The sequence below is a fragment of the Rhinolophus hipposideros genome (assembly GCF_964194185.1).
Source record: "Rhinolophus hipposideros genome assembly, chromosome: 20".
In the NCBI taxonomy this organism is placed as follows: domain Eukaryota; kingdom Metazoa; phylum Chordata; class Mammalia; order Chiroptera; family Rhinolophidae; genus Rhinolophus; species Rhinolophus hipposideros.
Genome location: NC_138066.1, coordinates 35,761,244 through 35,905,422, shown reverse-complemented (window position 1 = coordinate 35,905,422; position 144,179 = coordinate 35,761,244). Strand labels below are relative to the sequence as shown.

Genomic DNA, 144,179 nt, shown 5'->3' with positions numbered 1-144,179 from the left:
AAAATTGATTCAGATCTGATTGAAGATATAAGCAATGTGAAACTTAGCTGAGGGTGTTGGTGTCACAGAAAGTCAGAGTTAAGACAGCACTGAAACAAATGCTGGCAGTGCCCAGCCAGGCACTGCTTAGGGGAGATGGAGACTTAGTTGCAGGACTGTTTTCAAGTTCCACAGGGGAGAACTACTGTGAAATAAATGCATCCGATGCCATTTAGTGCTTTAACTTCCTGTACTGTTTCCTTGCTCCTGTGGTGGCCGAGAAGTTCCTGTTAGAGTTAATTCTCCTGTAAGTAAGTTCGTAAGTAGGCGTCCTTGTTTTATGGGCTTGGCTAACTCATGTTGAGTCTGCTCCAAGAAGAGGCCTCACCCTACGTGTGTGAACAAAATCAGGTCCAGAGTCTGCCAAGCTCAAGGCAGATCCTTGATAACTCAATGGAGGCTGTGAATTCTGCCCTGAATGCCTTTTGGAAGACAGCTTTTTTTTTCCCTCTTCAAGAGAATGCCTATTATGGCAATGTGTATGTTTTCTTTAAAGCATTGTGTATTTGGATGCTTATGGACTTCAGAAAATGATAACATGGCAGTTAGCAATCAATTAAATAATGATAGGGCAAGGCAGAGAGTGTTTAGGGATCTCAAAGAATCTCAGGCATGGAAGGAATCCTGATAAACTTCCTGCCACTGGTCATCAGTTCCGATGCTTGGATGTCTAGTAATAAAAAATTCATACATCCAGGTCCACTCCATCCTTGGGTAGCTCTTTTAAAGAGTTTCTCCACATTTCAGGTTATACTCATTCTAGGTCCCCTGAACTTTTTCTCCATCAGAAGCACCTGTGCCTGTACAATCAGAATGGCATTTCTGAGCGCTTCTTTACCCATTGCTCTCTATTTCACTGCCCTTTGCCAGGAAGTCACCTTCCTTTTCCTCTAGATGTGCCAATTATCTTCCTGCTCTGTAGAACGCAGTTCCAGTCAAGAAAGCATTTCCCTGACTGGTTAGCACACATCTTAAGATAGTTGCAGAGACTTAAGAGAACAGTCCTAAGAATCTGCTTTTAAGATTCTTAGAGGGAAAAGGGGAAAACTTTTCCAAGGCTGAGATCGTGATTTTATCGCCAGAGAGATGCAGCAGACCAGCAGCTGGCACACTGATCTATAGGAAATAAGGAAGAAAAAAAAATCAAAGTGAAGCAGGCTCCACTCCACTAAGAAGCCTCGCGATAATTAACAGGATGTTTGGTTGTCAACAAAGCTGGGGGAGTGAGATTATTGTCACATTTGATAGACCGGTCTATCATTTAGGAGAAAATTCCAGTTTGTTTCCCAACATGGTTGTATAAATTTATACCACCCTCCACCCGCTTCCGACATGCAAGAGATTCTGTGAATTCACATCTTCCCTAAATTATTAATATTGTCAGACTTTTAAATTGTTTTTCAACATCGTGGTGTAAGTTAGACTCTTGTTGAGGTTTTGATTTGTATTTTCTTTATTACTTCCCATTTTGAGTATTTTTTCATACGTGTATTGGCTATATGTGTTTCCTCTGATGTAAAATTCCTAACCATATCTTTTACCCAATTTTCTATTGAGTTGTTCATGATTACTTGTTTGTGGGAGCTGTTTCCTTGTTCTTGAGACCAATCCTTCACCTCTGTGTATATTGTGAATATCTCTTCCCAGTGAATACCATGTGGGACAAAAGAACCAGGCAGTCAGCTCATGAAAAATAGTAAATAGCTGTTCTTTAGTAATAAATAGTTACAGCAACAAATAATTAACATAATTTAAAAATCTGTTTTATGCATATTTCATACCCAACTTTTATTTCATGATATTATTGAATTTTGTCTTGTATCAGTTTAGCTGATCAAACTTCCCAGAGTTTTATCTATTTTGTTCACTTTTTTAAAGACAAAACTTTTGGCTTTGTTGAAATCACTACTTCTTCTTTGTGTTCTGTTTTATTAATTTCCACTCTTTTTTTTTAAGTATTCATTTTCTTCTATGTTGGGGGCCAATGCTATACTTTTCACCTAATTTCTTAAGTGAAGCATTTAATTCATTAATTTTGAGATTTTCTTCTCTTCTAATATAAAGATAGAAGCATATAAATTATCCTCAAAACATTGCTCGGGCTGCATCCCATGAGTTTTGATGTCACGTTTTATTATCCAATTCTATACATTTAGACAATTCCTCTATTGATTTCATTCTTGTGTTTCTAACATTTATCCACTTTCCCCACCCATCTTGGCTCTGTATGACACAACTAGGAAGGGGTGCTACTGGCATCTAGTGGGTGGAAGCCAGGATGCTGCTAAACATCCCTTGATGGTCATGACAGGGCACGTCTACTCCATCAGCAAAGCGGTATCTGGCCCAATATGTCAATAGTGCCAAGGTTGAGGAACACTGATTTAGACCAATATCTAAATAACCTCAACTTATCTTCTTCCCCTGTTATGAACTAGGCAGTCTCTTCAGAGAATACCAGGTATGTCTGGGTTTGATGTGTGCTTCAGCTTCTGAGCTCATAAAACTCAGAATGGTGTTTTGTAGAGTCTTTGGAATGGCTCAAAGGTAAAGCTTTCATGGTGTGGTTAGCTCAGATTCCCAGGACTGTGTCCATACTTAATTTCTGTGACAATGTTCTGGTTAAGAGAAAAAAAAAGGACTGAAAATTTAGGGTTACATGAAATATGGCCAAGGGTATGTGTGTGTTTTACTTGATCCCTTTTTTATATTCCACACTATATGTGGCCCGATGAAAGAGACCATCCCAAAATGGCAACCCCTGACATCAAAGAACAGGTGTCTTTAAATAAGCCTCTGGCTTATGTGCTAGCACAGCGCCAGGAATACAATGGATCTTAAACATGGAGGGTGGCTCTTAAAACCAGCCTACTACACATGCGTGGTCACACTGTTAACTTGAGGGCTGACTTGAGCTTTTGGGAATAGGTGGAAGAACACACGTGTAAGAGAAAAATGGTCTGCATATGGAAAGGTTTACTTTCAAAGGTACACAGACAATGAAAGCCCACATCTTCCTAGTATTCGGACCACTGTTTTCTTTGTGCTTGTAGTAAGCTGTAAATGTAAGATCTCAGAGCTAGAATCAGAGACCCTAGCCCTTAACCAAACTCTGTCCATAACTAGCCAAGTGACCTTTATTCATCTGTAAGAGGGAGGTGATCATCTTGGCTCTGCTCATTTAGGGGTCACTGTTAGGCTCAGAATAGGTAATACTCGTGAAATGAAATATGAATGTAAGGCCTTGAAAGTAAATGCCGTACAAAAAGCAAAATTACAGCATATGCTGGAAGATGGCAAAGACTTTATTGGGAAGGAACCAGAGAAGCTTCCCACAGCTGGGAAGACAATGCAAAGTGATCATAAAAAGAGTGAAATAAGGCAGAAGAATAATGAGTGTGTTAGAAAAAAATGACTATAAAAAACTAGTACATACGGAAGAAACCTAAGAAGCCTACATAATGATTTGTGCTTTAGGTTACTTAGAGGGAAAGCAGTGATCATATTTGCAAAGCAGACACAATGACTGTAGGCCAAGGAGACCTAAGACCTGCAGCTATCACAGACATCAGGAGCAAATAAAGACGAACAAAATCAGACAGAAGTGGACTGCATCTTACCACACTTACTCACAGAACCTTTTAAACAAGCATATGACTAACAGAAAGATGGTGGCAGCATGCTGGATTTTGGTAAAGCCTGGTGATGGAGCTTGTGGCAGTAACTAAAGAGGGGACAGGTTGTTTGTCAGGTTCGTCTGTGTCACAAGATTCCATGGTGGAAGGATCCTTAGCAGGAAGGCTGGCAGCAGCTGGTCATACAACAGCTGGACCTACAGCAGGTGGGCTGGCAGCAAGGGAAGCAACACAAGTCATGGTGCCAGGGATGGAGCATGGACTCCTGTTCAGTGGTGAGCTTTTCAGAACCTGATGAGTCCTTTTGTTCTGGGACTTTTATACAGGGTACCTCCCAAAGTCTGGACCAATAAGCAGGACTTTCCCTGTTGTTTTTTATGTTATTTTCCATAGTCATTGGGGGAGTTATAAAAAGGAAGCTGGTCCCTAAGTGATATGAATCTTCAGAAAACAAGTATTTAATGTTTTGTAATTGAGAATAATTCATAGAAACGTTTTCAGCTAAAAGGAAGGTGGTCACGTCCTCAGCAATGTTCTCCTTTCCTCACACTCTGGTCATATGAGATGGTCCCTGATGCCTCATGAGGATCAGTGCACGTGTCCTCCCCAGTTTTATTTCTCCAGCTGACTTAGATGGGAAGTATCCCCGTGGTGACGGCCATGGTGCTGATATGTTCATGGTGACAGTTGAATCCATGCTGAGTCCAAGTCTGTTTCCCCACAAAAGCCTGACTGACTCTCGGCCACTATAGGGATCTCTCTGGAGGAACCTACCCCACCTGTGTGGCCCAGTTCTCTCACAGGCACCTGGGTAGAGGATGTTTAGCACAATCTCTTCCATGTTTAGCACAGCAGAACCGACGCAGGGGGTTAGAGGCAGAAGCAGTACCCTGAGACTCTTTTTCTTTTTCTTTCTTTCCTTCCTTTCTTCCTTCCTGTCATGCAGGGGACCCTGCTCGCTGCGTATTTGTCGTGTAGGGTCTCCGCTCCCGCTCCCCACATAAGAACGCAGGACACGGTAAGGCCAAAAAGGAACACCCACGGAGCCATAGATAGGGGAGTCAAACCAATATATTCTCGCTGGTGGCTGGGCTGGAGACACAGGAAGCAGGATCTACATAATCTGCCTAACAGCAGTCCGCGCTTGCCAGCCGCCATCTTCTTGCTAGCCCCATTCCCCTCTGCTAGCGTAGCCACAGCCGTTATATTAGTGGCCAATGCTTACGGGTTACAGCTGACGGCCAACTTGCCACAGCTGCTGGCCATCTGATCACAGTTGATGGCCATTTACTACCCGAGCCAGCACCTTTCTATGTGAGGCCGAGAGCCTGGAAACTGTTTCTTGGGGCTTTGTCCCCACACTTCCTCTCTCCTTCCCTGCTTCCCTCCTCTTCTTACTCCTCTCCTCCCTCCTCCTCTGCTGCCACTTTCTTGTTCTTCTTCCTTTCTCTTCCTCCCTTTCCTTCCTCTTCTTCTAGAAGCTGTGTTTGTCCACCACACTGAAGAACCCAATATTGGATTTGAGTGGAGAAAATCATAGAAGGTAGATGAGGTTTTGAACACCCCACCCACGTATGTTGAGTCTTAGTGCGTTCAGGCCAATTTCTAGCAGCCGGATCTGCAGCTTTATGCCTAAGGGCTCTTTTCTTGCAACAGCAGAAAGCCATGGTACCTGTGCTGTCACACTGAGAAAAACACTCAACCAGTGCGTCTGGAGGGTTGCTTTATACAGACTCAGCTTCCTCCCTGCTCAGTGAGGGTAATCCTAAAGGGTGTGTTTTATATCACTGCTAATATGTTCCCTTAGGTATAAGCTTCAGCTGCCCATTGTGATACTGGCTTAACAGTGTCTCTTTCCCGTATCACCTCCACACTCTCCAACCAGTGTGACCAGCACACTCCAAATAAACTACATTTACTTGAATCTTTTCTCCAAAGTAACGTCTGGGAGAAACCACATTATGATATTACTTTACTGCCTTAGTCGCAGTTTCTTCATCTGTAAAATGGGAACATTCATATCAGCCTTGAAAATTTCTTCAAGAGTGAAAGATATGTACATAAAGCATTTAGTGAATACCTAACAAATAGTATGCCACCCCAAACATGTCTGTTATTCAGCCAGCAAGGAAGTTTAGTCAGCAAGTTTGGTCTTGGCGATCTCTTAGAGCATCCCAGAGACAGGGTCTCAGGAGTTCATCAGAGGTACCGCTACCACGTCCAAGGAGGCGACTCCAGTCCCAAACTCTTCTATTTCTCTCAAAGCCTGTATCAAGCCTTACCTCAATGAATGCCTGGGCAGCATCATTAGTTCGGGACCCAAATTGCCAGCCTGCTGTTTACCGTGACCACTATGAATGCACAAGTTCTTCCACTTTTCTTCTTTCTCACATTCTTCCGATTTCCCCTGAAACACAAATTTTTATTTCTCTCAAATGCTTCATAGTTGACTCACAAAAACACAGGAGATTGTTCTGTGTCCTTAGAAGGTTGAGATATTATGGATTACTAAAGTCATACATACCCATGCAGTTTCTCAGGCCCCAACTTTGCTCTTACTAAATTTTCTTAATGTTATTTTGATCAGAGTGACAAACCGCCTTAAAGTTGGGGAACATAGAATGTTTTGCAGGAAATTACTTCATCCCTTTGTAGTCTCGTCAATAGGTCCTCAGGAGAAGGAGGCCGTACAAGAACTTGATTTACATGATAGCAAAGGACAGATCTCTTTTGAGGAGGCTCCTCCCTGTGAGGACACACCAGATGCTCATAGGTTGGATGCAGATGAAAGCATGAGGGGCTGGGCAGCGCCTGAGACAGGAGAGGATCCTGTACACACGAGGACTCCATAACGCAGCCCCTGCTGCTCTAACACGTCGCTGCAGGTGCTGAGGTGTGGGACACAGACTTTGGGGGAACATTGTAAACTGACGTTACCTGCTTACACACACAAGAGAATATCATTTCCATTGTTAAAGAAGAAACTCAAATGAACATCTTTCTTTCTTTCTTTTTTTTTTTTGAGATTTTTTATTGGGGAAGGGGAACAGGACTTTATTGGGGAACGGTGTGTACTTCCAGGCCTTTTTTCCAAGTCAAGTTGTTGTCCTTTCAGTCTTAGTTGTGGAGGGCGCAGGTCAGCTCCAGGTCCATTTGCCCGTTGCTAGTTGCAGCCCACCATCCCTTTTGGGAGTTGAACCGGAAACCTTGTGGTTGAGAGAACGCGCTCTAACCAACTGAGCCATCCGGGAGCTCAGCGGCAGCTCAGCTCAAGGTGCGGTGTTCAATCTCAGCGGCAGCTCAGCTCAAGGTGCCGTGTTCAATTTTAGTTGCAGGGGGCGGAGCCCACCATCCCTTGCAGGACTCGAGGAATTGAACCGGCAACCCTGTGTGGTTGAGAGCCCACTGGCCCCTGTGGGAATCGAACCGGCAACCTTCGGAGTTAGGAGCACGGAGCTCCAACCGCCTGAGCCATGGGGCTGGCCCTCCAATGAACATCTTGCTGGTGTTCAGCGGCAGGGTTTTTCTAACTGTTTTGAGATAGGAATGTAAGTGCCATTGAGCAGGAACAGAAGACACAGTGTTGGATGTGAGTGTCCGTCAGCTGTGTAACATTACCCCGTGAAATGTTCTCGTAGGAAGAACGGAGATAATTATTTGCGGGAGACTGTATGAGGCTCAGAATGCATAATGCATGTGATACGCAACGTGTGCTTACACTCTTCCATCAGGAATGCTGTACAATAAAACAAAACACAACATGGGATGCATGATGGTACAGGATTTACTGAGAAATATAGATAAGACTCCTGCATCTAGGGAACCAATGCAAGGTGATCATGAAAAGAAGAGAGCAGGGGACAAGAGTCACGAGAACCTTGAAAGAGAAAAATGATTGTGAAGATTATCAGCAGTTGCAGAAAACCTATGGAACAGTTACAAAGATTTGTTTTTCTAAGTAACATAGTGAGAAAGGGTAAAGATCCTGACTTCAGAGTCAAAGCCAAGACTGTAACTTTATATTGAGGATGCCCGAAGCTGGCACATGACCACACACACGGGAGGAAGAGAAGTGGGAAGTCCTCTGCACTCCAGCAAGCTGATTCAGAAGGTTTTATCAGGCAGATGAGTCACAGAATTATGGTAGCACTTACTGGGTGTCAGCAAAGTCTAGGAAGCGAATGTTTCCAAAATGGCAAGTCAGTTAACAGGAGTTGTGTGCAGGTGGCTGTCCTTTGGGGAGGTTATCAGCAGGAAGAAGGCTGGCAGCAGCTGGACACACAGCAAGGGCGGCAGCAGGTGGTCCTGCAGCAGGTGGTCTGGCAGCAAGTTGGGCGGCAACAAGGCTGGCAGCAGCTGCTCACACAACAAGGGCGGCAGCAGGGCTGGCAGCAGGGACGGCAGCAGGTGGTACTACAGCAGGTGGTCTGGCAGCAGGTGGGGCGGCAGCAGGGCTGGCAGCAGCTAGACCCACAGCAGCTGGGCTGGCAGCAGCTGCTCACACAGCAGGGACGACAGCAGGGACGGCAGCAGGGACGGCAGCAGGTGGTCCTACAGCAGGTGGTCTGGCAGCAGGTGGGGCGGCAGCAGGGCTGGCAGCAGGTGGGGCGGCAGCAGGGCTGGCAGCAGGTGGGGCGGCAGCAGGGCTGGCAGCAGGTGGGGCGGCAGCAGGGCTGGCAGCAGCTGGAGCGGCAGCAGGGCTGGCAGCAGCTGCTCACACAGCAGGGACGGCAGCAGGGACGGCAGCAGGTGGTCCTACAGCACGTGGTCTGGCAGCAGGTGGGGCGGCAGCAGGGCTGGCAGCAGCTGGACCCACAGCAGCTGGGCTGGCAGCAGCTGCTCACACAGCAGGGACGGCAGCAGGGACGGCAGCAGGTGGTCCTACAGCAGGTGGTCTGGCAGCAGGTGGGGCGGCAGCAGGGCTGGCAGCAGCCTGACCCACAACAGCTGGACCCACAGCAGGTGGGCTGGCAGCAAGGGGAGCAGCACATGGTGTCAGGTATGGTTGGTGAGTTTCTGTTCAGAGGTGAGTTTCTCAGATTCTGATGTCCCCTTCTGTTCTGGGGCTTTTATACCCTGGACCCCAATATTGGGACCAATAAGCAGGACTTTCCTTGTTGTTTATGTTGTTTTCCATAGCCACTGGGGAGTCGTCAAGGAGGAAGTTTCTCTTTAAATATTATGAATCTTTAGAAAATAAGTGTTGAATGTGTTTCTTAATTGAGTAACTCAGAGGAACTTTTTCAGATATAAGGAAGAGGGTCACACTGACAGCATAGTTCCTGCTTTGTTCAGAATCTGGTCGCATGATGGAGTTCCTGATGGCCTCATTGGGGTCAGTATACTCTCACTCTTCAGTTTTGTTTCTTTGGCTATTCTTTGATTGGGACTTTTTTCTGGGGTGATGGGCATGATACTGGTATGTTTACAGTAACAAATTGAATACATATTTGATTCCAAGTCGTGTCAGGGAGGAAACATTGCTCCTCTACCCTTATAGGTTCTTCAGGCTGGTCTAAGAATTAACTTGACAACAACTGATTAACAGGGGAAAACTAAACAGCAGTTTAATAACGTGTATGGCTCCTGTACACATGAAAGAGACTCAGGCTCTGAGTTACTCCCCAAGACGGCAGATACTGTAAGAGTGAAATTCAGTAAATCAATAACGCAGTTAGACTTAGCTAGTTTGCAGTTTGACTCAATGCATAGACCCCTATCTCGCCACCTGTAATTAAACCTAGCTAGTTTGCAGTTAGATCCACCCTGATATTCAGGTATTTTCTCTTTGTTTCTCCCCTTATTGATTAACTGAAGAAACCTGTTTTGTTTCCTTTCTCAAGACTACCCATACTTCGTCAATCCATTTAATTAAAAACATCCTAACCTGGACCGAGCAATTTTTTAATCCTCAGGCTCCCGGACACCGGAACACACATAAAGCCTCAAGCTGCAGAGGTCCAATCGTCCGGAGTCCAGAGATAACATTAAGTTAAAACAGACCAGCCCCCAGGAAGGATGTCAGCCCTTAGACCTGCCTGCCTGACTCCCTGTTTCCTTTGTCCTTCTTGTGTATCTATAAAACCATCTGCCTGTTCTAGAAATGGGGAGATGGCCTTTGGACGGGAGTCCGCCATCCTCCCGGGATGCTGGCATTGGGAATAAACCTGCTTTTCTTTCCACCAACCATGTCTCTTGATTTTTAACCTTTGCAAGAGGCAGGCAGCCACGGTATCAATACCTTCACCTTAAATGCCATCGTTAGCTAAAGCCAAAAGAAGAGGTTGGGGGTGGGGAGTCAGTTAGGTTGCCAGGAAAAGCACAATAAACAAGGGTAAAGCTGTTGTGCGGAGCTAAGTCCTACCTTTTCCTTTGATAAGAGTGTCTAGAAATTGAATCATCTCTATCTTCTTGGGACAGAGAGGGAGACACCTTTACAAATGGAGGTTTTTCTTATACATGTAAATGTCTCTTACAAAAGGGTAACTTCTACTTGGTTTTCAGAGCTTCCCCTTTGTCCACTGTATCCTAAAATATGCCTTACACCAAGAGAAGTATTTTGGGGTGGCAAATTCTGTTCCCCTACAGTCCTGCCTTTGAAAGTTCCCCAAGGAGTTTCACAATCCAGAAGCTAATTTAATAGATTCCTTTATATTTCATTGAACCAGTCTCTCAGTCCTGACAATAGGTCGGTTCAGTTAAATAGTTGTGTCTTATTTCAGGAGGCGGGTGATGCAGGTGGGCTTCCAAAGTTAGGCCTACAGCGTGCGAGGGATGAGGTATATGATGAAGCATGTCAATGGAAAGAAAAGAAAAACGAAGTTTAATGTCTAGAGTGGACTATAAACCCATCCTGAGTCCGGAGGGCAGCCTTTTGAAGGAAGAGATTTCTAGATGGAGCCGTCAAAGTATCTTTTGCTGTTTGAATGTCTCAGATGATGTCATCAGATATTCAGGTAAACTTTCTGAGTGGCCCACATAGCAAATGGCATGAAGAAAATTGTCTAAACATGAGCTTTCATGGCAACTTCTCTGAAGTTTATATCAAGTGCAGGGCTTCGGGGGAAAGGAAAGTTTTAGTTTTCAATGATTACAAATCATAAATGATTGGAGAAAATTGGGAACATTAGTTCAGAGCGTCGTAGCCAGACATGGGGAAACTACAAAAATTTTGGAAAACAAAATCTGAAAGGACAACGAATAGTACTAGAAGGTAATCTCTACAAGTGTGTATTATAGTTTCTACTGAAACATAATTTTTCTCTTTACATTCACCTCCATTTTTACCAAAAATAATTATAGTAAAACTAAGTTATTCTCCTACCAAGTCTAGTCTTATTAAATTTGGCCTGCTTATTTATATAAGAGAGGCAAGAATAGCAATGGATCACATATGTTCTTTTAAATCTGTGTTGCTGAAACTTTTCATAAGGAATCTTCAGATTGAACTTCTAACAGCCTTTCAAAGATAAGAAGCAAGCCAGATACTTGCCATTAGGCTTTGCCTGCAATACCTATAGATTTGGGGAAATTTCTCTCTTCTTGGGGTCCTCAAAATATCCTGAGGTTCTCCTTACAGCAAACTAGGACAAATTTCTTTCTCCTTCTTCACCCTTTCATGAATAGAAGATCCATTCGTACTGTCGATCTTAGCAACGTGAGCATACGTTATTTTCTTTTCTTCTTAAGTCAAGAACTTCCCCTTTTTCACGTAAAGGAACCACTTTACAGCTTCTCTTTGTCATATCTGAGTTGCCCACATCACTGCTCTTCCACTTGGAGGCCATTATTACACATAAGGGTGACGTGAACCCAGTCAATGCCATGACAGCTGATCTGAGAACTGAGACACCTACTAAGTGACTAACTGGCCGGTAGTGTACACAGCATGGACATTCTGGACAAAGGTATGATTTATATCACCGGCAGGATGGAGTGAGAAGATTCGAGATTCATCACGCTATTCAAAATGGCGTGCAATTTAAAACTTATGAATTGTTTGTTTCCGGAATTTTCCATTTACTATTTTTGGACCATGGTGGATCGCAGGTAACTGAAACCACAGAAAGCAAAACAGCAGATATAGGGGGACTACTGAAAAGTATATAAAATACACATGAATAATACAATAAATAATTACGAAGCAAATATCAATATACCCAACGCCCAAGACAAGAAATAGAGCATTGCTGTCAGCAAGAGGGCCCTTGATTATCATCTCTTGACCACATCTCCCTCCTTCCACCCTACAGGTAACCACTGTCCTGATTTTTAAAGTAACCTTTTCATTTATTTTCCTTATAGTTTTACCACCTAGGTGTGCGTCCTAAGCAATATAGTTTAGTTTTACATGTTTTGAATTTTGTATAAATGAGTCTTCCTATTTATATTATGTGTTTTATTCTTTCACTCAGTATTATGTAAGGGGGTGGTAGGCACCTCTAAGATGGCCCAGTGATTTCTACCTCTCCGTTTCATGGTCTCACAGAATTCTCTCCCTGTGAGTAACTTGCTTCTCACCAACAGCATATGGCAACCTCAAGTGATTAAGTTACCAAAGATTGTGACTTCCATCTTGCTAGCCAACTTTCTCTCTCAACTAGCTTTGATGAAGAAAGCTGCTGTGTGGGAGGGATCTGTGCTGGAAAACACTGAGCACAGTCTCCATTCAACAACCAGCAAGGAACTGAGGCTCTCACTCCGATGGCCCTCGAGGAATTGAATCCTGTCAACAACCACATAAGTGAACTTGGAAGTGGATTTTTCCCAAGTCAAGACTTTAAGATAAGACACTAGCTAACACCTTGATTGCAGCTTTATAAAACATTACAAAATAGAGGACCAGATGAGCTGTACTTGGATTCCTGGTCGACAAAAACTGTGAGACAGTAAATATGTGCCATTATAAGCTGCTGGATTTTGAGGTGATATTACACAACAAAAGATAACTCGTACTGATTGATCTAGTGCCACACAACACAGAGATGAGGCTGAAGGGATCAAAGGGTCCAGAGAAGTGGATATGATAGAATAGTTCTAGTCGTCAGAGCAGAAAACCCAGCCGGCTATGTCCCCTAGGAGGGCTCAGGGGGTACAGTAGGTACTCAGGTAATAAGGAATGAACAGGAGGCCAGCAGCATCACTGAGCAATACAGTAGTGTCTGTTCTCTAAAGTTAGAGCTTGCGGTAGGGAGTCCTGTACAGAACCGAGCTCCCTAGCAGTGATGGGGATGGTAAAATCCCTGCATAGCAGAGGCCAGGTGGCAGCACTGAACTATAAGAAGTGGGTATAACTATGTGATGGGCAGCAAGTTTGGAAAGACAACTGGGGCAGAATGATGTGTGACCCACCGGGATCTATCAACATGTACAATAGAGCACGGTGTCCCTCAGAATAGGACACGTAGGTGACCAATAAGACAGCCGGTGTGTGTGTGTGTGTGTGTGTGTGTGAGAGAGAGAGAGACAATGCTTGAGAATAAATGAGCAAAAGACTGAGGTGAGTGATCCTAATGGAAAACCATGACCCCTCACCCAGTTTTCAGAGCTAGGCCGGTTCTCTGACTTACACCACATTGATCCGTGGAAGGAGAGGCCAGTCGGCCAGGACAAAGAACCACAACAAGTCTGTATAGTAGTGATTGCTCCAGTCCTTTCCCCAAAGGCATCTACAGCCATTTCCTGAGGGGAAACTGGGATACCCCTATATTTGGATGTTGTTTGTTACTGAACCTGAGCTGACACTGACAGTTGGCTACCATTCATAATACATGAAAAATGTTTTGAAGGGCACTGGTGATGAGAGTTGGAACACTGGTGTCTGAGATGGGGTGCCCTCAGGAACAGACCCTAAAACGGGGGCTTGAGATCAAGTAGTTTACTTGCGAGAGGATTCGAAGAGTGCTGTTGGTAACCCTGAAAGTGATCTGGGCAAGAGATAGAAGCCAGTATTGACTGGTTTAATGAGCAGGTTCCTCTTATAAGCAGATGGGGTTCAATCCCACCGAGGAGCTCTGGAGACTGGTACAACTCGCCCCTTCTTGAGAGGAAAGAAGCTAGAGCATTCACCACTAACTCCCAACCATTGCCCCTAGTGATGTTAACTCTCGACTTCTGGCATGCCCGGAACCTGCTCCTTCATCGGGAGGAAGACCTCAGGCAGAGTTCCAGATGCTTGCTGTACAAACCATCTTTCTATATTATAAGCATAAGGATGCTTAAGGATAAGGATGCATAGCATAAGGATGCAGAGGAAACAGAGGTGGAATCCTGAAATCACCTGATCTCCGCAGAGAACACGGAACATTTGACAGCTAAGGATGGCAAGTCAAGAAGGAAAAATAATAAGACACGATGCTCTCATATTTGTATGCCTGGAAAATTAAGATTTATTCAAGATTTGGGAACATCTCCATGTGAGAAAATCTGGCAGAGAACAAATGCATCAATTGGGGTGATGTGTTGGTGACAGATTTCAGAGAAAATTCATGCTTTCTATCCATTTGGGAGATTGATAGAAACATGGTGGGGGAGGCAGTAAATTTAAAGGCCAAAGTCAGTTGAAAAATCAGTTGGAAGTGAAGCTTTACAGTCGGCCTCTCCTGACTCAGTTCACTGGAACCACATCAGGGAGGTGGGTTGATGAAAACCAGGTGAGTGCAGGTCAGGGCCATCAGCAGCAAGAACCACTAGAGCAGACTGGGCGGCAGCAGGTGGTCTGGCAGCAGCTGGGGCGGCAGCAGCTAGAGATGCAGCAGGTGGGCCTGCAGCAGGTCTGGCAGCAGCTGGGGCGGCAGCAGCTGGAGCCACAGCAGGAGGGGCGGCAGCAGCTGGAAATGCAGCAGGTGGGGCGGCAGCAGGTCTGGCAGCAGCTGGGGCGGCAGCAGCTAGAAATGCAGCAGGTGGGGCGGCAGCAGCTAGAAATGCAGCAGCTGGGGCGGCAGCAGGTCTGGCAGCAGCTGGGGCGGTAGCAGCTAGAGATGCAGCAGGTGGGTCTGCAGCAGCTGGAGCCACAGAAGCTGGGGCGGCAGCAGCTGGAGATGCAGCAGCTGGGTCTGCAGCAGCTGGAGCCACAGCAGCTGGGGCGGCAGCAGGTGGTCCTGCAGCAGGTGGTCTGGCAGCAGCTGGGGCGGCAGCAGGTCTCCTGGCAGCAGCCTTGGCCACAGCCCTGGTCAGAGCAGACGGAGCCACAACAGGAGTTGACCATGGTGTCAGAGGATGGAGGGTCTGGGTGGGTTTTCAGGAAGGTGGGTTTAGAAGGTTTGGAGGTCTGCTTGCCCCTGGTCCCCTTTTATACCCTACTGAGGGGCTGCTGTCATCAGATGCAGTGCTCTTTCCTTGTCACTGTTTGTCCTAATAAACCGGTGATTATCAAATTAGCCAAGTTTGTTTTCCTGGTTAACCTTTTCAAGATGAATGGAAAACAGTTTCCTTGTCCTGCGGCGTTAGGATTCATCCCTGCAGCTCTTCCTGAATCACTCCTTCTGTGTCTCTCTTGATTTAGCTTCCTCAAAGGAAGAAGTCACGTGGTTTCCGCCTCTAGATGGTGTATGTGTTTGCACAGCACAGCTCTTTAGGTGATAAAGATTCTATTAGACCCACATTCCTTTTGGTGATCTGGGAGGATAAAACTGCATTTAGTCTGATGGTTCATTCATTGTGGGTCAGGTGGGCAGAGAAGTTTTGAGTGTGAAATGGCATCACCGGCATGAAAATAAGAAGAGTTCTAGGACCTTTTCCCCTCCTTCCTCTGAGTCATGACCCATCTAGACTTCCTGATGGTAAACCAATAACTATTCTAAGGAAGAAAACTAAGTCATTAAATTTTGATGTTTTTTCTTTGCCCTCGGCTTTACTGAGGTATACTTAATACACACACAAAAATAACTCATGTCTAATGTACACATGTTGATGAAATTGGACTTATGCATACACCATATAACCATCACACCACAATCAAGGCAATAAACATATCCATCACCTACAAAAGATTTTTTCGTGACTCTCTTTTTTGTGGTAAGAACATTCACATAAGACTTACCTTCGTAAGTTTTTAAGGCCACTATATCGTCTTGTAAACTATAGGTCCAATGTTGTATAGCAGATCTGGGGAACTTACTCATCTGCTATAATTGTAACTTTATACCCACTGAACAACAACTACCTGTTTCCTACTCCCCTCAGTCCCTGGAAACCAACATTTTATTATATGCCTCTCTGAGTTTATTGAATAGCTGTGTAAGTGGAATCATGCAGTATTTGTCCTTTTGTGACTGACTTATTTCACTTAGCATAATGTCTTCCAGGTCCATTCATGTTGTTGGCACGGGCCAGATTTCCTGTTCTTTTTTCAGGGTGCAATTCAGGGTTTAATGGCAGGAACTGATTGGCAGTAAGTGTGGACTTATACTGAGGTTAATATGTGAAACACCTGTCTTTTTCATTACCAATGTCTTCAACCTTTGTTATAGATATGCAGTGCATAGATATAGACCAGCAGTTCTCAATCTCTTCTACCTGATACCAGGAGTCATATGGCTCATTTTAACAATGTTATACCTGGGGAAGAGGTGCTGAGAGGGAATGCAACTTTAGGGTATGTGGGTAGCTCAAATCAGTTCTCCCACGAAATTTAGATATAGTCACTCCTCTCCAGTGTCTGCGCCATGTTGCATTAATAACTATTCATCTAGATCTAAGAAAGGCTCTGACATTTCATCTTGTTAGATTTGGTCTCTTGTGTAAGGATGTCTGAAGCATTTAAACCATGATTCTCTCATTCAACATATTTAATCTTTCCTAACTTCATGGCCTCCAAATATTTTGATGAAAAGACTCATATTTTATTACTCATTTTCATATTTTATGAGAAGACTCTCAACCAAATTGGGATGTCCTTGGTGCTTTTCTCAGGATGACTAGTCCGAGACAGGAATGGCTACTACCCCCAAACCATTCTACAGTTGAAACTGATGCTTATTTGGAATAACATAGTACAAAACCAGAATTTTACAGGAAGTGTCCTTTTTTTCTCCCAGGTTTTCTTAACTTCCAAGCAGAAAAATGTATACAAACATTTTCAACTAGTGGTACCCCTCATTTTTTGAAACACTAATCAGCTGGTCATATGGTTGCTGCATGTGAGAGACTGACTTGCCCCAAATTACTATAATGGACTGATACAGGATGAGTGGGTGGCTCATAGAAAGAAACAAATTTGACTCACCATGGTGAGGGTGTTTAATGGAATGGCTGTCTCTATAGATAGTCATGGAGGGGTTTAGTGTCAGCTTGTTCCAGAAGAAGCATCAAGAACCAGATGGAGGAGATTGGATGAAATGGGTTGGAGGATCCCTTTCTACCTTAAGTGACTTATAAGTCTAATAAACCAAACTCCTTATGATGCTTTTTTATTGCTGGCCATTTTCTATTTCTGCGCTGGCCCTAATTTCGGGGTTGACATAACCAGGAGGATAAGAGCCTATACTCCTGATTGAACCTCTACTTCCCAGCAGGTCTGGCTAGTATTCTGAGTCTACAGCTCTGGGCTGAACCCAGATACAGCATTTTATTAGAAAGGTCCTGAGCTGCTTCTTTTGTCACAGTAAGATGAGGGAACAAAAGCAGACTTCAAGTTGTTGTGGGGTCAAAGGCCCTAGAAAGCCCCATTATGAAGTCTGAAAACAACTTCAAGAATTTCATAAGCCCTTACATTTTAGTAAAAGAATGTCCCCTAGGAGCCCTTATGATGGGGGTCTACCTATGATAGGGGACTCTATAGAGATAATTTTTATTTATATTAATTGTCTATATATTTTTTCTTCACGGTGTGTGTGTGTGTGTGTGTGTGTGTGTGTGTGTGTGTGTTACTTAGGGTGAGCTTAAAATTATGTTTGAAAATTTCTCATAATTTCTTCTAGTACTTTAATAGCTTTATATTTATCTTGACTTTTCATACAAATTGTGCTCGCTTTGGCAGCACATATAGTAAAATAGACTTTTCATACAAATGAAATTTACTTTGGTTAAATGAATGAAGTAGTATTTCTCTTTCCTTTCCTTCTTTCTTTATCCAGAAGTTAACTAGCTGTCCTATACCATTTTTATAATAGTCCCTATTTTCATAGTGATTAAACTGTCACCTTTATCTGGCACTTAATTCCTATAGGTTTTCAGGCCTATTTCTGGACTCCATTGAGTGGCACATCTCACTGAAAATCATTGGGTCGGAGAGTCTCTAATGTGACTGTCAGTTCTACAAATCCATGAATGTAGGACTATTTAAAAAGTTCTGTTTTACTTGACTACTCATTGTTTTCCTATCTATGTTTCTTTATGTATTTTAAAATTTATAACTGTTCTCAGATTTTGTCATGTAAAAACACAATTTTAACAGTACTTACTCTTACAGGATATAGTCCATGTTCCTTTGTGCTCACTCAAAACAGAATACCCTGCCATACATGCCCTAGTGATAATCTTGCTGAGATGCATTATGACTTAGGAAAGACATATAGAACTTTGGGAAAATTATTTTCCTTTATAGATATATTTCTTGGTTAGTGTTGAATCCACCAATGTCCCCTAAAAGTTGAACACAACTAAGTAGGCCACAGAGATAAATATGACCTGTGTTTCTCCTCTTCTAGCAACATATTTTACCTGCTTCATGCCTGTCTGCCTTTCAAAATTTAACTAAGACATAAACTTCACGATTATCAAAAAAAGTGACATTTGGATTCCCAGAAGGAGAGAGTAATTTTCTTGTAGGTAAGGCTAAATATTGGAACTCTTTTAGTCCAAAAAGAAAATAGATGGGTTTATGATGCAACTTTAAAAAGCCATAAAGGAATAAGGGATAAAGAAAATAGATACAAACTTACTAAATTGAAGAGTATTCAAGTTAGACAGTATGTCTTGCAACTATAAAGTGTTTGCCAGCAAGTAGCAAACTTCAATAACTATTTCAAAATACTAACTACTCACTCACTCACTCACTCACTCACTCACTCACTCACTCTGAACTTGAAATAGCCCAGACGTCCTTCAGAGGTGAATGGCTGAACACATCAAACTGTAATACACTCATGCTGTGGAGTACTGCTCAGCAATGAAAAGGGAGAGCTACTGATATGCTGAACAACTCGCATGATCTCAAGGGAATGATGCCGAGTGTAAAAAGCCAATGAGCAAAGGTTACACACTGTAAGATTCCATTTGTAGAACATACTTGAAATAAAACTATAGAGATGGAGAACAGAGTAGTGGGAGCCAGCTGTAATGGATGATGAGTGGGAGGGAGTGGACGTGGCTACAGAGGAGGACCCTTAGGGAGACTGAACAGTTTTGTACCTTGATTGCCAGGGTGGTTACACAAATCTATAGAGAACACATGACAATACTGCATAGAACTGCACATTCACACACACACACACACACACACACACACACACACACACACGGGTACATGTAATACTGGTAAAATCTGAACCAGTCCTGTGGATTGCACTAATGTCAGTTTTTGAGTTTTCATATGTACTATAATTATATACGATGTGACAATTGAAGGAAATGGGATGTAGTATACATGGGACTTGGCTGTAGTTTTTTCCCCCCAAGTTACTGTGTATATATAGTTATTTCAAGAGAAAATGTAAAATGAGGTTAAAAGGGAGCAAGGCCTTATTTGTCGACCAAGTACCTTCATTTCATTGCATCTTTATGACAACTTTATCTTATATAGCATCACACAACACACACATGAAGAGAGATCAAAAGGAGCAGCGAAGTGGATATGTTACAATAGTTCTAATCATAAGGAGAGAAAACCCAAGTGATTGCCACTGTTCCCTAGGAGAGCTCAGGGGGTACAGTAGGTACTCAGGTAATAAGGAATGAACAGGAGGCCAGCAGCATCACTGAGCAATACAGTAGTGTCTGTTCTCTAAAGTTAGAGCTTGCGGTAGGGAGTCCTGTACAGAACCGAGCTCCCTAGCAGTGATGGGGATGGTAAAATCCCTGCATAGCAGAGGCCAGATGGCAGCACTGAACTATAAGAAGTAAAGTGGGTATAACTATGTGATGGGCAGCAAGTTTGGAAAGACAACTGGGGCAGAATGATGTGTGACCCACCGGGATCTATCAGCATGGACAACAGAGCACGGTGTCCCTCAGAATAGGACACGTAGGTGACCAATAAGACAGCCGTGTGTGTGTGTGTGCATACACCCATACTCGCATGCACTTGTATTTAAAAAAGCTTAAGAATAAGTGAGCTAAAAACTGAGGTCAGTGATCCCAATGAAAAGTCATGACCCCCTCACCCAGTTCCAGACCTGAGCCGATTCTCAGACCTATAACTTATTGAAGGAAAGACCAGTCGTCCAGGACAAAGGGCCACAGAAGGGTATGTGTTACTGATCTCTCCAGTCCTTTCCCAAAGGAATCTGCAGCCATTTCCTTGGGTGAAACAGGAATACCCCTATATTTGGATGTTGTCTATTACTGGATCTGAGTTGACACTGTCAGTCGGATACCCAAAATGCCAACATGGTCCCTCCTTAAACAACATTAATCCAGAAACCTAGGGGACTGAAGGAGCAATTGCCCCATTCACCTTCACACCCAGTGATCCATTTGAGGGAATTTATGCCTCCCTCCTTCATAATTGTAGGCTCTGCGCATCTAGAGGTTCCAGTTCTAAGAGGGGAAACTTACCTTCAAGAGGACGTGGTAAGGATTTGATTAGAACTAAAGCTACAGCTGCCACCTTATCATTTTGAGCTTCTAGTGCCAGGCGATCAGTAGGCAAAGAAAGGAGTGATGGGGACAGGGCGAATGTGTTTAGCATGTAGGTGAACTCGTGGGGGCTTTCTTGGTACACCTATTTCCGGTTAACTGCAAATGGAGCAGCTGTACAACCGCTGTCGCCCGATGAGGACATGGTGAGCAAGGTCTCAGAACTCTCCGGGATGAGGATCTCGGTTCCTCCACCAGGCAAATCACCCAGGCCAGCAGAGGTGCCACCCACCTCCTCTTGTTAGTTCCTCCAGAACTAGGACCAATCAGTTGGAGTCAGCTTACCTAGAGAAATATGAGGACCCGAACAGTGCCAGGCTTAGACTATGACATCCTATCCAGGTCATTCTTGGACCAGTGAGCCAGACTTTTCTTGTTGTTGTTTATACTTTTCTATAGTCCCTGGGGGACTTGTAAAGGGAAGTTGTTCCCTAAATGTCACGCAGCTTTAGAAAATAAGTGTTTAATGTGTTTTGTAATTGAGAATAATTCATAGAAACGTTTTCAGATAAAAGAAAGACTCAGAAAATTCACAGTAGCAGGGAGAGCAGGTAACACTGTTGGTAGTGAAATGTTAGAAAACTATTCTATTCTTTCTACTACTGTTGACTATATGCTTTCCTTATGACATGGCAACTTCACTCCTACATATTTAACTAGAAAACCGAGAGAAAGGGGCAGAAAAGTTTATAGGAGGTTATGGCTGACAATTTTCCACAATTGTTGAAATATGTAAATTTACACAATCAAATATATCTTGGCTATCACTTTATCTCACCTGTTTGCATCAATTTAAAAAACAAACTATGTGCACGTTGGGATGTCTCACCTGAGATACTGACCCACCTAGAACTAGAGACGGAACATTAACGGACTGATGCTCTAAACCCAGTGTGCGGCTCCTGCCTCCGTCCTCCTGCTTTGGTGCTGATTTGCCAACTGTCCTCTACCCAAGGTCTCTGATAGGCCTGGGAAACACATTTTGAGCAGACTGCCACAAGAGACACATGCCAGGGCCTTGAACCAGACGTTCGGAGGTCTCAGACTTGGACTCACGCAGGGCTTCATTCCCACGGACCCGTCAGGTGCTGACCTCTCAGGGCACTCCCCAATCTAAACACGGCCAAAGGAGCAAAGCTGAGAAAGGACAACTCTCCTGACCTTCCTCAAACCAGCGGGAACTAGCACATGACCAGATGACGTCACATGACCAGAAATGTCGCCGGGGATGATTCCTCACTGTCTCATTTCTGGAAACGGTCCTTAAGTAGTGCTCCCAATTAAGAAAAAGATCAAAAAGAAATTTGCAGAAGCCCCAAAACAAAAAGGGAACAACTTCCTCCGTGATAATTTTCCAGTGACACAAAAACAACATAAACAACAAGGAAAGTTCTGCTTATTGGTCCCAATATTGGGGTCCAGGGTATAAAAGCCCCGGAACAGAAGGAGACATCAGAATCTGAGAAACTCACCTCTGAACAGAAACTCACCAACCATACCTGACACCATGTGCTGCTGCCCTTGCTGCCAGCCCACCTGCTGTGGGTCCAGCTGTTGTGGGTCAGGCTGCTGCCAGCCCTGCTGCCGCCCCACCTGCTGCCAGCCCTGCTGCCACCCTACCTGCTGCCAGCCCTGCTGCCGCCCCACCTGCTGCCAGACCACCTGCTGTAGGACCACCTGCTGCCGTCCCTGCTGTGTGAGCAGCTGCTGCCGTCCCTGCTGTGTGAGCAGCTGCTGCCGTCCCTGCTGTGTGAGCAGCTGCTGCCAGCCCAGCTGCTGTGGGTCCAGCTGCTGCCAGCCCTGCTGCCGCCCCACCTGCTGCCAGACCACCTGCTGTAGGACCACCTGCTGCCGTCCCTGCTGCCGTCCCTGCTGTGTGAGCAGCTGCTGCCAGCCTTGCTGCCGCCCCACCTGCTGCCAGCCTTGCTGCCGCCCCACCTGCTGCCAGACCACCTGCTGCAGGACCACCTGCTGCCGCCCCTGCTGCCGTCCCTGCTGTGTGAGCAGCTGCTGCCAGCCCAGCTGCTGTGGGTCCAGCTGCTGCCAGCCCTGCTGCCGCCCCACCTGCTGCCAGACCACCTGCTGCAGGACCACCTGCTGCCGTCCCTGCTGCCGTCCCTGCTGTGTGAGCAGCTGCTGCCAGCCTTGTTCCTGCTGATAACCTCCCCAAAGGACAGCCACCTGCACACAACTCCTTCTGTTAACTGACTTGCCATTTGGAAACAAATTCACTTCCTAGACTTTGTTGAAAATCAGCTTCCTCCACCACAATTTCTGTGACTCATCTGCCTGATTAAAGTTTCTGAATCATCTTGCTGGAGTGCAGAGGTCTCCCCACTCCTCCTCCTCCCGTGTGTGTGGTCATGTGCCAGCCTCAAGCACCTCAGCATGGAGTTACGGTCTGGCTTTGACTCTGAGGCCACGGTCACTGGATTCCTCTAGTCACTTGGGAAAACAATTCTCACAACTTTTTGATAGGTGCATACCTGATCAATAATCTTCATAATCATATTTTTTTCATCAATGTACTCATGGTTCTTGTATCAAGTTTTCTTCTCTTAGAATCAGTTTGAATTGTCTTTGTAGATGCAGGAGTCTCACCTATGTGTTTAATAAATTCTATACCCTAATTCATCCAGGTCGTGTTTGATTTATTGTACAGCATTCCCGACATAGGGATTTACATACATATTACACATTGTATGTATCATCCATGCTGAGCAGCATAATGGCCCCCACAATTACTATCTCCATTTTCCAGAAAGAAAACCATTTCCTGTGCAATGTCACATAGCGAACAACGAACAGACTCAGACCCAGGACGTGGTCTTCTGTTCCTCTTCCAGGCAATGACATTTCCATCCCAAAGAAGTAGAGGCCTGACCTTCAGGTAACGAGGCCCTTGGTGAGCTGTGGTGCTGTCACCGCTCAGTTCAGGCTGTCACTGGGCATGGACACACCATGGGACACTCCAGTGACTTCCTACAATCCAGAGGTCCTTCTCCCTGTTGTCCACCTCGTATGATAATCACCCCTCACCATATAGTAACTGTTTCCTCTGCCTGCTCGTCTACTGATATGAGGAGTCCCAACTGACCCCATGATAGTTGTAAAAAGATAGCTTCCTGACAAAAATGTGCCTTTAATAGGAGTGGAAGCTTCAATCCAGGAGACCTACAGACACAGCGGGACAGGAAGCCCAGACTCCCACGTATGTCACTGGGGGTTAACGTGAGAGTCCCTCCTACTTCTACACATTCCTTTCTGAACCTACATTTTCTACTAGTTACGGATATATGTGGTCCTACGTATATTTCAACCATATGACGGCCATTGGATTAAGGTGTAGACCACATCCAGAAGACAATCCATCAGTTACACTTGTCACCTCTATGTTGGTGTCTTTGCAGCACCTCTAACACACCATTCCATTTTTTTTATGTGGCCACCAATTTCTCTGTCGTGTGATGTATTGTAGGACAACTAGATCCCGGTCATGTGCCTGCTGCTGACCTTGCTCATCAGAGATGGGTCCCTAGGTCCGAAGTGATGCTATCCAGGAACCTATGGCAATAACCCTGAGCTGTGGATAGTACTGCAGACAGGGAAGCCTCAACCAGTTGCCAAAGGAGCCGTCCTAGTAAGGAGAACTGCTGTCTTCCATGTGGAAGTGGCCCCTTGTAGGACACTTGGCTCTGCGTGGGGTGGTAGATTGTCCTGAGTGATATTACCGATCAGGGTTCCACACCATTCTCGGATTCTGACAACAGCACATGCAGCAGAGGCTGCTGTGGGGAAGGAGCTAGGGTTGTGGGTGCACACACAGCCTGTTCCCTGCCACCCTGGTCACTTTGTTCACACTCTGTGTGCAGGCACAGGGGCACCTGAGGAGGGAGATGGGACGAGTTATCCAGACTCTGGCTGCCAGTGCCTCCTATGGGGTGGATACTCTCTGGGGGGCATGAAGTGGGGCACAAAGAGGAAACGTTTTCAACCCACACACCACCTCCATCTCCATGATCTAGAAGTGCTATGACTCTCATGAATACCTTGGTTTTGATATTTAGAATTTGGAAATTGAGGTTAGTTTGTTAAGGCAGGGATATGAAGATAAATGAAAGAGATAGTGTTTGAATTATTAATGAAAAGAAAGGGAAAAGAAACTATTCTCTATTAATTAACAAGAGTGATGAATATATTGTTTCCGGGACATTCTTGAAAAAATAAGAATTGTGGTCTCTTAACAAGGTATCTGACTGTAGACTGGCTGTAGACCAGTAAAAGAGGGAAAAAAAGAGAAAGAAAACACTTCCAGATGAATCCTAAGTGGACATAATACATAAGATGATAGTGGATAAACACTTAATTGTAAGAAATGATAACACAGTGTATATGAGAAATAAATTCATAATTGGTGTAAGTATAGTCTACATTTTCCCACAGACACAGCTGATGAGTGTTGCAACAGGAATTTGAGTACAATTCCGTAAGATTTTAACTCTCACAGCAAAAGTATATTGTCTTCTACTTTCACAACAGAAAATTACAGTTGAACATAAAATCAGAGATAAATAGCTGCACAATCTTTTTTGAAACCTAGTAAAGTTAATGGATGATGCAAACTTGAAGCATCTTACAAATCGGCACAGACACAAATAACACGAATGATAAAATATGGCAGCATATTTCAAGGATATTTCATTCCATTAAACCAGAATCTGGTAACATCTACAATATTTGGACTCTGAACTTCATTTTAAAAATAAAGGTACAGTTTCCAAGGTCAGTGACAGGGTCCTTGAAGAAAATTCATAAAATTCATAAAATTCATGAAGTCAATAAGGAAATGTTGCGCACAGTCAGAAGCACAGATAGAAATAGAAAAAAATCTTAAAATTTGTATGAAACCACAAGATCCCTTTTTTTTGTCCATGCATACAACAATGGATATATATGTACCCAAGTGTCTCTGTACACACACACACACACACACACACACACACACAGAGGAATATTATTCAGCCATGAAAAAACCCCTCAAACAAACATCTTTTCATCTACTACAACATGGACCTAGAGGGCATTATGCTTAGTGAAATAAGTCAGACAGAGAAAGACAAATATTATATGATCTCACTTATCTATGGAATGTAACAAAAATACCGAATTTATCAATACAGAGAACACATTGGTGGTAGCCAGTGGTGGAGTGTGGGGTGGGCAAAATGGGTAAAGGGGGCCAAAAGATACAAACTCCTTGTGATGCAATAAATTAGTCATGAGAATGTAATGTACAAAAGGGGACTATAATTAATAATATTGTACTGCATAGCGAAAGTTGCTAAGACAGTAGATCTTCAAAGTTCTCACAACTAGAAATAATTTATAATTACGGATAATGAAAGATGTTAACTAGACTTACTACGGTGATCATTTTGCAAATTATACAAATATCAAATCATTATGTTCTACAACTGAAACTAATATACCTACATATGCCAATTACACCTCAATTAAAAAAACAACAAGCAGCGATATAAACCAGTAGAATTCAGAAGGCTCATAATATCAGAAAGAGCAGCTGACACTGCTGGAAGTGGAATACTGAAACACTGTTCTTTCTTTCTACCACTATGGACTCTATGCTTCCCTATGACATAGCAATTTCACTCCTACATATGTAGCCAGAAAAGAGAGAGACTTAGGAAGAATAAACATTTAAGAATTTATGGTTGACAATTTTCACATTTGTTGAAATACACTTGTGTAGATTCACAAATTCAAATATACCTTGGCTGTCATCTCATCACATCTGTTTGCCACAATTTATAAAACCAAGTTATGTGCACGTTGGGATGACTCACCTGAGATACTGACCCACCTAGAACTAGAGACGGAACATTAATGTACTGATGCTCTAAACCCAGTGTGCGGCTCCTGCCTCCGTCCTCCTGCTTTGGTGCTGATTTGCCAACTGTCCTCTACCCAAGGTCTCTGATAGGCCTGGGAAACACATTTTGAGCAGACTGCCACAAGAGACACGTGCCAGGGCCTTGAACCAGACGTTCGGAGGTCTCAGACTTGGACTCACGCAGGGCTTCATTCCCACGGACCCGTCAGGTGCTGACCTCTCAGGGCACTCCCCAATCTAAACACGGCCAAAGGAGCAAAGCTGAGAAAGGACAACTCTCCTGACCTTCCTCAAACCAGCGGGAACTAGCACATGACCAGATGACGTCACATAACCAGAAATGTCGCCGGGGATGATTCCTCACTGTCTCATTTCTCGAAACGGTCCTTAAGTAGCAATCCCAATTAAGAAAAAGATCAAACAGAAATTTACAGAAGCCTCAAAACACAAAGGGAACAACTTCCTCTGTGATAATTTCCCAGTGACACAAAAACAACATAAACAACAAGGAAAGTCCTGCTTATTGGTCCCAATATTGGGGTCCAGGGTATAAAAGCCCCAGAACAGAAGGGGACATCAGAATCTGAGAAACTCATCTCTGAACAGAAATTCACCCTCCACCTCTGACACCATGTGCTGCTCCCCTTGCTGCCAGCCCACCTGCTGTGGGTCCAGCTGCTGTGGGTCAGGCTGCTGCCAGCCCTGCTGCCGCCCCACCTGCTGCCAGACCACGTGCTGTAGGACCACCTGCTGCCGTCCCTGCTGCCGTCCCTGCTGTGTGAGCAGCTGCTGCCAGCCCAGCTGCTGTGGGTCCAGCTGCTGCCAGCCCTGCTGCCGCCCCAGTTGCTGCTGCCAGCCCTGCTGCCAGCCAGTTTGCAGTTGTCCCGTGTACGTCCAGAGAACCTGCTACTACCCCACCTGCACCTGTGTGCCTGGGTGCATTCGCTATGGCGGGTCCAGCTGCTGCCAGCCTAGCTGCTGCTGATCACCTCGCCAGAGCACCACCGTCTGCACAAACACCTCCGGCTTACTGACTTGCCTTTATGGAAACAGATTAACCTTCTAGGCTTTGCTGACAACCAGCACGCTGGAGCATAATTCCGTGTTTTCTCGAAAATAAGATTATCCAGACCATCAGCTCTAATATCTTTTGGAGCAAAAATTAATATAAGACCCAGTATATTACATTATATTATATTATATTATATTATATTATATTATATTATATTATATTATATTATATTATATTATTATGCTGGGTCTTGTAATAATTTTAGCTCCAAAAGATGCATTAGAGCTGATGATCTGGCTAGGTCTTATTTTGGGGTAACAAGATTTCTGTGACTCTTCGGCCTATTTAAAAGTTGTGAATCATCTTGCTGGAGAGCAGAGGCCTCCCCACTCCTCCTCCTCCCGTGTGTGTGGTCATGTGCCAGCTTCGTGCAACCTCAGCATGGAGTTACGATCTGGCGTTGACTCTGAGGCCACGGTCACTGGATTCCTCTAAATAACTTAGGAAAACAAATCTTCATAACTTTTTCATAGGTTTCTGTAACTGATCAGTAATCTTCATAACCACACTTCTTTATTAATGTACTCACGGTTCTGGTATCAGGCTTTCTTTTAGGATCACTTTGGATTGTCTTTGTAGATGCAGGAGTCTTACCTATGTGTTTAATAAATTCTATACCCTAATTCATCCAGGTCGTGTTTGATTTATTGTACAGCATTCCCGACATAGGGATTTAGATACATATTACACATTGTATGTATCATCCACGCTGAGCAGCATAACAGCCCCCACAATTACTATCTCCATTTTCCAGAAAGAAAACCATTTCCTGTGCAATGTCACATAGCGAACAACGAACAGACTCAGACCCAGGACGTGGTCTTCTGTTCCTCTTCCAGGCAATGACATTTCCATCCCAAAGAAGTAGAGGCCTGACCTTCTGGTAACGAGGCCCTTGGTGAGCTGTGGTGCTGTCACCGCTCAGTTCAGGCTGTCACTGGGCATGGACACACCATGGGACACTCCAGTAACTTCCTACAATCCAGAGGTCCTTCTCCCTGCTGTCTACCTCGTATGATAATTACCCCTCACCAAATAGTAACTGTTTCCTCTGCCTGCTCGTCTACTGATATGAGGAGTCCCAACTGACCCCATGGTAGTTTAAAATGGATTATGTCTCCTGACAAAAATGTGCCTTTCATAGGAGTGGAAGCTTCAATCCAGGAGACCTACAGACACAGCGGGACAGGAAGCCCAGACTCCCACGTATGTCACCGGGGGTTAACGAGAGAGTCCCTCCTACTTCTACACATTCCTTTCTGAACCCATGTAGATAGATGAGGTCCTACACGTAAGTCCACCATATATAATGGCCAGTGGATTAAGGTTAGACCACATCCAGGAGACAATCCATCAGTTACACTTGTTGTCACCTCTATGTTGGTGTCTTTGCAGCACCTCTAACACACCATTCCATTTTTTTTATGTGGCCACCAATTTCTCTGTCGTGTGATGTACGGTAAGACAACTAGATCCCCGGTCATTTGCCTGCTGCTGACCTTGCTCATCAGAGATGGGTCCCTTGGTCCGAAGTGGTGCTATCCAGGATCCTATGGCAATAACACTGAGCTGTGGATAGTACTGCAGACAGGGAAGCCTCTGCCAGTCGCCAAAGGAGCCGTCCTAGTAAGGAGAACTGCTGTCTTCCACGTGGAAGTGGCCCCTTGTAGGACACTTGGCTCTGCGTGGGGTGGTAGAGTGTCATGAGTGATATTACCGATCAGGGTTCAACAGCATTCTGGGATTCTGACAACAGCACATGCAGCAGAAGCTGCTGTGGGGAGGGAGCTAGGGCTGTGGGCGCACACACAGCCTGTTCCCTGCCACCCTCGTCACTCTGTTCATGCTCTCTGTGCAGGCACGGGGGCACCTGAGGAGGGAGACGGGACGAGTTATCCCTAACTCCTGGCTGCCAGTGCCTTCTATGGGGTGGATACTCTCTGGGGGGCATGATGTGGGGCACAAAGAGGAAGCACTTTCTGCCTACACACCATCTCCATCTCCATAATTCTTCAAATCTCTTCATCTTCCAACCTTGCCCTTTGCAGGGCTGAGATCAATGTATCAGGCCTTTAGCCAATTGCAAAATCTAAAAGACATCATTTCTTTAGGCAACTTTTTCTCCAAATATATATCTATTGTACTTCTTACAGTTCTTTTCATTGGGAATATTTCCCTTTTTCACTGCTTTTGCAGACCAGAAGTTGGTCTGTTGTAGTAAAATTTCTCCATCAGGCATAACAGCTCCTGTTGGGGCTATCAATTGATAAAGTTTAAGGTATTGCAAGTTCATGTATCACAATAAATTCAGTGTTTGCAGAAAGCAAGTGGAATTGTGCTAAGTATCATCACCCACATGTTCTTTAGTTACTGAGTCAGTGCTAAACTGTGCTCTTCTCCCTGGATGTGATATGGCTTCTCATTAATACCTTGGTTTGGATGTTTGTAATTCGTAAAGTGAGGTTAGTTTGTGTTATGTCAGGTATACAAGATAAACAAAAGAGAATACCTTGGATTATCGAGGAAAAAGAAAAAAGGAAAAGAAACTATGATCTACTAAAAAGAAGTATGGTGAATAGATTTGTTTCTGTGCTATCCCTTGAAAATATAAGACTGTGGTTTTTCCAAGAAGGTATCTGACTGAAGATGGGCTAACCCAGTAAAAAAGGGGGAAATAGAGGAAAAAAAAAACACTTCCAGATTAATCCATGGGTGGACATAATATGCAAGATGGTAGTGGAAAAACAAGGAAATATTTGTAAGGGACAATGACACAGTATATGTGAGAAACAACTCATGACTTGGCATAAGTACGCACTATATTTCCCCCTAAATATAGAGCTAGTGTGTGGTACAACAGGAATTTGAGCACTCTTCCATATGTTTTAAATCCCATAACGAAAATCTATTGTCCTCTACTTCCACAATAGAGAACTTTTGGTTGTAGATAAAATCAGAGATAAATAGACGAACAATCTTTCTGGGAACTTATGGGAAATGGATAATGCATACTAGAAGCATCTTACAAAATCGAAATTGGCACAGACACAAATAATTAAGAATAATAACAAATGTCCATACATTTCAAGGATATTATATTCCACTAAACTTGAATCTAGTAAATATAGAATATTTACAGGAACTACTCTGAACTTCATCTAACCATAAAGATCTAAATGGCAAGGTCAGTGAGAGGCACCTTGGGGAAAAATAAGAATCATAAAATTCATGCAGCCACCAGGGAAATGCCGTGCAGAGTTAGAAGTGCATTCCAGGAGGTGGGGAAATCTACGCCAGAGATGATAGTGAGTATGACTTTGGCAGCACCGAGTATCAGGAGACAGGTGTCTAACAACAAGGGGAAATGCTCGGCACTGCCATTCTGACTGACCACATGAGATCCCAATGAGCAAAAGATGCAGGAGCCCAGAGGAGGTTGATGCTCACGTAGGAAATCCTGTTTACAGATGTTTGCTAATGGTGTGGGCTGCCATGCACATAGGAAGTCACGTCACTGGATGTACCGAGCCATCAATCAAACAACCAGTTGGCAGGTATCGGGATACTGTATGTGTGATTTACAGCCTCTGTGAGTGAACTCAATCAGAATCCTCCCATTACTGAGTCTCTATGAGGTTCCTAAATTCTCTGTTTCATTCAAACACTACAACTGATTGACTGATGACATTGCTGTCATTCTCTGAAGTCCACAAGCATTCAAAGGTATAACAGTAAAACAAATAATACAGGGTGCCACCAAATTACGTTATCTATTCACCTAGGAAAACAAGGAGCTCTCTCTCAAAATCCTTCAAGTTGATTCTTATAATTTTGATACATCTACGAGGGTTTGGATGTCATTCTTGCACACTCAGATATCTGATCTCATTTACATACAAAGGATGAGCCCTCCTCTAGGGGCATAACAACTTTATCCATCCCCATAAACTAATACACCAGTTTGTTAGTCACAAGTATAACTGTAATAACTGTAGTTTTTATAGTCTATTTGAGCAGTTGTTTCTGAGTGCATGAAAAGGGAAGTTAAATAATAATGGAAGGTTGTTTTCTGAGCAAAGACTCAGATGTAATGTGACACTCCCCTGTGCAGTGCTAGTTGTTCGGCCCACCCTGGTCTGTGCGGCTCTCCTGGCACTGAATTTCCATGGTTGACTACCACACGCCCATTTAAGAAACACTCATTTCTACAAGTCATCAACCAGGCTAGTGAACATTCTAGCCTGATATCATTCCTTCTCTTTAAAGTGCATCGCGTAACTTGGTTCTGCTTCTGTTTATGTCTTTTAGTACAGCTTTGGAAAAGCAACCTTGTTATCTGTTGATGATAAGACCATGCACATAAAATTTCCAAAAAAAATCTATTGATGAGCTATTAGAATTAATAAGAGAGTTTGGTTACAAGATCAACATATAACTATGAATTACTTTTTTATATGTAAGAAACCATTAAAAATTAAACTGTTCATGGATAAGAAGAATTAATATAGTTAAAATGTCCATACTGCTTAAGGCAATATACATATTCAATGCAATTCCTATCAAACTACCAAGGACGTTTTTCACAGAAATAGAACATATAATCCTAAAATTTATATGGAACCATAAAAGACCCCGAATAGCCTCGGCAATCTTGAGAAATAAGAACAAAGTGGGAGGTATAACAATACCTGACATCAAACTATACTACAAGGCTACAGTAATCAAAACAGCACGGTAGTGGCATAAAAACAGACACATAGATCAATGGAACAGAATAGAGAGCCCAGAAATAAATCCATGCCTATATGGTCATTTAATCTATGACAATGGAAGCAAGAATGTACAGTGGGGTAAAGACAGTCTAGTCAATAAATGGTGCTGGGAAACCTGGACAGACACATGCAAAAAATGAAGCTGGACCACCTCCTTACACTATGTACAAAAATAAATTCAAAATGGCTTAAAGACTTAAATGTAAGATCTGAAACCATAAAATTCCTAGAAGAAAATATAGGAAGAAACTTTACAGACATTACCCGGAGAAAGATTTTTACTGATATATCTCCTCAGGCAAGGGAAGTAAGAGAAAAAATAAACATGTGGAATTATATCAAACTAAAAAGTTTTTTCACAACAAAGGAAACCATCAATAAAACAACAAGGGATCCTACTGAATGGGAAAAGATATTTGCCAATGATATATCTGATAAAGGGTTAATATCCCAAATTTATAAAAAACTCACTCAACTCAACTCCAAAAAAACAAAAAACCCAATTAAAAAATGGGCAGAGGACACGAAGAGACATTTTTCTAAAAAGAACATACAGATGGCAAACAGACATATGAAAAAATGCTCAACCTCACCAACCATCATAGAAATGCAAATAAAAACCACAATGAGATACCACTTCACCCCAGTCAAAATGGCTATCATCAATAAATCAACAAACAACAAGTGCTGGTAAGGATGTGGAGAAAAGGGAACCCTTGTGCACTGTTGGTGGGATTGCAGATTGGTGCAGCCACTATGGAAAACAGTATGGAGGCATCTCAAAAATCTGAAAATGGAACTACCTTATGATCCAGCAATTCCACTCCTAGGTATCTATCCGGAGAAATCCAAAACTCTAATTCAAAAAAATTTATGTACCCCTCTGTTTATTGCAGCACTATACTCAATAGCCAAGATATCGAAACAACCGAAATGCCCATCAGTAGATGGCTGGATTAAGAACTGTGGTACATTTATACAAGGGAGTATTACGCAGCCATAAAGAAGAAAGAAATCTTACCATTTGCAACAACATGGATGGACCTAGAGAACATTATGTTAAGTGAAATAAGTCAGACAGAGAAAGACAAATACCATATGATCTCACTTATATGTGGAATCTAAAGAAAAGAATAAATGAATGAATTAATCAGAAACAGTTTCACAGACATAGAGGAAAAACTGAGGGTTGCTAGATGGGGCGGGTGGGGATAAGGGGGAAGGTGAGGGGATTAGAAAGCACAATCGGTAACCACAAGATGGCCACGGGGATATGAAAGTTAATTTGGGGAATGTAATCAATAATGTAAAGATTTTGTAGGGTGTCTGATGGACCACCTGAGTGGACCACCCTGAGACCACCTCAGGGAAGATGTAGATGCCTGATCACTATGCTCTACACATGAAGCTGAAGCTGAACAATAATGAATGTCAACTACAAGTTTATATACATACATATGTATATAGTTACAAGACACAGAGTACAGCATTAGGAATAGAGACAGTGGAAATGTAATGGCTCTGTGCGATGTCAGCGGGAGAGTGGATGGGGGGAGGGGGATTGACACAGTATGAGGGATATAAATGAGAAATGTTGAACTCTTACATTGTTTTGTGCACCTGAAACTAATAAAAAAATAAATCATTAAAAAAAGATTAAAAAAATTAAAACTGTTAAATTGTAGTTAAAATAATAGCATAAAAAAATAAAATACCCAGGGAAACATCTAACGAAAAGTGAGAAAGACCTTTCTTTACAGGGAACGGTATAAACACTGTGACTCATCAATACTCTGTGCAATTTCACTTGTAGACGTTTATCCAGCAGAAATGTTTATATGTTTCTCAGAGGGCCTTACTAGAACATTCGCAGCAGCACTGTTTTCACTAGTCCCAAACTACAAATAATCCACGTGTATACCAACAATAAAGGGAACAAAGGAATTGTGTCATATTCATTCAGTGGAAGATTATACAGAAGGAGAATGAATAAACTCCAGATAATAACATGGATGGGTCTCACAATCATCCTGTAACGAGAAAGTAGCTAATCCTATACTATTTCCTTCAGACAAAGTTTAAAAACAATCTAAACTTACACCTTCAGGAATGAGTGAGTGATAAATTTGAAGGGGATGGGGTCAAATTCTATTTCTTAACCTGGTAATAGTGACATAGATGTGTTCACTTTGAGATAACCTATCAAGTTGGAAATTAATAACAATTTACCAAGTTGGAAATCACAAACCTGAGGACTTTGTAAAATGAATGTTAAACCACAAAAGTATTTTGAACATGCTAGAACTCAAAGCTACTTCAGGTATCATCTCACCTAAACGAAACACTTCATTAAAAACAGAAAAAGAAAGAAGGAAGGAAAAGTAATGTACAGTCAGTGACCTAAATGACTCCGGTAGTAAACAGGTTAGGCAGAGATTCACCAAGGGCTCTGAGCTGCCCAGGCCAGCGGAAACTACACGGTCACAGGACCAGATTACGACTGAAGGAGGAACGTGCTGTAATGTGACTATTTCTTTTTATCTAAAAAAAAGAGGGGGAGGGGGTGTAAGAGTTATTATAAATTAGGAAACACATTAAGCACTTATTTTTAAAAGATGTCTAACATTTAAGGAACAAATTCCTGTTTACGATTCCCCAACTGACTATGGAAAACAACAGAAACAAGAACAAGGAAAACTCTGCTCATTGGTGCCAACTTTTGGGGCCCCAAATGTATAAAAGCTCTAGAAGAGAAAAATTTATCAGAATCTGGGAAACTCACTCTGAACAGAAACTTACCCTCCATACCTGACACCATGTGCTGCTCCCCTTGCTGCCAGCCCACCTGCTGCGGGTCCAGCTGTTGTGGGTCAAGCTGCTGCCAGCCCTGCTGTCGCCCCTGCTATGTGAGCAGCTGCTGCCAGCCTTCCTGCTGATGATCATTTTGCTGAAGAATCACCAACTGAACTGAATACTGCCTATTAAATCATTTGCTAAGTGGACAAATCCACTTCCTTGACTTTGATGAGAACCAGCATGTTGTCACCAAAATTTCTTTTTAAAGTTTGTGAAGCAGCCTGTTTAAAGCTTGTGAAGCAGCTCGATGGAGTGCAGAGAACTTCACTCCGTCCTTTTCCTCCCGTGTATGTGGTCACGCGTCAGTTTCCTGCATCCTCGATGTGGAGCTATGCTCTTGGCTTTGACTCTGAGGCCAGGATCTCTTGCTCCTTTTAAGCACCTTATCTTCATTATTCTTTAAGAGGTTCCTGCAATTGATCAGGATCTTCACAATCATATTTTCTTTACTATATACCCATAGTTCTTTTTCCTATTTCTTGTTTTCATGATTGCTTTGACACCTCTCCCTAGATGCGGTGATCTTACCTATATTCTTTTAAATAAATTCTGTCCCATTTTAATTCCACATTGCGTTTTCTTTTACTGTACAGTATTACTAAGGTAGGAACTCATACACCTGTTGCATACCATCCATATGCAGTATCCAACAGAACTTCATGAATTATTATCCGCATTTTTAGATGAGAAAATACCCTTGTGTAATGCCATGTAGCTGATGGACGGACTCACATCCAGGACTGGGTCTTCTGCTTAAGGGCACTTACATTGATAAGTCAACACAAGTAGCAGTGATACTGAGTACTGAGGTCTAGCAAGATGTGCAATTGATGTTCTAATTTGCTAATGGAAGGAATAATCTCTTGTATACACAGACAACGTGTGATGATAACGTTTTATCCATGTCAGTGTCCCACACGCCAGCATCTGCAGCTCCATGTTATGACTGCAGGGGTTGCATTTTAGAGGTCTCATGAATGCAGGGAGCCAGCCTTGCCTGTCTCAGGTGCTGTCAGGCCACTCATACAATTCTTCTGCATCCAATAATTTCTGGCATCCTTATGTCCTCATGAAAGTCTCATTTAAAGGGACTTGTTCATTAGTCTCATGCAAATCAAATTCTGAACTGCCTCCTTCTGAGTGCCTATCAAGACACAAGGAAATAAGTCATTTTCTGCCCTCCAAATGAGGTATGAGGTATTCCTCAAATTTATGGCCACATGTCCTTCTAAACTCAATGATGTTTTAAAAAATTAAGCAAGGACAAAGTCAGGGCATGAGAAACAATGCAATGGGCATTTATGACTTTGAGTAATCCATAAGCTCGGAACCATCTAAGGGAATAGAATAACCTCTTGTGTTTTGTGAGGCAAATATAAGACACCTGAGGGAAAAGAAAACTTCTGATTCTATGGGAATCTGAAGAATTTGAGAAAGAAAAGTAGAAGAACCTGTGTGCTCACAGGAGTCATGCTAAAAAGAAGGCTGGCGTTTTCTGTCCTGAACAATGATGCTGCCTGGTCATTCAGTGAGTTAAGGCTTGATTCGGGCTCTGAAAGGAATATAAGAGTTGGGATTGGGTTACCCTCCTGAGAGTAGTAGAGGTATCTTTGATGAATAAAAAGGTCAATGTCCAGGACACAGGCCAACTTCTGAGACAGTGTGTCTGGGATGTTCTGAAGAGACTGCCAAGTCCAAACTTGCTGACCGCTGTCTTTTGCTGTGTTTCTGGGTGAACCAGATGAAGAAGCAACATGTTCTGGATGGCCTACTGTTTCCTAGATATTCATTACATGCTTTATGTACGTATCTTTAATTCTTGTAAAAGATTACAAGGTGGGTAAATATACGTTCCTGTTTTAAAGAAGAAGAAATGAAGACTGAGAGAGGTAAGCGAAAGTCATAGTTTGCTTTCTCAGAAAAACTATCCGAGAAAAAGGAGCAAGTGAACATAGTTTATTTAGGATGCGCAGATCACATTGGCAGATCCTCGAGGAAATGATGTAGGTAAAGGTGCCTATGAAGCCAGTATCAAAGTTTGCAACTGAAGCTTAAACTTGAGAGGAGACATTCAGAAATGATTTAAACATACACTTTAGAAGTCTCCTACTTGACGAGCAAAGGAGCTGGAGTCCTTGTAAACAGGTCTCCAGAATCACTGGCTGAATGTTTTTTGTAGAGATGCATACAATACACAGCATGGCTTTCTGCTGCTGTATGAAGAGAGCCCTGGACATAAAGGTGCACGTCTGGCAGAAGGAAATTGGCCTGAGCAAATGAAGGATAAAAATCATACGGTCACCTCAATAGATACAGAAAAAGGACTGGACAAAATTCAACATCCATTTATGCTAAAAAGTCTCAAAAACATGAGTATAGAGGGAACGTATCTCAACATAATCAAGTCCACGTATGACAAGCGCACAGCTAATATCATACTCAGTGGTGAAAAATCTGAGAACTTTTTCTCTAAGATCAGGAGCAAGACAAGAATGCCCCCTCTCCCTACTTTTACTCAACATAGTATTGGAAGTCTTAGCCAGAGCAATTAGTCAAAAGACATAATAAAAAAAAAAAAAAAAAACAAAGGCATCCAAATCAGAAAGGAAGACGTAAAACTGACTCTATTTGTGGCTGTCATAATATTATATATAGAAAAACCTAGACACTACATAAAAAACACACCTTAGAAACGGTGATATAAGAATGTCCAAACCCGTAGAGAATTTTTATAAGTGGTTATTTGAGCCAAACTGATGACCATGCTGTGAAGCCAGATCTTGACTACACTGAAGCATGACAGTTTTGCAGTTTTTGTACGCTTGGAATTAAGGAGGGCATGTACGGAAGATTACCTGAAGGTAGAAGAAAGCAGGGCAGAGAAATCTATATGCTTGGATTACATGATCTTTAACAAGTTTATATGCTTCAAGGGGTCTGGAAAACAGGATTAGTCTGGCATTTCAAAGGTGTGTTAACCTAGCTGCACAAGAAAAGTGGGCAGGGCTTATTTAAGGCAGAGATAAACCTTTCACTAAGAAATTATAGGTCTGGGGTGTGACTATCCACCATTACCTGCCCAGTTAGGAATTTATTACCAGATCACTGTATAAGGTTACTTTCGGTCACTGATTTATTACAGAACCCCTTTTCATTCATAGAACTAATCAACAAATTAACAAGTTGCAGTCTATAAAATCAATATACAAAAATCTGTTGCATTCTTTTTTTTTAATTTTTACTGGAGAATATTGGGGAACAGTGTGTTTCTCCAGGGCCCATCAGCTCCAAGTCATTGTCCTTCAATCTAGTTGTGGAGGGCGCAGCTCAGCTCCAAGTCCAGTTGCCGTTTTCAATCTTTAGTTGCAGGGGGCGCAGCCCACCATGCCATACAGGAATTGAACCAGCAACCTTATTGTTGAGAGCTCGCGCTCTAACCAATTGAGCCATCCGGCTGCCCCTCTGTTGCATTCTTATACACTAATAATCAACTATCAGAAAGAGAAATTAAGATGATAATTGTATAAAAAAATACCTAGGAATAAATATAACCAAGAAGGTGAAAGACCTGCACACTGAAAACTAGAAGATGCATATGAAAGAAATTAAAGAAGATGTACATAATTCCATGCTCATGGATTGGAAGAATTAATATTGTTAAAATGTCCATACTACTCAAAGCAATTAACAGATTCAATGTCATCCCTATTAAAATTCCAATGGTATTTTTCACAGAAATAGAAAAAAAAATGCTAAACTTTACATGGAACCTCAGAAATCCCCAAAGCAATCTTGAGAAACAAGATCTAAGCTACAGGCATCATGCTCCCTGATTTCAAACTATATTACAATCCTCTAGTAATCAAAACAGTATGGTATTAGTATAACAACAGACACATAGAACATGGGAACAGAATACAGAGCTAAGAAATAAACCCACACATTTATGGTCAAAATATTTATGACAAAGGAGCCAAGAATACACAATGTGGAAAGGACAGTCTTTTCAATAAATGGTCTTGGACAAACATGCAAAAAAATGTAATGGGACCACTATTATACACCATACAAAAAATGAACTCAAAATGGATTCAAGATGAACAAAAGACTGGAAACACAACACGGAGCACTGTCATGATGGAAGATGAAACCGTTTGCCCATTTCATGTTAATGCATTGTTTGTGATCCATGATTTATGGCATACTTTAAAATATACCTTCTCTCAACCATAGCACAACTGATTGCACCGAACAAGTTGAAACTTGTCACACACTGTTAATAAGGTTCTATACACTGCTTCCCGTATTGAAAATCTCTGCCTTTCTATTGGATAGCACTCAGCAGTAGCATTCACCGTATTTTATGATCACAATGGAAAGGCTCTGTGTCACATATCGCTTCTGGTATGGCAATTTCTGTCAAATAAAAATATTATGGTGTGTCCTCATCCACTTTATTTACTGGATCAGGCACCATGCGACTTCTGGCTCTTCCCCCAAGTTAAAAGGACCATGAAAGGTAAACGTTTTAAAATGATTCAGGACATCGAGGCAGCCACAACAGCACAACCAAAGACACTCACAAAAGAGGACTTCCAGAACTGCTTCAGAAAGTGGCAAGAACAATGGGATAAGTGTGTTCGAAGCAAGGGTGAGTATTTTAAGGGGGGGATTAATGGCAGTGTGCCTTCTACAGTAATAAAAATCTTTAATTTAAACATTCACTGTATGTTTTGATCACACCTCATACGTATCTAGAAGACAGAGAATGGGGCAGAAAACCGTTTTAGATTATGGCTGACAATTTCCCATGTTTGTGAAATATATGAATTCACACAATAAAATATACCTAGGCTATCACTTTATCTCACCTGTTTGCCTCAATTAATAAAACAAACTATGTGCACGTTGGGATGTCTCACCTGAGATACTGACCCACCTAGAACTAGAGAACATTAATGGACTAGAGAACATTAATGGACGGAACACAATGGACTGATGCTCTAAACCCAGTGTGCGGCTCCTGCCTCCGTCCTCCTGCTTTGGTGCTGATTTGTCAACTGTCCTCTACCCAAGGTCTCTGATAGGCCAGGGAAACACATTTTGAGCAGACTGCCACAAGAGACACATGCCAGAGCCTTGAACCAGACGTTCGGAGGTCTCAGACTTGGACTCACGCAGGGCTTCATTCCCACGGACCCGTCAGGTGCTGACCTCTCAGGGCACTCCCCAATCTAAACACAGCCAAAGGAGCAAAGCTGAGAAAGGACAACTCTCCTGACCTTCCTCAACCCAGCGGGAACTAGCACATGACCAGATGATGTCACATAACCAGAAATGTCGCCGGGGATGATTCCTCACTGTCTCATTTCTGGAAACGGTCCTTAAGTAGCACTCCCAATTAAGAAAAAGATCAAAAAGAAATTTACAGAAGCCTCAAAACACAAAGGGAACAACTTCCTCTGTGATAATTTCTCAGTGACACAAAAACAACATAAACAACAAGGAAAGTCCTGCTTATTGGTCCCAATATTGGGGTCCAGGGTATAAAAGCCCCAGAACAGAAGGAGACATCAGAATCTGAGAAACTCACCTCTGAACAGAAACTCACCCTCCATACCTGACACCATGTGCTGCTCCCCTTGCTGCCAGCCCACCTGCTGTGGGTCCAGCTGTTGTGGGTCAGGCTGCTGCCAGCCCTGCTGCCGCCCCACCTGCTGCCAGACCACGTGCTGTAGGACCACCTGCTGCCGTCCCTGCTGCCGTCCCTGCTGTGTGAGCAGCTGCTGCCAGCCCAGCTGCTGTGGGTCCAGCTGCTGCCAGCCCTGCTGCCGCCCCACCTGCTGCCAGCCCTGCTGCCGCCCCACCTGCTGCCAGCCTTGCTGCCAGCCAGTTTGCAGTTGTCCCGTGTACGTCCAGAGAACCTGCTACCACCCCACCTGCACCTGTGTGCCTGGGTGCATTCGCTATGGCGGGTCCAGCTGCTGCCAGCCTAGCTGCTGCTGATCACCTCGCCAGAGCACCACCGTCTGCACAAACACCTCCGGCTTACTGACTTGCCTTTACGGAAACAGATTAACCTTCTAGGCTTTGCTGACAACCAGCACGCTGGAGCATAATTTCTGTGACTCATCAGCCTGTTTAAAAGAATCAACATGCCGGAGGGCGTAGGCCTGCCCCACTTCTCTTCCTCTTGTGTGTGGATCATATGCCAGTTCATGCATCATCGATACGGAATTATATTCTTGGCTTTGACTCTGAAGCCAGAATCACCAGATCCTTCTAAATAACTTAGGAAAACAAATCTTCATAACTTTTTCATAGGTTTCTGTAACTGATCAGTAATCTTCATAACCACACTTCTTTATTACTGTACTCACGGTTCTGGTATCAGGCTTTCTTTTAGGATCACTTTGGATTGTCTTTGTAGATGCAGGAGTCTCACCTATGTGTTTAATAAATTCTATACCCTAATTCATCCAGGTCGTGTTTGATTTATTGTACAGCATTCCCGACATAGGGATTTACATACATATTACACACCGTATGTATCATCGACGCTGAGCAGCATAACAGCCCCCACAATTACTATCTCCATTTTCCAGAAAGAAAACCATTTCCTGTGCAATGTCACATAGCGAACAACGAACAGACTCAGACCCAGGACGAGGTCTTCTGTTCCTCCTCCAGGCACTGACATTTCCATCCCAAAGAAGTAGAGGCCTGAGCTTCTGGTAACGAGGCCCTTGGTGAGCTGTGGTGCTGTCATTGCTCATTTCAGGCTGTCACTGGGCATGGACACACCATGGGACACTCCAGTGACTTCCTACAATCCAGAGGTCCTTCTCCCTGCTGTCTACCTCGTATGATAATTACCCCTCACCAAATAGTAACTGTTTCCTCTGCCTGCTCGTCTACTGATATGAGGAGTCCCAACTGACCCCATGGTAGTTTTAAAATAAGATTGTTTCCTGACAAAAATGTGCCTTTCATAGGAGTGGAAGCTTCAATCCAGGAGAGCCTACAGACACAGCGGGACAGGAAGCCCAGACTCCCACGTATGTCCCTGGGGGTTAACGTGAGAGTCCTTCCTACTTCTACACATTCCTTTCTGAACCCATGTAGATAGATGAGGTCCTACATGTAAGTCCACCATATATAATGGCCAGTGGATTAAGGTGTAGACCACATGCCGAAGAGCATATATCAGTCACTACCGTCACCTCTATGTTGGTGTCTTTGCAGCACCTCTAACACACCATTCCATTTTTTTTATGTGGCCACCAATTTCTCTGTTGTGTGATGTATGGTAAGACAACTAGATCCCGGTCATGTGCCTGCTGCTGACCTTGCTCATCAGAGATGGGTCCCGTGGTCCGAAGTGGTGCTATCCAGGATCCTATGGCAATAACACTGAGCTGTGGATAGTACTGCAGACAGGGAAGCCTCTGCCAGTCGCCAAATGAGCCGTCCTAGTAAGGAGAACTGCTGTCTTCCACGTGGAAGTGGCCCCTTGTAGGACACTTGGCTCCACGTGGGGTGGTAGATTGTCCTGAGTGATATTACCTATTAGGGTTCAACACCATTCTCGGATTCTGACAACAGCACATGCAGCAGAAGCTGCTGTGGGGAGGGAGCTAGGGCTGTGGGTGCACACACAGCATGTTCCCTGCCACCCTGGTCACCTTGCTCACACTCTCTTTGCAGGCACAGGGGCACCTGAGGAGGGAGATGGGATGAGTTATCCAGACTCCTGGCTGCCAGTGCCTCCTATGGGGTGGATACTCTCTGGAGGGCATGAAAGAGGAAACGTTTTCTGCCCATACACCACCTCCATCTCCATGATTCTAGAAGTGCTATGACTCTCATGAATACCTTGGTTTTGATATTTAGAATTTGGAAATTGAGGTTAGTTTGTTAAGGCAGGGATATGAAGATAAATGAAAGAGATAATATTTGAATTACTAATGAAAAGAAAAGAAACTATTCTTTATTAATTTACAAGAGTGATGAATATATTGTTTCTGTGACATCCTTGAAAAAACTAAGAATTGTGGTCTCTTAACAAGGTATCTGACTGTAGACTGGCTGTAGACCAGTAAAAGAGTGGAAAAAAGAGAGGGAAAACACTTCCAGATGAATCCTAAGTGGACATAATACATAAGATAATAGCAGAAACATATTTATTTGTAAGGGATGATAACACAGTATATGTGAGAAATAAATTCATAATTGGTGTAAGCATAGTCTACATTTTCCCACAGACATAGCTGATGAGTGGCGCAACAGGAATTTGAGTACAATTCCATATTATTATAACTCTCAACCAAAATATATTGTCTTCTACTTTCACAACAGAAAATTACAGTTGAACATAAAATCAGAGATAAATAGCTGCACAATCTTTGTTGAAACCTAGTAAAGTTAATGGATAATGCAAACTAGAAGCATCTTACAAATCGGCACAGACACAAATAACACGAATGATAAAATATGGCAGCATATTTCAAGGATATTTCATTCCATTAAACCAGAATCTGGTAACATCTACAATATTTTGACTCTGAACTTCATTTTAAAAATAAAGATACAGTTTCCAAGGTCAGTGACCGGGTCCTTGAAGAAAAATGAGCCTCATAAAATTCATGCAGTCAATAGGGACGTGCTGTGCACAGAGCACAAATAGAAATAGAAAAAAATCTTAAAATTTGTATGAAATTACAAGATCCCTTTTCTTTGTCCATGCACACAACAATGGATATATATGCACCAACCTCCCTGTACCCAAGTGTCTCTGTACGCGCACACACACACACACACACACACACACACACACAAACACACACACAGAGGAATATTATTCAGCCATGAAAAAGCCCCTCAAACAAACATCTTTTCATCTACTACAACATGGACCTAGAGGGCATTATGCTTAGTGAAATAAGTCAGACAGAGAAAGACGAATATTATCATGATCTCACTTATCTGTGGAATGTAACAAAAATACCAAATTTATCAATACAAAGAACACATTGGTGGTAGCCAGTGGTGGAGTGTGTGGGGTGGGCAAAATGGGTAAAGGGGGCCAAAAGATACATACTCCCTGAGATGCAATAAATTAGTCATGAGAATGTAATGTACAAAAGGGGACTATAATTAATAATATTGTACTGCATAGCGAAAGTTGCTAAGACAGTAGATCTTCAAAGTTCTCATCACTAGAAAAAAATTTATAATTACGGATAATGAAAGATGTTAACTAGACTTACTATGGTGATCATTTTGCAATATATACAAATATCAAATCATTATGTTCTACAACTGAAACTAATATACCTATATATGCCAATTACACCTCAATTAAAAAAACAACAAGCATCGATATAAACCAGTAGAATTCAGAAGGCTTATAATATCAGAAAGAGCAGCTGACACTGCTGGAAGTGGAATACTGAAACACTGTTCTTTCTTTCTACCACTATGGACTCTATGCTTCCCTATGACATAGCAATTTCACTCCTACATATGTAGCCAGAAAAGAGAGAGACTTAGGAAGAATAAACATTTAAGAATTTATGGTTGACAATTTTCACATTTGTTGAAATACACTTGTGTAGATTCACAAATTCAAATATACCTTGGCTGTCATCTCATCGCATCTGTTTGCCACAATTTATAAAACCAAGTTATGTGCACGTTGGGATGTCTCACCTGAGATACTGACCCACCTAGAACTAGAGACGGAACACAATGGACTGATGCTCTAAACCCAGTGTGCGGCTCCTGCCTCCGTCCTCCTGCTTTGGTGCTGATTTGTCAACTGTCCTCTACCCAAGGTCTCTGATAGGCCTGGGAAACACATTTTGAGCAGACTGCCACAAGAGACACATGCCAGAGCCTTGAACCAGACGTTCGGAGGTCTCAGACTTGGACTCACGCAGGGCTTCATTCCCACGGACCCGTCAGGTGCTGACCTCTCAGGGCACTCCCCAATCTAAACACGGCCAAAGGAGCAAAGCTGAGAAAGGACAACTCTCCTGACCTTCCTCAACCCAGCGGGAACTATCACATGACCAGATGATGTCACATAACCAGAAATGTTGCCGGGGATGATTCCTCACTGTCTCATTTCTGGAAACGGTCCTTAAGTAGCACTCCCAATTAAGAAAAAGATCAAACAGAAATTTACAGAAGCCTCAAAACACAAAGGGAACAACTTCCTCCGTGATAATTTCCCAGTGACACAAAAACAACATAAACAACAAGGAAAGTCCTGCTTATTGGTCCCAATATTGGGGTCCAGGGTATAAAAGCCCCAGAACAGAAGGGGACATCAGAATCTGAGAAACTCACCTCTGAACAGAAATTCACCCTCCACCTCTGACACCATGTGCTGCTCCCCTTGCTGCCAGCCCACCTGCTGTGGGTCCAGCTGCTGTGGGTCAGGCTGCTGCCAGCCCTGCTGCCGCCCCACCTGCTGCCAGACCACGTGCTGTAGGACCACCTGCTGCCGTCCCTGCTGCCGTCCCTGCTGTGTGAGCAGCTGCTGCCAGCCCAGCTGCTGTGGGTCCAGCTGCTGCCAGCCCTGCTGCCGCCCCAGTTGCTGCTGCCAGCCCTGCTGCCAGCCAGTTTGCAGTTGTCCCGTGTACGTCCAGAGAACCTGCTACCACCCCACCTGCACCTGTGTGCCTGGGTGCATTCGCTATGGCGGGTCCAGCTGCTGCCAGCCTAGCTGCTGCTGATCACCTCGCCAGAGCACCACCGTCTGCACAAACACCTCTTGCTAACTGACTTGCCTTTATGGAAACAAATTAACCTTCTAGGCTTTGCTGACAACCAGCACGCTGGAGTATAATTTCTGTGACTCATCGGCCTGTTTCAAAGGTTGTGCATCTGCTCGACTAGGGTGGAGGACATCATCCTGATTCTTTTCTTCCTTGTGTCTCATGGATCATGTGCCAGCTTCGTGCGTCTTCAATATGGAGCATTGGTCTCTGCTTTGACTCTGAAATCCACACCTTCACCTGCTCCCACTGAGTAACATCGAAAAAGAAATTCTCATAACTGGGGTTTCTGCTACTGATCTTGATAGTAGTCTTCACAATCATGGTCTTTTTCAATGTATTCATGGTCTTGTATCCTGTTTTCTAATTTTCATGATTACTTTTGAGTTGTCTCTATAGATGCAAGAATTCTTACCTACATTTCATAATAAATCTGGTACCATTATTCATATCAAGTCGTGTTCTGTTTTATTGTACAGCATTCCTGATACAGGGACGTGTCACATACCACATACATTCCCATTCTGAGCCTCATGACAGCACCCCTCAAGTTATTTTCTCCCATTTTTCAGATGAGAAAATATTTCACTGTGTAATGTAGGTAAACGGTCTGAGATCGGAGACCAGGTCTCCTGCTCCTCTCAAGGGCACTGCAATCTACACATCAAGACAAGTAAAGATGAAACTGGGACTAAGCACCTGCCAGAGGTGCACTGGAGCTTTTCCTTTGACAATGGGCAGAACAGTGTCTTGCATATGCAGAACACATTTGTGTTCACACAGTGCTTCCCTAAGCAGGCTCCCACATCCGCCAGCCCCAGCTGTTTCAGTGAGGAGAGCAGTGAGCTTCTGTTAGGGGTGCAGCGACTGCATTGAAGAGCGCTCCTGAAAGCCGGGAAACTTCCTTTGTCTTGGGCTCTGAACAGCCCCACATGCAATTCACCTGCGCCCAATAATTTTGAGTGCTCCTTGTGTCCTGTGGGTTCTGGCCTGCGACTGGTACGCTCTGTCATCAGAAAGTAACGTGAGTGTCACTGGTGTTCCCGGCACTCCCCCTGCCTAGAGGTTCTTTGATGACATAGAATTGGTATCTTGGTATCATTTCATTCATCTCAACAGAAATTGGGATTAAGAAGCACGCTTATAAAACACACAAGCTCGGGCCATGTTTCCCAGGCTCCCAAACTTCGAGGCAATTTGATATCCTGACCTGGATGTTGTCATGGGGAAGTGAATTTCTAGAGTCCTGAGCGTTGAGAGATCCGTGCAATGAACATATAACTCTGGGGTCCAGTCATAATTTGTAGGCTGTAAAAGGCGAAAGTACAACTTCCTGTGTTCTATGAGATAAGGACACAGAAGCTAAAGGAAATCAAAATCAGAGTTTTCAGGAGAAAGGCGAAAAAGGCAAGAAGAAGAAAACAAAAAGGAAGGATGCACTATTCAAAGTCAAGATGGGCATTAGGTTGGTTCCCAAGGGGCAGGGAAACCTGGATCTTTGGATGTAAAACTGAATAGTAAAAGGAATAACTAGAGCCCCCAGTAGTCCAAGGCTAATACAGCTCTGGGAGAAAAATAGGAAGTTTTGATTATGGCCACCTTATTAAGAGATGTAAAGGTGCTTTGGGTTACTTAACACACTAGATGTGACAGAAAGTGTGATCTTTCTAGAGGATGTATCTGGAATCCTCTGCCAGGTTACTAAACTTTCCACCATGGAGAACAGATGGGAAGAATGGCTAACATTTATTGAGGTCCTACTATACACTGGGTATTGAGCTAGATTCCTTATCTACATTACCTCTCCTTCTCATACAATCCTGAAAGGTGGGCATTATTGCCCCCATATTAAAGCTGAGGAAATCAGTGCTGACGGAGGCAAAGTAACTTGCATGAAATTGGCACCAGCTACTTTTCCCCTCTTGGTGCTACTTATACTGGAATGCATCTCTGAAGACGGAGCATGTTGATGAAACAAAAGTGATGAATTCAAACCACACTCTAACACATTTTGAATTAAAACCACCTTTTAACAAGGTTTTCATCTGTGTCACACAAAATTCATTAATAGATGATTCTATTAGCAGCAAGCCAGTCGACTTGGGTGCTCATTTTCTGCAGCATGGGCTGAGCTCAACTGTAATCGACACAATCTTTTCCACACTGAGCTCCCGTGGGGACACCTTATAACACACCTGTCTTGGAGACACTGTATTTACCTTTACTGGTGAAGAAAAAGCAGTTAGTCTGTCTGACAACCGAAATATTTTGCTTTGAACTGCAGTTTAAAACTACAAATGTCAAGGAGTGTGTATTAAATGGAGGAACGAAAGGGACAATGAGACTCCATCGTGTGTATCAATGGAGCAAAGCAGAATAAGGTGCATAATATTTCAGATACTTAGCGATTTCCATATTTGGTTAACCTTTTAAAAGAAAGCGCCTCTTTCTTTCCCTGGGAACCGTGTGGCTCTTGGTACAGCTCCATGTGCACTGAATTAAGGATTTCTGGTGCTTCTGCTGCTGAGGTGTCCTGACCTTGCTGCAAAGGTGGAGAAACCCCGTTTGTAGGTCCAGCAGATGGGTATTAGTGTTTTTCACTCAACATAATTTTCTGTTGCATCATCCGGGTTGTTAGGTTATCAATAATTTATTCTCTCTGGTTGCTGAGAAGCATTCCATAGGATGAGTGTACCACTGTTTGCTTAACCGCTCAATCCACTAAAGGACATGTGAGTTGTTTCATTCTTTGGCTATGGTATTATGAATAGAATTGCTATAAACATTCATGAACAGGTTACTGTGTGAACAAAGTCTTCATTTCTCTGGTAGAAATGCCCAAGAATGCCATTTCCGGATTATATGGTAGCTGAATGTTTCCTTTTTAAAGTAACTGTCTGTTTTCTAGAATGGCTCCATCATTTTACATTCCACACCAGTGTTATACAGTGATAGAGTTTCTCAACATCCTCACCAGCATTTGGTGTTATCTACTTTTTAGTTTAGCCACTGAGATAGGAGTGTAGCGATATTGCATCATGGCGTTCATGTTCCCCATGCCTAACGGTATTGGACATCTTTCTATGTGCTTCCTTGCCACCTATATATCTTCTTCAGTGAAACGGCCCTCATTTCTTTGCCCATGCTTTAACTGGACTGTTTGCTTTTTATTTTTATTTTTCTGTTGAGTTGGAGAGTTCTTTATATATTTTAGATACTAGTGCTCTGTCGGATATGTGGTTTATAAATTTTTCTCCCAACCTGAAGCTTGTATTCTCATCCTTTTAACAGCGTATCTTGCAGAGCAAAAGGTTTTCATGTTGATGAAGTTCAATTTATCAATTTTTCTTTTTATGGGTTGGACTTTTTGTGTCAACAGTAAGAACTCTGCCTGGTCCAAGATCCCAAAGATCTTTTCCTATGTTTTCTTGTAAAAAATTTAGTTTTATGTTTTCCATTTAAGTTCGTGATGCATTTGAGTTCATTTTTTTATGGTGTGAGACTTGAGATTGAGGTTTTGATTGTTCGTTCTTTTTTTTTTGCTTATAGATGTCCAATTTGCTCCTTTGTCAAAAAATAGATGGGGAGCGGGGGGTTATCACTGTGTGAGGGATATAAATGATAATTGTCTATTACATTGTTTTGTACACCTGAAACTAATTTAAAAAAGGATTATTGAATAAATCTTATTATTAATATTAAAAAAATCATTTGGCACATTTGTGTGGTTCTGAGTCATCAATGTCTTTTAATTGGAGATTTTTTCCCTTCATATTTATTCTGATAACTAATGTATTTATCTTTAATTTGTAAATAGCTTTATTGAGATGTAATTCAAAAACCACTGAGTTCACCCATTAAAAGTATACAGTTCAATGTTCTTAGAATCTAAACAGGGTTGTGCAACTATCACAACTAATTTTAGAACATCTTCATCTCCCTGAAAAGAAACTTTGTATCCCTTTAGCAGTCATTCCCTATTCCCCAATTTCCACCCCAGCTAGGGAACCACTGATCTACTTTCTGTCTCTACAGATTTGCCTCTCTGGATATTCCATATATATGGAATCGCACACTATGTAGTCTTCCGTGGCTGACTTCTTTCCTTAGTGTATTGTTGTCAAGGTTCGTCCACATTGTAGCATGTGCCAATACTTCATTACTTTTTATTGGCAAACAGTTCCCATTGTATAGATACACTATTTTTTGTTTATTCAGTCATCAGCTAATGGACACTGGGTTGTTTTCACTTTTTGGTTATTATAAATGATGCTGCTTGAATATTTGTGCACAACTTTTTACATAGACAAATATTTTCGTTTCTCTTCAGAGTATCTCCAGGAGTGGAATCGTCTGTATGCATGATAACTCTATGGTTCATTTCTGAGAAATCACCAAACTATTTTCCAAAGCAGTGCACCATTTTGTAATCCCATCAGCAATGTATAAAGATGCCACCTTCTGCACATTCTCACCAACACTGATTATCTGTCTCTTAAGTCCTAGTGGGAATAAAGTGGTATATTGTGGTTTTGATTTGTATTTCCCTAAAAACTAATGATGTTGAGCACCTTTACATGGGCTTGTAAGCCGTTTGTGTATCATCTTTGTACACATGTCTATTCAAATTCTTTGTCCGTATTTAATTGGGTTACTTTTCTTTTTATTATTGAGTTGTAAGCATTTTTCATATATTTTGGATACAAGTTCATTTTTCCTATATCCTTTATTTAGTTACTTCTATTAAATGGATATTTTCTAGTGTAACATTTAAGTTCTTTCAGTAAGTGTGTGTGTATGTGTGTGTGTGTAAACTATACATATTATATAGATGTTTAAGCTCTAAGGCTTAAAATATATACCTTGATTTATCTTAATGTACTTCAAATTTATACTGATTTAATTTCAGTGAAACATAGAAACTTTATTTTTATACAACACCACACTGTTTCCTTTTCTTGTGCTAATATTGTTATGCATATTCTGTATATATGGTACAAACTCAATAATACAGTTATAATTATTACTTTATATATTTTTATGTCTTTTAAACAAGCTGAGCGAAGAAAGGAGAGCAAGTATATATCTGTAGTTATATTAACCTTCTCATGTAACCTTTCTGATTCTCTTCATTTCTTCCTTGTAGATTCAAGTTACCTCTGATGTCCTTACCTTACTCCAAGACAGCTTTGCTCTCACCTGTTTCCTTCCTGCTGTTGTTGTCAAATATGTTACATATCCAGCTGTGATAAGCCCGACAGTATAATTATTTGCATATTGTTTATGTAATTGCTTTCAAAATCAGTTAAGAAAAGAAAGGAGGAAAACATGCAATTGTACCCAATTGTACTACATAGCCTTCCAGACCTTCTGAGATGACTGTGCTCTACTTGTAATGGAGGAGCTACCAGCCTCATTGTAATTATTCTCCACTGAGATTGCCACTGTTTCTATGCCCGTAGGCATGGAATTCTCCAAGCTCCGTTCCAAATAAAGTCAGTTTCCCCAGGGAGAGCTACAAAACTCTTAGTCCTTAAGACCTGCCTTTCCCTCTGGGCAGAATCTCTGTTCGGGGCACCAGGATTCGAGAAGGGATCCACTTTTCCTAATGTGACACCCCCACACTACACAAAGTGGGTCCCCACTCCTTGTCTCAGCTTGCCCCTCCCCACATGAAACTCTTCTGTATGAGCAAAGTGGAGTGTGGGCAATGAGACTTGGCTTCACTGAAAGCAAGTGGGCTTGACTGAGTGAGACCAGGGAGGCTTGGTCTTTCTCTAACTGGATGGAAGAGAAACGGTTGTATCCATCAGTGCACCTCCTTTCCAGGGCACTCCAAATCTCTGAACTTCCCAAGAACTGCAGGAAACAAGCAAACAGAGGGGCTTCTCTCTGTATGCTGAGTTTCCATACAGCTGAGGAAAGTAGCCACCCTTCACTCGGATGAAGGTAAGTGAGCTTTGATCCACATTTGCTCCCAAGTCCCTAGGCCCTTGGTCTTTCCCACCTTGCTGTACAAACCTTGGCTTACTATGCCACAGAGCCCTACTCCTGTTCCATCTTCTTGAGAAGACGAAGTCTCAGTGTAGTGAACTTCACGCCTTATTCTGATTGGTGGAATTGTACGAGTAAGGAGTTGGGAGAGAAGATCATGGCCCTGGGCTCTCCTGGGCACTTTCCAAGAACATCCTAGGCAGCTTCCGAAAAATACAGATTTTCAGGCTTCACTACTGGGGGTCTGTGTCACTTGGTTATTTCATAAAGAGGCGATATGATAATTTCACGTGCAATTCTGATTCCTGAACAGAGCAATGCTGCCAATAAGAATCAGTAATGATGAGGAAATATACCAAAATGTATTGCTTGGATTCCTTTCCCAACTCACTCATTACCAGCCTGCACCTGGAGCCATACCCTTTCTCATTGCTCAAGAATCACTCACAGTGGGGGGGTCTTCTCCTGCCAGGATCCCTTAGTACATTATTCTGAGTGGGCATTATTTCATTCCCGTTGACTTCTCCCAGCTTTGGCCCCATCTGCTCTGTGTCCTGAACTCATGACTCACAGCTTAGGCCTAGGTTGAGTCATGAAAAAGAGAAACATAGGGACATTAGTGACAAATGGTCAGTCCCATCACAACCAATTGGAGGAGAGAGCTGCAGTCTTGAAACTTAGACAATACACACAAGGAAGGAACACAAGAGTTGGTTTGAAGGCAAGATGAGAGTGAAGATACCTCATAGACAGGAAAAACACATTCTATCTAACTTTGCAAGAAAGAAATGCTTACAATTATCTCATTAAACAATTGCTTATCTATTAAGATAAACAATAACAAGGAAGAAGCTTCCCCAACAGGGTATAAAAGGGGATCTGAGCAAGAAGAGTCAGTAAACTCACTCTCCTGGAAACCCACCCAGACCCTCCACCCTCTGACACCATGGTCAACTCCCGTTGTGGCTCCGTCTGCTCTGACCAGGGCTGTGGCCAAGGCTGCTGCCAGGAGACCTGCTGCCGCCCCAGCTGCTGCCAGACCACCTGCTGCAGGACCACCTGCTGCCGCCCCAGCTGCTGTGTGTCCAGCTGCTGCCGCCCCAGCTGCTGTGTGTCCAGCTGCTGCCGCCCCAGCTGCTGTGGTTCCAGCTGCTGCCGCCCCAGCTGCTGTGTGTCCAGCTGCTGCCGCCCCAGCTGCTGTGGTTCCTCCTGCTGCCGCCCCAGCTGCTGTGGTTCCTCCTGCTGCCGCCCCACCTGCTGTGGCTCCTCCTGCTGCCGCCCCACCTGCTGTGGCTCCTCCTGCTGCAGGCCTACCTGCTGCATCTCCAGCTGCTGCCGCCCCTCCTGCTGCATTTCTAGCTGCTGCCGCCCCTCCTGCTGTGGCTCCAGCTGCTGCCGCCCCAGCTGCTGTGTGTACACCTGCTGCCGTCCAGTCTGCTGCCAGACCACCTGCTGCCGTACCACCTGCTGCCGCCCCAGCTGCTGCGGATCTTCTTGTTGTTGAACCCCTTTTCTCACCACCAGCCCTGAGTCAACTACCAGTGTATCAATCTTGTTCTCATTTCCTTTGTCCACAGCACCTGGCCCTGTTCTGATATGTTCCTATGTTTATTCATCCCTACATCATGCCACCAAGCAACTATTTAAGAGCAACAATTTAAATACCCCGCAAAACCTCTATGCCTATTGCCTTGGCATTCAGTCAGATGACCACATGTCTACACTACTTCATGGGATAGGCTCCTAATCCTATGATTGCTGTGCATGGTTTGGCCTGCACAATGAACTATGTGGGGTGGTAGAGTAACTATGTCTCAATAAATACTACTCCCTTGGTATCAGACATATTCGTGACCCTTAATTATTTTTCAGTGTTGATTATGAATTGGAGATAAGTTTGAATATGTTACGGGAACAAAGAAACTGATTTGGCATATAGCAATCAAAGCCTATATTAAAGAAAATGCCAAATAGTTACGTTTTCCCCAAACCGGATTGCCTACCTTGTCTGCCTTCAAGCTTGTTGAGAGAAAACAAGAACAACCTTTTTGCTATAATTGAATTACGAACCATCTGTTTGGGAAGCTCATAAGTTGAATGAGATCCAGGTCCGATCCCTCAGATAACTCATAATGAAATCCTGGATGTAATGAAAGACGGATGTCAGGTAGAGAATGTTGGTAATATTGGTGAAAAAGAGGAGTCTATTCCATTGGAGAAGAGTAATATATAAGGATTGATTCCTGGGAATAAAATGTGTCAAGTGTGAAAATTCAGGGGAATGTGTACAGCTTACAAACACGTAAGATGAGACAAAGAGAAGGGGAGGACTGGATGAACGCCCCTGGATGAAAGAGTGCTTACATCCTTATGAAGACAATCTTATTTTAAAAGTACCAAAAAGACACTGTCTCAGATGCTGACAGACGGTGCACTAGGAGCTGGTCCATCTCCCTCCAACGGAGTGGCTCCATTTTATCTCATTTGGACATCTACAGTGAGCTTCCAGGTGAGAAGGCATTTTTTAAAAGCTTTAAAGGTTTGGAAATCATTAAGTTAAAACAAGAAAGCCACACCAATGTGAATAATGTGAATAAAATACCAAGAAGGTAGTATAAGTGGGAAAATACAGATGACACATGTTATATTTAAAGTAGGAGTACAAAACAAAACAAAACGCACTGAACTGGCAAAATTCTCCCATTCTTCCCTGGTCTATCTATGCATTTCATTTAATCCTACTGAAGTGAATAGTAAATCTCATGCAATCTGATCTTTCTGATACCACTTCTCCATCCAAATCCTGAACAATGTCCAGGGAACACCTGTATCAGAATCAGAATATTATGATGTAAAAATGCAAATTCTGTAGCCTAAGATTTTCTGTATCAGAATCTTTGGGGAACAGGCTAGGAATTTAGCCTTATTATCAAGTTCCCAAGACAATTCTTAAGCCCACTAGTGCTCCAGAACTGCTACAAAGTCTAGCTCTCCAAAGGCACTTACCACTGCACAAACACACCACGCTCTCCCACGTCTCTGTGCCTCTGTAGGTGTTGGCATCACTGGCTCAAGTGCACCCTCCACCTGTCCCCTTCTTCTTTAAGGTCCATGTCTAACGGTCCTTTTCTGCATCGCTTTTAGACGGTTAGTTACTCCTCCTCCCATGAGGGGTCCATAGCACTCAGTTCTCTGTATAGAATTATTCTTTGGACTGTCACTATTTATTTACTTATCACTCTTCCTATCTACACTGAGTTTATCAAAGGTGGGGGTTATATGTTTTATTCAACAGCCACGTGTATAGAGCCAGCTCCTGGTCATGCTGTGAGCTAGGTATGGAAGTTATAAAAATGACCCATTAGTACCTTTTCTGAGGAAGCTCAGGAAAAGTGGTGGTAAGACACTGCGAAACACATAAGGAGCATGCCCCCGGAATATTGGAAGAGGTCTACCTAAAGGAGGGGTAGTTTGGTGGAGAGTATCATGGAGGGCTTGATGGAGGAGGTAACGACCCCTAAATCTTAGAGAACAAGTAATATGGAGGTTCATGTATAGTGCCTGGTACAGAATAGGGGGTCTCTCCACCACTGTTTGCTGAATCGATCAGTTAAGTGACAACCTACAGCTCCACAGGACTCCAGTTTTATGATTCTGTCAAACCCAAAGACGCTTTAAGATGCTCCTTTCTGACCGACACATACCTGGTCTGCAAACATGGGCCTGCTATTGGGATCCCAATTATGAGTCACTTGGAGCTCTTTCAGGCCTCAGCCCAATCCCTACACGAGCCTGTGCACGTTCTGAACACAGAAGACCGTGGGATTGGTGACTCACTTTCACTCTCAGGACAGTAATTCTATTTTAAGGGCATTATGCATTCCTGCGAATGTTATGTATTGGGGCAAAAATCCGTCATTTGGCTGACACATCCCCTGAACCATCAGAAAAGGATTAGGACAATGCCCTGAATGTCTTCTATACCCTTTAAATCTCTTGCTATGACTATCATACAATAAAATCTCATTCATTTGCACACATCCCATTTGGGACACGGGCAGGCTAATCTCCTCTGGCCTGCACCTCTGTGAAATTCGGCATCTTCCATAAAATGATTGTGTGTAAGGCAAATTGAGAAGGTAGATATAATTACGGAAGATATATTTAATTGAATGTGGACCTACTTAATGCTAACTACAAGTGAATCATCTTTCTGTACCTAAGCCTTGAACTTATCACTTAGAAACAATCTTTAGCTCTGATTCTTACTTATGCTTTAAATGTATTGGAGGGAAGCTAAAAGGCATTATTTTTAAAAGTTCCAGCTAATCAAATTTACCAGTCTGCCTTCTTGGTTTTTGAATCGGTGAAATGTCCTTAATACTGCTTCTATGGAGTCATTTTATACCTTAGTATTTTATTATATTTTAAAAGATCTTTAACATTATTTAAATGTTTCTCAAGCTCCAAAAATGTTTCTTGAGTATTTACTGTATGCCAAGGACTTCGCTAGATGCTGGGGATTCAAAGAAAAATAACATGTTGCAGCTCCATAGCCAAGATGGAACTGTGGGAATAGCAAGGGAATAACACCAAATAACTGCTTGAAAGAATAAGAGATGATATCAGAGGGTCATTGGGCTAGGTTCTTGCTAGGCAGAAGATGAGGAGTAGACTTTCCGGGGAGCCGGACAGAATTACAAAGGGCAAGGTCTGGAAAATATGGCTTCCACTTAGGACAGTGAGGAAGATGGGAGAGGGGTGGAGATGTGCCTGGAGTGGTAGGTGTGTGAAGGGTATTGATGCCATGCTAAGGAATCTGGGATTCGTCCTAAGGGCACCAGGGAGTCCACAGCCTTTCGTCTTAAGCCTTCAAGTCTGGCAGTGCCACACAAAGGCTGGTAAAGAGGTCACAGCAAGAAACCACAGTGCACAAGATGTGTTTCTTAGCCAAGCCAAGTCTTCTTTTTGTTTTAAAATCTGACTTTATTTGAAAAATACTGAAAAGAAGGCAAAGTGCCTGCAACAATCACAACATTTAAAAAAATCATGTAAAGTGAGAAGTCAAAGTCTCCCTAAGGACTTTCCTCCCATCCCTAGATTAGACAGATATCGTTACTAACTTTCTCCCATGTTTATACAAATACATGTATGTGTCAATATGTATACACACATGTCACACTCCCTCCTATGGCCTCCTGTGGTACATTTATTCATTCATTCAACAAATATGTATTGAATACCCACCACACTAGACAAGAGCATTCATTCTAGGAGGACAAGGTAAGGGTCAAACTCGGGAAATTTATAACGTTGTTAGACTTAGTTTAGTCACCTCATAGCTCGCTGTTCAGCTGTCTTCTTTTTTGTTTTTCTCTTTCACTGCTTGATTTAATAACTCTGCTTGGTTCCCTTTCTTAAGACTATACATGTCTTATTTATCTAATTAATCAGCAGAGCCTGGAAAGAACTAACCTGGAAAGAACAATTTCTCAATTCTCAGGTACCCGGACACCGGGACTCATGGTTGCAACTCCCTTGCAGCTTTTGCTGATGATATGTGACATACTCCAGCCACGGCTGCTGAATTCGAGATAAGCTTATGAAGCAGACCAGGCCACGGGAGGTGATTTCTCAGACTGGGCCCTGGGAGGCAATTTCTCAACTGTCAGCTCTGAAACTTACATGACCAACTCCTACTTTTCTTTGTGCTTTCCCCACTGCCTGCCTGCCTGACTATAAAACCTTTTGCTTATCCTCAGTTTGGGGAAGGTGGTTTTTTTTTTTTTTCCTGGACATTAGTCTGCCATCTTCCCTAGCTGCTGGCATCTAGAATAAAGTATGCTTTTCTCCTAATCAACCTTGTCACTCAAGTTTTTGGGCCATGGCCAATAAGAGGCTCCAGACCTGAGTCTGGTAACAACAACACAGACAATAAGCACAAGAATGAACAAGGTAATTTCAAACAAAGATAGGTACTAGGAAGACAGTTAAAAAAAAAACACAGAGTGCAGTTGTGATGGGAGAGACTCAGGAGTTTCTTGAGATTAGGTGGTTGGAGCTGGTTTCTCTTGGGAAGGGAATGATTTGAGTTGACACTTGAGTGATGTTGAGAAGCTAGAGATTGTGATCTGAAGGTCAGGCCTTTCAGGCAGAGAGAACAGTAAACGGTAAGACTGTATAGTGTGAACAGGCACAGAAAAACCACTAGTGCGGCTGGAGATCAGTGCTGGGGTGGCAGATGGGGAGGAGTTTTCTAAGGAATGAGCCTGGAGAGGTGAGTAGAGAACAGTTTAGGAAGAGAATCATAGGTCAAGAACTTTGAGATTTTTTTTCTAAGTTCAAAGAAAGGTAAGCCATTGAAGGCTTTCTAAGAATGGATTATATGACGAACAAAGGAGCAAGCAGAGAGACTAGTTAAGAGATTATTACATGAGTACATGTGAGAGAAGACAGGTGCTTGGAAAAATATAGTGCCAAGGGAGAAAGAGAAGAGTGAGTGCATTGGCAAAGGTTCTGGAGACATAGTGGAGACTAATTGAGGGCCTAGACATGAAGGGCAAGAGAAGGGATTAATCACGGGTCAGCTAGAATTTTAACAACTGAGCCTACAATAGTGCCATTTTACTGATATGAAGACTGAGGGAGGAGTAAACCTGGGGGAAGAGGGTGATCAAGAGTTCTGTTTTGACCATGTCAACTTCGAGATGAAAATATCAGGTAGGAAGTTTGCAGTTCTGTGGAAACGTCAGGGGTGGAAATAAAAATGTAGTGTTCTTGGTCATTATGGAGTTGGGTGAAATCACACAGGGAGAGTGTGCAAGTAAATAAAGGATAAATGAGATGGAGGTATTTCAACATTTAAAGGTCAAGAGAGGAGAAGCTGCAGTCCAGGAAGATTAAGAAATGTGGGATTATTGGATCAGAGATTTGTCTTACAATTTTAATAACTATTGCAAACTCTTCCTCCAAAGAGTGGTATCAATTTGCACTTTCACCACACATTTATAAACCTTCTGGTTTATACACAATGCCACCAGCCCTGGCTATGATCAATCTTACTATTATTTTTTTATTATTATTATTACTATTATTATCACTATTATTATTTTGCTAGAACAGAAAAAATAGTATTTTGTTGTTTTAAATTGTATGTTCTTAATTACAAGTTGATTTAAACATCTTTTCTTATGTCTTTTAGCTATTACATTTGCATCTATTATCCTGAGGGGAAGCAGAGGGTGCTACCCCAAAATATGCCTTTTAGGCCTAAGGATTATTTTAGGATGATTATTTTTAAGAAACAGCAGACATAGAAGAAGCTCTGAAAATGGAGTAGATGTTACCCTTTTGTAAGAGTTATTTACATTTATAAGGGAAATCTCCATTTTGTTAGGGTGTCTCCCTTTCTGTACCTGGAAGACAAAGATGATTCCAAATCTCTAGAAACACTTACCAATGGAGAAGGTGACTTAAATCTGCATAACAACCTTTCCCTTGTTTACTGTGCTTTTCCTGGTCACCTCCCATAACTGACTTCCTCACCCCCTGCCTCTCCCTAACATCTTTTGTCTTTAGCTAGAGATGATATTTAAGATGGTGGTTTGGTTTCCCTGGGTATTTCCCATGTATACGGGAGGTATACATGTTATTAAACTTCTGTTTGTTTTTCTCCTGTCAATCTGTCTTTTATTATGGGGAGGGAAGATGTGTCTCAGCCAAGAACCTAGAGGAGTAGAGGTAAAATTATTCTTCCTCCCCACAATCCTCTCTAGAGCCCACCATCCACCCACAACATGCTCCATTTCTGCCAGTTCCATGTGGGCCTCTGCTTCATTCTTTAAATTACCCAGTTGCCGTAGCTCCACCTCCAATGTTGACATCTCATTTTGGGGGTTTGAAACTCTAGCTATGTATCAGAATTACCTTGGAAACTATAAAGAATAAAGAGGGCGCTGTGTAGGCTCCTCCCTAGCCCTTCTGAGTCACACTTTCTGAAGCGTACTGAGAGCCAAGCCTAGTAATGTGCTTTCTGCCTGGGACTCTGTTACTTCCTCTTCCAGTTCACAGCAGCCCCTTCCATCCAGGGAGGCATCACCTTCTTGCCTACTAAGCAGTTTAAAGGAATATTTGTTTGCCAAATGCTCTGCTGTAAAATGTCCTACTGGGAAGCCTCTGGTGTGTGAATCACCATTCCAGGGCAGGAGTGAGATTCAAAATATTGAAAAACCAGTCGTTCAAAGTCACCAACTAATCAGAATGAACGTCAGGCTTAGCCATAGAGAAAGAGCTGGAAGCCCTCTCTCAGATTCTTGGCTTTAGCTTTTTCTTCTGGATCACAGGGATGTAGCACTGGGGGGCATCCAGAGAGCTCAGGGCAGTGGTTGTTTATACAGAACTTTAATATCTTAACAACCAGTAAAGCTGAAGTGGTGCTACTGTGTGAGCATCATGCTGGCCTGGGATGTGCCCTACACCTGCAGGTTGAGAGGGTCACAGGTGAGATTGTAGGGCTTCAGAATACCCCCCCCCCCCCAAGACGTGCCTCTATGGTATGCAGATTATTTTGAGCTAAAGGCAACCAAGACCCTGTGGGCTCAAGAGAAATGTTGGCCTTCCTTAATTACCTGGAAGAATTTAAATTAGGGGCCTTGCCCATAGTAAGGGTTATTAACAGAAATACCTTTTTATGATCTATCTATAGGATATGGCAAACTTCTAAGAACTGAACACCTGCTCTTCTTGTCATCCTCCAAATGACCTTCGTCCCCTCTGAAGTCGCAAGGCATCTTACCTCATCTTTACCTCAAAATGCCATATATATTCCTCATTTTAAATTTCTGTCCCTGAACCTTTTATGTATGTGGGGTTGCCATACATACATATGTAATTAAATTTGGTTATTTTCTCGTTAATCTGTCTCATTTAAATTTCATTTTTAGACCAGCCAAAAGAACTGAAGAGGGTAGAGGAAAGTTTCTTCCTCCCTTAGATCTCTAAATAATGTAGTAGCATGACAAAGTTTAAAAAAATTTTTTTTTCTTGTTTACAAAAGAAAAATAAGTCATTAAAGAAAGCTAGAAGATAAAAGTGTCTAGAAGAAAACTAAGTTTCCATAAGCCCATCAACCAGAGATAATTACTACTATTTATGATAATTAAGTCAATAGTTTTCTGTATATTTTTTACATAATTGAGGTTACATTGTATATTCCATTTTGTGTATGAATGTAAGTATTTTCAGTAATATAAGCACTGTTATTAATTCCAGTGGTGATTCCTGAAGGGCTATATCCATGCAGATACATTTGTTCTTTATAAAGAAGAAATCTACCAATATTTTCAAGTCCAGGAAATGGGACCAGAACACAGTCTGGGTGTCCTGGGGATTCTCCTAAACGCTGACTGACCATTTTTTCCTTACAACTGACCACACTGATCGATTTTACCATGTTTCCCACATTAAAATTCCATCCTTCTGAGATTTCCTTCTACATCGATTGGACATGTGACTAAATCTTTTTTTCCATAAGGAATACTGCAAAAATTGTGAACATGGTTAAGACCCAAAGATGGGGAAGAGTGAAATGTGCACTACTTCATGTCAAAGCCTACATGACAACTGCTCTATGGAAGGAGCTGCGATATCTGTAAACAGAGATGATGCCCACAGGAAGGAATGAAAGATGATTCAGGAAGAAAGAGCTCATTAAGTGATAGTCAACACATTTAGCTTAGACTATTTTACCAGCAGTTGAACTAAGATGATGCATACAAAGGAAAACAACCAAGATATGATTCAGAAAGAGTCAATGTGGTAAATCCTAACCCATCAGGAAAAGGAAAAAATGTTTTCCATCCAATTTGGAAAACCTAATTGCCTAATTGAACAATTACTTATTAGGGTAAACAATAACAAGAAAAGAGCTCCCTCAGCAGGGTATAAAAGGGAACCAGATGCAAGAAGACTTACAGATTCAAGAAATACCCTCTTCTGGAAACCCACCTAGACCCTCCACCCTCTCACACCATGGTCAACTCTTGTTGTGGCTCCGTCTGCTCTGACCAGGGCTGTGGCCAAGGCTGCTGCCAGGAGACCTGCTGCCGCCCCAGCTGCTGCCAGACCACCTGCTGCAGGACCACTTGCTGCCGCCCTAGTTGCTGTGTGTCCAGCTGCTGTAGGCCTCAGTGTTGCCAGTCTGTGTGCTGTCAACCCACTTGTTGTCGTCCCACCTGCTGTCGTCCCACCTGCTGTCGTCCCACCTGCTGCCGCCCCAGCTGCTGTGTGTCCAGCTGCTGCCGTCCCACCTGCTGTCAGACCACCTGCTGCAGGACCACCTGCTGCCGCCCCAGCTGCTGTGTGTCCAGCTGCTGCAGGCCCCAGTGTTACCAGTCTGTGTGCTGTCAGCCCACCTGCTGCCGCCCCAGCTGCTGCCGTCCAGTCTGCTGCCAGACCACCTGCTGTAGAACAACCTGCTGCCGCCCCAGCAGCTGTGGCGGTTCTTGCTGCTAAGTGTCCTGTTTTGAATTTGAACCGCCTTGACCCAATCCTTCAGTCCAGGCAGAGAGCATCCCATTCAACAAAACACGTGGCACTTCCTGTGATGAACTTATAAACAGACCCATGGACTGATATGGAAACCTCTGGACTCTCTACTATCATTTATCTTTTTTTGTAGAAACATCTTACTAATAGTGAATCAGAATTTATAGTCAGATTCTGCATCAAATTCTTTTAGAATTCTGATTCAAAATGTAGACGTTTTCAAATGTTCCTCTTCTAGGTTTTTTTCTTTCGAATGTTTTTCTATGGAATCCATTTTCATGTAGAATTGCTTGATGTTCCCCAATAAAACTTTGTGGCATTAAAGGCACTAAAATTGCTAATCTCTCATTATTTCTTATTAATGAAATGTTCAATACACATTGCTGTCTCTTTTCTGCACAACACACATGATCTCAGGGGACCCTACAATGGAAGAATTAAGTTGGCACTCATCAATGAGATTTTTATCCAGACCAGAATTCAGTTTTACAGCAGAAATAAGAAAAGGTTTAAAGAGAGGCATCTTGAACTTAATACAGATAATACAAGAGAGCTATAGATTACAACTGCTTCCAAAAAAAAAAAAAAGTCTCCAGTAATCTATAATCCATGCATTCATCGCTTTAAATCAATTTAAATAGAGGCAGCTCAGTATAGAGGATAATTGCCCATGCACTTGGGAATTAGAGTTAGGTCTGAATTCTGATTGTACCACACACCAATGGTGATCTTCAACATGTTACTTAAACTCTCTCTCAACCTAAGACTGCTTTTTCTCTGAAGAAAAGAGAACAATACCTACCTATCAAGGTTGTCATAAAGTCATTAATCATCAGGGAATACAATCAAAACCACAAGAAGATAACACCTCACACCAGTTAGGACGGTTATTATTTAAAAAACAAAAATCCCCAAAAGATAGCTGTTTATCAACTGTTAAACACCTTATCAACTGTTGACAAGGATGTGGGGAAAAGGGAACCCTGGCACACTGTTGGTAAGAATGTAAACTGGTACAGCTCTTATGGAGAATAGTATGGAGGTTCCTCAGCAAACTAAAAATAGAACTACCACTGAATCCAGCAATGCCATTTCTGGGTATTTATCCAAAGGAATTGAAATCAGGATCTCAAAGGGATACTAGCACTCCCGTGTTTATGGCAACATTATTCACAATAGCTAAGATATAAAAACAACCTAAGTGTCCATCAACAGGTGGACACAAGAAAAGTTGATATACATATATACACATAACAGCGTACTATGCAGCAATAAAAATGAAGCAAATCCTGCCATTTTCAACAACATGGATGGACCTGGGGGACGTTATACTCATTGAAATAAACCAGACACAAAGACAAATACAGTACAATCTCCTTATATTTGGAATCTAAAATAGTTAAACTCATAGAAGCAGAGAGTACAATGGTGATTGCCAGGGGCTGAAAGAAGGAAGAAATGGAGATGTTGGTCAAAGGATACAAAGTTTCTGTTATGCAAGATAAGTAAGTTCTAGGGATCTATTATATAGCATAATGCTTATAGCTACTGTTTTGTATACTTAAAATGTTCTGAAGGGTATGTCTTATGTTGTATTCTTATGCTTAACAAAAATAATACTTTAAAAACTCTATGTTTCGGACTTCAAGGCAGCAGACTAGAATTTTCAGATTTTATCTCATACCTATAAGAATCTCTTCATTTCTCAAATAAAAAAATTGACTGAGAGGAAAAATTTAAAGTTGTCATAAAGATTCAATGACATAAAGGAACCTGGTAGATAAAGTCATGCTCCCTTTTATATACAATTAGCCTCATTTTACATTTTATTTTGAGATAAGTATAGATTCACAAGAAGTTGAAAAAAACAGTACAGCAACGTCCCGTGTACCCTGTACCCAATTTCCCCCAATAGTCACATATATACAGTACATACCAAATTTAGAAGTTGACATTGGTGCAATCCACAGAACTCGTTCAAATTTTACCAGTATTACATGCACTTTTGTCTGTGTGTGTGTGTGTGTGTGTGTGTAGTTCTACGCAATTTTATCATATGTATAGATTTGTATAACCACCATTGCAATCAAGATACAGAGCTGTTCTGTCTCCATAAAGCTCGCTCATTTTATCCCTTTACAGCCATACCCACTCATGCCTCATAGCTTATTGGCTACCACTATTCTGTTCTCTATCTCTATAATTTTATTTAAACTATGTTTTACAAATGGAATCTTACAGTGTGTAACCTTTAGTGATTGGCTTTTAACACTCAGCATCCTTCCCTTGCGATCATACAAGTTGTTCAGTACATCAACAGCTTTCACTGCTGAGCAGTACTCCACCGTATGAATGTATTACAACTTGATGTGTTCAACCATTCACCTGCGAAGGACGTCTGGGCTATTTCAAATTAAGAGTCCCAACTGATTGATTGATTTATTATTTGGAAATATTTTTTGAGGCTTCCAACTTGTAAGCAAACACTTCCACTTTTCAGGTGCAAGACATACTGTCTAATTTTAATACTCTTGAATTTAGTAAATTTGTCTCTTTTCTTTACCTCTTGTTCTTTGTGGCTTTTAAAACTTTCATCATAAACCTTATTATTTTCTTCTTCAACTAAAGGGTTCTTATATTTTTGTCTTCCTTGCAAGAGAATTATTCTTTTCTTCTGAGAATCTAAATATCACTTTTGTTGGATAATCATACAGTTTATGTCTCAGTAAATTTTAAAAGGCAGACAGAAATGAAGCAGGTAAAATATGTTGCTAGAAGAATAAAAATACAGGTTCAACATAAATACTTAGCTATGATCAACATTTAGGTGGCATTGGTAGATTTAGCAGTAACCAAGAAATATACCTATAGAGAAAAATAATTTTCTGATAGTTCTGTATCACTTTCCTAAGTCATAATTCATCTCAGCAAGATTATCATTAGGTCATGTACGTTGAGGTATTTTGTTTTGAATTCTATCCTTCTTTGAATGAGCACAAAGGGACATTTACTATATCCTATGACAGTGAATATTCTTAAAAATATGATTTTACGTGACTAAATCTGAAAACAATGATAAATTCTAAAATAAAAACATGAACGTATATAGGTAAAAGAAAGGAAAACATGAGTATTCAAATAAAACAGAATTTTTAAAAGTCATACATTTATGGATTTTAGAACTGAAAGCCATATTAGAGAGCCTCCTACCCAGTGATTTGCAAACAGTGAGGTGTGCCCTTGAATGGAGTCCAGAAATAGACTCAAAAGCTTAGAGGAATTAAGTATAACAAAAAGTGGTATTCTATAATCACCATGGAAGGAAAGGATTGTCTTTAAAATGGTAGAGACAGCTAATTAACTTCTGGATAAAGAAAGAAGGAAAGGAAGAAGCGATACTACTTCATGCATTAAACCAAAACAAGGGTAAAGGGGGTCAAATATATGGTGATGGAAAGAGAACTGACTCTGGCTGGTGAGTACACAATATGATACACAGACGATATACTATAGAATTGCATACTTGAAACCTATGTAATTTTACTAACCGTTGTCACCACAATAAATTTAATTTAAAAAATTTCATTTAGATGAAAAACTCAATATAAAAATGAAACTGTTAAAGTTCTAAAAGAAATCATGTGAGATTTCCAGTCTTAATCTTATCCTAAGCAACACACACACACACACACACACACACAACATGAAGAAAAAATATATAGCCAATTAATATAAACAAATATTATATCTACTGAGTCATCAGTAGGGCTGTCATCAGGACTCCTAGGGGACATTCATTTCCCCAAATACAAAGACATATGGAAATCTAGGAGTTTTTTTTCAGACTCCATAATAGGGCTCTATATGGCCTTTACTCCCACAACAACTTGAAATCTGATTTTTGTTTCCTCAACTTACTGTGACAGAAAAAGCAGGACCTTTCTAATAAAATGCTATATCTGGGCTCACCAGGGTTATAGACAATGGAGATTCAGAACACCAGCCAGATTTCCCAGCAGAGGTCCAATCAGGAGCCCAGGTTGATATTGTCCTAGATAAAGCAACCTGGAAACTAGGGCCAGGACAGAAGTAGAAACTGGCCAGGAATTAAAAAAAAAGCATCATAAGGAGTTTGGTTTATTAGACTTATAAGTCAATTAAAGTAGAAAGGGATCATCAAACCCGTTTGATCCAATCTCCTCCATCTGGTTTTTGATGCTTCCTCTGGAACAAGCTGACACTAAACCCCTCCATGACTATCTATGGAGGAAGCCATTCCATTAAACACCCTCACCATGGTTAGTCAATTTTTTTTGTCTCTCCATGAGACACCCACTTATCAATTATCATCCATTATAGTAATTTGGGGCAAGTCAATCTCTCACATGCAGCAACCATATGACTAGCTGACTAGTGTTTCAAAAAATGAGGGGTTCTGACAGTTCATTGGTTGGTTCTTTATATGCATTTTTTTCTCCTTGGGGGCTAAGTAAATTCTGACAGAAAGAAGAACACTTCCAGGACACTTCCTGCAAAATTCTGTTTTTGTATTATGTTATTTCAAATAGTATCAGTTTCAACCGTAGGATGGTTTGGGGGTAGTAATCATTCCTGTCTTGGACTAGTCATCCTGAGAACAGTGCTAAGGATATCTCAACTTGATTGACAGTCTTGTCATAAAATATAAAAATGAGTAATAAAATATGAGTCTTTTCATCAAAATATTTGGAGGCCACGAAGTTGGGAAAGATTGAATATGTTGAATGAGAGAATCATGGTTTTCAATGCTTTCGACACCCTTACACAAGAGACCAAATCTAACAAGATGAAATGTCAGAGCCTTTCTTAGAACTAGATGAATAGTTATTAATGCAACATGGCGCAGACACTGGAGAGGAGTGACTATATCTAAATTTCGTGGGAGAACTGATTTGAGCTACCCACATACCCTAAAGTTGCATTCCCTCTCAGCCCCTCTTCCCCAGGTATAACATTGTTAAAATGAGCCATGTGACTCCTGGTATCAGGTAGAAGAGATTGAGGACTGCTGGTCTATACCTATGCACTGCATATCTATAACAAAGGTTGAAGACCTTGGCAATGAAAAAGACAGGTGTTTCACATGATATTAACTTCAGTTTAAGTCCATACTTACTGCCAACCAGTAATGGTAGGAACCATTAAACCCTGAATTACATCCTGAATGCCAACACTAATACCTTAATGGAAGTGAATATTATTCAGCATTTCAAAAAAAAAAAAAAAAGAAAGGGAGGGAGGGAGAGAGAGAGAGAGAGAGAGAGAGAGAGAGGGAAAAGAAAGAAAGAAAGAAAGAAGGAAGGAAGGAAGGAAGGAAGGAAGGAAGGAAGGAAGGAAGGAAGGAGGGAAGGGAGAAAAAGAAAAAGGTAGTCTGGCCAATTCCAACAACATGGATGGACCTGGAAGACATCATGCTAAGTGAAATAAGTTAGTCACTGAAGTACAAATACTGCATGATTCCACCTACATGAGATACCTAAAGGGGTCAAACTCATGGAAGCAGAAAATAAAACGGTGGGTTTTAGGGACGGTGAGTGTGGGAGGAGGAAATGGGTAGTTGTTCAATGGGTATAAAGGTAACATTATACAAGATGAACAAGTTTTTGTTCTTTTTTAAGATGAACAAGTTTTAACAATATGTTATGATGAACTTAAAACTTGTTAAGAGGATAGATCTCATGCTGCTTCCCATGAGAAAGTCTAGGTGGGTCATGACTCAGAGGAAGGAGGGGAAAAGGTCCTAGAACTCTTCTTATTTTCATGCCGGTGATGCCGTTTCACACTCAAAACTTCTCTGCCCACCTGACCCACAATGAATGAACCATCAGACTAAATGCAGTTTTATCCTCCCAGATCACCAAAAGGAATGTGGGTCTAATAGAATCTTTATCACCTAAAGAGCTGTGCTGTGCAAACACATACACCATCTAGAGGCAGAAACCACGTGACTGCTTCCTTTGAGGAAGCTAACTCAAGAGAGACACAGAAGGAGTGATTCAGGAAGAGCTGCAGGGATGAATCCTAACGCCGCAGGACAAGGAAACTGTTTTCCATTCATCTTGAAAAGGTTAACCAGGAAAACAAACTTGGCTAATTTGATAATCACCGGTTTATTAGCACAAACAGTGACAAGGAAAGAGCACTGCATCTGATGACAGCAGCCCCTCAGTAGGGTATAAAAGGGGACCGGGGACAAGCAGACCTCCAAACCTTCCAAACCCACCTTCCTGAAAACCCACCCAGACCCTCCATCCTCTGACACCATGGTCAACTCCTGTTGTGGCTCCGTCTGCTCTGACCAGGGCTGTGGCCAAGGCTGCTGCCAGGAGACCTGCTGCCGTCCCAGCTGCTGCCAGACCACCTGCTGCAGGACCACCTGTTGCCGCCCCAGCTGCTGTGGTTCCTCCTGCTGCAGGCCCACCTGCTGCATCTCTAGCTGCTGCCGCCCCAGCTGCTGCCAGACCACCTGTTGCAGGCCCAGCTGCTGGGGCTCCACCTGCTGTGGCCCCTCCTGCTGTGGCTCTAGCTGCTGCCGCCCCACCTGCTGCCAGACAACCTGCTGCAGGACCACCTGCTGCCGCCCCAGCTGTTGTGTGTCCAGCTGCTGCCGCCCCAGCTGCTGTGGCTCCAGCTGCTGCAGGCCCACCTGCTGCATCTCTAGTTGCTGCCGCCCCAGCTGCTGCCAGACCTGCTGCCGCCCCAGCTGCTGCATTTCCAGCTGCTGCCGCCCCGCCTGCTGTGGTTCCAGCTGCTGCAGGCCCACCTGCTGCATCTCTAGCTGCTGTCGCCCCAGCTGCTGCCAGACCACCTGCTGCCGCCCAGTCTGCTCTAGTGGTTCTTGCTGCTGATGGCCCTGACCTGCACTCACCTGGTTTTTGTCAACCCACCTCCCTGATGTCCCAATGAACTGAGTCAGGAGAGGCCGACTGTAAAATCTCAGTTCCAACTGATTCTTAAACTTATTTTGGCCTCCAAATATACTGTCCCTCCCACCCAATGAACACTATCAATGAACACACAGTGTAAATTTTCTCTGCAATCTGTTAACCAACATGTCACCCTGATTGTTCCCTGCCAGATTTTCTTATATGGAATTTCCCCAAATCTTAAATAAATCTTAATTTTCCAGGCATACAAATACAAGAGCATTGTGTCTCATTATTTTTTCTCCTTGACTTGTCAATTCTTCCATTGTTCTTCTCTGCAGAGATCAGACTACATGGCATGTGATTTCTGGATTTCCACTTCTGTTCCCTTAGAATACTGATTTTACCATAGAAAGATGCTTTCTTAGAGCCAGGACCTAGAACTTTGCCGTGGTCCTTCTCCTGGTGAGTGAGCCAGCTCGGGGAAGGCTAGGGGAGTTAATATCTGTAGGAACAGTGCTCAACCAGGGGATGGGAGTGGTAAATGCTCTAGCTTCTTTCCTCTCTCGTGGGGGCATATTGTACCGTCTCCAGAGGTCCTCAGTTGCATTGAAGCTCAAATGTCTATAGGAGTAATCTGCTCATTAAATCATTCTATATTGTGGATTAAAAATCCAGGTACAGCTTACCTGAGCTCACTATTTCAGTCTTTTACAACGCTGCAGTCAAGGTGTCAGCTGCCACTGGCGTCCCATCTAATGTCTTGACTGGGGAAAAATCTACTTCCAAACTACTTACATGGTTGTTACAGGATTCAATTCCTCCAGGGCCATCGGAGTGAGAGCCTCAGTTCCTTGCTGAATGGAGACTGTGCTCAGTGTTTTCCAGCACAGATCTCTCCCACACAGTAGATCTCTTCATCAAAGCCAGTGAGAGAGAAAGTTGGCTAGCAAGATGGAAGTTACAATCTTTTGTAACTTAATCACTTGAGGTTGCCATATGCTGTTGGTGAGAAGCAAGTTACTCACAGGGAGAGAATTCTGTAAGACCATGAAACAGAGAGGTAGAAATCACTGGGTCATCTTAGAGGCTGCCTACCACCCCCTTACATAATACTGAGTGAAAGAATAAAACACATAATATAAATAGGAAGACTCATTTATACAAAATTTAAAACATGTAAAACTAAACTATATTGCTTAGGATGCATACCTAGGTGGTAAAACTATAAGGAAAATCAATGAAAAGATTACTTTAAAAATCAGGACAGTGGTTACCTGTAGAGTGGAAGGAGGGAGATGTGGTCAAGAGATGATAATCAAGGGCCCTCTTGGTGATAGCAACGCTCTATTTCTTGACTTGGGCGTTGGGTATATCAATGTTTGCTTCTTAATTATTTATTATATTAATCATGTATATTCTATAGATTTTCAGTGTACCCTCCACCCCAAATCTGTGGTTTCACTTTCCATAGTTCCAGTTACACATAGTCAACCATGGTCTGAAAATAGTAAATGGAAGATTCCAGAAATAAATAGTTCATAAGTTTTAAACTGCATGCCATTCTGAGCAGTGTGAGGAAACCTCGCGCCATCCTGCTCCGTCCCACCTGGGCTGTGAATCATCCCGGTGGCCAGCGCATCCACACTGTACATACTCCCCGCCTGTCAGTCGTTTTAGTAGCCATCTCGGTTATCAGATTGCAGTGCTGGTATTCAAGTAACCCTTATTTCACTTAACAATGACCCCCAAATGCAAGAGTAGTGATGCTGGCAATTCGGATATGCCAGAGAAGCTGTAAAGTGCTTCGTTGAAGTGAAAAAGTGAAAGTTCTTGACTTAATAAATAAAGATTAAAAATCGTATGCTGAGGTTGCTGAGATCTACAATAAAAATGGATCTTCTATCTGTGAAATTGTCAGGAAGCAAAAAGAAATTTGTGCTAGTTTGCTGAGAGACCCCGTTCACATAATCTTTTTTGTTCTATTTTGTTCTATTAGTTATGTTCTATTTTGGTATCAGTTATGTTTGCTTATCTATTACTGTGCCTGATTTATAAATTAAACTTTATCATAGATGTATATCTACAGGAAAAAATGTAGTCTATATAGGGTTCATTGCTATCTGCAGTTTCAGGCATCCTCTGGGAGTCTTGGAATATATCCCCCATAGATAAGGGGGGGACTACTGGGTGTACTTTTCACAATAAGAAAGAATTTTTTAAAAAATCAGGGTGAACTGAAATGCTTGCTGTATTTAATATCAAAAAACAAAGATTAAATTAAGCATTGATTGAAGACAAAGAACAAAGAAAAATTCAATCAGTGGTAGATGGGCATTTATATTATTTTAAATATTGTTCTAATTACATATATTATACTACTTAATAGCATGACCAGTAATATCGTTTAATATCCCTATCATTTAGCCATACCTATTATAAGTGTTTCTATTTAGATCATATTATCACGACGTCACTGTAATTCAGTTAGTGGTAGTACATACCTACAGACAAAATACATACCAAGTATTTATAAAAAATAATGAGTACTAATGTACTGTATGTCAAACCTGATAAGAAAAACCTGTTTTGCATGCCATTCTTAAGGCATATATTAACATGCAGTGTCCCATTTCCCAGCGAGACACAAGTTCCTCAAGGTGACTGCAAATATCCATTGGGTCCACTTCATTCGAATTTCCTAGATGTTTACCTACCTAAGCTCTTTTATTATAGAATTCTGCAGGATAATAAAGCAATTAGTTTAAAAAGGAAAACAAAAGGACACAAAAGAATAATACTTTTGTATTATTACACTTCATCTACTCTATGTAATAAAAGAGGGACAGCTTTAGGTAAACAACACATAATTTGTGTGTATGCCCCTCATATTAATTATCAATTACATTTCGCCAGACTATGGGTAGAATTTTTAGCAAGGAGTACATAGAGTGATATCTCTCCTGGTTTTGATTTCCATTTTTTAAAAACATCCAGTGTGCTGTCTATAGTAATTTCCCACTGTGGTTCATGCCCCATTGTTCCACTCTCATCCGGGTAGGTATTATATATATAATACCAGGTTTCGGTATTAGAATGATCTAAAAGAGTAAAGAGAATTATCAGTGTTTCAGTCTGAAATTGCTCAAAGTTCAGTGTTTCAAATTCAGGATCGTTTAGGTGCTACCAATTATATTTTAATATTTTAGTTACTTCTGTTCCCAATTTAATATTATACAAACATATGTAATATAGAGAGTTTAAGGAGGTAAGTCTCAAACTTGGCTACACATTAAGATTACATGAAGGGTTTAAAGACTTCTGAGCCAGGCCAGACACCAGACCAGTTAAATTAGAATATTTCCGGGCAAGACCCAGGCCTCGGTACTTTTGACCACTCCCCATGTGATTCCAACATGCAGCCAGCTTTGCAAACTACTGGTCGAGGGGCTGATTTTCTGCACACTTCTCTATAAGAGAATGCACTTTGCCTTTGCAGCTGTTGTGAAAGGGTTTTCTTAATCTACCTGAATTTATATAGGAAACTCCCCTAGTAATCAAAAACTCTCTTTTAAATATTTGTTTTTCTTTTTTCTTTTCCCTCAGCATCTCATAGCGAATCAAGTGACCACCTCTCCCCTAGGGACACCATGTTGCCTCACAATATAACTATTCAGCACCTCATGTCCTCTAGCTCTACAAACACAGACCTACAAAATGGAAACATGTAAATCAAGCGTTTGCTAAGTAAGTTGTGATACAGATATTGCAAGGGGCTTGGTCTTTAAATGTCCTAATTAAGACCTTTAAAGATGTCATGAAAGGGTGACTAACTTGTTTTTGTTTGCCTGGGGCTTTCCTAATTTTAACACTGAGAGTCCTGACTTCTCAGAAGTCCTTCAGTCCCAAGCAAGCAGAGACAGCTGGTCACCCTGAAACTGCTGGTAACAGCATTAAACCTTCGTACTGTTAGAACAGTTCTGAATGCTCTAGAGATTCATGCATCAACATTAGCAATTCTCACAGACATATACCAAGCTCAAGGTGCCAGACAAAAAAGAAATTATACTATATTATCATTCACTATCTTTTGTTTGAAGTTCGAGATCGTAACTAATCCATGGTGAAAAATATTAAAACAGTGGGTGCCTCTATAGCATTGGGGAGTTTACTGAAGTCACACGTGGAACTTTCCGGTATAATGGTATACTTGCTAGGTGTGGGGTTACATGGATGTGTCTATTTATCAACATTCATTACATTGTACACTTAGGATTCATGCAGTTCAATGTATGCAAATTTTACCTAAAATGTAAAATAAATCATGGAAAACAAATTTAAAACAGTGACTAGAAATACGTGTCTATGAATAAATCTGTCTTTACCAAATTGTTAGGTTGGCTAATTTGCCTTAAGTACAAGTCTTTTAGTTAAATTACACTACTGTCATTTGATGTTGCTTTTTCACGTTGTATTATAGTTGTGTGTGTGTGTGTGTGTGTGTGTGTGTGTGTGTGTATGTGTGTGTGGTCTTCTCAGCAAACTGTAAATTCCCTGGGAGGAGACTCTGAATCACATGTGTAATCGCAACTAAATCACATGCAACCGCAATGCCTGGCAATTTGTGTCTCTCAGATTATCCACTTGACAGATCTGCTTTCTAAACAGGGCAGGAATTGGATACAGGCACTTCTGAAAAGTTTGAGTGAACCGAATACAGCAGTCAGTCTCTAAGTGTGGTTCTTGGACCTTCAGCATCAGTATTGTCTGGGTACTTGTTAGAAGAGCTGAACCGTAAGCTCTGCCCTGCAATCAGAAACTCTGGGAGGAGTATCCACTTTTTAATAAGCCCTCAGAGGATTCTGCTACACGCTCAAGTTGAACAATCACCAAATAGAGGATAAGTGCAAATAGTAATTAAATAAGGTAGAATTGACTAAAATACATGCACGTTTCAAATTAATCCAAAAATCTTGTGCTGTAGATTTCCCAGCTCTGGAGATAAGTTCTGAGGAGAGGGACGTTCTGATTCAACACTTTAATTTTCTTTTGTCTACTGAAGAAATATTTTTAATTAAGAATGAGATGAGGAGTAAAACATGAGGCTATGTCTTCCAGAATCTAAGAGACCAGCTGGAGAGATGTGAACAAACATGTATGACAGCAAAGTAACTCTTTAATGAGCGTTGGAATGTTGTAGGAACAGAAATCATAGAGATAAATTGCCTGCCAGGATTTTTAGCGTAATAACTTGATCCAAGGTTTGAAACATCTAAGGGAGCCCATTCCAGTGGGGTAGAGGTCCCCAATATCACACATGTAGAGCTGTCCCCTTCCTCATTGCTCAAAAAGGACCCACAGGGGTCATTTTTCTCTTGTCCCACGCCAGAGGCCACACTATGCAGATCGGATTTCTTCTCCATTAGTCATTGGAAGAAATGCACAACCAGAAATGCATCTGCCCAAATCCCACCTTGATAAGGGATACGCGGGGGTCGGGGGGCAAGTAGGAAATGTAACTCGGAATGCCAAATATCACATGACAGCCCTCTGTAGAGGAAGATGAGGAGAGTGTGGTCCAGAAGATGCCAGCAGGTGTGAATCAGAGGAAGAGCAAATCAGATAGAATTGATCATATCTGGAAAGGAAAATGTTGTTTCCAACAAGTTTAAACCATTAAATGGATAAACATTATTGTGTAATCTCATCTTACTGAAACATTAGGTAAACAAAAACAAGGAAAACGTGTTGACAACTCATCCTGTTCAGACAGTATATAAGAGGATGGGGCATGAGGAGACTCCCAAACTCGAGAAACTCACTCTCCTGAAAACCCACCCAGACCCTCCACCCTCTGACACCATGGTCAACTCCTGTTGTGGCTCCGTCTGCTCTGACCAGGGCTGTGGCCAAGACTGCTGCCAGGAGACCTGCTGCTGCCCCAGCTGCTGCCAGACCACCTGCTGCAGGACCACCTGCTGCCGCCCCAGCTGCTGTGGTTCCAGCTGCTGCCGCCCCAGCTGTTGTGTGTCCAGCTGCTGCCGCCCCAGCTGCTGTGGCTCCAGCTGCTGCAGGCCCACCTGCTGCATCTCTAGCTGCTGCCGCCCCAGCTGCTGCCAGACCACCTGCTGCAGGCCCAGCTGCTGTGGCTCCTGCTGCTGCCGCCCCTCCTGTTGCATTTCTAGCTGCTGTCGTCCCTCCTGCTGTGGCTCCAGCTGCTGCCGCCCCTGCTGCTGCCCCTGCTGCTGCCTCCGCCCAGTCTGTGGCCAGGTCTCCTGTCACACCAACTGCTATCGCCCCACCTGTGTCATCGCCACCTGCCCTCGCCCCATGTGCTGTGCTTCTTCCTGCTGCTGAATCTCTGCCTGTAATCTTTGTCACACCATGGATGTCCTTACGAGTCATATATAAAATGTGTTGGAGCCAGTCAGTGACAGGGGAATGAACTTTTAGCTGCCAACTCTTCTGATTTCACATTCAGAGTTGGTGTTCAGTTCTAGGAAATGAAAGATGAAAACACGCCTGTCCAATGATTTTAACCCAGGCCCAGATGCATCTATTTTTATACCAGCAATGTTTCACCTAAGTAGAAGCTGAATGTGATGATCTCACAGAACACTGTTTCCATATGTTCTTAATAAACAGCCATTTCCCCTGATATTGAAATCTCCTGATTTGTTAATGATTTGATGTGTGTGTGCATGTGTGTATGTGTGGCTTTCCCTAGCACTTCACACCAAGGAATCTTGCTTCAAATGCAGGAGAGCAAATTCAAGAGTAGTTAAATATGCTGGAACTGAGACTCCACTGGACATTTGTTGTATGACACGGGCAAAGTTATTTAACCTCTTCAAGCCTCAGTTTTTTTCTCTGTGAAATGGGAATAACACATTATATTCTTCAAAGGCTCAAAGACATAATCCATGTGCTACACTTAGCATAGAGTGGGGCACATAATGCAAGCTCTCAAAAATATCATTTTTATTGTTACTGCTATTGAAACACTACCTAGGCTAGAACACTATCTTAGCATAGTGTTCTCTTTGACAAAAGAGCAAAAAATGTTTGTATAATTGTTTCACTGTCCTCTATAACTTTGATATACTCGTACGTCTCAAATGTCCCTTAGAATCTTCAGTGCATAGATCATAAAGTCAACTAAATTTCATTTGACTATATTTCTACTTCCAGTATGCCCCATTGTTTGCTTGTGTGAATTGTGGGTGTTCTATCTAGCTCAAGTACTTTTTCCTTTCTTCCTCCCTCTTCTTTTCTCCCTTATTTCCTTCCCCCTTCCTTCCTTCCCTTCCTTCCTCCCCTCCCTTCTTCCCTCCCTTCCTCCTTTTCTTCCTTTCTCCTTTTTTCCTCTTTAAACAATAAACTTTATCTCAGAATAATAAGTGCACCCTCTAAATTCAGATATCTGGATGTTTATAAAGTCCATGGCAACTTTTCCATCAAAATTCTAGAACTTTTTATAAAGAGATGCTCAAATTTTTAGTATTTCAAGACTGAAACTCCTTCCTAATTTTAACCTCTCATATTGAAGTTTCCCATCTTGATGGTTTTACCCTCTCATTTTAGGCTTTTATCACCTTGCTTGGTGTTACTTAAGAGAATGTGCAGGATATTTCTTTGAGACTCAGTTTTCTCATCACCAAAACTCAGGTAAGAATAATCCTCCTTAGGATCATAAATGTGTCAAAATATATACAATAATATTTTTATACAAATATAAGGGTCTATAAGTTTTAGTTCATAATCTGAAGTATATTAAAAACATTTTAACCTCAAATTTTCATATATCAGAGTTCTATGTATTTGCTATATTTTCAAATAACTTAACAAGTGTAACTAAGAGTAGATTGTTATTTCTGAAATTTTTTAAAAAAAATTTAAGGTTTCAAGACACAAACCGGGTGGAGGATGATATAAAGTGGGTTTCACCCCAACACAGGTTGAGTGTTACAGTCTTAGTAAATCATAGAAGAGTGTCACAGACATTTTTCAGCTTCACCTTTTCAGCTTACTCTAAAATGTTCTACAGCTCTGTATTGCCATATACTGGAATTAACAAATCCTTTATCCTCCCATATGTTCTTCCTTAATAACTGATAATTATAGGATGCCGGTTCTGGTTTTAGCATTATACTTTATTAGCTAGGCCTAAATCAAAGAATATAGGTTTTAATACTCCCTTTTTCAGTATTAAAGTATATGAGGCTTATAATTTCCTGTTTTTACCAGAACTACATCACAGTGGGAACAAGATGGCACACTGAGTCTGGGTAATAAACGGGAGATTTATAAAAGTGTGGTTAGAGCATAAAGAAAGCAACAAGAAAAGCTCCGTACCCAGGGCTCATTCCAGCAAGGCACAGTTACCCCAGAGGTCTCAATGCTGTGCAAGGATTTGGGTGAAGTAGCCTAAAAGGTGGCATGCAAAACTTCTTAGGAGTGCTGCCTGCAGGCACTCCGTCCATGTACAGTAATTCCGGTCAGGGAGAGTTAGGGTGCTCTGGATGCTCCAAAAGTGAGACTGCAAATATCATGGTAGAGAAAACCAAGGTAGAAATGGTTATGAACGACAAAGTGTGACTGGAGTGATTATTCAATGGTCCCATCAAGTTTACCTGAATGCACAGTGAGATGGATTTTAAGTAAATTAAAATTTGGCCATGTTAAATATGTACCTTTGGAATTGCTCAAGCCCTTCTAGGTAGCAAATACTAAGCAATATAAATTCCAGAAGAGCAACAAGAGATGACTATTCTGATTAAGGAAATAGCTGAAGTAAGAGTTTTAATCCCATTAAACTCCCTTTAACAGTCCTGTCTGGCTAGTATATGGAAAGACAGTTCCTAGAGGTTAACAGTGGAATCTTGGTGATTAAACAAGATCATTTCCCTGATTGCTTCAGCTGTAACTAATAATGTAAGAACTTTACAGGAAGCACAACAAGGCTATCAAGACTGGTATGCAATTACAGGCTCAATTAATGCATTCTTTACAAAGCCAGTATCAGAGTCCAGCCAGGTGCAATTTACTTTCTCATGGCAGGGAACCCAGTACACATTTACTGCTTGGCTACACAGACATTTGAGTTCACTTGCATATTGCCATAATCTAGTGAGGTGTGCTTGGACTTGATAACCATTAAGAGTAAATTAATCCTATAATTGATTATTTGGTACTAGTGCATGAAAAACCATTAAAGAAATTGTTAAAACAAGTCCAGAAATAGAAAATACATGAGGGAATACAGTATATGAAAAGGTGGCATTTCAAATCAGTAGGGGAAAAATGTATTGTTTAAAAAATGGTGTTGGGGGCCAGCCCGGTGGCTCAGGTGGTTAGAGTTCCATGCTCCTAACTCTGAAGGCTGCCGGTTCGATTCCCACATGGGCCAGTGGATGGGCTCTCAACCACAAGGTTGCCAGTTCAACTCCTTGAGTCCCTCAAGGAATGGTGGGCTCCGCCCCCTGCAACTAAGATTGAACACGGCACCTTGAGCTGAGCTGCCGCTGAGCTCCCGGATGGCTCGGTTGGTTGGAGCGTGTCCTCTCAACCACAAGGTTGCCGGTTTGACTTCTGCAAGGGATGGTGGGCTGTGCCCCCTGCAACTAGCAACGGCAACTGGATGTGGAGCTGAGCTGCGCCCTCCACAACTAAGACTGAAAGGACAACAACTTGAAGCGGAACAGCACCCTCCACAACTAGGATTGAAAGGACAACAACTTGACTTGGAAAAGAAAAAGTCCTGGAAGTACACACTGTTCCCCAATAAAGTCCTGTTCCCCTTCCTGTAAGGAATAGAATATATGAATGTCTGCCTGGGAACATTTGGGGATGTAAACTCTCACAGTGGCTGGGATACGTGCTTGGCCTTGGAAGGATTGGCTACCCTCCCAAGGACCAAGAAAATATTTACAGGATGTGGAGCCTGGCCTTCGCCTTGCCACAGGTGGGCTGAACTCTGATACATCTAATCTCGTACCAAGGACTGGCCCTGGCTCCTAGCCAGGTCCGAGACCAGTTCCTTGTGTTGTTAACACGTATGCTTATTGGCTCCTTGCTGCTGTTGTTAGTGAAGTCCTCAAAACCCCAGAAGGCGGATTAGCAACAGAAACAGTTGTTCCCCGGACGCCTGGGCTGCTGTAAGGTGTTTCGCTCGTGAAGGGCAGGTGCTGTTTCTGCGCATGATGTTTTGCCCGTGTTGATTTTTTACCTGTGCTGTTTCTGCGCATGATGTTTTGCCCGTGTTGATTTTTTACCGGTGCTGTTTCTGCGCATGATGTTTTGCCCGTGCTGATAACTTTACTTGATTGGGATTTTGCCCTGCTGATGAAAGGCCATTGCTGTTTCTACGACTCTAATTGACCGGGCCCTGGTAGTATGATGAATTGCCTCCTTGCTTGTTAGTGGTATGATAATATATTCCTCTAATCTCTGTCTTGTCTTACTTACTTTCACTTTGTAATAAAACTCTTTAACCCCTTCATCCCGACTTGTGGTGGTGTGTCTTGCGTATCGGGCCTTGAAAATAAGTCTGTGCACAGCAATCGATAATACTTATCGATACACTTCCCCAATAAAATCTTTTAAAAAAATGGTGCTGGGTTATGATCATATCAAATTTAAAAAACATCTAAACCTCATTATCTCATAACAATATAAATTCCTAATGGATTAATATTTGAAAATAGGAAACATGAAACTTTGAACATAACAGAAGAAACTATGAGACCATGTTTATGCAAATTTGCAACAGGAAAGGCCTTTCTAAGTATGACACCAATCCCAGAAGCCATAAAAGAAAAAATTAATAAATTTGACTGTATCAAAAGAAAACATCTATGTGGCAAAAACCACATGAGCAAAGTAAAAAAGACAAACTAGTAAAAAGATCTGAAATTCACGTTACATAAAATGGCTAATTTTTATACATAACAAGTTCCTGCAAAAATCAGTATATAAAGACTAAACCCAGTAGAAAAAACAAAAACATAAATTACAAATATGGACGGTTTTCTACAATTTTCCTTATACGAAAGGAAATACAAATAGCTCTTAAACATTTGAAGAGCTGCTCAATCTCACAATAAGAGAAATACAAATTCAAATCACATGGAGAAACGTTTACACCTACCTATCATATTAATATAGATAGATAGACAGATAGATAGATAGGCATAAAGAAAGAAAGAAAGGCAGGCAGATGTCTGTATACAGAGGGTGCCAAAAAGTGTATACACATTTTAAGAAAGAAAAACTGTATTAAAATGGTAATACTCAATATATACCGATAACAAAAGATGAATACAAGTCATGTTTGACTTCTGCAATTACAAGAGGTGCTCAAAGTGGTCACCATCAGCGTCCAGACACTTCTGATTATGGCAAACTACTGTTTGAGCAATGTTGGCCAAAGTGTCCACTTGTATACATTTTTTGGCACCCCCAGTATGTATTAATAGATGACTATATGTATCTGTGTATCACATGTATCACTGTGTTAATAAAAATGGAGAAAACAAGCATTCACACAGTGCTAGAAGAGTAAACCGGCACAATCTCTATGGAAGGTGAAGTTGGCATTGTCTAACAAACACTATAAATGAATGTATACTCTTTGATCCTGTAATTCTATTTCTTTAGGAATTTATCTTACAGAAAATACTCACATGTGAAATTACGTATGAACAAGCTTATTCACTGCAGCGCTGTATATACTATCAAAAGACTGGAAACAAACTAAATGTCCAACAATGCAGACTGCCTCAATAAATTATGTTACATTCATTAAATGGAATACTATGCTACTGTAAAAGAAAAAGAATGGCAAAGCTGTGTAAATGCTATCTGAATGCTTCAGGGGAAACCAGCAATGCAGGAAGAGCTGATATGCTCCATTTGTACAAGTGAAAGAAATGAATAAGTATTCCTATTGGTTTCTTATGGATTAAGTATCTCCAGAAGGATTCACAAAAAAACTGGAAACTCTGCCTGCCTCCAAGAAGGGGACCTGGGAAGAAAGGTGAAAGGGATACGTCTTACTATGTGTCTTCCTTTTTAAACACATATGTGCACGCACACACAGGATATTCAAAAGGTTTAAATTAAAATTTAAAATATAAAAGATGCAAAGTATAAAAACCTTTCTCCAGAGACTACTTTGTTTTGGTTTTTACTTTTCACTTCTTCCCATCTGAGATGGTGCAAAGTAACATTGAAGTTTTCCTGTACTCCTGCCAAAGGGATGATTTTCTTTTCATGTCTCAGCCATGCTGGGATATAGAGAGAGTGACGCAATCCACAGCCCAGCTCAGTGGGCCTGATCAGAGAGTTAATTCAAAGAGTGGGGAGAGTTGGGGGTGGGGAAAAAGTTTCTAGCCCCTTGGGAAAATGGGCTATGGTGGCATCAAATCATAATTCAATTACCTAGCTTGAGGCAACTTTACTGGGTATGTATAGTCCCTATTCTCTAAAAGAAAAATTAAACAGTGAGCAAGCATGTTTGGGGCATACAGGTAAATTCTAAGGGAATTGTTTAAATGTCATATATTCTTCTCTTTTATTGCAATATAAGTAATATGTGGAAGGGACTACAGATCTTAGTTTGAACTATTTAGGAAAATATACAATGTTCACAGCCAATTCAAAAAAAAAAAAGGAAAATATTATATGAATAGTGAATTTCAAGAGGTCCTTAGGCCCATAAAAGGGAATTTGATGGTAGTTCTGCAGAATACATGTCCATACATGTTTACTGACAATGGGATTTTTAATGACTTCATAGACGTGTCATGTACCATTTTTATATGTAAATTAGGTTCTGGACCCAGTTCCACTGATTTCCTCACACCTCCCACAAACAATGCTCCAGACACCACCTGGGTGTCCTACAATTCAACTTAATTCTGACAATGTCTATCCAGAGATAGCATCAGATTCTACAGGTTAAGGGTTTAGTCCCACAAGATTGCCACCCCCACTTCAGAAGCCAGTCAGCATCCCATATTGTCACCTATACTTGTGACTGACTGGATATAAATCAGAGATTCCCACAATGCCCTCCTCAGGTTAGACTAATTTGCTCAAATGGCTCACAAAACTCAGAGAAACATTTCACTTACCAGAGCATAGGTTTATCATAAAACGATAACTCAGGAATAACTGGATGGAAGAGATGCAAAGGGCAGGTATGGGGAAAAGGAGCAGAGCTTCCATGCCCTCTCTAAGTGCATTACCTTCCCTTCACCTCTACATGTTCACCAACCCATATGCTCTGTGAACCTCATCCTTCTGGGTTCTTATGGAGGCTTCATTACACAGTCATAATTGATTAAATCATTGACCACTCGTGATTGATTTAACCTTCAACCCCTCTCCCCTCCACAGAGGTTTAGTGTGGCTGGTACTGAAAGTTCCAATCCTCCAATCATAAGGTTGGTTTCCAAAATCACTTCATTGATATTACAAAAGACACCTTCCTCACTCCTATCACAGGAAATTCCAAGGGTTTTAGGAGCTCTGTGCCAGGAACTGGGTCAAACACCAAATAGGTATTTCTTGTTATCAATCACAATATCACAGTATGTTAATAACGCACTCTGCTCCATTAACTCAGAGCAGCATGAGGGTTAAGACATGTGGGTTCTTTTCTTGAATGTACTTTTTCCCTGAATGCCTGTGGCACTGAAGAAGACCTCTTATTTTAGAGTATAATCATATGAGGCTTTGATTACAAAACTTTATGGATGCAATTTTCTGTGTAAATACATGTAGGATGATGAATATGTCATTTATATTCCCTTAATTCATCTAGGAAAATCTTACAGATAAGCGATACTACAAAAACTACTACACTTTTTAGCTTAGAATATTTGAAAAACATGTTAATGAAACCTCCATAAAGTATAACCATGACCTATTTTGATATTTCAAAAGGCAGATCAAAAACTCCCAATTACTTCAAAAGGCAGATCATCCCAATTACTCTACCGGAGCAGAAATATTTCTAAAAATCAACACTGATCTATCCTAGATGAGTCTTTGCTAACTGTTTCAAAGTGCATCAGGCTGATGAAAAATAACACAGCTTGGAATATCCTAGTAATTTCCTTAGCACAATGAACACCCAGAATACAAACAATGAATCATATGTTTCTTCATTTCTCACACTCAAAAAGATGAGCTTACTTCCTTCTTTCCTACCAGCATTCCATCTGATTGATACACAAATTTTTCCACCAGGGATCCTAGCCCCAACAGAAGCTCTCCCCAAATCATACAAAGATGAGAAACAGACAAGAGATAGTGATCTGCCTGAGTCACATGATATTCAGGGAGTGAAACCTTGTGACACTGCAAGCAAAGGAGAAACATAAATGGTGATTCATGTGAGAACACTAGGGGACTTGAGAAAAGGGAAATAACTACTTCTTGGAAAAATACCATAATATAATTTACTAATTTCATTTAGTAATTAACATAAAAACAAGGAAATAGTTTTTTCATAATCATGGAAGTCCCTCAGCTGGGTATAAAAGGGGTCATCTGGCAAGGAGACTCCCAAACTTGAGAATCTCACTCTCCTGGAAACTCACCCAGACCCTCCACCCTCTGACACCATGGTCAACTCTTGTTGTGGTTCCATCTGCTCTGACCAGGGCTGTGGCCAAGGCTGCTGCCAGGAGACCTGCTGCCGCCCCAGCTGCTGCCAGACCACCTGCTGCAGGACCACCTGCTGCCGCCCCAGCTGCTGTGGTTCCTCCTGCTGCAGGCCCACCTGCTGCATCTCCAGCTGCTGCCGCCCCAGCTGCTGTGGCTCCAGCTGTTGCAGGCCCACCTGCTGCATCTCCAGCTGCTGCCGCCCCTCCTGCTGTGGTTCTAGCTGCTGTGGTAGCAGCTGCTGCCGCCCATCCTGTTGCATTTCTAGCTGCTGTCGCCCCTCCTGCTGTGGTTCCAGCTGCTGTGGCTCCAGCTGCTGTCGCCCCTGCTGCTGCCCCTGCTGTTGCCTCCGCCCAGTCTGTGGCCAGGTCTCCTGCCACACCAACTGCTATCGCCCCACCTGTGTCATTGCCACCTGCCCTCGCCCCATGTGCTGCGCCTCCTCTTGCTGCTGAGCCCCCGGCCCTGTGTCCATCCTCTCTCTTTACGTCTGTCCCCACAGATGTAGACCCTCCTTTTGTGCTGACACATGGAGTAAGGTTGATATTGCTCAACAGAACTGGGCCTCATAATGCCAATGAGGTACCAGGTCACGCTACTGAAGATGGACATGGCCTGGAGCACATACACAGTCACAGATTTTACCCTTCACCCTGACAACTGGTGAAATCATTCTCCTAACTTTCTTGTTCTAGTACTTTTCTGTAACTTGAAATATTTCTGTACCAAAATAAAGTTACACTTCCCTGCACTAAAAATCAGTGTGATTGTTGCTCCCTTAAGATTCTGTCTGTCTTCAGTTTCTAGACAAGTGTATTCGTAGGACACACAATATGGTCTTGTTGCTTCTCAGTAAAAGTCAGTTTCCATTATTCACTGCCTGATTTTTTCTAGGTGCCTCCTTATTTCATGGGCAAATCACCCAGCACTATGAATCTGTCTTAGGTAAAAAAAATTAAAAAATGAGAACTAGAAGTCTGGAGGACTCTGTGTATATGAATGCAAAGAATACAATACATGCTTCCTGCGTCACATCTGGCATCACATCTGTGCAATGTGCTGCTTAGCACAGGTTACAGGTTTCTATTCAGCCTTGCACTCATGGATGTCACCTGCACAGCAATACAAGTGTGCACTGGTTCTGCCACATTTACAACAGGACCTCAGCCATGTCTCATTCTTTCTTTGGATAGGAAAGGTTGAAATGCACATGCATTGAGGGGACAGGCAGGTAACCCAGATGAGTGAGGTAGGTCCTTGATAGGACAATGGGTTTGGTGGAAACTGGCGAATGGCAGACAGCCTGGCCACATCAGAGAGTACTACGGAGTGCCTGTCAATTGTTTCCATGCAGAAATGAGGGCCCAATGTTTTCGCTGAAAAGTTAGTCTGCTTCCATCGATCCTTCCAAATGCTAATTTCTTCATTCGTTTATTCAAAAAGTATTTGTTAGACATTTATTATATGGGAGACACTGATGAATGTACTGGGGTAACAACAGGGACCAACACACAAAACTCTGCAGTAATGGAGCTGACATTTTATATACATCCTGTAGAACTAAGAATGAATGATGAACACGAGAGAGGCAGTGTGATGGCTGATCGCCCCTGTAATGGCTATGAACTGACACATAGATACAGTGCAATTATCAGAAAATGGAGAAAAGGAAAGAGAATACATGAAGTAGAAAAATTTTGCCAATTGCCTATGGGTCTTAACTGTGAGTTCATCATAGCTGATGCTGAAGGAACAGGTGATAAAATAAGTAGATAATTTCAATATTTCTAAAAGTAGAGAATCAATTGATAGTAACCAAAAATTTGGGTTCATCTGGCATTATATAAATATATGTCTATAGAGGTAACCATTAGCACAAAACACAAACCTTCTTAAATATCAAAAGGCGTACTGAGAGAGAGAATAAAACAAATAATGAAAGATTAGATCTGGAGATACAGAGACGTATGTATTTAACATACATAATATATAACTTACTACTATGTTACACATCACTATTCACTATATATTATATATCACTCTTTACTATATATGTGTATACCACTTTATATGTAAAAAATCAGTCTCTTTACATTGTACACAGGAACCCCAATGCTGAGTCTTTCCTCCTATTTCCTATCAGCACTTCACCTGACAGTAGCACGCATTTTTCCACTTTAACATAGACTTGGCCTTGTAATAGCCATCCTCAAAGTATTATCGTGGAGTCATACACAAAAAAGGGAAAAAGGTGGCAGATGTAAAAACTCAATCACAGAATATCATATGAATTTCTAATTTAGGAGACAAGTTAGACAGAAGGAGAAAGACAAAAGTGGTTTCACGTGGCTTGATGAGCTTCAACGAATCGTAATACTGTAAAGAGGAAATGGTGCTTTCCCTAGATTTTGGCATACTTAACCTGATAAACACAATTATTAACTTAATAATATTAACTGATGTCCCAGTAGGAAAAACAACAAGGAAAGAGTATTGCTCATGGTAAAACCATCTAAGGACATATTCATTCAAACTCAAGAAACCACCCTCATGGAGCCCTACTCATACCCACCCATGGAACCCCATTCCTTTCATTGACACCAGGGTCAGCTCCTGTTGTGGCTCCGTCTGCTCTGACCAGGGCTGTGACCATGGCTGCTGCCAGGAGACCTGCCGCCGCCGCAGGGGCTAAGTGTCAAGTTGCTGCATTTCCAGCTGCTGCCAATCTGTGTGTTGCTGGTCCACCTGCTGTTGTTCCAGTTGTTGCACTGCTAGCTGCTGTTGCCACCTCTTTTGTTGTAGCCACTGCTGCCGCCCCTGTTGCTGTCCCCACCAAGTCTGTGGCCAGGTCTCCTGCCACACCACTTGCTATCACCTCACATGTGGCATCGCCACCTGCCCTCGCCCCATGTGTTGCGCCTCCTCTTGCTGCTGAGCCCCCAGCCCTGTGTCCACCCTCTCCGTGTACCTCTGTCCTCACAGGTGTAGGCCCTCCTTTTGTGCCGACCATTAGGACGGGCTCATGTTTCTCACCTTAGTTGGGTCTCATGATTTTAATGAGCCCACAACAGGCCCTCTGACTGGGAGCACATTTTGGCCTCAGTCCACATTCTACTCTTTCTGGCTCTCTCCCTCTCATCCAAGTGTGAATTTGCTGTAACATACCAATGGTTGTACTGACCAATTCTCCCAAATTCTCCTTCTTAATTTTTGGGCACCAGATCATCAAGCTCAAGAAAATGAACTTGGATTTCAGTATTTTTACATTACAGGTTTTTATAGTCTCTCTCTAAATTGTCCAAAGAAGATTCTCCTGTGTAATTCTTATTCCCCATATTTTCCTATAACTCTATGCCAAAATAAACCAGCACTTCCCTGTATGGAAAAATTCAGCATAATGGTACTCTTCTTTATGATTTTCTATGCAGTTTGGACAATTGCTTTTTGACCTACACCTGTAGGACGGACAGCACGGCTTTGTCAATTTTATAGTCGAAGTTGAGCTGTCTCAAGCACAGCTTTGGTTTCATTGGCAGTCTCTTCAGTAATTGGAAAAAATCGATATTCTTAGGAATCCATGGATAAAAATCAAAGAAAAACTTTTTGGAAAACCTGTTCTGGGAGGCAATTAAGTTACTTAGGAATTTGATCCTTTCGAGACTTGCTTACTAGAAACTGTGTGAGGTGGGACTGGATCAGCCTTTACTCTAGGAAATAATCTGCCCCACTCCCAATTCAATACTCTTTACAGTAATCATGAATTTCAAGATTTTTCATTCCAGCTCATGAGAATATGAATGCCAGCTCCAAGGATTTTTCCTTCTGCCTTTTATGGGGTTGGGGAAGGGTCTTTACCCGTCCTGGATAGCTTCCTCTCACACACGCACTGGTCAGTACTCAGGCAAAGCTTATGCAGATCTTTGGGGTTCTCTGTGCAACTCTCGTCTCTCGGGTACTCTGCCCTGTGAGTTCTAGCTGTCAGCCTCCTGCATCCCAGCTCCATCGCCTTAAGGCAGGACAATTACTAAGCTCTACCTGGTTCTCCCTGCCAGCTGCACCCTGGAACACTCTTCAAGAAATATGCTGAGGCAATCCTACAGATCACCTCGTTTGTTTCCCCACTAAGGCACCAGTGTTCTCTGTCTGACAGTCTATGCCTAAAAACCAGTTTCATTGATTTTACCAGATTTTTTAGTTGTTTCAGGCAGGAGGGTAAATCGAGTCCCTATTACTCCATCTCAGCAGGATGTGTAAGCCCCCCTTTTGTGTTTTCTCATCTCCTCTTTCTCTATTCTTCCATTATTTAAAAAAGTAATGTAATATAAGCAAATATATTTTCTGTATTTGTTTCCTTGGTCTTTTAGACACATTGTAGAACACTATACTTACTTTTTCTCTACCTGCTTTATCATCTCTTAATAATATATCCTGGAGATTACCTCGTAGTAGCATGTAGAGATACTCCTTATTCCTTTTTACAGCTGAATATTACTCCATTACGTGATACACTATAGTTTATTCACCAGTACCCCACTGAAGGACACTCTGATTGTGTCCAGCTTTTGTTTTGTTTTGTTTTTAAAAATAACACTGAGATGAATAATCTTGTGCAACGTTTTTTCGTATTTTTTTTGCCTAAGTAGCTTTTGGATAATTTATAGAATTGGGATAGTTGCGCCAAAGCATTATGCTGCTAGTTATTGTCATATCTTCACGGGAAATGTGTGAGCAGGCCTGTTCCTACATAGTCTCACTATCAGGGAATATTGTCAAATTGTGAATTTTTTACAATCTTACAGGTGAGAAGTGGTATCCCAAATTATTTCATTTCTACTCTTATGAATGAGATTGGGTATCTTTATATGGTGAAGAAAGATTTGCATTATTTTTCCGTCAGAGCTTTGGCCTTTATTCTAATCTAACTTTCGAAGTGCTTCATATATTAAGGCCATGAACCTTTTGTCTTTGGTATAAATTTCAAGTCTTTTTTTCATCTAGCCATTTGTCTTTTTATTTTGTTTATGGTGGGTGTTTTTTTTTACTATATATATTTTAAATTATAAATGATTATCTTTTCACTTTTAGAATCTAATTGTAAATTGTCTATGTTGCAACTGAAAAATTGAATTGAAAAAATATTAAGTTATGAGTCCTCTTTAATGATGAGGTCTCTGATACCTCTACTGCCCATTTTGTAAGTGGTCCTGGCTGACTCTTTGAAATGTCTGTTGCATCAATATCTTGGTTACCACAGGTATTGTCACACCAAACTAGACAGGCATTCATCTCTCACCCTAGACTTTAACCCCACCTACATTTTCTTTCCTCTTCCTATCACACCATCCACCCCCCGCCAAATAATATTTTAAAAACCTAGATATTTGTTCATACCTTTGTCTCAACTTTGTGATTATATGATATCCACTCTTTGTATAAATTCAAAAATATCCTTAAATTGTCCTCATTCAATCAGTGAAGTGTTATTTTTCTCTACTCTCCTACACATACTGCTCAGATGAGTCATTTATTCCACCAAAAGCCAAAATATACCCCTATTCAATCATGCCTCCATTGCTGAGTGCTATTTCTTCTCTTCTCCATCCATCTAGATTACCTATAGTATGTTAAAGAGTGAGTAAATGCCCCGGGTTTTCAATGAATCCCACCTTCACTCAACTAACATTCATTTAGGGCAATTGCTAAGCACCATGTTTATAAATATGATAAGACAGTCTCTAACCACATGGGGGTATGTAGAAGGACTGGAGAAAGACATAAACCAATTATGATAAAGTATAATATCCTAGATCACAGGCATATCTTGGAGCAAACAGGAGGGAAGAATTCGTTTGAATGTGATAGATATCAAGGCAGATATTAGAGATGAGTTGGTATCTGGACTGGGCATTTAAGTATGAGCAAGAGTTGGCCGGGTTGACAAGGGAGAAAGCATATTTACACAAACGAAACAGCATGAGAAATGACATGGGATTGTTATTATTCATCCCTTCTGGAAGACAAGGAGAAAACCACCTTCCCTACTGACTGTGACTTCAGTCTATCTGAACTTCAATTACCTCATGTCTAAGAAATCAAGAAAAATTGTTTCTACCTCATAGAGTTCTGGTTAAGTGTAAACAAGATAACAATTATAGAAGACTCAAAAGATTCCTGACCTACAGGAGGCACTTAAAAATAGTAACTATTAGTATTGTCTCATATTTCATCCAAAGTTTATGGATTTAAATACATAGTTGTTATTTTGCTTACTAATCACACAATGCTCTAAATAGTTACTGATGTATGGGTCTTGTTTGTCTTATTTAAGGGCCTATGGGACAGAGATTAAAGCTTAACCCTTATATCTCAAACTTAACTTGCTGAGAAATAATAGCTCAGAATATAAGAAAATACATTTCAATAACACTTCCATTATACACATTCCATTGGGTATGTTGACCAAAATAAGATTAAAAAAATAATACTCCCTTATGATATCCTATCTCTGAAGACCATGTCAATAATAATTTTAAAAGGGACCCATCATGCCAACATGTTTTTGCTATTTAAGAGCTGTGAATCATTACATTACAACTGTTTCAAATTGGATAGATTCCACAAGAAAAAACAGACAGGAACTTTGTTAGGATCCTTTACACCTCACTGACAATCCAGGAAATCCACAGGAATCACAATGTTCCTTACTGCACACAAGTGACTCCCCCGACTTCTGAGATGGGTATTTCATCCTATTTTACTAGATTTAGTCATCATAAAATCCATTTCCAACATATTATCCTGGAGTCAAATACATAAATGAAAAATTAACACTTGTGAAATCCAATGAAACAGTGCCACGTAATGGGTCTACTTGAGAAGACATATCAGACAAAGGAAAACCTTATGGGAGCTGATTCATTTGGTTTTAACAAAATTGGATAGCTCATAATACACCAGGAAAAGGAAATGGTACCTTTCCTATAAATAGGAACATTTACCAGAAAAACACAATTATCTAATTTACTAAAATGAACTGATTTTCAATTAGGATAAACAACAACAAAAAGAGTAATGCACATGGTCATTTATACCCTGCTCAGTGACACTGAGCAGGGTATAAAAGCAACAGGGGGCAAGGAGTGATCACACTCAAGAACCTCACTCTCCTGAAACCCACCCAGACCCTCCACCCTCTGACACCATGGTCAACTCCTGTTGTGGCTCCGTCTGCTCTGACCAGGGCTGTGGCCAAGGCTGCTGCCAGGAGACCTGCTGCCGTCCCAGCTGCTGCCAGACCACCTGCTGCAGGACCACCTGCTGCCGCCCCAGCTGCTGTGGTTCCAGCTGCTGCCGCCCCAGCTGCTGTGGTTCCAGCTGCTGCCGCCCCAGCTGCTGTGGTTCCAGCTGCTGCCGCCCCAGCTGCTGTGGTTCCAGCTGCTGCCGCCCCAGCTGCTGTGGTTCCAGCTGCTGTGGCTCCAGCTGCTGCCGTCCCAGTTGCTGCATCTCCAGCTGCTGTCGCCCCTCCTGCTGTGGTTCCAGCTGCTGTGGCTCCAGCTGCTGTCGCCCCTGCTGCTGCCCCTGCTGTTGCCTCCGCCCAGTCTGTGGCCAGGTCTCCTGCCACACCAACTGCTATCGCCCCACCTGTGTCATCGCCACCTGCCCCCGCCCCATGTGCTGCGCCTCCTCTTGCTGCTGAATCTGTGCTTTGAACTCACCACCTGCTCTTCTCCACCCTCCCCATAGATGCAGACCCACGTTTTCAAAAATGTGGAGTGCTCAAGAGACTTGATTTCTTGGATCCCATAAGCAAACCCTAGTTCCACAAATCATGGGTCCACATTCTAACTTCTGGCCAAATTAAACTCCCTTCCTTCCAAATGAATTCATTTAGAATCTCCTAATAAATTATATTCCCCCAACATCCCTCGCTTTATCTTCAGGACACCTATTCTTCATGCTTAAGAAACCTGAAGATTGTCTACATCACTTGTGGGGCCACAGATTTTAACCTCTCAAGACATCAAAGTCCAATGAAATCTTTCTCTTGTACTCCTTTGCAAAGATTTCTTATACCTTGTTATTTCCATGTACCAAAATAAACCTTTTTCTACTGGCACTGAAAATTGAATGTGATTGTTACTCTCTTTTTTCTAAAGGGTTTATATGTGGGTCCTGGGTAATTGTATTTTGCCTACATTTGTTGGACAGACAGCACGGACTAGTCAATCTCCAACAGAGGTCAAATGACACTGGTCACTAGGATTCTCTATAAAGTCTTTTTTAGTCATTACCAACTCAACTAATCATTTTCTAGTCTTTAGAAAAAAAAGAGTGAAACTGGAGTCACGATGCATCCATGAATATGATAACGGGGAAAGTTTTATAAAGATTGACCATAATTCATGATCTTTTAAAACACTATCTTTTTTTTTTCCCACCAAAATGCATAATAGATAGATAGAGATTTCCGCAAGTGTAACTATGATCCCTTTGGAATATTTCTTCTTTTTGACTCCATCAGTCAAAGGTATCTATTTTTAAAGGACCATTATATGTCCCTATGTCATCAAAAAGCCTTCATTCACTCAACAAACATTTATCACTAGTGTCCTGTGTCTCAGCCCTGTGCTGAGGACCACAGTAACAAAATAAACGTCATTCCTTCAGGGCATCTGCATTGCAACTGGGGGATGACAGAATAAATACCTAGAAGTGTGTTAAATTAGGAGCACAATGCAGGGAAGAATTATGTATGAATGTGGTGGTTTTTCACAAGCGAAATCACTAAGGAAGAAGCATTTCCGCTGGGCTTTTGACAGATGAATAGGAGTTTGCAGAGCTGACAAGAAAGAAGAAACATTCTGGGAAGATGGAATAGCTTCAGCAAAGTCTTCAAGTTTTATTCTTCACACCTTCCTCAGCTGCTCTAAGATTAAGACAAGATTACTTTCGGTGTAATCTTGCACATGTTTTTATTTCCTCTTAACTTCTCAATGCTCATTTTGTCTATTCTACTAAAAGAGTCACAAGAATACACAGAACTTTACAGGGTTGCATAAAAGATTAAAAACAAATATAAGATATTCAGCATAATGCCTGGGACATAGTGCGTATTTCATATATGATAGGTGTATTTCCTCACCTTTCATGGAGGGTACATAGAACTTATCCACAGACTGTTATTTTTATTATAATTGTTTAATTAAAATAATTTGAAATCAACAAACAAAAATTGTTGGTGAGGACGTGGAGAAAAGGGAACCCTCATGTACTCTTGGTGGGACTGTAAATTGGAGCAGCCACTATGGAGAACAGTATGGAGGCTCCTCAAAAAATTAAAAAAACAAACTATCACATGACCCAGCAATTTCACTTCTGGGTATTTATCCAAAGAAATCCAAAACAGTAATTCAAAAAGACACACGCACCCCTTTGTTCATTGCAACATTATTTACAATAGCCAAGATACAGAAGCAACTTAGGTGTCCATTGATAGATGAATGGATAAAGAAGACGTGATACATACTGTACATAATGGAATATTACTCAGCCATAAAAAGAATGAAATCTTGACATTTGTGATAACATGGATGGATCTAGACAGTATTTTGCTAAGTGAAATAAGTCAGACAGAGAAAGACAAATTCCATATGATTTCACTTACATGTGGAATCTAAAAAACAAAATAAGTGAACAAACAAAACAGAAACCATTCGTAGATACAGAAACAAATTGATGGGAGCAGGGGTGGAGGGATGAGTGAAAAAGGGGAACAGATTAAGATGTACAACAGTCACAGGGACGTAAAGTACAGCACAGGGAATATAGTCAATAATATTATAGTAATTATGAATGCAGTCAGAGGGGTACTAGACTTACCAGGGGGATCACTTTGTAAGTTCTAGAAATGTCTAATCACTATGTTGTACACCTGAAACTAATATACTATGTCAATTGTAATTGAAAAATTAAAAAAAAATTTTTAAATTTGTCATTCTTTTAATTGTTGCCAAACTCTGTTTCCTATTTATGTCTTATTCACCTACAGGAAAGAGATAAGGGGTTATGTGTTATGGCCCCATGGTATCCATAATGTCTTAGATATATATTGTGTGTGTTACATGCCGTGGAGTTGGCTCTGACTCCTGGAGACCTTATAAATGAGTAATGTCCACCATGTCCCGTCCTCACCAGCTTTGCTTAGCTCCCGTAGTCTCATGCCTATGGCTTCCTTTATGGACTCAATCCATCGCCTATTTGGTCTTTCTCTTTCGTTGATGCCTTCTAGTTTTCCCAGCATTATTGTCTTTTCCAGAGAACCCTGCCTTCTCATGCTGTGCCGGAAGTACACAGCTTCAGTTTTTGTCATGGATATGTGGTATTGAAGGCTTAATAATTTTAAATATTGTTTATATATAACAAATGCTTCCATAATGAAATATGTATTTTGTAAGTTTAACAATCAAAAGATAAATCAAAATTTCCCACTCTTAATGCCTCTCCTGGAAGACACACAGCAAAAATGTGTTTTTTGCTATTTAAAAGCAGTGAGCCATTGCTAAGTACCTCAGCTTGAGACAGTGAAATAAGATGTGACAATCTGAAACTTCCTTGGGGTCCGCCTATCTCCCTGACCACTCAGGCTGCCCACACAGCATCAGTTATCCACAGCATAGATGGGACACCCTCCTCCCCAATAGGTCACTCTTATGTCTTCCCAGCGTTTCCCCTGCCCAGCACATGTGCCCTTTATCTTTGACAACAAAAGGTACATTAGCATTGTAAGAACCATTCCTCATGATTTGCATGGAGCAGTGTACAGTTAGAAGGGAATGTCACATTCCCAAACAAACTGTCAGAGTCAAGTGACCACTGCTATGGAAAAGACACTGCATCTGCCAGGAAAAAAGGTGACACCTACTAAGGAAGAAATGTGACAAGTCTTTCAATTGGAACCACAGGAGTTCACCAGGAAAAGGAAACGTGTTATTTTCTCCATTTTGGAGTACTTAACTAGAAACACACAATTATGTAATTAAATGATTAAGTTTCCTAGTAGGGTAAATACTAACAAGGAAATAATGACATAGTGATAACCTTCAGCAGAGTATAAAGGGGGGTATGGACTGAGGAGACTCCCAAACTCAAGAACCTCACTCTCCTGGAAACCCACCCAGACCCTCCACCCTCTGACACCATGGTCAACTCCTGTTGTGGCTCCGTCTGCTCTGACCAGGGCTGTGGCCAAGGCTGCTGCCAGGAGACCTGCTGCCGCCCCAGCTGCTGCCAGACCACCTGCTGCAGGACCACCTGCTGCCGCCCCAGCTGCTGTGGTTCCTCCTGCTGCCGCCCCAGCTGCTGCCAGACCACCTGCTGCCGCCCCACCTGCTGCCGCCCCAGCTGTTGTGTGTCCAGCTGCTGCCGCCCCAGCTGCTGTGGCTCCCCCTGCTGCAGGCCCACCTGCTGCATCTCCAGCTGCTGTCGTCCCAGCTGCTGTGGTTCCAGCTGCTGTGGCTCCAGCTGCTGCCGCCCCAGTTGCTGCATCTCCAGCTGCTGTCGCCCCTCCTGCTGTGGTTCCAGCTGCTGTGGCTCCAGCTGCTGTCGCCCCTGCTGCTGCCCCTGCTGTTGCCTCCGCCCAGTCTGTGGCCAGGTCTCCTGCCACACCAACTGCTATCGCCCCACCTGTGTCATCGCCACCTGCCCCCGCCCCATGTGCTGCGCCTCCTCTTGCTGCTGAGCCCCCGGCCCTGTGTCCATCCTATCCCTTTACGTCTGTCCTCACAGGTGTAAACACTGCTTGTGCTGACCCTTAGATACATAGAGTATGACTGACATCATTCAGTAGGTTGGGCCTCATGATTGCAACGAGCCCACCACTGTCCCATTGACTGTGTGAACGTAATCAGGTTCATTTTAAACTCTCTTCCTTGATATATTTTCCTTTCAGTAGTGACCAAATATGCGTACATTTGCAATTCACCAGCTAAGAAATATCCCAATGCTCTAAATTCCTCATTCTTTCTTATCATTTTGGGGTTCTAGATTATCCTTTCAACAAGGTGGACATTATCTGCAGCCCCTTAGGGGCACTGATTGACTCTCTGAGACCTGGGATTCCAATTATACCCTGTGTTTTCTCCTAGAGAGAATTTCTTATGTTTTGTTGCTTCTCTGTTTTCCAATAAAGTTTTCTGCACACAAAAATTCATGGACATCATTCTCTATTGTTTTTATGATCATTTTACTCAGTAACCAGGCAAACGTATTTTACATGAAGATATGGGAAGAACAACCCATGCTGAAATCACTTTGAAAATAAGTGCTATATAATAGGTATAGATAATTTAAGATATTAGATCAGACGTGGCAAATATGTGCATGTTTACGTGACATGAATAAGACTTAATATCTTAAATTAGGACAGATTTGATTCATGTCTTTAGCTCTTAATTAAAACACATTACACCCCTTAATACCATTGGCCTTATTTTGTAGAAAAGGGTAAAACCAAATTTCTGAGTGCAGGCCAATGAAAGAAGAAAAATCTGTAAAGAATTTAAATGTACTCAATTCCTTTCATTAAATAAACATTTCAGAATTTATAATCACAAAGTGGGTTATATTTGCCATTGAGTTCTGACTAGAAGTGACTATTTCATTGTATTTTTTTAAAAAATCACTTTATTGAGGTATGATTGACATGTAAAAGCTATACATATTTAAAGAATTCAATTGGATGAGTTATATTTCATTGTACTTTTAAGGAAACACGTCTCATCTGGATGGTGTGGTATATGCGTATGTTTCTGAGTGTGATCTCTCAGCGTTTTCCTCATAATTCAAACATCTCCTCACTTGACATTCTAACACATGTATATTGACCCGGGGAGGCTGGAATTTCAGACTCGTGCTCTTTTAAAGGATTTTTTTTTTAAATGAGAATTAACTTGTAATTTTGAGTAGTTCTCAGCTGGGGTTCGCACTGACTCCGTGAGCATGTTAATATTGAAGTGAGAATTCTACATTGGAGATTGAAAGCTACACAGTGAACAAGCAGTATCAAGAGTTCCTAACCCCTCATTTGAAATTTGACATTCCAACAGCTTTAGATAGTATCAGAAACTATTTTCCAAAGTAATGTTCTGTCACTGTCTATAAAAACATTCAAACAAAAGATTTAAAAGTTAAAGCAATATCCCATCACCCATTTAAATACTTTCTATTGTGGCCACTTCCACGATGGGGAGCTTAACTAGTGGGAGTTCACGGGAAGGGGACACCCAGATCACATTCTCCATAAGGGCAACTGCTCACATGTATAAATCAATTGAATATATAAAGTTTGTCTCAGTTCTCTATGACTGCATAATGACTACCTCACAACTTAATAGCTTCAAACAATAACGATTTGTTATTTCTCACAATTCTGTGCATTGACTGGACATCTTTCTGATGATTTTGCCTGGTCTCATTGATGCTACTGCATTCATCTCAAAGTTCAACTGGGGCTGAAAGGTCCAAAATGGCCTCATTTACATGTCTGGTAGTTGGCACTGCTTGTCACCTGGAGTGCCTTAGTTCTTTTCTTCATGGCCTCTCATTCTCTGGTAGGTTCTACTGGGCTTTTTTGTATGATAGTAATATTGTTCCAACAGGGCAAAGGTGAAGCTTTGAGGCTCCTTGAAGCTTAAGAGTCCAGAACTTACACAGCAACTCATCCACCATGTTCTACGGGTCAAAATATGTCATAAGACCAAACCAGACACAAAGCATATAGAAATAAAATCTACCTCTTGATGGGAAGAGCTACAAGTTACTGCTGGCCAGTGTGGAGCTAAGGCAGAATGGGGAAGCTCTGGTAAGCCTTGCCAGTCCTGAGGTTACCTTCCTTCCTGTCTTGCACTTCTCTGAATACTAAGCAAAAGCATTTATTCATGCAGCTGAGATGCACTTCAGTTCTATGAATTATGATCAGCACATTTTGGCTACAATTATTGGCAGAGGTGGGACTGCAGGTAATGACAGATCTTTGTGTTATATTTAAGACAAAGGAAATAGGGAAAATGAGAACCACCAGATTCCAAAGTGGCCCCAGGTGAGCCCCTGACATCAGTTGCGCATAAGTTGTGAGAATTCCTTACCAGCTCATAACAAAAGAGATGGTATAACCCCTACACCTGAGATTTAATCAAGTGGAAAAAGCAAAAAGGACTTTTTTATTTAAAAATAAAAGTAAAAATGTCAAAAGGCAGGTTGTGCCATCTTTTTTGTTTCTTTTTTTATCAACAAACTAAAACTATTGAAACTTTGCAGGTGAAACTAAAAGAGACTCAGAAGCTAAAAATTTGAAGGTGACTGACTTGGTCTCAAAACACAGAGTCTAGAACATCTCTTTAACTTAGGAGGAAGTACTGCTATTGGACAAATTCTCCATTCATCTCCTCCCAAAGATGACCTTTTACTATGAATTAAATGCAATAGTTACTATCCAGTGCCCTCCACCCTCTCCGCCAGTCAAAAAATGTGATTATACTAAGGAATGTCCATGCAAAGGCTTTAGCAGCCACCATTTTCACTGTCATCCAGATGAACCATGGGGTTTCTGGTGGTAGGCAATCACATGGATGAAGAAATGGAGGAAAGTCATTTGTCACCATAACACCAAACAAACTAACAAGACATAACTGAGACCAATAATTAGTTGGTTAGTAAGGAATAAAATCATAAGGATACATCCACATCCAAGGAAAATGAAAGTCCTACAGGAAAAAAAAATTCCTGAGGAATATTAACTCATGATAAATAATGACACATCATATGAGGAAATAGACCTTTTCTGGTTCCCTCTTTGTAATGGTTTTGAGTTTGCTACTGCTGGGAGTCCCAGGGGTTTCTTTGGCCTGAAACAAATGATTCCTTAGCTTGAAATTCCCACACCACAGAGAAGTCTAAAATTGAGTATAAGCGTCCAGTAAGAGCCTCATTAGAAAATAAGATTTCTTGTATAACCATGATATATTAGTTCAAAGGACTGTGTGGCCAAAAATGTCCACAGAATGTTGGTCATAGATAAAAAGGCTATTTGTAAACAAATTAGAAAATATTATCCTTATCTCAAATGATAATATGACTTTGCCTAGAATATTGCGTGTAATTCTAGCCACACCATCTCAGAGAATTATTTAGTCTGTACAGTAAAAATCAACTAATAATACCAAAGAGGCCAAGAGGGAATCTTGGCATGAGGAATACAGAGAATGAATTTGGTATAATTCACATCTGTGATGTCTTCCTTGGTATCATCAAAGCAAAAATAGAACTAATTCCCCCATGACAACAACAAAAAGCCTCCCCCTTGAAGCTGAGGAGGCAATTTTAGGACAAAAAACTATTAAAAAGCATTTGATTGGCGGTTTGCAAGCTCTTGGCCCTTCTTTTTTCATTTAGTGCTCAAAGAAAGTAAGTGGGATTGACTGGACAGGTTTCTTTTTTTTTTTTTCAAGTCCAAAGAAAAGTGTCAATCTAATTCACTAGTAAGAAGTAAATCTATAGAATTCATCATACAGGTAAGGTATATGGTGAAGGTACAAATACATAATGATAACAAGAGCTAGACAAGCACATGCATATCTCACAGTGCCTGATGAATTACTACACTTAGAGACTGACACCCAGGAAATAAGTAGCCCCTCCCCACCAATTATTCTACCTCTGTTGATCCTCAGAGAGAAACCTCTGGCTCAAGCACAAATTTGACCCAGCATAGAAGTCCGGAGGCCTTTTCAGATTATCTGTCATGGGGGAAAACATTTCCTTAATTCTCTTCCTTTATCACTTTTCATGATACTACTTACTTCAAGGCTTGAGACGTTCTCTCCCCTGTCTGAAGACTCTGGTCTACTGAGCCTGATAAACATAAAACTCATAGAAGCTGCTTGCTGAAGAATGAGGAGCTCTGTACCCCAGGTCTCATTGTGTGACCATACTGAGTGACTGTAGTGAACACACATGACCCTGCCCATAAAATGAAGGGATAGGCCTACATACCTTCTACTGTCCCTTCCTGTGTTCTACACATGCAATGACTAATCCCAAATGAATTATAAAGATAAAAATTGCACCAGATCAGTGAGGGTTTTACAATCAAGCTAGAAGTTGAGTTTGGCTTGGAAGGATGAAGAAGGCATTCCAGGTGAATGGGGAGACATTACCACCAGGACAGCCATGCCCTTGTGGGGGGAGAGTGACTAAACCAGGGTGCCAGGGATCTAGGGTGCCTCTCAATAGGTTGTGAAAGCAGACTTCCGGGAAGCAGATGACTGTTGATCTGCCCTCCAGGCTGCTATTAACCTGCTCCTGTCATGTGCACGGGTGTAAATAAGACAAGTCACTGTTTGGGTAGTAATTATGGAGTCTTTGAAGTCCAGGGATAAAATGCTAACTTCGGGGCCAAATGGCAGAGTGACTAGATACTATTCTAGGTTAGAAAGCACATTCTTTTCACTTTTCTGAGTTAGGAATATTTTCAAGAGACATTCATCAGAATCTAATCCAATGTCTAGATTTGGTGAGAATAAACAGTACAAGAAAAAGAAAAACATTTTTGGTGTATGTGTGTGCATGGATATGTATGAGGTGAGGGGTTACCAAAATCCCCATTAGTCAATGCTAAATCCTCACTTAATTGGCCAGGAAATAAACAGGGAAGTGACCATGTGTCCCCGGGGGTCATCAGCACCAGGCCAGGGTATATAAGGGCCGCAAGGGAGGGAGACAGTCACACCTGAGAACACCCATCTCCTCTCGCCAGCCCAACCCAACCCAGCCCCAGACACCACCATGACCGGCTCCTGCTGCGGCTCTACCTGCTCCTCAGGCTGCGGGGGAGGCTGCTGCCAGCCCTGCTGCTGCCAGCCCTGCTGCTGCCGCGACCCCTGCTGCTGCCGCCCCTGCACCTGCCAGACCACCGTGTGCCGCCCCGTGACCTGCGTGCCCCGCTGCACGCGCCCCATCTGCGAGCCCTGCCGCAGGCCCATCTGCTGTGACCCCTGCGGCCTGCAGGAGGGCTGCTGCCGCCCCATCGCCTGCTGCCCCACGTCCTGCACGGCTGTGGTCTGCCGCCCCTGCTGCTGGGCCTCCACCTGCTGCCAGCCCATCTGTGTGCAGGCCCCCTGCTGCCGGCCCCCCTGCTGCCAGCCGGCCGCCTGCCGCAGCACCTGCAGGACCTACCCTTCCTGCTGCTGCTGAAACCCCACTGTCCTCACAGAGCAACATGCTGGTGCCAGAGCACCTATTCTGCATTTTAATCAAGTTGAAAGAAAAATAAGATTTTTTTTCAGAAGGTGACAACAGTCATTTTTATATCCTCCCATCTGAGTACACAAGCAGATGTCCATCACCACCCTCAGCCAAATTCCCAGGTGTCTCCATCAGTAGGAGTCACCATGGATGGGAAGCCCACATTTCCAAGTCAGTGGAGTGAACTTGGCAAACCCATCCTGAACTCCGGAGGCTGCTCAAACCCTCCTCCTAGTCATTTGTAATGTGCTGCTCGCTTGTGTTCAATAAACGAATTTTCTGGTAAACCTCCCTGCTACCTGATTCATTGAGTTTTGTGCATGTATGTTAGTGTGCACAGATGAGCAGATGATGAACAGGCAGGAGAGGGAAAAGGGGGAAGGAAAAAGAGATGGAGAGGATTTGGAAGACAGGAGAGGGAAAGAGGTACAAGGAGTTCCGGTGAGTATGGAATGTGGCACAAGAGGGCCGGGCCAGTCCTGGGGCTGCTCCCCCGGGTAGAGATCCATGCACACCAGTAATACTCATCCATGCAGATTGCTGGTGAAGATAAACGATGTGATGTATGTGACGTGCCTGGCACCCAGTATTACTCATTCACATGTGGGCTCATCGTGGATGTTTGTGCATCACTGTATCTGTCAATCAGGCTCAAAAGATGAGCTATGTATTACATATCACGTCAGTGAGAGTGGGAAAGGATTCAGGGAAGGCTTTTTTCTTTTTTTTTCCGGTAAAGTTCACATCCACTGGCAGAAACAAATTCCTGATAAATATCATCAAGAAGGCCAAAAAAATCATCACCAGATTGAGGCTGTCTTAGAATGAAAGGGCTCTTTAAAAGTTGATATGCAAGTCTGCAGGAAAGAGTCCTGGATTACAGGATTCATGCATAGGGGGTTAGCATCAGGAGACTAAGGGAGCTGGGGAGAATATATGCATCTGATAGACTTTTCCTTTGACCCTGAACCACCCAAAGGAATTAAACAACTCACAGCTGTAAGAGACTCCAAAGAATTACCTGGTATAGTCTTGCCTGCCTTTAGGCAGATGAATATCTAAACCACTTAGAAGAGATGTTTCTTTTTTAAAATTCCAAAAATAAATCCCACCAGTTCCCTGATCATCGAGAGTTTTCTGTTTTGTCCTCTTTTCAATTAACGATATCCATCTCTCCTGCCTTTCACATGTGTATAGATTTTATGATAAACCTGTCCTATGAAGAACGCCAGAGACAGAAGACTCTTCCCATTTAACAGATGAGGAAACTGGGGCTGGCAGGGAATAGGTATTTGCTCTGAGTCACACAATTGCTAGGTGGTGGAGGAAGGATTTGAATCCTTCTTTGTCTTCCCCATCCTCCTCCTGCCCCTTCTCTGTCAATCGTCCCCATCCCCAACTCTGACTCTTATGATTGGAGGATATTTTAAAGATCATTTTGGAGAACAGGGAATGCATATTCTGTTTGCAGGATTTTAAGAATTTCCTAACATCCAGTGGCTCCCAAACTAGTTCTTAACAAAACACAACTCATGAAACTTAAGATGAGGGCATGGTTCACCATCACAAAAAAATTCATAAACATTATACTCTTTTTCGATTCAACCACAAAAATCCCACAATTTGTCACCACCATGGTAAACATGGACTCGCTCCCACTCTGATAATCATGCTCCTGTAAAACGTTTGGGATTTGAACGATACAACAAAAAAAGCCCCTGTGATGAAGACGAGGGATACATGTCTTGTTCCACAAGCTTAGGTCCGTTCATGTGCTAGAGCAGCAAGGGAGCCCACATATCCCACATAGGACCACGGGCATCCCGCCAAACGAAGAGAAAAGCTTTCTATAGGGTTTTGAGGAATAGTGGACTTAGGTAAAATGACATGAAATGGTGTTTTCATAGGCTCAAAGCAAAACAGGACTTTGTGCAAAAGAATTAATATCAGGACTGGCCTGTAAAACTTAACGTTCGTCTTTCTTTGGAAACTACACAGTTAAGATAAATGGGGAAAGTCGTGTGACAATCTCTTACCTGAAACTCTGCGTCTTGGTTGGATATTGAGGCTGCTTCCCTGTGTGAAGGTGACTAAGATCCTGGCCAGGCAAGGGTGGGGTGTTCCTTTCTTGCTGACATGACTTCAGACAGCAGTTTCTGACAGTCTGCAAATTTAAAACACGAGGTTTCTTAGTACTTTGTCCTTTTGTTAATTAATAAAAGCAGTAAATTTACAGACATATTCCTAGTCCTAATACTGGGCTCTCTGTATACACTCTAAGCCAAATAACAATATGCTAGACCATTAATCAAGCAAGTTCTTATTTTATTTCACTAGATGGGATAGAAGTTTTGATAACTGCATGTTCAGTACTTCAAAGTAACTCAGAGTTGGAGAAAGACTAGGAGTCAATCATCAGGGTTTATACTCAACAGAAGACCTGTGGTATGGTTAAGGCTTTGCCACTCTTTAATCTGTATGACTCTGAGAAATCATGTCACAAATCTGGCCTTCCCAAAGCTGTTCTGGACTAGGATGGGTCACAAAGTCAAAGGCCCTCAAGGACCAGGGCTATGGTAAACCAAAGAGTGTATAAAAAATGATCACACCAAGCAAAACAAACTTTGGAGACCAACTTGGTCTGACAGCCATCAGCAACCTTTGGACAATGTTATCTTTAACCTACCTTCCAATTGCTTATTTTCTACACTCCTATTTTTCTTAGCTATGGCTAAAAAAGACAAAGCTATTTTATCAGTCATCAGGTCACTTAATTCCCCTTGTCTTTTTCAGAGGCCCAACTTCATAAACAATGAAAACCCTCAGCCAGCAAACCAAAGCGTCTACTACAGAAATGTAATCAATTCTTTTATCAATATTTTCAATATATTTTGAAGAACTGGATTCAAGTGCTTATGTCACACCTAGAAAGCAAGAAATATCCCAATTTCAATTTTATTTCTAAGACCATACTCTGAGAAGGACATTCAAAGAGGCACAATTATCAATAAAATCCTCATTTAGTTTGACCTTATTGTCCCATGAAAAGTTCTTCTCCTTTGATTGTTTTATTTACCTTTGTCTTGACTTTCTAAAATTTGTAATTACTGTGTGATCAGAAACAATGCAGAACTTAGTTTTCTTTCCTTTCCCTCTCCAGACCCTAAATACTATAACACTGTTTCCATAGTAAGTGTCTCATAAGTCACTGAGTCATAGGCCAACCCTAACGGCCTACAACAATATCGCTCCAGTGGTTTGGGTGATTATTTCCATATAAAGAAGGTGAAGCAATATGTTGTTTTTCAGGAGCACTGCACCCTTCTTTCCATAGCAGAATCAGTACACATCTCCTTTTATGAGTCATTTTAGATTTTTTAGGAATTCTTGCTTCATCACAATGTCAATCACAAACCAGACTTGTGCAGATTATAGTCTCACTCTTAGTCATGGATGATGAACACGAGGAAAGTATAATGGTGGCAACACTGGATTCTTCAAACTTTCAACTTGTCACGTGGCCTGGAAGGCTCGGCTATTCAATGAGTAATTTTTCTGATGATATAAACCATCAAGTATTCATTTCAAGAGAAAAGGCAGGAAAAAAGGAAAACATCCTTCAGTGACATTGGAATTGCTACCTTAGCAACCGAATCCACCAATCTGGACTTCTCATTTCAATGAGCAACAACAACTCTACGAAATGACTTTGTATCTGGACGGTTATCACCTCTTGGCCAGAGTATATAAAGGGACCCAATGGGAGGGAGACAGTCACACCTGAGAACACCCATCTCCTCTCACCAGCCCAACCCAACCCAGCCCCAGACACCGCCATGACCGGCTCCTGCTGCGGCTCTACCTGCTCCTCAGGCTGCGGGGGAGGCTGCTGCCAGCCCTGCTGCTGCCAGCCCTGCTGCTGCCGCGACCCCTGCTGCTGCCGCCCCTGCACCTGCCAGACCACCGTGTGCCGCCCCGTGACCTGCGTGCCCCGCTGCACGCGCCCCATCTGCGAGCCCTGCCGCAGGCCCATCTGCTGTGACCCGTGCGGCCTGCAGGAGGGCTGCTGCCGCCCCATCGCCTGCTGCCCCACGTCCTGCACGGCTGTGTTCTGCCGCCACCGCATTTGCTGTGAACCGTGCGGCCTGCAGGAGGGCTGCTGCTGCCCCATCACCTGCTGCCCCACGTCCTGCACAGCCGTGGTCTGCCGCCCCTGCTGCTGGGCCTCCACCTGCTGCCAGCCCATCTGTGTGCAGGCCCCCTGCTGCCGGCCCCCCTGCTGCCAGCCGGCTGCCTGCCGCAGCACCTGCAGGACCTACCGTTCCTGCTGCTGCTGAGCCCAGCAGGAAAACACTCCCAGGTGTTCACAAAGGTCTGCAAACTCTTCCCATCTCTGATGGATCAGATGAGAGATACCACCTTTGCAACTTACAACCACTAACTTAACAGTAACTGTCTAACCATTTTCCGGCATAATTAGACAGCTCATTCTGGCCTCTTTGACAATCTTTGGAAAAATTCCAACTTTCACCTTTTGAGTTCCTGGCCTGAAAAAATGAATAAACAAAGATCAGAGTTCCTCTTAAATGGAATTCTATCCCATTGTCTCATCATCACTTCTTCACTATTTCAAGAGGGGGTGTTTTTCCAGGATAAGATTACATTTGTGCTGGGTTTTTGAGTGGTAAAATAATAAAATTTTATTTTGGCAAAGCAAATGTGTTTCTCTTTATTGTTTATTAATCTTCAAAAACGCGTTTTTAGCTTAAGTGATAGTATGCAGAATCAGAAGAACCGAAAGAAGAAGGATTTTCCATGAGCCATATTTTAGCTTTAGGAACAATCCCAGTGCAAGGTCAGTAATTTTAATGGGGATACAAATAAGTCAGAACGTCTTATATTAAGGACCTTCATATTTCAAGCCACAGATTTTTGTGGTGATACTGAGGAAATGGAGACTCCCTCAGGTTTTTCTGATCATGAACTTGACGCATGTATCATCTACACACATGATAAGAAGGAAGAAGCCTCAATCGAAACCCCATTTGTTCCCTGATTTAGAAACTTTGCAGTGATTAATGTCAGTCAGTACCTGGGAAGCCCGAACCACTGAATGCCTGTGCTGCAAGATGCCTATGCTTTTTCCACGGCTCCCTCCAGCAACCACTATGGCCGATTTGAATTTCAGTGGAGTCACAGCTCCTGAGCAGAGAGAGAGAAATGTCACTTGGCTTGGATCCATTCTAATTTAGAACTCCAAATAATTTTTCTATTAAAACAATGCCAATGCAGTTGAAATAGTGATACCATTCATCTACACTGGCTTTGTTTTTGTTGTTGTTAAACACTTTGGGGCTGGTCAGGGAACTAGCCACTATTGTTTTCCTGAGAAATATCTATCAAGTTCCCAACATCTGATCTAAAAAAGTGTTTTGGAATGCACTACTTGTACGCCTGGGCATATCTACCTGTCCGATGAGAGGAGTCAGGCAGGATACCCTTTGTGAAAATCTGGATCTTAACTGACTTTGCTCACTACTGGATTCCCACCGCCCTGCACAGTATTTGGCACACCGCATGTAATCAGACATTATTTGTTGAATCGTTGAATAAGTTCCCAGTGATTGGAAAAGAGAGACTTCATCCCACTCCAGCTCTCTCCTCATGCTGTACATCTGCATTCTTACAATAAAACAACAAGCTGCCTCATGACAAAAAGCATTTTTCTGGAAATATGGAAAAGTTTCTCAATAAGTATCCCATTATATTAAAAACGTTACAGTGTGTGCACAGTGGAGTTTTCTCTTTATTGAGGGTTTAATAGTTTACCAGTGGATAGGGTCACAAGTCCATTTTCTTTCTACATATTCTTGACCACCATTTTTTCCATTCTCTAACTACATGTTTTCCTTAATCCCAGAATTTTCCTTGTTAGCTTTCTAGATACTTCCTCACCTTGCAATATTTTCTCAGATGTAGAATGTTTTGCTTTCTCCCAAGCTCATCGCTATTATTGGATCATGTTTGCTTCCACAGTAACTCCACGCCTTGGCTGGCCACAGTGGCTAGTGCAGGTCTGGGTCAGCGGCAAGGGAGGCTTAACCTGGAGCCTTCAACCACAGACCTAGAACAGACTTCTCTGTAAAGCAAAAGGTCTGAACCAAGCAAATCCAGAGGCAGAAGCTACAAAATGGCTGAGTGACAGGATTTTCCTACAGGCCCTGAGACTGTGAAACAACTGAGGATCACAGGTGGTTCTCCCGGCAGGAATAAACCCAAGCATAGTACAGGGGGAGACAGTAGCGCAAGAGGCACTGGGGTATGGACTAGGCAGACCTGAAGACCCCCTCTGGCTGGCATCACTACCTGGGGGTTTTGCATGCTGCCAGACTGCAACCTGCATCTAGATCGTGGTTTTGTCCCCAGTGCCCCATGACCACTCAGTGATGTGCAGCTTGGTTACTATCTCCTTATGGTATGTTTTGGAATTCTGAGAAGGCTGTGTGGTAAACAATTCTTCCAATTCCTGAGCATATTGGTAGGATGAAGAGTCCTTTTGGGTGACTCTAAAAATTAGCCATTTCCCAAATAACAACTATTTCAAAAATAAATTTGTTGCTAAAATTCCTAAATAAAACAGATGTTGCTTAATGACTAGGAATGTGGTACCCACAGTTCCATTCTTCAGCTCCCTGAGCTTACCAACAATGTTCCCACAGATGTTTTTGGAATAAGTATTGGCTCCAACACTACAAAGTGTATGACCTTAGGCAAGTCACGTATCTGGTTCCTCGTGTGTAAAATAAGAACTATCTTAATAACTACCTCCTAGTACTGTTAGAAAGAATAAAGTACTACATTTATTTATATCTGTTCATAATGCTTTGAACAGAGTTAGAACTCAATGATATTGGCTATCATGAAGATTATAAAAAAATGAAATTCACCTTGGTTTGGAAAGATACAACAACAGAAATCAACGAGCACATACTTAAGACTAAAACCAAACAAACTACAAAAAATCCTGAATGGCAGTTACCATAGACTGGGTGTGGTGGTAAAGAGGAGATAATTTTTCAAAAAAGAAAGTACAATTGTGGTTGCCAGAGACTAGAGAGAGGAGTTCGTGGAGAGTTAGTGTTTAATGGATATAGAGTTTTACTTTTGCAAGATGAAAGAGTTTTGGAGATAGATGGTGCTTATGATTGCACAATAATATGAATGTATTTAAACCACTGAATTGTATATACAAAAATGGTTAAGATACTAAATTTTATGTCATGTGTATTTTGTTAAAAAAAATTGGGGGAAAAAAGAAACCACTGATGATACAGGCCTACAAAGATGCATTCCTGTAGTGAACTGGCAAACTGTGACTTTTAAAATGTTGCTGTAGTGTTTTCCTGAACTTGCTTTGCCCAGGAGGTTTAGCTGTGGAATAGGACACTCACAATTTGGGGAATTCACTTCCACGATTAGTAAGTAACCCTAAGAGCACGACAGCTAGTTTGTGCTATCAAAATACCAACTGGCAAACGCATCAGTAAATTATAAAGATAATTGGAGACTTTGAAGTTAGGGTCATTAAGTTCATATTTGAGCTATAAATAGAAAAATAGAATGCGTCTCCATTAAGTAAGGTAAACAAATAGTCTTTTATGAGTACCTGAGCACCTACAAAATATGTCTACAGAACTTACCAACCTGTCAGTGCCATTTCAAAAAGAATAAACAAAAACAAGCAAGTGACCATGTGTCCCCGGGGGTCATCAGCACCAGGCCAGGGTATATAAGGGCCGCAAGGGAGGGAGACAGTCACACCTGAGAACACCCATCTCCTCTCGCCAGCCCAACCCAACCCAGCCCCAGACACCACCATGACCGGCTCCTGCTGCGGCTCTACCTGCTCCTCAGGCTGCGGGGGAGGCTGCTGCCAGCCCTGCTGCTGCCAGCCCTGCTGCTGCCGCGACCCCTGCTGCTGCCGCCCCTGCACCTGCCAGACCACCGTGTGCCGCCCCGTGACCTGCGTGCCCCGCTGCACGCGCCCCATCTGCGAGCCCTGCCGCAGGCCCATCTGCTGTGACCCCTGCGGCCTGCAGGAGGGCTGCTGCCGCCCCATCGCCTGCTGCCCCACGTCCTGCACGGCCGTGGTCTGCCGCCCCTGCTGCTGGGCCTCCACCTGCTGCCAGCCCATCTGTGTGCAGGCCCCCTGCTGCCGGCCCCCCTGCTGCCAGCCGGCCGCCTGCCGCAGCACCTGCAGGACCTACCCTTCCTGCTGCTGCTGAGCCGTGCATCATCGCTAAGGGTCCCCCAGTAGATGGCAGGGTCGATTCTGCTGTCCCTTAGCTTCACTGTAGAACACCGTGCCTTTTCTTGAGAAGCCCATTTCTAGGCTCTTTAATCTAGCTCAGAGTAGGCACTGAAGACGCCTTTTCAGACTAACTACTGATGAAGGATACCATCTTCTCAAGACCCCAGTCTAACTCCTGTATCATGTTGTCTATTTTCTAATAAACTTTGTACTCTCTGCATAGAAATCATGGTCTTTGTGATAGTTCCTTTCAGTATTTCAGTAGATTCTGTCTCTGTTTTGTCCAAAGATTTTCAAAACAAGATGCCGAATAATCCTCTTAAATTGTTTTTCTGCAATAACTTAAGTCTGATTATCTCCTTATTATCCTTGGAAATGGCATTTATAGGGCACAGTGGCTGAGTGAGGAAGATGGCCATGGCTCTATCCTGGTCGCATAACACAGAGTCACATGTCACAATTCCAGGCATGCCAAACACCCGAGAAATGTCCTTCCACAGTGACCAGAAAGGAGGCTGCACCTGGGCCGACATGTACATTCCCAGTCAAAGGGTTCTTTCACTGACCTGACACCTGTTAGCCCAGCATAGAAAACCCAGCATATCAGAAGTGGAAGGAACCTTAGGCGACATCTTGCCAATCACCTGATTTTGAAGCTGAGGAGCAATGAGTAATGAATGATTAAATAAGTTCTTACTAATATAATTACAGTCACCAGTGTTCTGAGAAAAACCCAGGAGAATGAAAGCCTCCCGACATTAAGCCTTTACGTCCAACACTTCCTCTTACGTGGTACGAGACAGGGTCTTCTGCCCAAAGGAACTCTGTTTTCTACGGCCAAGAGTAACTGCTTCTCGGATAATGCACTCCCTTGCATGTGTTACAGATCCGATTGTTACTTAGCATGTTATTCACAATGTGGATTCTTGTGGATATTAAATCTACACTGACTCTTGAGGGCTACTTATCTTTGTGCTCAGGAATTGGGCATTAATGGCATTTTCCAAGGAAACTAATCAATTGCTGTCACTCTACACGTGTTTATCGAATATCTACTATGAATAAGACACTGGGTTGACCACCCTGAGGGAATATAAACGGATAAAAGAGTGTTCCTGCTTCAAAGAGGTTATAATCTATGTAGGGAGGTGAAGTATAAATAAGAAAAAAGTCAAACAGTACATACATAAGAAATACAAATATAGAAGACATGCCAAAACTAGTTAAAAATAGTTGAAGACTGTAAACATATTAGGAAACATTATGCAATTGTGCTGACACATATTCAAGTAAAAATTAAGTAGGCCATAAAATATTAAACTATTTTGTGAGGAAAAATGCTTTAGGTGTGTTTTAAGCATATATATATATATATATATATATATATATTTCTGGAATATTATACAACAAAATCTAAGAGTAACTGGGAATAATATTCATTTTTTTCTTTATATTTTTCTTAATGACATTTTTTTGAATGAACATATATTTTATTTTTCATGAAATGAACTGTCTAAAATCTATATCTACTTTGGGAAAAATATTTAAATCTTTCTCACGGTTATGCTCTGCTTTTAAAAAACTACCTATGAAAGTCTAAATGGATTTAAACAGATAAATTAGACAGCAGCTGTTGCATTCGTAAAGAAGCCTTTTATTATATATAGGAGAGAATACCGCTGTGTTATATGTAATGGACTTCTCTGATATCTTTAAAATGCGATCAAATTATTAAACATTGAATTCATTTTTAAAATATTTTAGGATCATCTCAACTGCATACAGTAAGAGCTGTTTTGGACTATATGTACAATTGTTTTTCTCCATCTATAGACAATTAAGAATTGAAAACACGAGGCAGTATTTTTCATGTTAAAATTTGTTCAGAATATGATTGTTGAACAATACTGTTAAACAAAGCCCTAGCATTTGTTACTCAAAATATGTTGCCCATAACCACTAGGAATTTGTCTAAGTTAGCTTGAAGGATTTTTAAAGGATGATTTCTAAGACGTCACTCACTCTGTGTTTGATGGAGGGGGGGTTCGCAATAGGGTTTGTGCCACTACCCACAATTCTGACACATATTCTCCTTGTTGGTTCTACAACAATAGCCTGACTCCCCTTTATAGAGATTGGTGTTCCAAAAGAGCGAGTTCTATATTTTCCTTCCTGGTATTTTTATTTTATTTCATGCTATTAATAAAACTCCCTACTGAATAAACTTATTTAATATGTATTCTGTGGTGACTGATCAGAGACCCGGCCATTTGCCATATCAAATGAATCTTTGTTCTAAATTCAAAATGTAGAGTTCATAAGGCACCAATATAACATGACCTCTTAAAAATATATATTATTTACTTAACAAATACAAGACACTAAGTGCCAGGCACCGTTCTTAGTGTTTGACAAATATTAGTTCATTTAATGCTCACAATCCTGGTATGTACTGTTATTATCCACTATGGCCCAAGACACTCAGCCAGTAAGTGGCAAAGTTTTCAATGGGTGCTGTCTGATTTTAGGGTAAGTGGCACAAGACATAGTATATGACTTACCTCCAGTGTCAAATTACAGAGCTCTGGCATGAATTACTGAAACACGATTCTATTTTCTCTGCCTGGAATGAAGTTTGGCTATGGGATGGGGATAAGTGTCTTAGACTGAATGAACACTCAAATTGCTTACTGAGGAACTCATGGACTCTACCAGTGTGGATCTTTATGAAGTGGAGGGGAAAATCTCTTTGGAACGACTTTGGTCAGAAGTGTTTGAAGTAGAGAAATTGGTCTTGTTAACATGTTATCTTCCAAAGGGGCTCCCTTTGCACAAAATGTGATCATCATGAAGACCCCCCCCTAACCAACATGAAAAATTGATTATGATAAAATGTGCCTTGCAAAGAGCAAAGCAAAAGCAAAAATCATCAAACTAAAAAGTTTCTGCACATTAAAAGAATCAACAAAATGAAGAGGCGACTTACCGAATGGGAGAAAATATTTGCAAACCATATGTCTGCTAAGGGGTTAATATCCAAAATAAATAAGGAACTTGTACAACTCAACAGCAAAAAATAAACCAATCCAATTAAAAAATAAGCAGAGGACTTGAATAGACATTTTTCCAAAGAAGAGACACAGATGGTCAACAGGTACATGAAAAGGTGCTCAACATTACTAGTCATCGGGGAAATGAAAATCAAAACCACAAAGTGATACCATCTCACACCTATTATAAGAAAGATAAGAAATAAATGCTGGTGAAGATGTGGAGAAAAGGAAACCTTGCTGCACAGTTGGTGAGAGTGTAAATTAGTGCAGTCACTATGGAAAACAGCATGGAGACTCCTCAAAAAATTAAAAATAGAATTACCATATGATCCAACAATCCCACTTCTGGGTATATCTCCGAAAGGTGTGAAATTACTATCTCTAAGAGATATCTGTACTCACTTGTTTTGGCAGCATTATTCATAACAGTCAAGACACTGAGACAACCTAAATGTCCAATGACAGATGAATGGCTGAAGAAAATGTGGGATCTATATCTATCTATACATATATACAATGAAATATCATTCAGCCATAAAAAAGAAGGAAATTCTGCCACTTGTGACAACATCGATGGAACTTGAGGGCATTATGCTAAGGGAAATAAGTGAGACAGAGAAAGACAAATATTGTATAATCTCATTTATATGTGGAATCAAAAATGTCCAACTCATAGACACAGAGAATAGAAAGGTGGTTGCCAGCAGCTGACGGGTAGGGGAAATGGGGAGATGTTAGTCAAAGGGCACAAGCTGATAGTTATAAGATGAATAAATTCCAGGATCTAATGTACAACACGATAACTAGAGTTAACAATACTATATTGTATACTTAAAAGTTGCTATGAAAGTACAGCTTTAATGTTCTCATCACAACAACAAAATAATTGTGTAAGGAGAATATGTTGACTAACTTTGTTGTGATGAACGTTTTGCAATATATACAATATAGGTTTTATTTTTTTTGCAATGTAGGTGTCAAATTATCACGATGTACATCTTACCTAGACAATGTTATGCATCAATTATATCTCAATCAAGTTAGGAGGGGAAAAGCAAAAGCAGAATATACAAGTGTTTATCTAGGCTCTGATTATGCTTTGAAAGGATCCCATGTGTACATGGACAAGAGGAAAAAAACGTGAAATATGAGTTGAAGGTCTTCATCAATGAGACTGCTTGATTTCTCCCTCCTCGGTTTCCCCAGCTGGGACTATATGTGCAGTCAATTTACATTCCTTTTAAAGTTTTGAAATCATGTTTGAAATTCCATTTAGAGAGTTCTAGCTGCTCGGGCCCCAGGCACAGTCTTTGAAATGATGGGAGTCACCCGTAAGTGATCCCCGTCCTGTCTGGTGAATAATAGGAGGGGTAAAGCTGAAAACTGATGAGCCCGTCTCCCCTGCAATTCCTCAAGTGCCTCTGGATGCTTCCCGAAGAAGCGTCCCCATCACACTTCTAGCAGTGCCACCCAGAGCAGCTGTGTGGTCTCCCAGCGCACCTCCTCTGAACAATGCACTGCGTATGTCTGCGGTACCTTGGGAAAAAAACCTCCATCTTGTTACTTCTTAGTCATAGTGCCACGTCAAGGTAAGTTAAGAGAGAACTTCTCGTGGTGTGATTATTTACCACATACACAAGAAAGGCAAGTATAAAACATGTCTCAGAGAAAAGATCAACATTCTGTGACCAGAAGGACCAGATAAATGCACAACCTGAACTGGAAAAAAGGGAAAACAATGGACGGCGGGCTCGGATGTTGTATGCCAATACTTAACCTGATTTACAAAAGTAACCTTTTTGTCTTTCCCATACAGGAGCTGCAGTTCTACACAAGTTCATACGCATTTCATTATATCAAGTGACGTGCAGTCCCAAAGAATCCACACCAGAGGATGTCTGAGTGCCATGTAGGCTTTTCAGAGGATCTCTTGGGGGTCAAAGATAGGATTTAGTCATTGCTCTAGAACCCCTATATTACATTTAATTTCTTTTAAAAATTACAGTTGCTTTAGAACCATCTTCCCCAGTGTTGATCGGGTGCTACCTACTCAAAATAAGTATCAGAAGCACTGTCACTTAAATGCCTGCGAGGGCTTCGATTTTGAGGAGGAACAGCACAAACACATTCATATTTAGGGATGCAACAGGATCCCTTAATCAGTCCATGAGCATGTAATGAGCTATGCACCCATTAGTGAAAACATAATTCTACTTAATTGGCCAAAAGACAAACATGAGGGGTCATCAGCACCAGGCCAGGGTATATAAGGGCCGCAAGGGAGGGAGACAGTCACACCTGAGAACACCCATCTCCTCTCGCCAGCCCAACCCAACCCAGCCCCAGACACCACCATGACCGGCTCCTGCTGCGGCTCTACCTGCTCCTCAGGCTGCGGGGGAGGCTGCTGCCAGCCCTGCTGCTGCCAGCCCTGCTGCTGCCGCGACCCCTGCTGCTGCCGCCCCTGCACCTGCCAGACCACCGTGTGCCGCCCCGTGACCTGCGTGCCCCGCTGCACGCGCCCCATCTGCGAGCCCTGCCGCAGGCCCATCTGCTGTGACCCCTGCGGCCTGCAGGAGGGCTGCTGCCGCCCCATCGCCTGCTGCCCCACGTCCTGCACGGCCGTGGTCTGCCGCCCCTGCTGCTGGGCCTCCACCTGCTGCCAGCCCATCTGTGTGCAGGCCCCCTGCTGCCGGCCCCCCTGCTGCCAGCCGGCCGCCTGCCGCAGCACCTGCAGGACCTACCCTTCCTGCTGCAGCTGCTGAGCCGTGTACTAACTGCTGAGGGCAAATAATCAACCTTCTGAAAAATTCATACTCCCATTTCTTTACCCAAGAAACCTCCTGCCCTGAGCCATCAAGACCCCGAGTCAACCAGGGGTTGTGTGGAGATCCAGAGCCATGTATTAAGACTTGGGCTGTTCTCAAGTCTTTATAATGGTAGCGAATCTTAGATCTTAGGTCTTCTGGTATGTTTGTTTTCTAATAAACTTCTCTTCTTTGGCCTAGCAAACACAACTTTGGTTTTATTTGTTCATTCTGATTATTTTCATTAAATTTTAATACAACCAAAATATGCTGATTGCCTACCATCTGCAAGTTATTGACAGTATGTATACACTAAAAATTTAAATTGAGTTAAAAATGTTTCCCTCTTCAAGAAACTTCCAGGGAGTTGAATCAAATTCACAATAACTCAACTAACAATTGGAATATAGAAAAATAAAAGTACAACACACTATATGGTATCAACAGAGAAGTCATTGATTGGGGGGAACAAGAAAGATTGAAAGGAGAAGCTAGCATTTTATAAAGATTAAGATTTCGGGGTACAGATCTGAAAGAAGATGGCATTCTCAACAATCGAAACAGTATGTACAAAAGTATAGAGAGAGGTTGTTCAGGGGGTAGTTAGCTGGGATCACTGGAGATATGTAGAGTAATAGTGGAAGGTAAATTTGGGAAATTTCTGTGCTTTGAATATTAACCAAATGAATATGCCCTTAAAGCAATAAGCACTAAGAATCCATTGAAAACCTTTGGGCAGGGGAATGGCAGGACATGAGTTGGGCATTGGGGTGATTCCTATGGTCGCTGCTTATAAAAATAGAAGGCCAAAGCTAGACATATAATGACTACACAGAAACAAATCAAGAGGCCATTGCCCTGGTCCAAGGGATACATGGTAAGATCTGAACTAAGATGATGGCCATGGCATAAAGAAGACACAAAGAGTATGGCAGACATAGACATTCAGAAGGGATTTTAACCAATTTGAATGGGAGGAACCATTAGGAAACAAATGTAACTTATTGAAGGTCCAGGGGAAACTCATCTGGTCAGAAGACACTTGAAAGAATTTTAACATATTTATGCTTATTTACTATATGTTTAAAATCACTACTCCATAATGTATTCAGCCTGCCACTAATATTTCTATTCTTTAGCTACTATAAAATACTTTTTAAAAATAGGAGACAAAGAATTTTACTACTTCTAATTGGACTTGGAAAGCAGCATGGGATAAAATAAAATGAACTGATCTAGGAACAAAGAATAGGAGTTTGATACCCAGCCTTACTGGCTGTGTCTGGCTGTATGAATAGATCAAGTCACTAACCTCTCCAAAATGCAGCCATTCTTAGTTAGACTCAATAGTATTTTAACATCAACTGATGCTAAGAGGAAATTAAAAGTAGTTCAAACAACATCAATGTTCCCGTTTAGAACTTTGAGGTTGAATGGGTCTGTATTTGACTCTTTTCCTTGATGAATTCCCTCCTATCAATACTACACTGATTTGTACACTAGAGCAAGCTACGAGGCAGGCAAATTGGGTTTTGCTTTCTGCATAACCCTTTAGTGCTTCATGCATAATAGAATTTAATAAACATGTGCTGTTCATAAAAAGAATGATGTCAGTTTCTACACCTTTAAAATTAAGTGGTTGGACAAGATGAGTTCTTAAGTCTTTGAAATCCAACATGTGATGATTCCATCTATCCATTTTTCAACTTCATACCTGGAGTCATGGTTATCATGTGACATGAACCTCTTTGCTGACACTGTCATGACTCCATTTTAATTCTATTACTGTATGAACCAACACTTCTAATTCATAAAAGCTAACTATGCGCTTCATGACCAGAAGTGAGGAATCAGCCTACAACAAGTAGCAATAGTATTCTTTTGGCAACGACTATTTTTTTCATTTCCCTCCATATAACCATAAACTTCCAATGAAAATCACATGCTTTCTTTTAGCAACCAACCAGGAATTGTTTCCATTTTTATTGTGCTGAAATTGATTTTAATCTTTTTGCATTTATACTTATTGAACAATGTTTGATGACCCATTTCCTAACCTGCCTCCTAAGCACTGTGACCAGAAAAAGTATTTCCAAATTCCTGCTTTTGCTTTTATTGGTTCCCTTTATAAATTCAATGGTTGTGCTCTTTGGTCTGATATCCTTTCATAAGATACAAGATGTAGTTACATAAAATGATGTAAACTCAAATGAATCCCACCTTTGAGAAATAAATACTGTCCAGATAATCCATATAGTAGTGATTTTCATGTGTCATCGAGAGATATAAATTACACTTAAAATTTTTTGTGATCATTTCCCTAATTACTGGATATAGATTTTAGCCCTTATTTTAAATTTGTGCTAACAAAATATCCACAGTAAATTGGAATGGAACAGGTTTTGTTCCATACATCCATCTGCGTGATAAATGTTTCCTCAAGGCTAAGTATGTGAAGTTCGGGAGAAAAGTATAGAAATTGGCGATATCCAATTTCTGGAAAGATCTATGAATTTCTATGAATGTGAACTTTATCAGAGATTTTATCTGGGATTACAGAGGCTATATTCTTCTTTATCTAAAAAATATAAAGATAACCTTACATGAAGGACAGTGACTGGTTAATAATTATTATTATTATTTTTTTTTTGAGACTTGAGTTTTGGTAAATATGACCCCAAAATCACATCATCTCATGAGCGAGAGTCACTTTGTCAGGTGAAAATTACAACATTGTTTGGAAACTACATTAACAACTCTACCAAGGGCTACGAAATACACTTGGTGAGTCCTAGCTGAGCAATAAGGAAAAATCGTTTGGATATGCAGTATTTAAAATAACTCAGTATTTGAACAATCAGAGGGCCCTGGGAAGGCTTGTTTAAAGTGTAACAATATAAAAACGCTGTTCGCCACAACCACAGGAACTGGCCAAGGCCTATAAAAGACCCAAGTAGAACAAACAGCCCTAACTCAGAAACTTCTCCAAGCAACCCAACTCCCAACCCAACTCCTGACACCATGGCCTGCTGCACCACCAGCTTCTCTGGATTTCCCAGCTGCTCCACCGGTGGGACCTGTGGCTCCAGCTGCTGCCAGTCAAGCTGCTGCCAGCCAATCTGCTGCGGGACCGGCTGCGGGACTGGCTGTGGCATCGGCTGTGGCACCGGTTGTGGCCAGGAGTGTGGCTGTGGAGCTGTGAGCTGCCGAACCAGGTGGTGCCGCCCTGACTGCCGCGTGGAGGACACCTGCCTGCCCCCCTGCTGTGTGGTGAGCTGCATCCCCCCATCCTGCTGCCAGCTGCACCATGCCCAGGCCTCCTGCTGCCGCCCATCCTACTGTGGCCAGTCCTGCTGCCGCCCAGCCTGCTGCTGCTACTGCTGCCAGCCCTCCTGCTGCCAGCCCACCTGCTGCCAGTCTACCTGTTGAAAACTTCCTTCTGAAGGGACTCCTAAGAAAATGGCACATCCAAACTCATCAATATAGAGTCCCAACAAACTTCTGAGTTCCGATACAACCATAACCCAGCTTGCAATCTCTTGTCACATGGCTACATGATTTCCCTAACATGTCAATTGATTTATTATAGAAGACCAAAAATATTTCATAGACCGGGATATCAACAGAAGTCCTACAATGTGAAAAGGGTGTGTAGAATACATTACCATAAATATCATCTGAAATATTTCAACAGCTCATTGAGTTTGGGATTTAATTAAATGTTTCACCCTTCACTGATGCAGTCATTGTTGGAGATAGCTTTTCTTTGGAACTTGTTATTGATATTGGGGTACTGGGATTTTTCAAATCTCAATAAAAGTGGCATGGCACTATGGTTTTTCTGTATTACTGTACCTTCAATAATTGCCTTTAAAAGGTGGTTTTCCTTTGTTTTATCATTAAATGGTCCAATATTCTACAGCCAAAATGTATGATTCAAAGAATACATCAGTATTTATGAACTATTTCCCGAGGTCCTCAAATATGCAATTGATGGGCTGGGTGTTTCAGAAGATCAGTTTTACAAAAAGGAATTTTATGGCATTTGGCTTCTTGAGAATGTTGCCAAATCCATTCATTTCATTCATATATGATTCATTCACATGCAACTCTTTCAATCATCAAGGGTATAAAAAGGGTAATGCATAATTGGAAAAGTAGTAAACACAGATTTTACAATAATACATAAGATGGAAAGGCATCCTGAGTTCCAGACCCTGCCACATAACTAACAATCCACAAATTCTTAAGCAATCTCTTCACCTACCTGGGCACCTATTTCTAACCTGGAAAATGAGAGAATAGAGTTTTACTACTTATAATGTCCCTTCCAGGCATAAGGTAGTTGGTCATTTCCTAAACAGGTGACACACTGACAATTAGTCCCTTCAGATGTCCAAAGAAGAAAAAATATTCAGTTGTCAAATATCATTCCATGGGTTACCACCATTTTGCAGGTTTATATAAAAAGCACATTAGAATATTAAAGGGACCAAGATGTCCAGTAAAAAGGAACCTCCATAACCATCACTCCCAAACTGATTTAATCAAGGAATCCTCTATTCACTTGTCACCAACTAATGTTCTTTAACACTAGTGTTTCCCAACACATACTTTAGAAAATTACTAAAGGGAATTTCAACTGATGTTTTTATAATACCTATATGACTCTCTCATGTATTGTGAAGTAAAAAATAAATGTCTGTTACAGGGATGGATTTAAATGAACATGATGTTGGCAAGCACTCTCCCCATTCTTATTCTACTCTCCAGATAGTTCTAGAATGAAGCAAGGATGAGACAAAAGACACATAAAGGAGCTTCCATTCTAATGGATAAAATCTCTGGGGTCTTAAAATCAAAATGGTGAGCTGACAGCTGGAGGTAGAGGGGAAAGGGAAATGACTACTTAAAAGTTATTAGGTATTCCTCTGGGATGATGAAAAAGTTTTGAAACTGGAGAAAAGTGTGGTGGTTGCACAGATCACAACTAATCATAACTTTTTCCTCCGTTTGTATGAGAACCAGTCAAGAAGAAATGGAATTAAGTGATAGGGGGGAAAGAACTTGATTTTTTAAAATTTATTTAGGGAAGTTGAGAGAATGTTCAGATTAGTCTTAATTCTGTGGCAGAGGAGTAGAATTCTCCAATTTTAAGCCCCATACCTTATGTGATGATAATTTTATGTGTCAACTTGATTGGCTAATGCATACTCAGACAGCTGGTAAAACACATTATTTCACCGGCACATTATTTCTAGGTGTGCCGGTGAGGGTGTTTCCAGAGGAGATTAGCATTTGATCTGTAGACTGAATAAAGAAAATGGATCACCCTCACCAGTGAGACCAGGCACCAGTTAATCCTTTGAGAGCCTGAATACTCGTAAAACGAAACAAGGCAGAGGGAAGGCAAATTTGCCCTCTCGTTCAAGCTGAGACATCCATCTTCTCCTGCCCTCAGACTTCAGTGCCCTGGTGGGACTTCTCAGCCTCCGCAACTGTGTGAGCCAATCCCTCATAATAAATATCTTTATATGTTTCTATTTTTACATATTTCTATACCCTATTGGTTCTATTTCTCTGGAGAACACTGACTCTGACTAAAACATCTTATTCTTAATAATTCTCTAAGGGCACTAAAGATCAGAAACATGAAAACTGAGTGAAAGTTTGCACTGAGGGAGGTGTTGAAAACAGTGCTGCGGTAGAAAAGCACAGGAATAAGAATCTGATATACAACACTACCTCCAGGGCCCTTATCCACAGGGAGCTCAACTCCTCAAACATCTGGACTTTGTGCAAGCGGAGAGAAATAATTTTAGTATCAACAATTCTGCCGAATTCAGATATGAATTAGCTCCTGAGAGTGTAATACTGACAAACCCATCATTGCAAACATCCAAGGTGGAAAAACTAGCCAATCAATGCTGTAGATTTGCCGAAGGAGAAGCAGCAAAAAATCACAAAGAACCAAACCTTTTCATTCACATTTAAGGTGGGGTTTGAAAATGTCTTAATTCTGACTTGGGAAGAGTTATGCTCTGATCTCAAAGCTGTCGTTTCTGGAGAAGCAGAACTAACACTTGGTGTTCGGTTCATACTCTGTGAGTGGCATTTTAACTTCCATTTCCCTGTAACAGAGTCCACACCCCGTGGAGGCCAGGTCCTCTTTCATTGCACCTAAACAAAACCTTCAAATTCACCCTCATTTGCCTCAATCAAAACGTATAAAATTTCCAGCTCATTGGATTAGTCTCTGACATCTACAGTAAACTGGAGACTACAGACCTAACATACTACAGTATGCCACATACTCCATATTAATATATTAAGAGTGTGATTTTTTGTGTAATTAAGAACATCTACTCTCATCACACACAAAAAAATAGTAACTATGTGGTGAGGGATGTTAACTAAACTTACTGTGGTGATCATTTCACAATATATACGTATATCAAATCATGTGGTATCCCTAAAGCTAATACAGTGTTATGTGTCAAGTATACCTCCATTTTAAGCAAATAACATTTAAATCTATTTAAATCTACAGAATATCATTTAAAAATCAAAGATTAAATGAACTCACAAGTTAAGTAGGTTAATTCTTTTAGCACTTAAGATATTCTTGAAGTATGCTTATTAGGCATTTAAAAATAAAATAAAATAAAACCTCCAGAGAAATCTCTAATAAACAGTGATATTACTCAGCCTAAGCTCTGCCCTCCTACCCTTTGCTCTCAGAAAGTCTGTAAGAAAGGGGGCAAATTTTCACGTCTTGCTTTCATCTGTTGATTTTCCCTAGAACACCTGCTTACATGGAAATTAGGGAATTGACTGCAGTGGTTTAAAGAGGTTGGACTGGAGTCAGATGGCAGGGCTCAATTTCAGATTCACCCTTTGTTAGCGTGAATTTGTGTGAATTACTTAAATCTGTTTGTGGCTCAGTTTCCTCTCATGGATGATGGACTAGCAATGATACCTACCCCATAGGATTGCGGTGAAAATTAAATGAATTGATGCAAGCAAAGTACTCAGAACTGTTTGGACACGTAATAAGTGCTCCAAAAATGTTATCAGTAACAATTCATACATGTTTCCCAGCCTTCGATGAAAGCGTCCCTTTCCGGGCGGCTGAATCACTTTGCTTTTCTGGCAAAGTAAAGGTGAGAAAGGCAGAGAACGGGCAGCAGTCAACACTGGAGGCCCAATTGCTGAGAATTAAACTGTCATGTGAGACCCAAGAGCTCAATTATTAGGGTCAGCATTGAGTAACATTGACACTCCTTACACGTGAGGCATCAGTCAATTATCCTTTGAGCAATGAGAAAATTTTAACAAATAGGAAAAATTAGGGCTATGTACTCAATGAATGCTAATGACTACTTGATTGTGGTAAAGAATCCTATTGAGGACCAAATAAAATGAACTTTTAAAGGCTTTCAGAAGGTTGAACAAATAACTCAGGGACAGAGCAATTATCACTCAGAAACAAGTTAAACACAAACAAGGAAGACACTTTGGGAATTATGTAAATAACAACTGGCCAAGGCTTATAAAAGGCCCAACGTGGAAGTCATAGACAAAACTAAAAAGCTTCTCTTAACAACCCAACTCCCAACCCAACTCCTGACACCATGGCCTGCTGCACCACCAGCTTCTCTGGATTTCCCAGCTGCTCCACCGGTGGGACCTGTGGCTCCAGTTGCTGCCAGCCAAGCTGCTGCCAGCCCAGCTGCTGTGGGACCGGCTGCGGGACTGGCTGTGGCATCGGCTGTGGCACCGGCTGTGGCCAGGAGGGTTGCTGTGGAGCTGTGAGCTGCCGAACCAGGTGGTGCCGCCCTGACTGCCGCGTGGAGGACACCTGCCTGCCCCCCTGCTGTGTGGTGAGCTGCATCCCCCCAACCTGCTGCCAGCTGCACCATGCCCAGGCCTCCTGCTGCCGCCCGTCCTACTGTGGCCAGTCCTGCTGCCGCCCAGCCTGCTGCTGCTACTGCTGCCAGCCCTCCTGCTGTGAGCCCACGTGCTAATAAGCCAGGTTGCTGATTTTCAACTTCAAGTTTCAAACTCCAGCTCAATCTATGAACTAATTATCTTCAACCACCCCTGAACTAACAAATTCTTGAACTTTTATTTGGCTTTTGTTGTGTGGGTTACCAAATATTTGTGCCTCACAGACCTTGATTTCCCCACTGAGGCTGCCAAAATATAAACTTGACTCAAGAAATGGGAAAACCAATTTGCCTTGGGATTGACCTTCAGCAAGTAATTGATCGTATTCTGTATGGCTCAGTGCTGCCAAGGCCATGGAAAAACAGTCTGTCCTCAAATATATTCACCTCCGATACTCCACCATCCTGCAGATTGCACTGCCTATGAAAGGGGAATAATATATCACGGTCTAATAAATTATATCTATTTGGTACAGCAAACATATCTCTTTTTTTTTCATTGAGTGGGCTCATAATGTATATTTCATAGAAAGTCATACAAAATATTTTAATCTGGCTTTGCTACCCCACACTCCTCTTCTTATGCCATGTTAGAAATTTGATCAGATCCAGTTGAAGTTTATCCCCATAAAAGGATACAGTAAAAGCAGTTATAGGGCCTCAGAAATGGCACAGCTCTATTACCATATCCTGACCTCGCATAGTACTTTCACAACAAGAAAGCTAGGACCTCTGATTCTAGAGCCAGAATATGACTTATTTTTTTCATGTCTGTTAGAGGAATGCTCTTTCAGGCACTCTTCAAACAATGGTAATGAATGCTAACAAATCACTATTCCCTTTACATGTAGTCTTGCGGAGTAAAGCAAGATACTATAAGTTGGGGACGCCTCTCTGAGGAAATATGCTTTCAATTAGATGGAGATTTTTTACTCCAAAAACATTGTTTTCCCGTTTTTAAACTGAAAGTGAGGATAATAAAGATTTTCCTCTATTTTTAGAATCAACATATCCACTTTGGTTTAAAATGTTTACTTAGAAATGCACACATATTTGTTATACATATATATGCATTTATATGTAATACACATATACAATGAATCTATACATATTTAAACACAGTATCACAGAACGCTTCACAAATTTGGGTTGTTTGGGGGAAAGGATCAGGACTAATTCATGGTTCCTTGGAATTAGAACTGGAGGAGACTAAAGGTAATCTTTTAAATTAAGAATATTACTTTGGTTAAAATTACAATGCTTTATTCATTCAAGGGTTAATGAAAATCAAGTAATCAGAAAGTGGGAATAAAGGATAACATGTAAGTAAAGAATCAACTTCCCTGACATAGTCCCTAGAGACGCGATCCAATCCAGAAAACACCCCTTGAACAACAGAACAGAAATGAAGACGTTTTGTCCTCTTGCCCTTTTGATTCTGACTACGACCACTTTCAGGTATTACTACCTAACAGCTTCTGCTGAGAAAAAAATATAAAATAAAATGACAAGTGACTGGTAAAAATCAAATTTGGCCATTTATGATTATCATACACTGCTAATCATTCATTCCCTCTTTCATTCAATAAGCACTGACTGAACATCTTCCTGTAAGATGGTGCAGAATATACTATGTAGGACACCATGGTGAACCAGACATGGGCAGATCATGCCCTTAAGGAATGAATGATCTGGTAGACCAGTTACACAATTTCAGCCCTGGAGGTATCTGAGAGATCATCTCATTTTACAGATGAATTAGCCAGTGTTTAGAGGGATTAAGCAACTTTTCTGAGGTTCACAGTCAGAAAATGGTAGAACCAGTTTGAGAAGCCTATTTAGTTTAATTAATGTAATTTAATTCTCAGTTAAGAGCTCAGTCCCCTACATCACGTGACCACCTCTAACTACCTAACTCTGGACCTTTTTAAAGTCACTTTCAGCTTAAAATTCTATAATTTTTTTTTAATTCAAAAGCACAAACTAAAAACAATTGAGAATTTATCAATAGGAAATGATTAAATAAACTTGATTTTCATTAACTCTGGAATACAGCATAGCTATTTAAAAGAATGAGCAATGTGCATAGGATAGGCCAACAAGTTGTATAACTTGGATGAAATGGATAATTCCCATCAAAACTGAATCATCAAGAGATAGAAAATTTGAAAAGATCTATAACTAACAAGGAGATTGAATCAGTAATAAAAAAAACCTCTCAATGGAGAAAATCCCAGTATTAGAAGGCTTCACTGATAAATTCTACCAAACAGAAAAATTAGCACTAATCCTCCTCAACCTCTTCCAAAAAACTGAAGAGGAGGGCACACTTCAGAATTCATCTTATGAAGCCAGCATTACCCTGATACCAAAACCAGATGAAGACACTACAAGAAAAGATAATTATACGTCAATATCCCTGATGAATATTGACGCAAAATTCCTCAACAAAATACTATCAAACAGAATTCAAAAGCACGTTAAAAAGATTAGACACCACGACTAAGTAAGATTTTATCCTGGAATGCAAGATGGTTCAACACATGAAAATCAATAAATGCAATATATAATATAGGAGAATTAATGGGGGTGGGAAACATATAGTTATCTCAGTAGATACAGAGAAAACATTTGATGAAATTAAACACTCTTTCACGATTTAAAAAAAAAAAATCAACAAACTAGGAATAAAAGGAAACTACCTCAGCATAATAAAAGCCATACATGGAAAAGCCCACACGATATAATACTCAATGATGAAAGACTGAAAGCTTCTCTTCTAAGTTCAAGAACAGAAGAAGGATACCCACTTTCACCTTTTCTATTTATTATAGTACTGGAAGTCCTAGTCATCACAATTAGGCAAGAAAAATAAAAGGCATCCAAATCAGAAAAAAATGAAGTAAAATTGTATTTGCAGTTGACATAATGTTACATATAGAAAACCCTAAAGATACCACCAAAAAAACTCTTAGAACTAATTGATGTGTTCAGTAAAGTTGCAGGATACAGTCAATATACAAAATCAGTTGTATTTCTATACACTATCAAAAATCTATCAGAAAGAAATTAAGAAAATAACACCATTTACAGTGATATCAAAAAGAATAGAATACTTAGGAATAAATTTAACCATGGAAGTGAAAGATTTGTACACTGAAAACTATAAGACACTGATGAAATAAATTGAAGAAACTATAAGACATTGATGAAATAAATTGAAGAAAGAAATGGAAAGGTTTCATACTACTCATGGATTGGAAGAATAAATATTGTTAAAATGTCCATACTACCTAAAATGATCTAAAGAGTCAATGCAATCCCTATCTAAATTCCAACGGCATTTTTCACAGAAATGAAAAAAACAATCCTAAAATTTGCGTGGAGCCACAAAAGACCCCAAATAGCCAAAGCAATCTTTAGAAGGAAGAACAAAGCTGGAGGCATCACATTTCCTGACTAAAAACTATATTACAAAGCTACTGTAATCAAAACAGTATGTTACTGACATAAAGGCAGACACATCAACAAATAGAATAGACTTGAAAGCCCAGAAATAAACCCTCACATAGATGGTCAAATGATTTTCAATAAGGGTGCCAAGGCCATTCAAGGGGAAAGGACATTCTTTTCAACAAATGGTGCTGGGAACACTAGATATCCACATGCAAAACTTACATACATTAATATAAAAAAGCAGGGAGAAAGGTATTGAAGAATATGGACCAAACTTAATATTGATTGTCTCTGGAATCCTAGTTTTGGAAGGGATGTGTGTGTTTTGGGGAAAGGAGGGAAAATATATTTTTAATTTATTAGTCAGAAAACAACCTACAAGCTAAAGTCATTAAGGGTCTCAGTTAGGAATATATACATGGATTTCTGAAGATGAAAATGCCCGTTAGAGCTCTGAGGATCCTATAACTTGCACACTCTGATCATACCAAGGCATACTTCTTTTGGGTGTTGATGAATCAGGTGATAGCTCATGCTTTGATGACACTAATGTTAGTTCTTCCAAGTCTGAACAACTTGTTTATGAAATCATGAACCTTAATTGAGTGACCACCTAGGAGAAAGGTTATCAAAGGACAGGTAAAAGCAAGCAAGCCAGGGCAGTGGTTGGCCCAAGTCTTGTCTGTCACGTGACTGGCATAAAGAGGTGCTGCCATGATTGGCTTCCATAATGAGCCTTCACTTGATCCAGAGGGCAAAGAAGAAACATAATGAGAGTTAATTGAGTAATGACCAAAGCAGGCTATTGAAATGCTATTTATAACTTTCTAAACAACTTGGTATTAGCCAATCAGAGACTAACTTTGCAAATAGTATCAAGGAAAGATGCTAAACGTTAGGAAAATAGGTAGCTCTGGGGACTATATAAAAGGTCAGATATAGAAGGCGCAGCCAAAACTCAGAAAATTCTCTTAACAACATAACTCTCAACCCAACTCCTGACACCATGGCCTGCTGCACCACCAGCTTCTCTGGATTTCCCAGCTGCTCCACCGGTGGGACCTGTGGCTCCAGTTGCTGCCAGCCAAGCTGCTGCCAGCCCAGCTGCTGTGGGACCGGCTGCGGGACTGGCTGTGGCATCGGCTGTGGCACCGGCTGTGGCCAGGAGGGTTGCTGTGGAGCTGTGAGCTGCCGAACCAGGTGGTGCCGCCCTGACTGCCGCGTGGAGGACACCTGCCTGCCCCCCTGCTGTGTGGTGAGCTGCATCCCCCCAACCTGCTGCCAGCTGCACCATGCCCAGGCCTCCTGCTGCCGCCCGTCCTACTGTGGCCAGTCCTGCTGCCGCCCAGCCTGCTGCTGCTACTGCTGCCAGCCCTCCTGCTGTGAGCCCACCTGCTAAAAAGCCAGGTTGCTGATTTGCAGCTGCCCAGGACACAGTGTCTATGAACAGTATGTCTCCTCAACCACTTGCTGCTAGTCCGCCTGTTAAAAACAAGGTGCTGATTACTTAAGAATGAAAGGAGAAGCATAGCAAAACTGCCTTGATCTTTGAAGAAGTGTTCAATTTTTATTTGAACACTAAGTATCAAGATGTTTCTAAGCCCCTCAGAAATAAAAGTCGTAGCACCCTCTGTGTGTGCTGAATTAGCCCAGTGAAAACGTGTATCAATCAGTACCGTCAGTGATATCTCTGTTCTCCTTTTCTCTTGATCCCGCAATTTTCAGACCTGATTTCTCCTTGACTATTCTCTGTTAACTTCAAATAAAATGTTTAAATGTGCAAAGCAAACTGAGTTTCTTTCTTCTATCTTGAAGCTTGTCCACCTTTCCCCGAAATTCAAGAAGGTGGATCAGCACTTTGATAATAATCCTAAGGCATAAGCATAAAGTCTAAACCAGAAAGATTAAATGTAAATTACAGTGTGCTTCCATCCATCAGTTAATAAAATGCTCCATGCATTAAATAATGTTTGTAGTTATTCAAATAATTACATGCTCTAACCTATTATGGTTAGGTTTAGACCAATAATGACACTTTTAGCTAAAATATTCAGGTTGATCAAATCTGTGGGATTTTTACCTAGATGTACTTCTACCATTTTTAATTTCCTTCCATTTACTATACTAAACGTTCTTCTTCATGCATGCACAATAGCTAAAGAAATTGTGTTACCTATTAAATGGATTTTAAAATATCTACCAGATACTATATATCAGATACTATCTATTTTCCAAGAGAAATTAGGGTTAATTCCTATGCTTTAGCCTATTATATTCTTCCCACTGACCCCCAAACTACACTCTAAGCTTCAAATACCAACACTCACCTCCATTTATTATAAGTATGCATAAGGTGTACCACTGGTGTAAATGAGAGTAGAATAAATAGCTATTTAGATACCCAGTGAGTTCCACCATCACCATTTGTCAGGCTCATGCATTAGAAATCTGAAATGATTATATATTTTGCACTTTGTAACCCAATTTGAAAGATGTTCTCTTAAGAAGTTAACACAAATCTAGACCAAGATACAGTTTACCAATTAATTTTCAATTCTCCATCAAGTATTTGAGGGCAATATACAAAACACAACAAGACAAAATATAGGACACTTTAAGAAAAATATTTTCCTAGTTATTTATAAGCTCCCAGCACTTACCTCTCAGATTTAATTGGTAGCAATGACAGATCACATACACACACGATTATATATTTCAGAGAAGAATAAAGTAGATGGCCGTACACTCTTCAAAATGTCCTAACTCACCAATGTGTTTTCCTGAGCCTTGGTTCAAATGTAGAAAAAAAATTCAGCATTTCCTTGTCTCTTTTGACAGTAACAAAGACTCCTTCGGGAGAGGTACTACAGCTTGAAAGTTCTGTTTATTCATTTATAAGTGGAACAGGAATCCATGAATCATGCATTTTACTCCACCCCTTCAAAATCATATTCAATAAACATTTATTAAGGTACTACCAGAAGTTAAGCACTCTGCTAGATAGGACATTTAGTTAGGACATTTTGTTAGGATACTTTGAAGAGTGCACTACCATCTACTTTATTCTTCTCTAAAATGTGTGATTTTATATACATTATGCCATTTGGTTCACAAGAAAAGACTTCTGGCCTAGAACATGAATAATATTTGCACATTTCAAGTTGGTTGAATCAAAGGAACTAGAATAGTCATTTGATTTGATGTTGGAGTAAATGAGTTGGAAACTAAATTATGCATAACCGAAGGTACTCTTTCAATTCAGTGGATGTCCTGATGTCCTAAATTCTTCAAGATAATTTAATTTAGTCTGTATATCCTGAAGGAAAAACATAATAGTTAAAAATAGAGCACAATTACCCTTAGCCTTAAAGATCTGGACAGAGTCATGTGAAATAAACAGCAACAGCTGTACAAAGCGAGGGTGCTGACGTGGACTAAAATGGTAGGGCTCTGTGAACACGGGAAACCACAAACATAGTCCAAGGAGCCACCAATACCATGAGGCCGGACGAAACTATAAAACAAAGTAATTTCTAAACTGTTGCTCATAATGTGTCATTAGTATTTAAATGTAAGCCAATCAGAGGACCACTGAGGAACAAATTTAAACAAAAACAAGGAAGATATGTTAAGAATTGTATAAATAGCAGCTGGCCAGGACATATAAAAGGCCCAACATAGAAGTCACCACCAAAACTCCTCCAAGCAACCCAACTCTCAACCCAACTCCTGACACCATGGCCTGCTGCACCACCAGCTTCTCTGGATTTCCCAGCTGCTCCACTGGAGGGACCTGTGGCTCCAGCTGCTGCCAGCCAAGCTGCTGCCAGCCAAGCTGCTGCCAGCCAAGCTGCTGCCAGCCAATCTGCTGCGGGACTGGCTGTGGCATCGGCTGTGGCACCGGCTGTGGCCAGGAGGGTTGCTGTGGAGCTGTGAGCTGCCGAACCAGGTGGTGCCGCCCTGACTGCCGCGTGGAGGACACCTGCCTGCCCCCCTGCTGTGTGGTGAGCTGCATCCCCCCAACCTGCTGCCAGCTGCACCATGCCCAGGCCTCCTGCTGCCGCCCGTCCTACTGTGGCCAGTCCTGCTGCCGCCCAGCCTGCTGCTGCTACTGCTGCCAGCCCTCCTGCTGTGAGCCCACGTGCTAAAAAGCCAGGTTGCTGATTTGCAGTTGCCCAGGACACAGTATCAACGAACAGTACATCTCCTCAACCAGCCCTGGACCGCTAACAAGTTCTTAGACTTCTATTGGGGTTTCTGTTATAGGGGCTACGAGTATATGAATTCTATCTGATTCCATTTCACAATGAACACCTTGACTCTCCACTGCGGACACAGAAGTTCTGTGAACCCATCTGCTGATGATCAAATTCCTTTGGATATACAATTTCTGATTTTCCCGCAGGGCTGAAAATTACTGCCATACCATGGATTTTATCCTTGAGAACTGTCCACAAGTCTAATTTCCCCCTGCTTTATGATCTATTTTTAGCTTCTGTTTACCTCAAAATTTTTCCAACATTAAAGGCACCAGAGTATAGCCAAGTGACATTCTTCAGATGTCACCAGAGAGAATGAAGCTCTTCACTCAATATTCAGCTTCTAAGAAGTAGGCTAGTCTTTTCCATATTTCAACATGTGATTCCATCCCTTTTGGGGTGGGAGGATCGTAACGATGTTGCCTATTGGCTATTTCAATTATATTTGTGATACAGTGTCTTCTGTCCTTTCTTAATAAATGTTATATGATGGGCAAAGAAACCATGGTCAATGTTTCTACTTGTACATAAAATGGGTTGATTGCTTGTAATTCAAGAATGCCTACTTGGAAGAAATACACTTGTTTCTTTTTAAAAGAGACTGAAACCACATATAGTGCATTCATTCATTTAATAAAATTTAGTGACTACTACTTCTAAAGCAGGGACTATGGAAATCAGAAAGGTAAAGAATTAATTTTTATCCTTGAGGACCTTGCTATCCACAGAGAAAATATATACCAGGGGTGCCAAAAAAAACCGTGTAGACATGACTTGTACTCATCTTTTGTTATCAGTATATATTGAGTATTACAATTTTAATACAGTTTTTTCCTTTCTTAAAATGTGTATACATTTTTTGGCACCCTCTTTATGTGTGAAAATAGCTACAAACAATGTGATGAGATAAACTGCATTCTCTTAACAGTTGGTACAAGAAACTTCCCTTTAGCCATGCTTTTCTAACCAATATGGCTTGATAATCCAACTTACAAGAGGTTTACCCACATGGGATATGCATGTTGGCAACCCCAAAAGCTTAAGAGAAGGATGTTAAATAATTACACATGAGACAAAAAGAAGACTATTTCTTACTCCAGAAAGGGAGTAAGGAGAAAAAAAGAAGAAAAGAGACCTATTCAGGAGGTTATGAATATTACTCTATGATCCCTCCACGTTAAGCTGTCACACGTACACAATCCTTGGAGTAGGTCAACTTTCCTGTGAAAACCAGTGAAGGAGCTGTTTCATGTCTGGGTTGATTAAAGGAAAGATGCAGATAGCCCAGGAGCCAGACAGAGCACGGAGAACCACAAGAAAGTAATGCCTCAGGAACTCTCAGAAATTGTGGAGATGCTTTGGATGGACACTGCTGTGGAAAGTAATATCTTGGTTATGTGGACTGCAAAGAAGAAGACAGAAGGATCTAAAACAGGATTTCAGAAAGAAAGAGATCACGTCGGGACCAGTAGGGGCTATGTTGGGGGCAGCATCCTGGAAGACTTCACAAGGAAGGTAATCTTTGAAGTGGGACTTGAAGGTCATTCTAAATGGAAGAAAAAGTGAATGAAAAAGAACCCAATCTACACACCAATTAGCATGGCTAATATCCAAAGCCATGACAACACCAAATGCTGGCAAAATGTTGGTGGAGCAACAGGAACTCTCACTCATTGCTAGTCAGAAAGCAAAATGGTACAGCTACTTTGGAAGACAATTGGGCTTTTTCTTACAAAGCTAAACATAGGCTTACCATACAATGCAGCAATTGCGTTCCTTAGTATTCACTCAAATAAGCTGAAAATCTATGTCCATGCAAAAACCTGCACATAAATGTTTATAGCAGCTTTATTCATAACTGCCAAAAATAGGCAGCAACCAAGATGTCCTTCAGTAGGTGATGGATAAACAAACTGTGGTCCATCGATACAACTGTGGTCCATCTATGCTGTGATAAAGAGAAATGGTTTATCAAGCCACAAAAAGACATGGAAGAATCTTAAATGCATATTGTTTAATGTAAGAAGTCAATCTGAATAGGGTACATATGATATGATTCCAACTATATGACATTCTGAAAAAGGCAAAAAACAATGGTGACAATAAAAAAATTGCCAGAGAGATCCAAGATGGCGAAGTAGATAAACACTGTGCCTGCTTCCTTCTGTGAACACATTAAGATTACAACTAAATTACAGAACAGTCAACCTGGAGAATCATCTGAATTCTAGCTGAACAGAAGTTTTATAACTAAGGATACTAAGAAAGCCGCATAGAGGCTTGTAGGAGGGGCAGAGGAAAAACAGGCTGGCACCAAACCTCTATGTGGTGGTTGAGAATCAGGAGGGATATCTCAGCCAAGGAGGGTCTCCCCTGAGGAAACGAGGTACCCCAGCTCCACCCCAGGCTCCCCAGCCTACAGTACTGATGCTGGGAAGAGAAGCCTCCACAACATCTGGCTGTGAAAAACAGTGGGGATTCTTATCCTCTGGGTGGGATGAAGGCTGGGGGAACCTAGATATCCTCTTAAGGGGCCCGCATGCAGACTCACTCACCCTGGGCTCTAGCAGAGGGATGATGACTCGGGGGCCATCAGAGTCATACAGGGGGTTGGGGAAGACTGAGGTGTGTGGCTTCAAGGCAAAGGCTGGAGGATAGTCGCTATTTTCCCTGTGAGGAAATGCAGCCAGCAGGCAGCAGCCATCTTTAATGTGTTGAGCCCACCCCCAATGCTTACGGCCAAATCTGAATTTGATTGGTCTGATGAGCTCTACTGCTCCACCCTGCTGACTCACTGGGAACTATCCCTACCCAACTCCCGCAATACTCCTTGAGCAGCCAGCTCCGCCCGCATTGCACTTTTTCTTGGAAAACTATCGGAATCCACGGGCCCCAGGTGGGCAGTGACTAGCCTTGGTGTGCTCTGAGACTTTTGCTGAGTAGCTCCCGGCTCAGCACAAAGCAGAATTCACATTAACCTGGTGACCACAATGCTAGTGACTCCCTGACACTCTGCCTCACCTAACTGTGTACCGCATGAAGCTTTATCAGTGGCTGAACCTTAAGGAAGCAGGCAGGTGGCAGCAGGACTTGGGGTGTCCTGGCTTTTTGGGGAGCTACCCCAAGCCTGGCACTGGTGGCAGACGTCCTTGGTTCATAGCATGGCCTCTCCCATGTGCCTATAGGTTTAACACAGGCAGTGAACAACTATGGATCACTTTGTAGCTCCTACTAGGTAGTCCCAGGCTGGTCAGAGGCAGTAGGTGACCTGAGCCTGTACCAGAGCCCCTCTCAGGAGGGCCCAGAACCAACATACTTGGAGGTTGGCTTCAGACCACAGCAGAGAACCACCTAATTACCCCTACAAGTGGCACACCCCAAGGGAAGTCTCAACAGGCACCAGAGCCCACTGGGGCGAATTCCATTCAGTGGGGTAAGCCCCCCACACAGCAGTCTGTAAGCTGTGGACATGGCCCAACCCCACAGCCAATTAGCTCAACTATCACAGGAGGGCACACACAACTATCACAGGAGGGCACACACAACCCACACAAGGGATACTCCTGGAGCACCCGGTGCAGGTGACCAGGGAGACTGTGCCAGGGTCCTACAGGGCACCTACTACATAAGTCCACTCAGCCAAGACTGGGAGACAAAGCAGATCTACCTCATACACGAAACAAACACAAGGAGGCAGCCAAAATGAGAAAACAAAGAAATACATCCCAAATGAGAGAAGAGGAGAAAACTCAGAAAAAGAACTAAACAAAATGGAGGCAAGCAACCTACCAGAGACAGACTTCAAAACAATGGTTATAAGGATGCTCAAGGAATTTAGTGAGAACTTCAACGAAGAGATGGCAAGCTTAAAAAAGGACATAGAAACCATAAAAAAGAACCAGTCAGAAGTGCAGAATACAATAACTGAAATGAAGAATGCACTAGAAGGAATCACCAGCAGACCAGATGAAGCAGTTTCGAATCAGCGAGTTGGAAGACAAGGTAGCAGAAAACACCCAAGTGGAACAGCAAAAAAAAAAAAAAAAAAAAAAAAAAAAAATCCAAAAAAATAAGGACAGTTTACGAGACCTCTGGGACAACATCAGACATAACAACATTTACTTCAAAGATTTACCAGAAGGAGAAGGGAGAAAGCAAGGGATTAAGAAACTATTTGAAGAAATAATGACTAGGGACAAGAGGCAGAACAGAAAAGGCGGAAGAATGATGGGGAAGACTCACATGAAGGAGAAAGGAGAAAGATGGGGACCTACATGACCTTGTTTAATACCATAGGATGTGCTACATGCTAAATACACTTCATGTGAAGTCTAGTTCATCGAACACATATATCTGTCCTGTGAGATAGATATTGTTATCCTGGCTTGTAGATGAGGAAAGTAAGTCTAAATGAAGCTTTAAAAAAACCCTGAATTCTGAACTCAATTCTGACTCCAAAACTCATAGAAAAAGAAATTAAGGAACTAGATGTTAAGAAACGTGAGGGGAAGTTCAGCAGATTTAAAGAGGGCTTTTTTGGAAGTTGTGGGCTTCAGAATAAATTTCTCTTTGTGCCTGTTGTTAAGTTATTGTCTCTTAGCCCTGGATAACCCAAAATTATCGCCATATTTTAAAGTCAACTGATTAGTAACCTAATTACATCTGCAAAGTCCCTTTTTGCTCTGTAATGTATTCATGGGCATGAAACCAGGAATCAGAGTTCATGGGGGCCAAAATTCTGCCTACCATAGAGATTATTAGACAATGAGTTGACACTAATTCCTAGAGACCCAAAATGTCACTCTGGTCCACTAATGAAAGTGGTAGCTTATGGTGGCCAGGTGATAGTTGGAGTCTTAGCCCACATTTCAATCACAGTGGACCTAGTAGGGCCAGAGATCCATTTCCCAATTTGTGAATGTACGAGTATAATTGGAATAACTATGCTTGACAATCAGTGGAATCCCTATAATTAGCACCCTGGCTTGAGGAATAAAGCTCATACGGTAGGAAGGACCAAGTAGGAGTCCCTGGAAGTTACCCTCATTACATGAATAGTAAACCAAAAATGATACTATCTCCATGGGGGAATTGTGAAGATGAGTGCTATTATCAGAGACTTGAATAAAACCAGGGTGGTGATACCTACCATCTCCCCACTTACGCACTTGTTTGTCCTAGAGAAAAAGGTAGACAAATCTTATAGAATAACAGAATAATTATTTATTATTATTTTCACCTAATTTAGGTGGTGGCTCCAATTGAAGCTGATGTTCCAGATGGAGGGTCTTTAATGAAATAAATCAGCATAGCCCTGGGCACCCTGTCTGCAACTTTGGAATGAAAAATGCCTTCTTCTCTATGTCCATTTGCAAGGACAATCAGAAGTCGTTTGCTAACAGAGACTTTCCAAGTAATGCTTCGGGGCTATGTCAACTCTTCTGCTTTCTGTCGTAATATACTCGGGAGAGATCTTAATCGTCTTGCCATTCCACACAACATCGTATCAGTCCATTACATTAATGACATCAGGCTAAATGTTTCTGACGAGCAGGAAGTTTCAAGTACTTGAGGGGTGTTAGTAAAACATGTGTGAACTCCAGGTTAGGAGACTCAACCCCACAAAAATCAAGTTTACAACCTCAGTGAAGTTTCTTGGAGTCAAATTGTCTACATGTTGAACTTCCCTTTCCAAGGTGAAAGACAAATTGCTGCTGCACCTTGAACTATCTTCAGCTAGAAAAGCACAGCTCTTTGGGGGCTTTTTGGGTTTTGAAGTCAACATATATTATATTTGAGTGTGCTTTTTTTAACCCACTTACTGATAATCTGAAAAAGACAGGACCACTGTGGATTCGGACCTTTTGGGAAAGATTTGCATCATCCCCACCAGGTAAAGAACCCTAACCAGCGGAGGTCCTCGCTAAAGGTAAAAAAAAATGAAATGGGTAGTGGAAGAAGAGTTATAAATATCAACCATAGCCTTGCAACCAATTAGAAGGATTATAGAAATTATGTATATTTTCTTCCTTGCTTATTTTTTTCTCTTTTTTCCGTCCCTTGTATAGTATCATATGCTGTGCCACAAGCTAAGCAAACTTCATGTGAACCTAATTTCATTTAATACTTAACACCAGTCCTGTGAAATAGATATTTTTGTCTTCGTTTTGTAAATGAATAAATTAAGTCTAAAAGAGGTTAAATGAATTGGAATCAGGATCTCAAAGAGATATCTGATTCCAGATACTCTGATTCCAGATACAGGGTACTCGCATGCTCACTGCAGTATTTTTCGCAATATCCAAGACATGGAAGCATCCTAAACATCCATCAACAGATGATAGATAAAGAAAATGTAGTATTTACGTACAATAGAAAATCAGTCAGCCTTAAGAAAGGAGTAAATCATGCCATGCCATTTGCAGCAACATGGATGAACCTGGAGGACATTATGCTAACTTAAATGAGCCAGACACAGAAGAATATGATTGCACTTATATGTGGAATCTAAAATAGTCAAACACACAGAAACAGAGAACTATCTTGAACTAATGGTAGTTACCAGAGGCTTGAGGGTGGGGACATGGGGAGGTGATGATGGTCAAAGGATACAAAGTTTCAGTTATACCAGATGAATAAGCCTTAGAGATCTATTATACACCCTAGTGTCTATATAACAATACGGTGTTATATACTTAAAGATTGCTAAAAAAATATTAAGTGTTCTTATCACAATAAAAAGGACAGGAGGGAACTATTGGAAGTGATGAATATATTTATGGCATTAATTGTGGTAATGGTTTCATGTGTGTATACATATCTCCAAACTTATCTAGTTATATATATTAAATATGTACAACTTTTTGTATGTCAGTTATATCTCAATAAGGTAGTTTTATTAGATAGATAGATAGATAGATAGATAGATAGATAGATAGATAGATAGATAGATAGATGAGGTTAAATAGCTTGCTTATAATCATACAGCTCATAATTAAAACCTGAAATATGAACCCAACTCTGACTCCAAAACTCATGAAAAGACAATGAAACTAAGGGACTGGAAGTGAAGAATGGTGTGGTAAGATTCAGCTGATTTAAAGATGGCTATTTTGGAAGCTGTGGGTTTTGGAATAAGTTCCTATTTGTGCCAGTTGTTAAGTTACTGTCTCAGTTTACACCCTCCCTTCCATACTCAGCTTTGTGATGCCATGATGGTGCTCAGCAAACCACATCATGGCTTTGCCAGCTGCTCCATGTTAGGCTCTGCCACTAGGGGGTGACAGAGAAAACTACAAAGCTGGAAGAGGAAGAAGGCACTAATGCCCCTTTTCTTCCTTCTGCTGAACTGGGGCTTCCTGTATGCTGGTGGTTCCCGGGATTAACTCCTTCAGCTGCAGATGCTTTCCATAGCAGCACCTAACTTTAGTTTGTCGTTTTCTCAACACTTGTACAACCAGCTTCGCTGCGCCCCTCGGAGTCACCCGCACCAGCCAACCAGTTCTCCTGAGTTTCAGCTCCACAGAGCAACCCCTCTCTAAATGTCTTAGTTTTAGTTCCTTCCCTTTTCCCATTAAAGAAGCTATCACTCTTAGGGCCTTCTGCATTTCCTACATTTGTGATATCTCAGGGTTCTCTTTTTATCCTTTTAGTTACCCAGCTAACAACTTAGTTTAAAATCCCTCCTATAAAATTCACTCGATTCAAATAATGGGTATGGTTCTGGTCTCTGGACTGGACCCTAACTGGTAAACTCTTATTGCTTTTTTAAATTCAGATTATTTAGTGAACCATTTGTTCAGACTTTTCACTTATTCCCTTTGGTTAATCATAGTAGCTGATTGGGGGGAGGGGAGAATTAGTTTCTGAGCTTTGGAGGTGGCAGCCAGAGAATGACAACATTTTAGAGCTGAGAGAATATGGTTGAGGAACTAGAAATGTTACTTAGCACCATTTGGCTCTGTAGTTAAGAAAGCTCCCCCATTTAAAGCGGGTGGTGCCAGGGAGACCTGTCAGCAGACAGCCCCTTGTTTATTACTGACTTATTCCCCAAACCATAACTCTGGCTTAAGAAACCCACTTTCCATCATGATTATCCAGAGTTTACTGGACATCCATTTTCCCAGTCGGGTTCATTTTAGTCAACACATATATTGGTACCTCACTTAACTGGGCATAATTCTCTGCTTCTACTGGCAGATTCTATAGCTTATAATAAATAATACATGAGAATTAAACTGAAAGTCTAAGATCCTCAAGAAAATAGGCAATACTCTGAGCCAGCAGGAACTCGGCTAAGCTTCGTGTGGCGTGTGACAGAGTGCTGAGATCCTCTGTGGCATGGTGCCACAGAGGTGCAATGGAAACACGTATGTCTACATGAGACAGGGCAGAGGAGTCTCCCCCTTTAGGTATAGACACCTACACAACTATAGCCAATATCAGCTGTCCTCAAGGGGCAAAACAACATTACTTCCGTTTGAAAGAAATCCAATTTGAGAGTGTTTTTCAGTGCCGGCCAATGTGCTGGGAAGAGTTCTATCCGCCTTGACTATATCTACACACCAGAAAAATGTCCTGATGAAACTGGAAAGGGCCCCCTAAGTCTGCCATTCAACCCAAACCCAGACTCCTCAGCCCACAGGCTCAGCAAAGTGGGCATTCTGTACTGAAAGGACCAGAGTTAATGGCAGTCCTGATACCAGCCATTCTTTCTTCCAATCTGTACTGTAAAGGAGTTCACCAGAAATTTAAATGCAACTCAGGAAATAAAGACCAAATGTTTTTATGTACAGGCATTTTTATTAGCATGACAGATCCCTATTGAAAAGGTCCCTATATCCCGCTGTTGTGAAGGGATGAAGTGCTCCAGCAGGCTGAAAGAAAGCTGAGTAGTCTTGAGGTGTGAAACCCAGCACCTACATTCCTGCTGCTGAGGGCGGTGCTGTCATGGGAGAGTTTTCCTAACAGCAACCCGGAAATCCACCGAGTTGGTGGGAGACGGATGTTGGTAAGTCACAGAGAGGCTGACAACAACCTGTGACTAACACACAAAAAAGTGATCTTTTACTTCAGTCCAGGAACTTGGTGGCAAGCACATTTTTCCTCTCTGTGTTAGAGAATCCCAAATCTTCAGCCTGTACCCTCTCAGGGGCTTCAGGCTGCTCACTCTCTGCAAGTCCCACACTGAACTCACCTTTGACCCCTTCCCTACCACCCTGGATGGCACCTTTTGGACTCAGTTGCCCTCTCACCTATGAGTAAATCTGAAACCTAAAAATGGTCCTTGGCTGCTAATAGCTAGCATCACCACAACCTACCATCTCTACTTACAAATATACCTTCCAAATTCTACCACCTCTCACCAGTTCACCAACCACTGGCATCCCTGTACATCCTCTCTCCTGGACCACTTACTTGTTCTCCCTATTTCCACTTTGGCCATGCTGCAGTTCGTTTTCCATGGAACATAGCTCCCATTTTATCACTCACTGCCATAAATCATCCAGTGGATTCTCAAGGCCCTTAGAACATAATCTAAACTCTGTGGAATTACCTACACATTCCCACGTGGCCGGGTACCTGCCTACCTCCCTGACCTCATTTCCTATCACACTCATTCTCTTTCATGAGACTCCCACCGCCTGGCAAAGATTGCCCCGACCACCTTAACCAAAGCAGTCATGTTCCCTGGACTAGCTCCCAGTCTTTCTGTCACACTACTCTATTTTATTTTCTTCTGGCACTTGCCACTGTCTGAAGTTCTTATTTATTCGTTTGTTTGCTTTCATCTGTCTCCCCCACTAGAATGAACACCTTGACAATAAGGCCCTTATCTGACCTGTTTATTTATATATGCTTAGCACCTAGCATGGTGCTAGGCATTTTACTGAATGGATTGATACGTGGGAAAGAAAATGAGTGAACATAATTTAAGTTACGTAAAATTTAATTCCACAGAATATGATTTTTATTAATAAGTGTGAAGTATTGCCATTAGATGAGCCATCATTCACTAACTGTGTGACTTTAAATCATTATTTAATATCCTTACTCAGTTTCATCATCTGGGAAATGGGTATAGTGATCTCATAAGGGTGTTAAAAATAAGAAAGAAGATGTGCATAAAATACTTAGCACTATCCCTGGCACATGATATACATTTAATAAATGTTAGCTATTAGTGGAGGATAAGATTAGGATATTCTAGTTATCTTAAAAACAAGATTTTTTTTTTGATTGTGGAAACTGATAGCTACCCAGATAGTGGTCCTCAGAAAACTGAATGACGTGATGAGAAATCCCAAATACACCTCTCTTCTCTATTCCCATCCAATTGTGATACCCTCTAAGACAGAAATCATGCTTTCCTCTTCACTCCCACAGAATACCCACGGAGCTTTCCTACCACTGTCCCTGCCTTCAAATTATCTCCTTTCTACAGAACAGTATTTTGGTTAAGAAAGAGGCTCTAAGCTCAACTCCTCTTATGGTCTCAAGACCTACCATAAGTTGGTCCCATCCTTCCTACCAATCTTACATACAACTGATCTTGAGGGTCATTTTCAGTCTAGTCAGAACAACACCCCCATAGTGAGAGGGAAGATGGCACAGTGGTTAAGAGTGTGGAATCTGGAGCCAGATTGCTTGGCTCCCAATACCAGTTCCATCACCTAATCACTTACTAGTTACTTAGCCTCTCTGTGCGTCAGATTCCTCATCTGTAAAATGGCAAGGAGAGGAGCATTACATACAGCTTGAACTTGTGGTGAGAAATGTATAAGACATACAAAGCACTCAGCACAAGACATGATGATGATGATGATGATGGGACTCCATTCAAAACCTACAGTCATCCTTCTAAAATACAAATCTAATCACATGACATTCATGTTCAAAAACCTTCAATGACTGTCCATCGCCAATAGGATGTAGTGCGAAATCCTGGGTGTAGGATACTAAGCACAGTACATATTCTTCCCACTGTGGCGCTAACCCACCTTTCCAATGTCATCTCTCATTACTCTCCTCCGCCACCTCCCTACCGGAGACCCAGAATCTGTGCTTTAACCAGTCATCACTTTTGCTATTCCAGGAACACACCATGGCATTTTGTTTCTGTTTCATTTGCTGAAATTCCCTTCCTATTCCCATTTACCTGCTAGCTAAGCTCCTGTTCAATCTTCAAGACCCACACTAATGTTCCCTTTTCATAAAGTTCTCCCCAAATCTTCCAGTCAGTGACTCCTACCTCTAAACTCCCACATTCTACCTAGAAAACCTGAATGTACAACCCTGTACGATCATTTTCCAGTTGACTTCTCTGTGTCTCTTTTTCTCTGTGACCTCCTCAAGGACAGGAACCTATTTGCTTCTTTCTTTGCATGATGTCTGCAGGTGCCCAATCAAAGACTGTGTGACTGAACAAAGAGGTACCTGTTAAGCAATGTGCCCCAAGCTCATTTCTAGCAGAGGGAATCCAAAACCGCAAAATCATTCTAGTAAGAAGATGACTAAAAATGAAAGCAGTTTTCAGGTTAAGCATCTTTTGAATCCATGATCTGCTTGATTTGCATGTCTTTTGACTTCCGACACCTCTATATTGTGCAATTTTCTACTTATTTTTAGAGCCTGAGCCATTTCATTAGAAGATGGGTCAAGAAAATATACACATTTTTCAAGACTTCCAAAGTAAGGTATATCTGAAGGTTTACCAGTTAATATTTCTCCTACTTTAAAGTAATTCTAAAACATCATACTGTTTTTTTTACATATGTGTGCTCAATGATTTATTTAAAATATTATTTATTTATTACGTCTCTATCCCCACCAATACAACGTAAGTCCTGGACAACAAATCTCAGGCCTACATGAAGGAGGAGGAGGAGGGAAGGCATACTAAGCTTTATGTCCTTATTTGTTTAAATAATTTTATTATAATGGTTTTATTGGTTTAGATGTAATTTGGGGATCTCCTCAAGTGTGTTCCATAGAACACTAACCTATCACATTAACCTATGAAAACTAACACACAAAAATTATTCCATGGTCAAGTAAGTTTGGAGAAAAATATGTGCTATATCTCTTTAGTGAAAAGTCACACAACACTTTGGCATATTAAAAGCTCTGAGAGGTCAACGAGTGAAGAACTCAGTATTTAGCAAACTCATTTACCAGAGGAGCCTTTCATCTTCCTTGGAACAGGTGTTGGTGGAACTCATTTTGGGAAATACTGCACCGTTTACTATCTAAATGGCCCACTACGACTAACCTATGGGTCATAAATAATCTTAATTCATAACATAGTTCAATGGAATTTTAAAGGGCATCCGTCACTGTCACCCACATGGGTCTTAAGTCCCATATATGTGCGTCTCACAAGTTATCATTCAAAGCACATATAAAGGGAATGGAGACCAAACGAATTGTTATAGCTCGGTAAGAAAGTTTTTCTTTACACAGAACCAGAATTTCTTTCTCTATAGATCCTATCCATTCATTTTAATTCAGCTTCTGGGAGCCAGAAAGAATAAATCTAAAAGTGTTACCACTTTTTCAGCCAGAAAGTCAAAATTATCAAATAGAATCTTTGGTTGCTGGTAGAAGAGCAATCAAAAAGCCTACTTATCTCTTTCTCTGAAAAGAAGACAAAAAACCTGCTGACGATCTATAGATGCCTAGCATACCAGGCCATCATGAATGATGAGTAATGATTAGAAGATAATGACTTTGAAAACTGAAATGAAATGGCCGTGCAGTGACAAACAACCAATGCGAAGAGTCCTGATTTGACAGCAAAACAAACTAAACCCCTTTTATGAGATGAGGAGTATGTCTTAGGTAATAAACACTTAAGTAATTAGATGGTTTTTATGGAGATAGCTATAAACTGAGACATGGGGAAAAAGATCTTGCTAATAGGCTGACGCCCAGGGAGGTGGGTATATAAAGGCCAGGGCAGAAGAGAGAAGCACTGAAACACCAAGAAACTTCTCTTCTCAACCCAACAAAACCCAGCTTTTGATACCATGGCTTGCTGTTCTCCCTGCTGCTGCAGCGTCCC

At 41.7% G+C, this 144,179-nt stretch overlaps 17 protein-coding genes across 33 annotated transcripts in view; 16 read left to right on the top strand and 1 right to left on the bottom strand.

Moving 5' to 3' along the window:
* Positions 1-7,921: 7,921 nt before the first annotated feature.
* On the bottom strand, positions 7,922-14,880 carry LOC308489009 (uncharacterized protein; the record flags this gene model as incomplete). 6 transcript variants are annotated; one of them, XM_081029529.1, is made up of 2 exons in its annotated part: positions 7,922-8,673; positions 14,364-14,880. In XM_081029529.1, the coding sequence occupies 2 exons, from the start codon at positions 14,878-14,880 to the stop codon at positions 7,922-7,924; spliced, it is 1,269 nt and encodes a 422-aa protein (XP_080885655.1). The 6 variants fall into 6 exon arrangements, with proteins under 6 accessions (XP_080885655.1, XP_080885657.1, XP_080885658.1 ...); XM_081029531.1 differs by having other exon boundaries at positions 7,922-8,548; positions 14,374-14,880; XM_081029532.1 differs by having other exon boundaries at positions 7,922-8,470; positions 14,374-14,880.
* A 7,098-nt stretch (positions 14,881-21,978) lies between these two features.
* KRTAP9-1 (keratin associated protein 9-1) lies at positions 21,979-22,629 on the top strand (the record flags this gene model as incomplete). Its single annotated transcript, XM_081028024.1, has 1 exon — positions 21,979-22,629. The coding sequence occupies one exon, from the start codon at positions 21,979-21,981 to the stop codon at positions 22,627-22,629; it is 651 nt and encodes a 216-aa protein (XP_080884150.1).
* Positions 22,630-27,013: 4,384 nt separating this feature from the next.
* On the top strand, positions 27,014-35,162 carry LOC308488358 (uncharacterized protein; the record flags this gene model as incomplete). Its single annotated transcript, XM_081028023.1, has 2 exons — positions 27,014-27,332; positions 34,969-35,162. 2 exons carry the CDS (start codon positions 27,014-27,016, stop codon positions 35,160-35,162), a joined length of 513 nt encoding a protein of 170 aa, XP_080884149.1.
* Positions 35,163-40,710: 5,548 nt separating this feature from the next.
* LOC308488357 (uncharacterized protein) lies at positions 40,711-41,088 on the top strand (the record flags this gene model as incomplete). Its single annotated transcript, XM_081028022.1, has 1 exon — positions 40,711-41,088. The coding sequence occupies one exon, from the start codon at positions 40,711-40,713 to the stop codon at positions 41,086-41,088; it is 378 nt and encodes a 125-aa protein (XP_080884148.1).
* Positions 41,089-52,806: 11,718 nt separating this feature from the next.
* LOC308489023 (uncharacterized protein) lies at positions 52,807-53,364 on the top strand (the record flags this gene model as incomplete). The annotated part of the gene is made up of 1 exon (XM_081029551.1): positions 52,807-53,364. The coding sequence occupies one exon, from the start codon at positions 52,807-52,809 to the stop codon at positions 53,362-53,364; it is 558 nt and encodes a 185-aa protein (XP_080885677.1).
* Positions 53,365-61,889: 8,525 nt separating this feature from the next.
* LOC308489003 (uncharacterized protein) lies at positions 61,890-86,918 on the top strand (the record flags this gene model as incomplete). 12 transcript variants are annotated; one of them, XM_081029516.1, is made up of 3 exons in its annotated part: positions 61,890-62,352; positions 68,760-68,859; positions 75,526-75,667. In XM_081029516.1, the coding sequence occupies 3 exons, from the start codon at positions 61,890-61,892 to the stop codon at positions 75,665-75,667; spliced, it is 705 nt and encodes a 234-aa protein (XP_080885642.1). The 12 variants fall into 12 exon arrangements, with proteins under 12 accessions (XP_080885642.1, XP_080885647.1, XP_080885639.1 ...); XM_081029521.1 differs by lacking the exons at positions 68,760-68,859; positions 75,526-75,667 and adding an exon at positions 84,252-84,438 and having other exon boundaries at positions 61,890-62,287; XM_081029513.1 differs by lacking the exon at positions 68,760-68,859 and having other exon boundaries at positions 61,890-62,221; positions 75,445-75,667.
* Positions 86,919-91,184: 4,266 nt separating this feature from the next.
* LOC308489024 (uncharacterized protein) lies at positions 91,185-91,679 on the top strand (the record flags this gene model as incomplete). Its single annotated transcript, XM_081029552.1, has 1 exon — positions 91,185-91,679. One exon carries the CDS (start codon positions 91,185-91,187, stop codon positions 91,677-91,679), a length of 495 nt encoding a protein of 164 aa, XP_080885678.1.
* Positions 91,680-95,174: 3,495 nt separating this feature from the next.
* LOC308489037 (uncharacterized protein) lies at positions 95,175-95,720 on the top strand (the record flags this gene model as incomplete). Its single annotated transcript, XM_081029567.1, has 1 exon — positions 95,175-95,720. Exon 1 carries the CDS (start codon positions 95,181-95,183, stop codon positions 95,718-95,720), a length of 540 nt encoding a protein of 179 aa, XP_080885693.1. The 5' UTR covers positions 95,175-95,180.
* A 5,102-nt stretch (positions 95,721-100,822) lies between these two features.
* LOC308489028 (uncharacterized protein) lies at positions 100,823-101,230 on the top strand (the record flags this gene model as incomplete). The annotated part of the gene is made up of 1 exon (XM_081029556.1): positions 100,823-101,230. One exon carries the CDS (start codon positions 100,823-100,825, stop codon positions 101,228-101,230), a length of 408 nt encoding a protein of 135 aa, XP_080885682.1.
* A 3,887-nt stretch (positions 101,231-105,117) lies between these two features.
* Positions 105,118-105,618, top strand: LOC308488356 (uncharacterized protein; the record flags this gene model as incomplete). The annotated part of the gene is made up of 1 exon (XM_081028021.1): positions 105,118-105,618. One exon carries the CDS (start codon positions 105,118-105,120, stop codon positions 105,616-105,618), a length of 501 nt encoding a protein of 166 aa, XP_080884147.1.
* Positions 105,619-109,158: 3,540 nt separating this feature from the next.
* LOC308489027 (uncharacterized protein) lies at positions 109,159-109,566 on the top strand (the record flags this gene model as incomplete). Its single annotated transcript, XM_081029555.1, has 1 exon — positions 109,159-109,566. One exon carries the CDS (start codon positions 109,159-109,161, stop codon positions 109,564-109,566), a length of 408 nt encoding a protein of 135 aa, XP_080885681.1.
* Positions 109,567-114,999: 5,433 nt separating this feature from the next.
* Positions 115,000-115,410, top strand: LOC308488355 (uncharacterized protein; the record flags this gene model as incomplete). The annotated part of the gene is made up of 1 exon (XM_081028020.1): positions 115,000-115,410. One exon carries the CDS (start codon positions 115,000-115,002, stop codon positions 115,408-115,410), a length of 411 nt encoding a protein of 136 aa, XP_080884146.1.
* Positions 115,411-118,473: 3,063 nt separating this feature from the next.
* Positions 118,474-118,881, top strand: LOC308489026 (keratin-associated protein 9-3-like; the record flags this gene model as incomplete). The annotated part of the gene is made up of 1 exon (XM_081029554.1): positions 118,474-118,881. One exon carries the CDS (start codon positions 118,474-118,476, stop codon positions 118,879-118,881), a length of 408 nt encoding a protein of 135 aa, XP_080885680.1.
* A 4,205-nt stretch (positions 118,882-123,086) lies between these two features.
* LOC308489030 (keratin-associated protein 9-3-like) lies at positions 123,087-123,479 on the top strand (the record flags this gene model as incomplete). The annotated part of the gene is made up of 1 exon (XM_081029560.1): positions 123,087-123,479. One exon carries the CDS (start codon positions 123,087-123,089, stop codon positions 123,477-123,479), a length of 393 nt encoding a protein of 130 aa, XP_080885686.1.
* Positions 123,480-127,863: 4,384 nt separating this feature from the next.
* On the top strand, positions 127,864-128,256 carry LOC308489031 (keratin-associated protein 9-3-like; the record flags this gene model as incomplete). Its single annotated transcript, XM_081029561.1, has 1 exon — positions 127,864-128,256. The coding sequence occupies one exon, from the start codon at positions 127,864-127,866 to the stop codon at positions 128,254-128,256; it is 393 nt and encodes a 130-aa protein (XP_080885687.1).
* A 2,338-nt stretch (positions 128,257-130,594) lies between these two features.
* Positions 130,595-131,005, top strand: LOC308489025 (uncharacterized protein; the record flags this gene model as incomplete). Its single annotated transcript, XM_081029553.1, has 1 exon — positions 130,595-131,005. The coding sequence occupies one exon, from the start codon at positions 130,595-130,597 to the stop codon at positions 131,003-131,005; it is 411 nt and encodes a 136-aa protein (XP_080885679.1).
* A 13,139-nt stretch (positions 131,006-144,144) lies between these two features.
* KRTAP3-1 (keratin associated protein 3-1) overlaps positions 144,145-144,179 on the top strand; it is a gene marked incomplete at both ends in the record, with an annotated part of 297 nt that continues 262 nt past the window's right edge. The window contains one exon of the mRNA XM_081029564.1: positions 144,145-144,179. This exon is cut by the window's right edge and continues 262 nt beyond it. Within this exon, the coding sequence (XP_080885690.1) occupies positions 144,145-144,179 (35 nt within the window).